Source organism: Falco rusticolus, chromosome 13 (genome assembly GCF_015220075.1).
Source record: "Falco rusticolus isolate bFalRus1 chromosome 13, bFalRus1.pri, whole genome shotgun sequence".
In the NCBI taxonomy this organism is placed as follows: domain Eukaryota; kingdom Metazoa; phylum Chordata; class Aves; order Falconiformes; family Falconidae; genus Falco; species Falco rusticolus.
In genome coordinates this window covers 11,393,131-11,537,309 of record NC_051199.1, presented here as the reverse complement: position 1 = coordinate 11,537,309, position 144,179 = coordinate 11,393,131, and the positions used below count along the sequence as shown (strand labels likewise).

General features: G+C 39.7%; 2 long non-coding RNA genes across 3 annotated transcripts; one reads left to right on the top strand and one right to left on the bottom strand.

Moving 5' to 3' along the window:
- Positions 1 to 48,186: 48,186 nt before the first annotated feature.
- LOC119156979 lies at positions 48,187 to 143,646 on the bottom strand. 2 transcript variants are annotated; one of them, XR_005107335.1, is made up of 5 exons: positions 143,538 to 143,646; positions 106,377 to 106,444; positions 92,191 to 92,298; positions 91,072 to 91,194; positions 48,187 to 49,866 (listed from the first exon to the last, which is right to left on the bottom strand). It is a non-coding gene; the product is annotated as an uncharacterized LOC119156979 (long non-coding RNA). The 2 variants fall into 2 exon arrangements; XR_005107334.1 differs by lacking the exon at positions 143,538 to 143,646 and having other exon boundaries at positions 106,377 to 106,942.
- Positions 100,301 to 123,733, top strand: LOC119156978. The gene is made up of 5 exons (XR_005107333.1): positions 100,301 to 100,376; positions 103,207 to 103,380; positions 108,490 to 108,689; positions 109,819 to 109,903; positions 122,923 to 123,733. It is a non-coding gene; the product is annotated as an uncharacterized LOC119156978 (long non-coding RNA).
- Positions 143,647 to 144,179: the final 533 nt, after the last annotated feature.

Below are 144,179 nucleotides of genomic sequence, written 5' to 3'. Positions count from 1 at the left end.
AGAGAAAAGTAAGATGACAAAGGATTGTGTGTTGAAGCATGGCTAATCTGAAACTTTTGCTAAGCTTTGTTTAAAAGATTAAAAACCAAGCCAAAGCTGGTACAGTTTGCCTGAAGGAAGGTGCTGCCTGTATGTAACTTTAAGTGCTGACGAGTTAGGCAGGAGTGTGCAATGACTGCTATTCCATAATAACACATAGTAGCAATAGCAACCTCACTATTGTGTGGTGCACACACACCGAGCCATTAAACCAGAATATCCAAAAGACCAACTCTCACAGCAAGCATTGTCACATCCCTCCAAGCACTAGCTCAGTCCCTCTGCTTTTTCCTTCAGTCACCATGTTTATGGCCTCTTTCATTTTTCATATGCTCACAAAACAACAATAACCAGAGGGTAAGGTAGAGCTGCCAAAACCTGGTTTCTAGAAAGGATGTCGCACAGGGGTCTGATCCAGCCCTGGAATCCCAGGAATGGAAAAACTGCAGTGCATGGGTTTGTACTGGAATTATCTTAGTTTAAAAGAGTACCCAAATGCTACCTTGAAACCAAATACCACTTTACAGGCCACACATGGGCCATCTTAAAACTGGATCCCAGCAACAGCTGCAAACCTGCAGTTTCCTTGAATTTGAGCCTGTGGGACCATGGCATGTTTGCAGTAGCTGAGTATCCCTGGCAATGGCTGGAGAAGCATGTGTGCACCTGTTTTCTAGGTGTTTGGTGGTTATTGCTTTTTGGTCTGTATATGATTGGTATTTGTGTCTTTTCCCCTGCTATTTCTCACAGTGTTGGGGATAATTTTTTTCATTCGAGCTTGAAGTGGTAAAATTTCCTGTTCGGTTACATCTATGTTTTTTGCAGAGTGAGTCCTCTTGGGCTAGTTCCTGTAAAGAACGTAGACACTGTACTGCCAGGGTAGGCATGTAAATCCACCATACTTGACCCTTAAAAGTCCTGCTCAGTTTTCATCTAGTCCTAGAGCCACTGGTTTTCATAGCACCTGCATTTTCACAAGTGAAGTCACATTATGTGCTTGTATGATCTGGGGTACAAGGAGCAGGTTTTGCCTATTTCCGCTCCAGATCCCAGCCCAGCAGGTGTCTGCAGCATACCTGGTAGATACCAGGTGGCCTAATGGTTATCTCTTTATCAGACAGCCTAATGTTTAGTGCACGTTCATACTATGTTGGATGTCTTATTTCACAACAGATAGAGCAGCCTTGCTGGCCAATAAAGAAAAATCAATCCAACCTTTCCACAGCTTTACAAAAAATCTCTTGATGTGTATAAAATTTGACATCTAATGAAACAATGCTGAATCATGTGAATACATTGCAGTCTGTGATGGATCGGAACTGGAATGTTGACAGCTCTGAGGCATTTTTTAAAAGTTGGTAACAGTTCAAATCTCATCAGCTTCTGAGATTTCATCTGTTTCTTTGGGAGGGTGGGTAAATGTCTCTGGACATGATGCCAAGCTTTTGAATCTTTAAGATGACTTGGATGCAAATTCCTTTATTCTTCTGACCCTATCTCTTCTCACCCATTGTGATATTATACAAATTGAATTTCAGGCCTTGTGAGCTAAAGTTTCTGCAATGGTCAGCAGAAGTGTCTTTCCATCTGATTACCCCTGAGGTCAGAAGCACGTAATATATTCAGGGGTGTTTCTAATCGAACGAAGCTCAGAATATGTGAGGGTTGTAGACAGCAGCTGGCCCCAGCAGAGACTAACAGATTTGCTGAGAACCTGCAAAGATCTTGGCAGGATGTCAACAAAGATACTGCAGGGTTGCTAGATGCCAGGAAAATGAGATCGTGGTTTGCGACAAGTAAAACGGTATTTAAGGAGGATGGGATGCAATAAATTATAATAGCACTGCGAACAAGTCTTATCCAAAAGTATTAGAAACCGTGACTATAGTGGTTGTTGTGTACTCATTTTTGTGGATGAAGTAGCTGAAGCAGGTGGAAAAAAAGTGTTCTTTCTTATAGTGTGAGAGTATTATCAGAGCCAGGAGGAGGAGGAACTTGGTTCTATGTAGGAACTGTTTTTTAAAAGAAGTGAAGAATGAAGGGAACAAAAGTGATGATGTAGAAAGGACTTAAAATGATAGGACAGAGAAGGATGGAGGTCAGGTGGATAAAATAGAGGTGTTTGTGGAGAACAAGATCATAGAAGATTTTGCAAGGGCTTTACTGTCTTTTTAGAATAGCAAGAAATTGAGTCTACAGCATCAGAAGTTTCTAGCATGCAGTAACTATAAATTTAGGTTTACTCTGATCATGTATTTGCTAGTGATTTGCTCTGGCAAAATACAGGTATTTCTCCAAAAGCTTCAGGTGCTGGAAATCTTAGCTGGCCATTTACCTCATCAAGTGTAATGGTGCATGCCTCACCCATGCCTGACCTTTAGATGTTTTCAGAAGATTTTAGGTCAGTCTGCAGGAAATTGATCTGTTATGCTCATGTGTTCTTCTTGCTTCCTCATGAGAATTTTAGTGAAAAAGGTGCTCTCCAAAGAGCCTGCCCAGGGTTTGTATGTTACTGAAGCAAATTTGTGGCATTTAAAGAGGCAGCTACATGAGGAGAGAAAAGAAAACTGATTCTCGTCTAAACAGCACATTAAACATGACACAGAGAATAGCAGTCCTAATGAGGAATGCCTGCATGGAAAATTTCTGCCCTACACGGTAAGTTTTGATCAGTGTTCCACAAATCTGATTTACATTATTTCAGGGAGAGTTCCTCTTCATTTACCTGGTATAGCAATCCCAATTCCTTATCACTGTTCTTAGGACTTGATTTGATGATATCCTCCCTGATTACTTTAACAGGTTAAAGTCTATGGGTTATTGACAGTTCTGTGTTAACTAGGCGGCTTTGGTTTTCTGGCAGGATGCCAGCAGAAGGGGAAAGCAGCTGCTCCTTGAGATGGGAATAATAAAAAGTGCTAACTGATAAAATCTTTTTGACTTTTGCGGAACTGAAAAAGACCATTAGCAGCTCTTGGAATTCCTTACTTTCTTGCATCTTTGTGTTCCAAAAGAAATAATGTGGCAGGCAGGCTACTACTGAAAACGTAATGTAATGGATACTGGTAGAAATGCCAGATGGGCGGGGAGGGGATGGGACCCAAAATGGAGACTATTAGTAAAAACGGATGACAAGCATTTCTTTACTGATATATGGGTCTATTTTGAAGTAGGAAACAGCGTGGGCTGGTTTTAGAACTATTGAATGGGCCAGCTCCTACTTCCTTCCATGCTAACTATCAGCCTGCTCAGAAAATAATGGCTTTAATAGCTGTTTAAACCTCTCTGGTTTTGTGATGCAAGCCTATACGGAATTTTTCCACCATTTGTTCTTTGCTCCTTGCTCCCTCAGCTTCACTGCCCCAAATGACACTTAATTGCGAAGCATCACTTTTAGTGCAGGTATTAAACACATAATAGAGCAAAGGACTTGCAAGTGGTATAAAGTGCAAAAGTTACAGATCCACAGATGTGTCTGATGACAGTCTCCATGCATGCAATCTGATGTAGAAAAGAGAAATCCCTGGAAGTCTCTGAACCCTTGGGCATAAACTTATCTTTTTCAAGATCCTTTAAAAATAGGAAGCTAGTGGTAGCAGGCTGGTCAATGCAGCTTCAAAAGCCATGGGGCGCTTTCGACAGCAGCTGCTGTGTGTCAGAAGTCTATAAACTGACTTCCTGCCACAGGAGACCTCCAGCTAGTTCAGCTGGATAGTTACTGGGGGGAAATCCTTGCTCTCAGTCTTCCCAGAAAAGCAAATATATCCAAGGCTGTGCCCAGGGCTGGGGAGGTGTTTGAGCTGGTGGACTCCTTGTGCCAGCCAGTGAGATTTTAGTTAATAAAACTGGTGTGGGTGGAGAACCTTGGTGTTTGTTGAGGGAGAGAAGGTGCTCTCCTTTGAGTAGTATATGCACAAGTCCATCATGCTCTTTGTTTTCAAAAACTCCCAGATGAGAGCACACTTCTTTAATCATGTCTCAGATAACATCAAACAAGATTTTTTTTTTTTTTTTTTCCCCTCTGTCTTCCAGGCAGTTACGTGCTATCCTCTCTGTTCAGGGTGGGCATGTGTTTCCTTTCTAATGTTCAGTTATTTTTACAGTAATCCTTATCTGTCGGTTTTGGAACTGTCCTTCTCCAAGAGGATTTAGTTTCCTTTAAAAATTGCACTCTCACTGAATCAATAACCCAACAGGAATCTCTGGCAAAGGACTGGGTTTTGGTGCAGTAGGTGTCTCAAGATTTAGTAGCCTCTATCATCATCTTTGTTGGAACTCATTATTTAGTTAAAGCTTAACTCCTGGGCTGCTGAATTCAGGCTGTTGCATTTCCTTTCTGCTGCTGATAAATCTGCCTCTTTTCTGCCAAGAGAGGTATATAATCACCTTAGAAATGTTTTTTCTCTGTCTCTTGTGGTGCTGAAGCTTTCCTCTACTCATTCAGCATATTAGATATCGCTGTCCTTCATGCAAAATGTAGCACCAGGTTTGAACTCTTAAGTTAAAAACTGAATCTGAATATGCTGCTTCATACCAAGAAGTCATTCTTCTGCATATCTGTGGTTTTCAAATACAGTCATGAATTCTGAAACGAGAAGGAAAAACCCAGAATGAGATATTTTGAAAGTTTATCCTGGCCTGTATCCATCGTTGATTCCTTTGCTGTGCAGGATAAAGCTATGTTTGTAGCGAAATGAGAAATCCAAAAGAAAGCTGAATGTTCAAAATTCTGGAGATGTTTTGAGCCTTGTGGAAGTTAGTAAAGTGGAGGAAATGTTAACTTGATTTAGAAAAACAAAATGCAATGCCTGACTACTCAAAAATGTTTCAGGTTTAGATTGTTTCAGCATCATAGATTCTGGAAATTTAAATGCAGTTTAGATATCTGTTCAATAAGCTTTCTGATCTTGGTGACTTGTGGGGTTGGGAGGGTGAGGCATAAATAATAAGTGTGTGTGTGGGAACCAAGAGTTCTAGTAATTTTTAAACCATGTTTATTAGAATTGGATCCAATTTGAGCGCCCCTAGCTTTAGCTGCTTATTGGAACCTTCTCTAGAGCACTTATAACTGCTTTCCCACTGTTTGAATTCAAATCCCAGTTTCAAATACCTACAGTCATACCTCCAGATATAAATCTAATGATTTTTTCCCATGTTTGTCTCGTAATATTGTGCTACATGTGGCTATGTGGGCAATGAACACTATTGCAAAGATACCAGGTTCTACCTTGCGGAGGTAATTCACTTATTTGTATGTGGGGTTTGTTCTTGTGCCTTTTTCTGCCTAAGGCAGTGGCTTTGAACGCAATCTGCATTGTTTGTCAGTGCATCAGTCAGTGATGGTGTCAATATGACACCACTAAGGAAAAAAACCCTATGCAACTCCTCTTCAATTGATTTCATATCAGGGGAGGGCAGAAGATGGGGAGAGCTTAATTATAATACTTTTGTGATGTGCTGCGTCAGTTTTGGTCTGTGAAGAGACTTCATTGTCTGTCTGTGTGTATTTTGGAGGGATAATATTAAGGGAAGGGCTCTGAACCCATCAGACGTGCAGGCTAAGGCTCATATGCAAGCTCTTTTAGGAGCCCCCTGTGCCCTTCTGTACAATTACCTGATATACACATTGGAATGGTTCACGCATACGTAAATACAGAATGCTCTCATACAAAGTGTATGGATGTAATTTAGAAAGCACTGTTGAATTTTTGGCTTATATAGGCACATTCTGTGGCCTGACACGATTACTCCCGTTGGAGCAATAACTAAGAGTCTTGCTTATTTAGGGCCTGTTCCTACTCCCTTTGAAGCCAATGGCATAATTCCCAGTAATGTTTAGTGGTGAGGGTCAAGTCTTTAAGGATGATAGAATTTGATGTTGGAGGCCTCAGTCAGTGCTCACTGAAGTACACAGGGGTTTCCCCAGTTATTTCAGTGAGCAAATTGCCGTTATTTCAGGAAAATAATTATTTAAAGAAAAACTTATGTAGAGACGGTATTAGTGTTAAACTTCAAAAAGAAGAAAGTAAATCAAGAGACTGTCTTTATTCTGGCCGATACCATGCACTTTTTATAACACTGAAGCATTTAGTTCAAGTTCCCAGAAGCTTGGAACAGACACATCCAAAAGCAATGAACTTTTTAAATTGAAAAGGATGTGTTGTGTTGCTGCCACATCTCCTGTGACTCCTGAATGCATTTCACTACTTCTGTTGCAAGAACAGCCATTCTCATGGTATCTCAGCCTTCATGCTTATAGCCTCAGCTGGTCTGACCCCATAGCATCTGCAGGGAAAGGGAGATGATGCAGAGCACTGTTGCAGCTGCTTGAGAAAAATGCTGGCTCCTGTTAATCTCAAAGACCAGCACCACTCAGAACCGTTGTAGGTATAAAAAAGATTATAAAATCCCTTCCTCTTTCAATATATTTTCAATACTTAGACTTTGGTATTTCAGTCTTGCTAAGCTAGATCTTTGAAGGGATAAGGTCGATACACAGCAGACTGGGGAGAAGGACATGAAATTTGAGTGTGTATAAATATTCTATTTAGATACTGCTGATCTGGGTTGCTTTAACTGAAGCACAGAAAACCATTTTCCCATCTTGTTTTCTTCTGTTTAGATCTGCTCACATGTGATTACAATGGACTTAAGTTCACAGAACAATCTAAATAATGCTACTGGCTAGATTGCAGCAGTCCTTGGCTGGATGCTGTTAGGTCTTTCTTAATGTGCAAGTAATCTTATCTATGTGATTTAAGCTTCTTTAGGTCTGTCTGTCTACAGCGGTTTTTATCACCTGGCATATCTGCCAGGCGCCCAATGACCCAGATGTCTTTCCCCTTTCAGAGGCAGCATTAACACTTCAGGCCTTGCTATACCTTAAATGCATATCCTGGAGTCCCAGCTTTTGGTGTATGGCCACCTTGTATAGGGTGACATCTGATTCCCCTTTAGATAATATGAGAAATAGTGAGCTCTGGAAGCTAATAAACACAATAAATGTTCCCCTGTCTCTCTTTCATTACTATTCTGAAGAGTTCTTTAGGCCTAGGACTGTAGGATACCTACCTTCTAGTTATCCAGCATATTAAATAAAATACAACGATATGGGACTGGTATGGTTTTAGGTGTTGCCAGTGGAAATGGAGATTCTGGCTATTTGTGTTAAATGATGGCCTGTGTTTGCGATTTATGATATTTCCTGGTCTAATACATGTTTTTGGTGTCTCATGCAACGAGACAAAAAAAAAAATAAAAAATTACAGCACCTTGAATGGTTGTCTGGTCTACTACAGAAGGTGGCCATACATTTTAATGAGTATCTCTGCAACAGTTCAACAAGATCCAGTTGAATTGGAATATGTCTTTTTATATGACACTTTCTGTGCTCTGACTCAATAGCCTTTTGGTCATGGTGGACTGCTTGGTGTTCGCAGAGGTGCCCAGGGAGCTCTGGGTAATCTGAATGCTTAGCTGTGGGAAGATGTGAACCAGCTAGGGTTGTTGAGATCGGTATTGCTGGGTTGTTCTGGGACTGAACTGCATATCCAGCCCACTGTCATCCTGCAGTGGGATGATGGGTCTTCCAGGAAATCTGCAAACCACTCCTGGAGCTTCTTACTCTTTTATCTCTGAGATAGTGCTATCTGTGTGTGGCCTTCAGCCACAGGGTTCACAGACTGTTTGCTTTTGGACTTTGCCAAGAAAAAGATTAATTTCATTTTCATGTGTGTATTTGATCATAAATATGAAAGTGTGTTAACAGTGTAAGTATGTATATCTACAATGAGAGTGTGTTAGTATTTAAATCTGTAGCAGAGTCCCAGATAAGAAGTTCAGCAAACTGAATGTAGAGATTCTTAGAAGAATGACTACAAAAAGATGCAGGGTGTATATTTATGAAAGGGAGTTCTTTGTCCAGATGTCCCCCTGCACTCCTTAGGGAATGTTTCTGATTGCTCTCTGAAATTTATATCACTTCAAATGAAATATATGATGCAAAACCTCTCAGGGCCAAGAAAATTAGCAAAGGCACTTAAACTGTACAACAGCATCACTTAACTGCTCTAGTTGAATTACATTATAAATGAGCTATCATAGTAGCCTCTGGGGAACTTGTGGTTGAACACTTCAATGTTCAGTGAGAGAAAGCTGCTTTTCTTGGTTTTGTTTTTAAAATTATTTTCATATTTGCACCAAAGGAAAGAAGAAGGAAAAGAGACTAAAGTCACAACATTAGTCACAGAAATCTACTCCATTAACACAGTAATATTTTTTATCTGCACTAATGCTGAATGTTGAATTGTGGAATATTGAAAAGTTCTTAATGTTCATCAAAACTGATGGGGCTGATCATCTTTGTGTGGGGTTTTTTGTTTGTTTTTTTGCCTCCTTATACCTGTAAAATATGGCTGAGGAATGTAAATTCTGATTTAGTAAGGCTTTATTCCTTCACTTCTACTGTAAAGGGAGAGAAATGGCAGATCAAGCCCAACTGAAGATATAAGGTGTCCCCCATTTTTAAGGCAAAGCCAGTATAAATGCAATTAAAAAAAAGGCAAAATATATTAGATAAATGCTGTAACCTAGGTTTCGACCTTAATAAGTCTCTCTGCTGCTGGCCAGATGTACAGGCAGGAGCAAATCAGAGGAATGTTCTATCTCATTTTGACCTAAGACTGCCTAAAGACATGTGCAGAAGGTGGCCTTGAGTTGCTAACTCAGGGTAGCTTGCACAAAACAATTTCTTGATCTCAAATAGTAGTGTCTCTTTTATAACTTTGTAAAATTTTCAGGTTGTTCTATGAAACAACTTGGAAATACTGTGCCTGTCATATGGCAAAATAGAAATAATCTGCAATCATTTAAAAGCTTTTAAACTATGGTTTAATAGAACATTGCAAGATAATTCCTATACAGATCCACTCTTTATGTAATGACAAAAGCTGGAAAAAGTTATCAAGCCATGTAAAGCACAGATGTAGAAATTGTGGGGAGAAAAAAACACCCTTGTTTTTTACTTCAATTCTATATTTAGTTGCTGCATGGCAGTGTTCAGCTCAAACTGTTGGCAGTAGTTGAGGTTGAGTTTTAGGACAGACCAAAACTGATGTGGAAAAGAAGTTTCTTCTTGGTGCAAAATTTTTCACACAAGAGTGAAAAACCAGGAAGGACAGAAGATCAAAATACTCATCTGTTAACAGGCATTAGTAGTTTTTTGAATTTTTTCGGTGGGCAAAAATGCACAAGAGATTCTTCAAGGAATAAGTGAAATACACATAAGCTCTTTCTGGGATATTGCTCTCTTGTTTGCACTACTGTGATGTCTTTCTTTAGCCCTATAAATACTGATTCCTCTTTTGCAAAGTGGCACAGCTTCAACAGCTCTTCAGAGGTGCACGAGGACATTGTGCATCTGTAGATATGTGCTGCCCTGGCAGGTGGTAGGCTGGGACCTGACCATCTTTCCTCTTCAAATTAAGCTGTGTACTGAACTATGTCTTGCTTAATAACTGTAACACTTCCCATTGTGTGGTTGAAAGGAAAAGCTGTGATCTCCACGTTTTCAAACAGTTTCCATAGGAATGTTTACAGTCAGCATGATAACTTGCTTATTGCACGCAGTTCCTCAGGAGGTAGGTGAAGAACTCCTACCAGGAACACAAGTAGACTTCAATATGAGCTGGGCACCTCCAAGCCCAGTCTATGGGCTCAGTCAGAGCGATCACTGACTTCCCTTGAGAAATGGGCAAGATGATCACTTTAACGTGTAGAAGTTATGATTTTCTGCTCAAATTAACTTGCTGACCAAGTTGAATCTTCACTCATTTATGGGGACTTTTACTCTGTTAACTCAGAGATTGAAATTAATACCTCTTTTTAGGGAGCTTGATATGAAGTCTCATTCTGTTGTGGTTTTTTTTGTTGTGTTTTTTTTTTTTTTAAATTTATTTCTGTAATTCTCTTTTAGTCACTACCCATTGATGTATTTTCATACATGTGCACGTAGTACAAATACTATGACCTATTATCATTCTGCAGCTAGAAAACCTTTCAGAAGCAAAAGGAGTTTCTCAGTTGGACCATGTTCTAAATTTGGTCTTGGCATTTTTCAAGAAGCAGCATCTAATTTTTATAGAAGGATTACTGTTTCTCTTGAAGAACTTTATTTAAAAGGGTAATTACAATAGAGAAAAAAATGCCTTAATTCTTCCTGGTATCTGATTTTGTCAGATATTGACGGCCTATTCTAAATCACAAATCAATAATCTAATTTTAATTAAACTCTTCTAGCTGATTCCACCAACCTTATATGCTGTAGCCACTTTCCTCACAACTGGCCCTCAGTTCACTGGGATCCCTCATAATGTGGTACTGTTAATACAGGCAGTACAGCAAATGATTCAAAACTATTTGTTATGGAGAGAAGGTAACTTTTTTCCCCCAGCCAGAATGAAGTTTTATTGAAAAACATTTTCCCTGTTCCTCTGTGGGATATTTCACTTTTTTTTTTAATAATATATATATCCTATGAAACTTTTTAAAACATTTACTTTCCAGCTGCTATTTTTATGTCATTTTAGAGAGAGAAAGAAAAAAAAAAAGGCGGAAGCAAAAAACCAATGAAGTAAAAAAAAAACCCAACTCCAATACTATATCCCCAATCCGTGTTGCCTCCTTTGATATTTGACAATCCTAAGGTTTTAGTTTTCATGTTTAATTAGTGGATACTAAATTCCCTACTGATCTCCCTTATTTTAGTGAAAAATAACATGTTTGTCTCTCTTGTCTGCTCCCAATGAGAGGAGAGAGCAGAAGTTAAATAAGGGAGCAGCTTCAAACTTCTAATTACAGAAATGCAACAGCAATCACATTTCAGTCTGAGACATTCACTAGGTGTGTTAGCATTTGCAAAATTTTCCATAAGGTAGCATTATAGAGACTACAGTTTTCCTTTTTCTCAGGATAGATGCTAATGTTACTGTCTTGAACATAGTGTTGTACCAATTAAGGATAAAGATTGGTTTGTTATTGTAGTGTACTATAAAATTTTATAGAATCAAACATGAGTTGTACCAAGTAACCAACGGGAAACTGGTCCAATATAAACAAATTATAAAAATCAGCTTCATATGAACAACCCACCACATTTTTTAGTAGATTAATTTATTACGTAGCCTTTGACGGTTGCCCAGGAAATTTACTTCAGCAATTTACATCAGGCAAGTGCTAAACTTCAGAGGAAAGATCACAAGCATCTAGTTGATATGGATAGTAAAATCTCCACAATTTTCTCTTTTGCTGCTATTAACTGGCAATCTAAGGTTAAGAATTCTGAAGGAACTGAGGACTGTGAATCTTGTTGTTTAGACTTGTATCTATCTTCTAGAAAGTATATATATCTGTCTTCTCTCTGTGTGTATATATCTTCTAGTAACAAAATACAGATGCGGGCACTTTCCCATAGTATGAAAATCCATATCCTGGAGTTTCTGCCTTTCCAAAGGTAACTGTAATTTGAATCTTTCAAGTTTTTCAGAATAATATTTTGTCAAGTTTTGTGAATGATGCATGTGAATCTTACACGTATATTACAAAGTTGGTAGCCATTTTAAATCTTTTTTTAAAATTAATTTTAATTTTTAATTAAATTAATTAATTTTAATTTTTAATAAAGAAAATAACTAAATCCTAACCAATGCAAATTGGTTACAAAAGTCTTCGTTGCATTTGTGTTATAATAATGCTACATTTTCATTTTCCCACAGTATTTATTAACAAAAATGTGTCAGGAAAATGGAAAACATTGTTATTCAAGAAAGAAAACTGTTCCATGTATGAAAGCAGCCTGTTGAAGTAGTTCTCCAGATGTGCCCAGACACTGTACAAGTCCAGTGAATAGACATCAGAACGCTTAGTCATTTCTCTTTTGGATACAATTTATATTCATAAACAGTAACTTGATTATAAAAGTCTGCTGGAAAAAGTAGTTTACTCTTTTCCGTCTGCTTTTTGTGTCTAAGGCTGAAGAACACCCCTGGAGACTGTACATTTAGTCATCAAACACTTCCACACCCCCCCACCCCCCCAAGGATGACTTTTGTTTTCTTTGTTGACATCAGTTTTAATAACTGCAGCAATTCACAAAACCATAGTAGTATGTTCTCCTTGCTATTGGAAGTATTGGGAAAAACGAGCCGACCTCAGGTTTTGGCTCCCTTTCGTACACCACTGGTGCAAATCAGTCGCAGACAGGATTGAGAAACCTCTATGGTGACATTGTTTCAGAGGCTTCTTATGTGAGCAGAATTCAGAAATTTAATTGGTTATACAACCTATTACTGCAGCACTTCACATTGAGTGGCACTAAGTAATTACACTGTAACTGCTGCACAACTGTTGTAATTTTTCATGCAGCTATGTTACATGATAACACGATAACGCTGATGCTAATACTAATGTTGGGTTAGGCAGCTAAAGAAGGGATTACAATAGTAAAGTGCTAATAGTATGCTGTTAGGAAACAGGATGCCAAGAAGCCATTATAAATGACAGTAAGAGAATAAAATGAAACCTACAGTGGGAAATTGAAAAATATTTAAGGCAAACTGCTGGCAGTGAGTGTTGTGGTGTTTTTAGTGTATTTAAATCCTTGTTAAAGGGTATAGACTGGGAGGTCAAAAAATCATGATGATGTGAAAAGAAGTGGGAAGTGATGGGCTTGAGATCAGTCACCTCGTTTAATGGCTGCAAGGTGTCTTCACATAATGCATCTGCTAGGTTTGTAGAGTATTTCTTTGGCATGCTCCCATAGATATTTTTCTGAAAAGAGTAAATGGATATTCCTAAAAATACCAGAGGGTCTCCTGAGTAACATGAAAAGAAGAAAAGGGCTGCAGATGGTGGTGGCAGGGATGAGATAGCAGGCTTTGTTGCAGTTTAGTAGCATCTGAAGTGAGGAAGGTCAAAAAGCGGTGCACTTCTGCACGGACGAGAGGCCTCCATACCCAGAACACTGTGACCTGCCCTTGGTAATCACACTGGCTTCCTTAAAAATGTTATAAGTCTAAATGCCAGCATGCAGAGATCGGGATTTTCACAAGTACATTCAGAATGTGCTAAGTTTCCTGCCACACTATCATCACAGTCACATACACACAGAGGTGTCAGCAAGCTTGTTTTATTCTGCACCCATATGTGGCAGTGGGAACAGCACAAGGATCTCAAATGGAAGAGGACAGGCAGTGTGCTGAGTGCTGTACAGGCAGTGGAGGTTGCTCCCTGCAGAGCCCCCAGTCTAAGCAGGGGCAGAAAAGAAGGTGAAAAGGCTTGAGGGTCTGTGTAATTTGCAGAAAAGTAATCCCTTGGAGAGACCAGTGCTTGTTCACAGAGGTATTTATGATCAAAGGTATTGTAGGGTAGGCTTGGTAAGTGGTGAAGACTGTGTGAGCAGTCTAGCCCCTCTTGTTTGTTGTTGACTGAACCGATGCTGCTTTTTTGCATGTCTCCCTTTCTCTCAGAATACAAAATATTTCTATATGAAATATGTAACTGGTACACTGATAGTTTTTGCTGACAACATTGTTATACCCGTAACTTGCCTACATTTGAGGACTGAAAATGAGGATTTTAATCTTAGCCACACATGCATAGGCAAGGGATTTTTGTGCAGATCAGTATATGGACAATATACTGTCTAGACCTTACTATTTTAAACTCTAAGAAAATAAATAGTAAAATGGGCCAGTACCACATTCGTACATATCAGCATCTTAGTCCAAGTAGCCTATGCTAGCATATGTAGGCTTCTGCTTCATTAATGGGCAGAAAAACCAAAAAGGAACAAGGCATTTTTAAAAATAAAACTGACTATTTGAGAAGCTTTTTCCACACAAACTATGATGTGCAGGTGGAAGGCAGGGAGTTCAATTAAATTTTGGACTAACTATTGCATGGTAGATACTAGGTGTTTCAAATCCAAAGGCATGAAAAAAAAAATCTCCGATTAGAAAATAATTTTTCACACAAGTACAATCAACTTTCAGTTGTTTTATCTACTGGAAAGAGAAAAATAACATCTGGCCCCCATTTGCTTTGTTTGAAAAACATCAGGAATATTAAACCTGCTCTTTGCTAGTGAGGGGTTAGGTCTTGTAATATGCCTGCTGTGATTTCGTATGCCTCAGCTAAATCTTTAATGAGTGTGTTTTCTATCTGAAAGACTAATTAATTGTTTCACATTAGTCAAATGTTAATGTAGGCACATCAGATTTCTTTTCAGTTTTTTCTGTGGTCATGCCTCTGGGGTTTTCACCATTTCACTAATTCTTACATGATTCCCCATGTCTTACAATACCTGATGTTTGAGCACAACCTCTGTATCTCCAGGAAACACTCAGGCATTTGTCAAACATAAAGAGGCAATGGACGAACAGACCAGTTTTCTTTTAAACCAGACCCTTTCCAGTCAGTGAGGCAGTATGACCCACTGCTTAATGCTGAATTCCATGATGAAGTATTATTTATTGGGCCTGCAGCCCAGTAAACACTAAGAAGTTTGTTTTTTTTTTTTTTCCTGATGATCAGTGTGTCTGCATCTTTACATATTGTGCATCCAAGTTATGCTTTAACTGTGTCACAGCATCATCACATCCCTGGCAAAACTGGGTTTGATCAGCGGCTGGTATTGGCAGTTTAGGACTTGTTCAAAAACCATTGGTGATTTCATGTAGTATCTGCTTCCCCTCTCTCTTGCATTTGCAGTTTTCTCTTCTGCATCTCTTTGGCAGATCTGATGGCAACAGTGATGTTTAAGATTGTTTAACATGCTTCATCAAAATTATTCCCCCTTACAAGTGTCTTATTACATTATCTGTTAGGGTAAAAAATTTCATGCTGAGTGTTTGCTATAGGCTGCATTTCTTGGGAGAAGGAAAGGTCATCTTAAGCCTTTGGGTCTGATTTTCTGTAAAGTCATTCAGGAAAGTACATCCTATAATTCTTCATGCCAGGATGTGGAAAGGTTGAGGAACCTGCCAGGAAGTTCTTTTTAAAATTGTGATTCTTTGATTAGAAACTTTCTAAATTCCACCATAAATGTATTCTTGACTAGTTAATAACGTGTGTGTGTGAGGTCCCCTTGCCTGTACTGTATTTCAGCTGAAATATCTTCTTATTCACTCAAGTAAAAAGGAATTTGCCCACTTTCTCTTCTACCAATGTGTTTTTATGCTTTTAGGAGAACTGCAAATCTGGCAGAGGTAGTTCTGGGATAGCTTTTGCTGTTCCTTTGAGAACATTGACCTAATATGAATTTGTTCAAAGTTAAATATCAAAATGTTTCGGTTCAGAATTGCTCAGTAGAAGCAGGTGACTTCATCTAAGGTTGAGTGCTGCCCTAAGCATCACTCCAGGGCATCCAGATGCTGTGGTTGTTCTCCTTGTGTTCACCTCTTCTGGCTGTGCAGATGCAGGACAGCATATCAGATAGAAAAATTTGATTCTGTTGCAGGAAGGAAAAGAAAGGAGCAGAACTGGTGGGAGAAGGGTGAGGATACCAGGATTAAGGGCTGTGCAAACTAAGGGAAGCTGAGGCTGCATCATGAGGCAAGTTCACTTCTGACGAGGTCAGGTTGAGACTGCAAGTGGAAACCAGTGAGTGATTGTGGGGGGTAAACTGGAAGAAAAGGACATGGTCAGAAAAACTGTGAATGAGGGATAAATGAGAACAAGTAAGGTGTTAGAGAACTGGGGTGGGAGTTGATTAGCTGAAAACAGTAGTGAGACAAAAGCTTGGGTAGATGGAGTGGCATCTGGATCACAAAGAAGGCAGGAACTATGACAGGATACTGGGAGTGATCACGGAAGTCATGTCTTGTAAGGGTGATTTCAAGTGTTCCTGAGACTTGAATTTGTTTGTCATACAAATTTGAATTATCAAAGCACTTACAATATCTTCCCTCCAGTGGCTGGCCAATATAGAAGATGCTATAGGCTGTGCTTTCACTGCATTTGGCTCAGTGTAGTGCTCGTGGGGTTCAGTCACCCTGCCTTTGCAACTGCACGACAGTTTCTGTTGTTTCTTTCATTTAATAAACTTGTTTCCTGGGCAATCTTATTTCAGGCATTTTCTACCTTTCAGTAGATTGGCTTTGCAGATGTAACATGTTCAACATCTTCTGAAATAAATCATAGATTTGTCCGTTCTGTAGCAATCAGTGGTGACATTAGTTTACCACTAGCTAGTATTTCTCCTGAAGTTGTATCCTGAACTGTCACTACTTGTCAGAGCTACTGTGTGCTTCACAGAGGCACAACAAAAAGGCAGCTTGCACCTCTGAGACTTTAGGACAAGTCTGAATTAGTTGTTGGAAGTGAGCCTGAACTGACCCCATTTGCATGGACATGGAAGTGGAGGGGAAGGACAGCACTGGTGGCGTGGTTTATGTTCCAAGGCAGGATGTGCTGCGTTCCAGCAGCAAAGGGCTCTCCAGCTATAGGCCTTGCTGAGATTCCTGGGTTAGGCTAATCCCACTGGATTGGACTGGACCTGTGCTGTTAAGTCTTCCTGACATGACACACTGTGTTATGTCACGTGGGTTTGCTAGTGGGAGTCTATACAACATTGAACAACTTGGTACTGTGCTCTATTTCTGTGTATCAACATATGTTTAACATCAAAGTATGCAGCCCAAATTCTGCTTTTAATTAAAGTCAGCTCAACTCCAAAGAAGTTAACAGAGTAAATAAGGGTAGCATTTGTTGTAACCATCTTAGAATTTGGCTTCACTTTGCTAACTCTGTTTTTCTCCAATGTACTTATTATTTTAGAAAACACTTCAAGTATGTCAGCTAGCCCAAAGGCTACAGCTGTAGTCTGATCATAAATACAAGCTAATGAACAGAATTTCACTATCTGTAGTGTATTTCTTTATTCCAATACAACATAAACACGTATTAAATAAGGCATAGGATCTGATTTTCTACACTAAGTGCTCCAATTTAGTGGCTTCCTGAGAAACTAACAGAAATGATCCAAGTCCACAGGGAACTTCTCTGCTCTTAGAAGCACCTTAGAAAACACTAATGTGAGTAGTGGAATACCACAAAAAAGATGATAGATCTGCTGTATAAGTGAATAAATAGCAGCATAACATCCTCTAGGAAAAGCAGTTTTAGTATTCCAACAATGAAAGAGTGTTGATGTTCTTTGGAAAGTTGCCCTTAATGGCAGTAGAGAATGAGCATACTTTGCATCTTATAACAGGACACTTCTGAAAACAAAAGCACCTTTAATAGGTTTCTGAAAGTCACTTGTCAGAAACCAGAAGGTAAATAAATGTAGTTGCCAACAGCCAGGCTTGGTGAACTTTAATGTTCCAGTTCTTAGAACAATTAGATTTATAATACTTGTTTTGGTCTTGACTAATATTATTACAATTGCTCAGAAATACTTGAGCAACAACATTTCAACAGATAATTATTTCAGCAATAAAATAATAAATATATTACATTGCACTGAAATTATTAAATCCGTCAAATTTGCTGAATAATATATTTAACACATATCTTTTATGGTATTCCACCAGACCTGATTATTGCCCAATTTTTGAGTTTACAGTTTCATATTATGTTTGGTTTTGCTGCTGCAAATATATGCCTGGCTTGGAAATATGTTGACAATCCGAGGTTTAACCTGTAAATTCCCAAGGGACTAGAGCCACTCTTAAGTGTGTAAAATACTAAGCAGCAAGTATCCTTCCTATGCTATATTCCTGCACTTCCTGTGGGGTTGTCATAAGCACAACTGCTTAAAAGCTAATACCAACTCTTGGGAGAGCCTGTGTGAAAGTTTTGCTATCCCCTCTCATCCAAAAGTTTCTCTGATGTGACACCGATGGCTGTGTTTGAGGGTGTCTTTCAAACAGGGAGGAGACTCATCTCTTGCCAAAAATGGCCCCTGATGGGCTGTGACTGAGCCCAAAGCTGTTCTGACTGTGGCTCTGGGGTGGACTTGTTGATTTGTGATAAGTAATCCTCTGAGGCTTTTGTGGTGCGGACAGCTATATGTATTTCTCAGAATGGTAGAAAATTTGCTTTTGTTTTCTATGGGATATATAATGCTTAGTCGCAGCCTGACTTCTGACACACTGACCTCAGCTTCAGTGGCTGTGCTGCTGCTTGCCAGGATCCCCTGCAGAAGGAGCCTGCGCTGACTCACTGGGGCAGTGGCTGTGCTCTGTGTTTCCTTGTGTGAAACAGGTGAGCACAGAGTGGGCCAAACAGCCTCACAGCTTGCTACTGCATCTCTGGAGCCTGACATGTCCCTGCTAAACCCCATAACTAATACTCTGCAATGCATCTGAATCAGTTGAAAAGCCAGAGTTGGAAGGATTCCAAAGATCAACAGAAACATGCTATTTCTGCTTCCCCTTCTTTTTCCCCAAGGACTTTTCAGGTGTTATTTGAGGCAGAGGAGCTCGTGAGCTCATTGTCTGCTTTTTGCCTCCTGCATATTGTCTCCCTTTTACGCCTTCCCTGTGCAAGGGGATCCCTGTGGCTTCTCCTCCTGAAAATGGAGTGGGGGGGTGGGGTGGGTAGTGAATGTTAAAAGGACTTGGATAGCAAACATATGTTAGCTAGGGGCTGGCAGTTCTTACATTTGATAGGGCGTAATACTGTGAGCTGCTCGGTACCTTAATCTGTCGATAAAAGCCAACAGCCCTCCATGTTGTTCTGAAGCACTGAAAGATGTGAGGCCAAGAACGTACAATTATTCCAGGAATGGATGTTGCTGTGAAGTGGAGCAGAGTGCACAGAGAAGTCACTGCCACATCACCCTCTTGGGTGATGCTTGCAGAGAGAATACTGTGCCTTACCTGGCCTTCATCTTAGCCTACATGATGCAATTACCCAGAACAAATAGCAGATACCTGAGTTCATTGCTAAATACTAGAAGGAGAACTACTCAGAAGCTATGGCCACTGCATTCCTTATCCATATCTCTGGTCTTAATGAAATCCAGGCTGTTGATGCATACCAAAAAGAATTTGAGTCTCATTCATCACTTCCTATTTGTCTTAAAGCGAATGCTGTAGATGGGATCCGATTACCATGGCACAGAAACCTTTTGTGTTATTTTTGTGGTGACACAATTTTGCACCAAGATTGTATGGATCCTGTTTTCCCAAGAGCTGCCTGTGGCAGCTGGGATTTCAAAAGCCTTAGGATACTTTCCAGCACAAATGGTGTGTTCCCCAGAAGCCCTGCAGCTCCCACGATCCAGGGAGCAGTGGGAGACCAGAGGCAGCTGCAGAAAAGCCTCTCCTCAGCCGAGGCGGCAGGGCATGCCCTGGTAGCAGGGAGAGGTGGCAGGGCTAATTCCTCACTGCGGCCTGCTTTTTTTACTGAAGCAGGTCAAAGAATTGGTCGTAGCAGTGTGTTTAGCAGTTAGTTTTTGCTATTTTTCTGTACATTCAACTTTTTTGTGAATAACTTTGTTTTCTACTGTTTACAGATCAATTTGGGGAAATAAATTTTGAAATTTTTACTTATATTGGCTGCATGCTTCGTTCACTGTTCATTATGTGTAGTGAGTGGTTGGTCACAGAAATCCTAGACTGCTATTTGCTTGATAAAATTGTTTTACAAGAAGAACAATGGACACCAAGTACCAAAAAATGAATAACCATAAATGCTCTTATTTATGCATGAATTATCTTCCCAGCATTCTAATACGGCATTTGTATGAAGAACAGTAATTCCTACAATATTGTGAAGTGAAACCTTTGGACAGATACGTGTTGAATATGATGAGAATACTTAAACATCTGGTATTTGACTGAGTAGTTGCACATATTTGCTTTTACTGTTTCATCAGAGGGAGAACTTAGAGGGTGGTTTTCAAAGGCATAAGGACATTGAAGACAGAAGAACTGGCTGAGACTCAGAAATTTTGTGATGGGGAGGAGTGCTGGAGGAGACGTGAATTCCAGTACGTTTTTGTGCTGAATTGGAACAAAAAAGTGACATTTCAAAATCTTCCATTCAAAGCAAAATGGGAAAATTTTCAGTTCAGGAAAATAAAAAAAATGTGGTTTGAGTTTTCCCAAGTGAAACAATCAACAGCTGCCATAACTTCTGACTCCTGGCTCTGCCATGGCTCCCTGAGACACCCTAGGAAGCTCCTGTCCCATTGGAAGTGGTTTGGGAAGCTCCCTGAAGTTAGAGTTGCTCAGGTTGGAGTTGTGATGGTGGTCAGGCACCAAAATGTGTGGCGGGAAATCGGGAAGCTCTGAGTATGCCAGCTATGATTTTAGGGCTTCCAAGCACTATCCTGTGATTTGCTTCGGCAGTCATTGTGGCAGGTTGCTGTCCGATGCAATATCTGGGAGGGTGGGTTTGCAGAAGTGTATCAGGTGAGGTGGAAGGAAACCAGTTGTTTCCAACAGGAGTCTGCATGTCTTGGGAAAATGTCACACCAATTCCATGAGATATTAATACATCAGTATTCCCCATGGGAAAGCTCTTTCAACAAGAAATTCACACACCACTTGTGGGTACCAAATTGTTAAGATGGTTTAGAAAGTTTCACTTGAAGTTAAAAATGAGTACATTAAGCATCATTTCAGATAAACACAGTCCTCCTCACTCTGCCCCATCACATGATTGGGAAGTTCAGCAACTGGGCTTGGTTTGGTTTGCATTTTTCCTTTCCAGTTTATCTATCTTAACTCCTGTGCTTTATATACCCATAAACTTTAAGATGACATAGGTTTTGCCTGTGAAAACTTCTGGATTTTTTTTTTTTAAACTATGCTTATTTGCACCAATTGGGGGCCTTCTCACTTGCTCATTTGGGGATAATTACAGCCTTGTGAAGTGTTAGCAGTATTAAGGGACAGTTAAAAGATGCATGATAGGCAAAGTTTAGACAACCTATAGTCTTTTTTTTTAATGCAGAGGGAAAATTATTGTATGCATTGAGTATCACAGGGCACCAACTTGTGCGTTGGGCAATGGTATAAAAATTAGAAACCCAAGCTGTTGTATTTGAAGAGAAAAAATGTATCCATTACAGAAAAATGGGGAGGGCAGGTGAGGGTTAAGGTGAAGGATGTACCAGTAGGGTTCAGTTGAAAAAGGAGTCCAGGAAGATTATACATGTAGGTGAAGTGACTACTGACATTTATTTGTTTCTTTCAAGCATTTTACCTTGAAAACTGGAGCTATTTTTCATCTTTATTTTCTCATAAAATAAGCCAAACATTCAGAAGAGAAGAGCTGGTAGACTTGTTTTAATAATGAACATATGCCTGCATGTGTGTGATTTCTTTTTTTATGCTTTATAATTGGCATAAACTGCTTATGTGACAAGTCTTCAACTTTACCTACTGAACTTGTGCCGACATCAAAAGTCATTGTGGAATTTCAGACCTTTGATGTTTGGTTTAACAGAAGAGCTGATGGCTGCTAAGGAGTAGCTACCAGGAACAAACACGTTTTCTAGGTCTCATCACACAACTTATTTTCTGCTCTTTTCTGACATTTTTCGAAGTTGCACAAATGTTCTTCATGATGCCTGTGCGTATGTACTTTTGCTGTTTCTGATGTTCGCAATGAGAATTTGGCCTAGAAAAAGATTTTTATAGAGGTAGAAAATCTGAATTAGGATATTAAAACCAGCTAACCCCACCCAAGATTTCACAATGGTTTGTAGTGACTTTATAGACATTTGGTCTTTTTTCAGTCTTGTATGCCATGATTTCCCATAACTGTATCTTTGTGACCCTGACTGGGAAGTGCAGCAACTGGGCTTGATTGGGTTTGCATTTTTGCTTTGCAGCTTATCTATCCTCACTCCTATACTTTATATACTCATAAACTTTAAGATACTGTACCTTTCTGACCCTGTAAGTACTTATGGTTGTGTATTCAGTTGCTTTTCCTAATATTAACCTACTGTAGCTGCAGAAAAGAGTTTAAAAATAAAACCACCAACAAACCCAATATTCCTGCTCCCCCCCCCCCCCAACAAATGCATGCACCAGCAAAACCAACACCTAAACCCAAACCATATTTACTATTTGAAGTCATTCACCTGGGTTTGGTCTCACCTTTTCCTCACATTATATCTCAGTAATCCAGATTGCTATTTTGGTGCAAGTCCAAGCGAAATCCCAAATCCAACACCTAAGAGGAAAGTCTGTGCCTCCAATATATGTGTCACTAGCTAAAGGGTGGCTCTGTAGTGTGCAAAAACTACTCCTGAAATAGCATAGGTAGGGAAGAGGAGTTGGAGATGGCAGTGTAGGTGAAATTTCAAAAAGGAGGAAAAAATACAATGGATAAAGAATGAGGATGAAAGATAAAAGCAGCATGAAACAGCGACAGTAATAAAAGAATGGGAGAAAAGACAAGCAAACAGATGTACAGAGCTGTCTTTTTATCCTTGCTTAGGCTGCTTGTTTAAGTTGCTCTGAAAAACAGTGATGTTTTGGGTGGATCCAGCTGCTTTTGTGTAGCAGAGTTTGCAAGCAGAAATTCTGCTGAGTTCAGATGACCTTTTTCAGAAACAAAAAGCCATAAAAAACCTAAACAAAAGAATCAAAAAGAGTTTGCTGTTAGTCTAGAATCTGCTTCATAGGATGATTTCCTCCATGCTGTGGCTCTTGAGTGGATTTGCCAGGAAAGGCCAGCTTAGAATTGCACATGAGGCCCCTGTACCTCCTGGGATCTGAAACCCAGACTGTGTATGAGCCTCCTGAGATATCTCCAGCCATACTGTCAGAAAGCAGGCAGGATGCCTGTTACTGTGTGCGCTGATCTGCTTTGTGTGTACAGTCTGCTGACCCAGTCCATGAACTTTCTCCACTCACAAATGCAGGCGTGTCTGCTTAGTTCCTTTTCCCTTACCTTTGTACAGGCAGGGATTGTTTCTGTCAAATGCAGCACTAAGCACCTTAGGAGATTTCTGTGCTTGTGCGTATTTAAGTAAGAGGATTAAAAACAATAGTTCAGTGTCTGGGACACTCCCAGAACAGTGTCCTTATTTAGCTTCTTGCTGAGGTGTGAATACTTTTTTGATGATGGAAAGTCATTTTCATCAGTGTTTCTAAAAGGTTTTCAGGCTGAGACATGACTGTCTGGACTTTTCTGAGTAAGGAATATGAGAACATGTTCCTGCAGCTTAATATGAGCTATACAGTGCACACACTGGCTTATTTCTTTAGCAAGTAGCCATCACTGCTTAGCATCTTGGAGGCTTTATTTTCCAAGGGGCATCTGCAATCTGCTTGATTCTCTTGACTGATAGCATTTGTGTTTGACTTTAACAGATCTATAAGTGAACTGTCCTGTGTCCCCAGCAACAACTGCTGATAATCATCCTATCTGCAGAGACTACTGAACAGCAGTTAATTGAGCTGATGGAAATTTTCTGCTAGATAGAGCCCTGACTTTCACAGCCGTTATGGTAATAGTGTCTGTATCAGCAGTATGATGGTGTGAAGATATTTTCCCCCAGCCTGCCCAAGTCATTTCATGAAGAATTCATAAATGCAGATATGTTTCCTTTCTTGAGAGACACAGAAAGATGTGAACAGGGTTCACTTCATCAACTTTAGATAAAATGGTTTATTATTTGATTATCTCAGCTCATCCCCCTGAGTATCATAGACCCGTGAAGCCTACAGTTTTAATCCAAGTTATTCTCTGGAACAACAGGCAGTATTTTCAATTGACTGTGCAATAAACTCAGCGGCACAGATGTTTCGGACAGAATGTAGGTCCCTAAGGACAAAACTCCACAAAAGGATTTAAGAAGGTCTGTAACCACCATGCAGGAGTTAGGAGAGGCAGCAAGTAGGTTTTTCCAGAGTTCAGAGACTCGCTCTAGAATATGTAGCCCATCAGGGCGAACAACACCTGGAGGAATGATGTGTGGTCAGCTGTAATAACCAGGTGTTCACTGACAGCTGAATCAGCTGGGGTTAGCATTTCAGGTGAGCAAACCTTGAACAAAGCTTTGAGCAAGGCTTTTGGGTCCACAGCAAAACACTTCACCTCTTTGTCACTAAGCATGCTGTCTTTAATTTAGCCCAAGAGGTAGGTGGAAATGCCTACACAACAGCTTCAGAAAAAGGATGTGGAAGTGACACAACAAACAGTTACAACCTGGTAACAAGGATGCATTCCTGACAGGACAAATAGATGTGCGTGAATTCTTTTTGGTATAAGCAAGGTAAATCAGCTCAGGTGGAACAACTATACTAAAATGGCTGGGCCACTTTTGGTTTGTTTAGGACTGTCTTAAAAAGGGCCTAAGTTTCCACTAAGAGTAGCTTGAAGGTTATGCACCCCTTTGAACACCAATATAAGTTCCTAAACCGCAAACTGCAATTCTCAAACCTCTGTTCTACTTCCAGTGCTTCAGGGAGGTGCCTAACTCTATTTTCTGACAGACGTTCAAAAGCTCCCCTGACACTGTTCTGCTACCGCATCACATCGAGCTCTGCTGCTGCTAGGTAGCCAGAAATGTGGCTGGTACTTGTGCTTTGACAGAACTGAAATGCCTGGTGGTCTGCGAGAGCCCAGCTCACCTGCCTGCTGAAAGCTCAGCAGACTGAAGGCTCTGCACAAACCACAGTGGGTCTGCAAATCCTTCCCTGCAATCAGTTATGTCTGTAAATGCAACGGGAAATATGCAGCCTCAGTGACGCGTGAGGGGAACCAACTGCACAGCTATTGCGAGCTCCAAAGGCAAGTTGGGAAAGCAGTAGTAAGATTGTCCATTTAGCTTTTCTTGTAAATCTGTCCTGGATGGAGTTCCTGCCCTGTGTTGCAAACTTTGAAATTGGATCCTATGTACAGTTCAAAGTGTGACCTCAGCTGCTTGGTCCAGCAGGCTCTAACCTATTTTGGTACAGGGAGGTTGAGGATCAGTGGTCTCTCTCCTCCCCATGTTTCAGAACTGTTCTGCTTCATATTCCTTAGGTCAGAGAGAAACAGAGACTCCTATTCTCCTTCAAATATTCTATTTACATAGGAAGAGGGAAATCTCCAGAAACAGTTTGTGCGTTTTTACCACTGACTAGTGTAGAATACAAACCCCAGCCTTTAAACCATGAGCTCAAACGTGGGGATTCCTTCTCCACCAAACGAGAGACTGCTTCCTCTGGTGTACTCCTTCCCTCTCTTGAGCTGTAGAGAGAGTATGGTGTTGCACTGACTTATTTTTCCAGGAATAATATGTTTTTGTGATCAACCACAACAGTGCAAGTAGTAACCCAGTCTGCTAAGTCATTATTCATAAAATATATTTAAAGCAGACTCCCCTTTTCATTCATATAGGGAAGGATTTGAGCTCTTGGACTTCATTTTTCACAATGAGTAATTAATACTTCTACCTGCTGTTCAAGTTCTTTTATGAACTAAATCAGCAGCTGTTTTAAATCGCCAATATTCTGTTGGAGCCTGGCAGAATGATGTCATTGTAAACCACTGAATAACTTGGCCCCATTTAACTTTCTCAAGTATTCAAAAAAAATTATACTACTCCTACTAAAAATAAACTAATAAGAGCCATAGAATGTATCCTTGAGGAGTCTACCCATAATAAATCGGGTTCATAAACAAGTGAGATGGGGAACAGGATGGAAAATTTGGCAGGAAACAGATTTTACTCCAAGTTTACAACTGCTCATAAGGCAAACTGTGAGAAAATACCATTTTAAAATATGTAAGTATGCCTGGTGTATGTCTCCTTTATCAAATCGGAGACAACACTGTTAATAGAATCATCTGAACATACTTATCACAGCACTGGGAAATTAATTAAAATTTGCTAGGACCCTTTTTGCATGTAAAACCCATCAAAAGAAATGTACATATACAGAATGTTACCACAGCAAGAATGATACAGGCTAGAACATTTCAGTTGCTAAAGACGTTATGTTGCTTATGGCAAGGTATACCTTTCCGCTCTGGAATACCAAAGACCGTTGCTGTACATGGTGAGATTAAAGCTGATGCTGTGGGGTATGATCCATTTTAGTATGTGGGTGGTGAATGTGCATAGTCCCACTCACTCTGTACCTCCAGACCCATTGTACCATTACATACTTATTGTAACTGGCTTATTTATTAACCATTGGCTCTAAGCAAAAACAAAGACCTTTCTAAAGCAATGACTGCATGCTTTCTTGTTCCTGATCCTTCGTATTTCACTTGTTCTCACTCTCAAAAATGCCTGGACCTTCCTTTGTAGAAAATATTTGTTATTTACTTTTACCTAATCTCAGTGTACAGTGAAGCCAGTAACCTGTATCTTCGCTGCTGCCACTAAGGGATCATGACATTAAGGGGTTTTCAGGGAGCTGGGATGCAGTTAATGATATCATAATTATTTTTCTCTTAAACACTTAGCATTTTGAGTCTAGAAGCTATATTTGAGTGTGTACAAGCAAATCAAGACTGAGATGAGTTACACATCTTTAATTTTTACATTAGTGGTCAGGGAATGGATGGGAGTTAGAAGTTGCATGCAGCTTTTATTTAGAGTAGCTAGAAACCAATTTATACTACTAAAAAACCTGTCTATCTCAAGTATAGCAGCCTTCATGTTTGTCACTCTATCCTTCTTTCTTTCTATATGCAAGTAAAGAAAGCTGATCTGGCATTGATATTCCTGATGATGCTTTTCTTTACTAGACAAACAAAAACTTAAAGTTGCCATGGAAATATCCAAATCCCTCAGATCATGCATTTATCAAAGAAGGATCATCATCATCAGATAATATTGATAGAGTGCACACTGTCTCTCTCTAGATGAATGTTACAAGACTCAATGTCAAAAGAAAGAAAAAGAAAAATGAGGTGCACTATTTCATTAATGTAATGTCCATTGATCAGCCTCTAAATGACCCATTTCTCATTTTAATGTTTGAAGTGAAAATTACACTCCCCCCCAAACCAAATATACCAGTATTATTTCAGCGTGCCTTCGTTTAAGAAGTGTGATGATTTTCAGGATCTCAGCTTTCCAGAAAGCTAAGTCATGACAGAATCTAATCCCTGAGAATTTCATGGTTTTGCATGTTTGCTTGTATTAATGGATGTTCTTTGAATTTTATTTTATTCCCCATCCTCCTCCCTCTGTAGGCACAGAAAAGGGGGCTAATAATTTGTTTCCTATACTTATTTGAGATCCAGTAGCTGTTTTCACCAGCTGTTCTGGTACAGCTGTAGAACTTCCTAATGTCTTTAGTCTTCCTGTTTTCTAGGTTTGGATCCCCTTTGAGGCATAGAGACTGCTGGAGCAAATGGTTAAGGTTAAACTATAAACTAGCTCCCACACTTTGTATGTGCGAGTGCTGGTAAACTAAAGGCCACCAACGCTTTCTGTGTTTCTGTAAAGTGGATATAGACGTGTCATCGTCCCTTGCCTTGGTTTCAGTTTTCGGTTTTATTTCTGAATGGCTTTTGCATGAGCTTCTTGTCGCATATTTCAATTTCACAGATTACTGGCACCATTGGAGCAAATCATCTGAGCACTAAATGTGTAAGCAAAACTGAGATATCCAACATTTGTATAAAGGCAGATACATTTTAAAACAGCATCAAAATGAGCAAATCCCCAAAAGAAACTATTGAGTTGATAGCCTTGAAGAAAAAAAAAAAAAAAGCAAAAAACTAAAATAGTTGTGAATTTGCAACATAGGAATGGCACCAATCCAAAAATATATTGGGATATTTTGGTAGCAAAGTTTTTAGTGCTATCATTTCAAATGCTTGCTTTACTTCAGTGCTGTACTTTCATTGGCATTTAATGAATCTCCGAGTCTTCTGAGTTTGTGATGTGATCAGAACCCCAAAAGCCTGGTTTTCAGGTGAATATTCAAGTTGCCTAGGTTTGCAGGAACGAACTGAAAAGCTTGAAACATGAATGGAGTGAGATTTTTCAGAAGCAGTTGAGTCCAGATGCCTCTTTGTAGTCTGATTTCCAAAGGAAATAAGGCTTGAATGATTGTACTTTGTGGTTAATTTCAGTTTCACAGGAATGAGAGATCAGAAAAACATTAGTCTCCCAAAAGTTTGGGTAGTAGATGAGAGAAGTATACATAAAAGAGGTCCCATAATTATGTCCTGGAAGCTTTCTAGTGATGCAAAAGGCTACTTGCTGAATTCATACATTATTTATATTATTTGGCATTAGTGTCCATATAGGAGAAATACTTTATAAATATCCCAAACTCTGAGAAATTTTCTGTCCCTGTTTGCAGAATCCAGTCACGGAAGCCTGATTTTACTAGTTCTGATGTCATGTCACTGTTTACTTGCTATCATTTGTGCGTTTCCCCCATCTGTGGAGAAAGGTTTCACTGAGGAGATGGTTGGTCTTAAAGTCAAGCCAGTTTCCAGCATATGAAAGTATTGCGTTAGCTGCATTCAGTTCTGGCAAGAGAAACTGTCATGGCATAACTTGCTTCATATTAATCTGTTAAATAGGACTGAGGCATGACATATTGTACATTGGCTAATAACAGCAGATCTAATTTCCATCGGATACATTTCTCCTCATTACCTTCCTTCCTTGTAGTCTGCTCTGGGGTTAGCAAGTGGTAGTCTCGGGTATAGTATTTTCTTTCTTATGCTTAAAATGTTGTTATTGATCCATAATATCTGTATTTAACACTCAGTCTTCAGGGCCAGTGAAGATGATGTATGCTATTTGTCATTAGAGTGTGAATTCTTTGACAAGGATTTCTATTTTCTATACCCTTTTTAGAAGCGTGTTGTCTCTTATTTTGCAGTGTAGTGATTGGCCTGGATAGTGGTTGGACAGACTGGTGAGGATAGAATTTCTTAAAATTAAAAGACAAGATCTAATTTCATTGTGCAACTCAGCTACTTATCACAATTGTCTTTCCTTAATTAATTGTATTTCAGGGTAGGCACATTATAAACTAATCAGTCTATTGTCACATGCCTGTAAATTTTGTAATTAATTATCATGGCTAGATTTCTAAAAAAGTAACTTATTTGGTGACTTTTGCTTCTTTTCTGTTTATTAATCCTGTGAAAACATCACAATTTTCTGAAATTTGCTTGTTATTTCACTTTTACTCACTGAGTTATTCTTGGTCAGTAAATACACGGTTTGTAACAACCCTTTAAAGCCTAAAATAAGATGTGATTTGACCAGACTCAAATGTTCACATGGTCACTTGTTACTTACCAAACACTATGTTTCTTGGAGCTGGGTTTTTTGGAAAAATGCTTATAATCACTAATCTGACATTTACTTTGAGTCAGCATTCTTCCAGTGTTTAATTATTGTTCTTTTTTTTTTATTGGCAACATTCTTGTCTGCGAACGTATTTGGTAGAACATCAAAAGGTAAGGCAAATGCAGCAAGAGGCTGGAGAGGTTTCTTTTAAAAGGCTGTAAGGTGTGCAGCTTTACTGCTGGGCACCGTACCCAGTTAAATAGTTTGTGGAAGCAGTTGATGCTAATCCAGCTGTGCTGTGTCCTGATTGATATGAATTAAATAACTAGTATCTTCATGATCTGAGGAGTATTTAAAGGCTTGCTTGGTTCTACCTCTGTTGCAGCAGTAATGGTGTGTTATAGATACGTCCTTTTGTTTAGCTGTGCTTTTCCACTGTCAGTTTATCCCCCTTCAATTGCTATTCTGCTTTCTTGGCAGAGTAAAATAACTGGTAAGTTGGGCCCCACTTGAGCCAGGTTTGCATTCTGTGTTTGGCTTGGGCCTGAATCAATGTTTATGTTGCCATTTACCAACCATCCACACTGTTAAATAAATAGTGTCATTGCCCTTAGCCTGGTCAGTGACACTGAGGTTTCTCTTCTGAGAAGCAAAGATCCAGCCCTCCTGGACTTGAGGTGTGCTCAGATGTTTTGATGAGATGTCAACATAGAAATTTGCATTAAGAGCAGAAAGCAGCAGCTGAGAGGCGGTACAGCCAAACTCCTTGGAGCCTCTCAGCTCTACCTGATGGAAGGAAAACACTCCCTCTGCCCTGCCATGGGCTGCAGGGATTTGGACTAACCCATACTTACTGCACTGGAGCAGAGGAGGAGCACTGAAACATGTGGACTCCGAACCCAGATGAGAAGTGTGTTAAGAAGTTGTTCCTTACTACCTCTCGGCTCTCCGTTGCCGCCCCTCAGCAAGGAGGCATGCCGGTTGTGTGCTAATTTGGACACTAACACAATCAGTCAGGAGACTGGTCGGGCCAAAGCCCCTGAGCTCAGGCTTCAGGCCAAATAATGCAATGTAGACATGCCCTAAGAGACGGGAATGAAACTGTAAGCCTGAATTTCACTGGCAAAACCCACAGAGTGATTCCAGCCCCCTGTATGCAATAATTCATTTTGGACAAAGCTGCTTCCCCGTTTGGCTTGTGTGTGTCCTTACAGTGTGACATTCCTGGTGAGTCCCCAGCTCACACCCTTGGGCTCTGTTGCCATAGCTCTGTTTTGCTGCTGTTTGCCATTCCTAGCTAGATAACCTTCTGAGGTTCCCATTACTTCACGCTCTCCGTGGGTGCCCAGAATTCAGTTCAATTGTTTCCCAACTTTTTTGGTACGTGTTTACAGCCCCCAAGCTCTCCTGCTGCCTTGTCAGATGACACTCCACCTCAGTGGCTCCCTGGAGGCTCTTCTGTTTCCAGGCTACCTATGGTATTTGTTTTTCTTGGTCTTCTCATTCCTAGGCAGGCAGAGCTTTTATGGAATTGACTTGTCTTACAGCAAGACCAAACCATTTGAATTTTGCTTTTCTTATCTCTAATGAACTGTTCAGGGATGAAATAAGATTGGTGTGTTAGGGCACAGGGTTTCTTACAAATGACTTTAGCAACTATCCAATGGCACCAGATGTGGTGGTGTCTGCATTGCAGTATTTTACAGGACAGCATTTACTTTTTAGAACGACATTTGCTTTCCCACAAAATGGCTGTGGTTTCCAGCAAGGTAGGGAAGACATGAAATGGGGAGGCTCTACTACCTCCTGAGCCCCATGGTGAATCTAAGTACCAGACCAGTTCTGTATGAGCATTGGGGTTGCTTTGGATAAGCAGGACATGGATCTGAAAGTATTGTGGGCAGAAAGACTGCAGGTGAAACACTTGCTCACCTTATTCCACTGCAGGGGCAAACTGGAAAGGAAGCAGTCCCATCCTACGCTGCAAGCAGAGGAAGGATCCAGTCTCTCCTTGGGAAGTGGGTGGTGGAATGGAACACTCAGGCAGGATTTCACCTTTGCTGAGTAATTTTGTAGTGGTGCTGAGGTTAAATTTCATTAACAGATTTCTGTATTTCAGGTCTGCATTTCCTCCTGTAATGTATACCCTTGAAATATGCCCACAGTATTTCTATACAGTTTATATATTTAAAGGAGGGTTTTTTTCTGTACTACTTAAAGTAATCAGTGTTGCGTGGGTTTGGATTTGTTCTAACATTAACTTCACACTGCTGTATCACAACTTATTACAGTGGAGTCCAGGCTGCTCTTCCCTGGATAATCCATTTGTTTCCTGACAGCATTTTCTTTGCATTAAACTCCTTCTTTTTACCGCATGCCACCCTTATAGTATATAGTATATTACATCACTGATACTTTCACATGAATGGAGATTGGCTTTTTCTAGAAGCATTTGTCTATTTGTTAGGTATAATTTCGTTAGATATTCCTGAAATAGGGCCCTTCTATATGTTCTGCTCTTACTCTGTATTGGCAGGAGCTTGCTCCTTTCAATATTGTGAAATAAAGTGTCCCTTCTCAGAGGCACAAGGAGACAAATTTCCTCCTATATTTACACATCCCAGCTGTCTGTGCTCTACCCTGTGCCTCCAATCAGTCCCTGTCTTGCTCCAGGGTCTTTCAGCCACTACTGACAACTTAGTGCTTTCCCTCCAAGATTCTCAGAATTTTTCACTACCTTGCGTTGGAGAGCAGCAGTGGGAGGTAGGTTTTGAGTGGATTTGGTGCTGTTTCAAACCCTTCCATGGTTACAGCTTTTGTGGGTTCAGTGATAGCTTCTGGGGCTAATAGTAACGTTTCTCACTAGCAGACCAGAGTAAAGCCTTAACAGGCAGTCAAAGGATCGTGCAGAATTGTCTTTTAGGCCATCATACACCATTAGTCTTATTTTGCTCTAAAAATAATTGTCTGAAACTCAAGCTTGACTCTTTCCTTCTTGTGTTATGCTATAATAAGCTCTTCAAATACTTCAACGGAAAGTTGCATTAGACTTGAGCCAAACTACTATCTGGACAGAACACCAATGCAGGTTTACAATTTTTAAATTAAGATAATGGATTCAGAATAGCATGGTGTTGCATTTTGAAAACTTGTTCGTATTTATAACCCATACCTGTTTCAGTACTATTCATGAGTGTTATGGGATTACGGGATATTTCTGTTTGGTTTCTGGCCTGGAAATGTTTTGGGTTGACTTGAAACATTTAATTTGTCATGAAACTAAATATTTCATTCCATCTTCTTATTGCTTTACCCTTTTAGAACTTTTCAAGAAAGGTCATTTGAAACAAAAAGCCTAAATGGTTTATTTTGTATTACTTTTTTGCAGTTGGAAAAAATTGCTGAAATGAATTTGTATTTGAAAGCTTTTTTTTTTTTTTTGCAGTATGGTATTTGCCAAAATAATCACACTAGTCCCCCTGGATTAATCCTTCACTCACATTGATATCTATGAAAATTTTATGATTGCATTTGCACATGGCAGATTTGCCATATGCCCTTTGCAATTAAAAGAAGTGATACGCTCTCTTAAAAAAAACAACAACAAAAAAAGGCTTCAATATGCTACTTAACGTTGCATGTATTCAGGGACTATTATTGATACATTTTTAATAATAGTTGCCATTGTGCTAGGTGACCGTGACACTCAGAAACCTGACTATGACTTGCTAACAAACAAAACCTAGAGTAGCTTTGTATTACTTCGGGTAAAATTTGCCCCATAAATAATGAACAACTAAAAGTTGTTTACATTGATGTGGTAAGCCCATAGCAGCTGCCATGGAATGTGTCAGCAATCAAAACTTCCCCTTATTATGGAAGCAGTGATAAAAGAAAGTGATTAAATGCAAACAAAAACCCTGACAGGACTTTCGGGCTGATTAAAATGAACAAAATCTGATGGCTAGGACATTAGCATGCTGCAGGTCAGCTCCTGGTCTAGAATGCAGGTGTAATCTCAAATCCTGCACGGTTGGGAATGCTCGAAATTTTTCCTGGAAGCAGGATGGGCTGAGCAGAGGCACAATAACTGGCTCCAGTGTGCTGGGCCTGGATTTTTTCACATTCATCTTCAGTATTTAGCTTCATGCTAATTTAGGTTTAGGTATCTAATTTCATTTTTTTTTAGGATTTCATGTGTATCCAGTAACTCTTACTGAAGTGATCACATACATGTTTTCACATTCATGATACATGGACACACATATACATACTTTATTATAAGCAGAAATATTGGAGGGCTGTTTTAAGAAGCCTTTTATTTTAAAAATGTGTATCAAAAGCAGGTGTTGAAGTCTGGTGAGAGAAACACCATCTCCTGGCAGCTGCATAGATTCTTTCTTGAAGGTGAAAGGTTGGATCCAAGTTTGCTTTAGTCAACAGGAGCTTTTCAGTTGCCACCACTTAGAAGATTGTGCCCTGTAGCTGGCCGTGTGGATGTGACAAGTTGTGTTACATCCTGTCTGCTGGCCCAAGAAATATAAACACCACTGCCCAAGTCAAAGAAACAGAGATGTGGTGTAGAGAGGAATGGTTGGATTAATGGGCATGTATGTGGTCGCATCAGGTTGGTGTTGGTTGCACCTGGCTGATAATGTGCATAGCTAAACCAGATTGTACTACTCAGCTTACACAACCTTGTTGTACTACTCAGCTTACGCAGCCTTGTTACTTGAGCCAGGATTTGTTACTGAGCTTTAGCCTCGTGTGCCATATTGTACCTGCCACCCCTAGGAATGTGCGCATGGAAACCAAGTTGTTTTGTTTTTTGGAAGTGTATGAGAAATGTTTGTTTAGATGATGCCAAATGTTTTCATCTTTTTCATAGAACCAAGCACATGCAAACAGATAGAGGCACACACTTGCACACACATCTGTTTACACTATACATTTTTTATCAATGAAAGTGTTTACTCACTACCTTTTCACAGCTGAGAGACTTAAAAAAAGGAATATGAAGTACCTGTAAAAACAGACGCCGAGTTTCAACTGAAGCTGAAAATACTTCTGTGCTAATGTTCATGTTACCTGGTATATAGGGTTATAAAGATGAACCTGTGTTCTTTATGCTGATCAATGACTGATTAAAAATCATAGCTTCAAAATTATTTAAACACTTTTACTATAGTCTAAAAAAAAAGCTTTGCTTCATAAAGAGAACTGGGGGAACTCATGCCATTTATTGAACTTGCATATCTTAACAGATTGCCTTTTGATTTTTTTTCAAGGGTTCATGGCTAAAGCTGTGAACTCCTTGGTGCATGTGGTAAACATACAGCACCAAACACAGCAGGATCCCTGTCCAGAGGGGAGTCACTGCATGTTGGTGCATCACCCTTACTGTGGCATCTTTGCCAGGACTGTCTCCATTGACAAAGTGGCCTGGGGTGAGCCAAGGGGTGGAGGAATGGTAAACTGGAGCTTCTGGGGTCTCCTCCATCATAATCTTAAATAAAATCAGAGGGAGATTAGTGGTGGTGGGTTCTCAAGGCCCCACTCCCCAGATACCAGTAAGCAGGGAAACCCGCCTGCTAGCTACAGGGCATGGGAGCGGCCTCTTATCCCCTCCCTGGGTCAGAAATGGGGCTGCCTCCATCCATGCCTGAGATATGGGCTGTGTAAGCCAGGTATAAAAGCTCAAGAGGAAAGCGCAGAGAATTAAAGACACAGTAGTGAGTTCTGGTCTGTATGAGCTTTTCTTTTTCAAAAGGCCTTTTCTAGCACATATTTTTATGTTTCTTTTCTATGAGGTGGATTTTTTTGGCTTGGAAGTTATACTTGTTTTTATGACATCTTAAATTAGCTCTAATTTCTCTGGAATCTGGCTGCTATGTAATTAAGTTACCATTGGTACAGCATCACTTTTGTTTTGAAGAGGTGTTACATGTAAACATATCATACCATGGCTGCTACCAGAAGGGTTTCTGTGGCTTTTTATAGGTGTGATGGGTAGTCAGAATTATGTTCATTCTGGTGGTATTATCTTATGGTTTATATACACTTATATGTGAGCATAAACATATATATATTTGTGTATGTATGCACATTCAAAAATATATATGAACACATACTCATGAACACAAACATATATGTGTGTATATTTTTTTTTGAATGTTGGTCTTGGGGATATGGAGAACTGGATCTGGAAAGGAAATATGGATATTTCAGTTTCAGGTGTCAAGAGAGGAAGATCCTATAAATTCCAAACTGTGAAATGATTTTTACAAAAGATACGAATTTTCATACAGACTGGCAGACATGGAGGTCAAGATATTCTCAGTGCTTTTATTGTTTCACCAAACTTTATCATTATTTTGCATTGAATATCAAAGTGATAGCTTTTTGAAAAACAGTTCCAGTGTAAGATAGTTTTCCACTTAAACGTTCCTGTATAGATCTGTATAATTGGTTTATACATGTTTCTGAACTGGATTAAGCCTTGGAGTTTTGACAAGCTAAATATCAAGGAGCAACAAGAGATGCATAGCCATGCTCTGCAGTATGTGATAGTGTGCCTTGCTTGTGTAAGAGGTTTCTGTATCAAATAACAGGATTAGAAAGTTCTGGTATATCATCAGTTGTTCAGGATCATAATGTTAATTGATTCTGAGCCATTTATCATGAAAGTCAGTGGGAATAAGACTGAACCTGATGCAAAACCTCTAATGAACAACATTTTGAATTCTGCACAGCTGATTTGAATGGTGTGAGTCTAACCAAGTAATCTGATTTTCAGAGGTAAGCAGCAGTGTCACTTCACAGTAAATGTAATGGGATCTTCAGATGAGGATCTTAACAGGTCTTTCAGTGACTAAACATAGACACAGGTGTTTAACAACAGCAGCCCTGAAGTTTGAAAATGATGATGTGCAGTGGGTGTTGGTTTGGGTTTTACATGTTTTTGCTGTCTGATGACTCTGATGGGATTCTGGGATCATCAAGATCTTTTAGTAATAGAGATAATTATTCTCTCTGAGATTTTAACACCTCTAATATTCTTTAGATGGTTTCCCTTTTGCTTTCCCAGGACTGCTCCAGCTCAGCTCAGGAATCCTGATTTGTGTCTCTCCACTGTGATCCATTTTAATTGTATGGACTGTTTTAGCATGTGCCCCTGTCCATCTTCACTTAAAACCTGCTGGCCTGAGCACTCTGCTGTGAGGTAGCAAATGTGAATTTTTGCCTCCTTGGCTGAACCGAAGTCAACGACAGAAAGAGGGTTCTGAATAAAGGAGGCATGGCTTCTTCCAGTGACAGGAAATTGTGTTTAATTGTGTACCACTGTTTTCTTATAAATTATCTGAAAGGACTGGTGTTAGTACCCAAAGGCAAATCTTTAGTCTGTGGATCATAGAAAAAGGGAAGTGCTTCCTTTATAGTCTGAAGTCAGGTGCGTCAGGTTTTGCAAGGAGCAGTTGTATCCTAATCAGTGCACAGGATGTTTTTGTAATTTTGTGTCACTTTTTACATGCATGATTTAAGGATTGTAGGGGTTTTATGGAGCAATCTGGATTCACTTTTGGAATAGGGCCTGAGAGGTAATGGGTGATAACTGACGTGGAGGCATTGACTTCTGTTATCAGTTCTGGCCCTTCAGATGCACCTTGACATATCATTATAGCTGCATGGCAGTCTAACAGACATCTCTGATGTAAGATTTTAGGGATTTTATTAATGTTCAGCCATTTGCACCCATGGAACATAACTCTGTGGAGGTAAAATCATAGCTAGTCTAGTTTGACATCTCCTTGATATACTGACTCTGAAGCTGTAATTGATCACCTACTTTTTTTGAGAGATTAGAGACTCTGAAATCATGAATCTCTACAAACCTGTAGGATAGAGCATTAGGTGCTCATTTGGATAATCTAATTGAGGAAAAAAAGGAAAAGTCTAATCACATGCAATGAGCACATTGTGTTTTAGTCTGGCATAGAAGTTCTGGCACATGCCTTGTACTATTGCCACTCAGTGCCCTGGCTTGAGATAGGCAGCTTGAGAAGCTGGCAGCTGATAAAGAAAAGGCTAATGTGAGGAACAGTTTTGCATCTTAGATCCAAATTTGTGAGGCAAGCATTCATATTGAGTTTGCTTGGAATCAAATGCTTTTTCAGCAGGTTTAGTTGACTCATGCACCCCAAATATCCATTCAGCTACAGCAGTCTCCACATGGTTCCGAGCGCCCAGAAACAAAAGTTTTTGATATGCAGTTTATCCCGCTCAGTAAGCCTAATTAGCTGAGGCTGTCTCAAGTGCATTTGCCAAGAGAAGCAGGGGAAAAAAAAAAGTTTGTCAGGCTTGGGCTTTCTAGGTCTGTTGTTAGAAATGTGACCATTAGGAAATAATGGAAATGGCAACTTAATCTCATTGCATTGTTGAAACTCTGAGTTTTTTCAAGGTTATTTGGGATCTGAAGATCTCGTGCTGGCACTTTTACTCGCAATCATTAGGCTTTTATCAAGTGACACCCAGTTAAAATACATGATATAATCTTGAGGACAATAATACCTTCTAGTCTACCAAGTTTCTCTGTATAAAAGTGGACGTCATGGAACAGAGGTCCATGTGGTCCCTAAGCCAAGGTTCTTCACTCTTCATTCTGTTCTTTGTTGTTGCATTTCCTTACTAAACTGCTGTGGCATCTAGCTACAAAATTGGGGAAGGAAGAAGACCCAAAGAAAATCAGCCAAATCGTTAAAGGTTACAGAAGTGAGAATTATTAAGGGTACGCTCCTTTTTACAAGATTTACTGAGGTATTGTACTTCCAAGGGACCTCAGGCACTGGAAATAATAAACCCAAATCCAGCCACAAGCTTAAGTGCTTGGATTTGAGATACCTCTGTTGTGAGTAAAACTTAAGAGTCCATCGCTTTTAGAAGACAAATCTTGGTCAAATTTACAAAGAAAAATAGGTTCATATGCTGAAAACTTGTAACGTAGAAGTTCTAAGTGTAGTCCAGCAGGACATGAAAAAAATCACATGCAGAACCCTCAACTCAGCCTGTTACACAGTATCTTGAGAAAAACAAATTGCTGGTCCTGTTCAGGGGTATTTTCAGCACCTGACACTGTTAAAAAAATAATCTCTCTCTTCATGGTTAAACGTATTGTAAATCTCAGCTGAAAGAAAACATTGCATCTCTTCCTTCTGAACGCAAAAAAAAAAACCAAACAGATGACTAAGATAAGGTAACTAATACAATTCCAAACATTTTATTTATGCTGTCAAAAGTATTTTTAAAACCACTAGTTTTTATTTGATCCAACCTGTTTCAGCAATGCTCTTCATGAAGTTATATTCATGTGTACGTCATGCAAATGAGACTAGCAGATGCAAAACTTTAGTGAGATATGATTAATTTAAAATATTTTATGGCGTATAAAGTCCTTCTTAGCAAGACTTTTTTTTAGTTTTTAGAACTTTCTCAGGTTCATATTCATAGAAATAATCTGTAGTCTTGTTAGTGCTAATGGAAGGTGAAGTATGCTTAATAGAAAATTCAGCCTACAAAGATGCGGGGTTTTTGGTTTAAGAAAGACTGCTATTACAAAAGCCCTGACTTTACACTCCAGTATTTTTATCAGATTGTGATTGCAGTCACTGCATATGTCATTGCAAGCTGAACTGATGGGGTCTGGAGAGTAATGTTAACATGATTCAGAGGAAATTAATCAACATTAGTCAGCACTTGTCTCTCGTGTACTTGGGGTCATGGCCTGTTCTAAACTAACTTATTTTCTTCCTATTCAGTGATGCAGGAAGGAAGATTTAAAACCAGCAGTAGAGTAGTAATAGTGTGAAAGGAAGAAAAAGGTCACTGGGAACAATATGAAAGCTGATTAATAGGATCATCCTCATAGGTGAATTAGAATTCTGCAAATGACTTTTCTCTTTCTCATTCTTTCCCTGTTGCAAGGCAGTTTTATTCTGGAAAAATGCATCTGAACAGGTGCACCTGAAAAATAAGTCTTAAAGCTATAAGATTTTTTTTTTTCCATTGATGTTGCTTTGTATTTTTCTTTGAGCTTTAGTGTGCACTAAGCCAAAGTGTGTTCCAGGCTATGTACAGATTTTGAAGAAGAAACCACTGCCCCCCCCCCCCCCCCCCCAAAAAAAAAAAAACAAAACCCCAAACCCATGAAAAAAAACAAAACAAAACAAAACCAAAAACCTCACAAAAAAAAAACCCCAAAACCCTCATGGCCAGCACATGTGGGGATCTAATACAATAAAAACTATTACTGCTGTTCACAGACAAGGAAATATGAGTCTCATTATTAAGCAACAGCATTTCCTAAATCATGCTGTTCATGATATGCTTGATCTCAATTAAGTAAGGTTTCGGACTCTAAAGTTTTGTCGTAGTCAGTATGTCTGGTGGATAATGCGATACTAATAAGTAAATGGGCATAAACCAGGAACCTGTGATGCAGTGCTGCTGCGAATAAGGTCTTCTGAAGGTTCTGAAGGTGGGATTTCTCTTTGCTACCTCTAACCATCTAAAATCTGGTGATCTGGGGTCCTACAGAAAGCTGAAACAGAAGCACCTCTGGGGAGGTGTTTCTGCATTAAAGTTGCCTTCTTGACATTTAGGTCCGCTGGCTTCAGAGGTAAACAAAACCCCACATACAAAATGTACTCCACAAGGCTAGGCAATGGGAAAGCCTTGCCTGTCCTTGCAGAACCAAAGATGCGTTCTGGTGAACCTGCAACTTTTCCAGTGCTTCCCATCAATTTACTATGTACGGTTCAGCTATAGCTTTTGATTTGAAATCCTTCGTGTCCTGGGAGGACATGTTGTGAACATGACAACCTGTAAACTGGAGGATTAAAAGCACAGAGCACATCTTTGCTACTTTAGTACTCTATTGCTGATTTCTCTAAGGAAGCAAAGTATGCACCAGTGAACAATACCGTGAATTTTCTACAGTTTTTCTGTTTGTGACTTATTTGTAAGGCCGTGGTTAGTTTGCCCCTTATTTAACAAATGTGTTTTGTGAACAAATTGCAGTGTATTGCTTATGAGCTATTTTCTTGTGCTGTTAAGTCTCCAGTTAGCAGACCTCTTCATGACACATTAGATTTGTTGCCTTTGTTGTGTCCTCTGTTTTTCTGCTCCTCGACTGCTAGCTCCCAAACAGGCTAAGGACTTGCAAGATTCTTATAGGCAGATAGTTTCCATGGCAGGTACATAACTATACGTAAGCACAAATTTGTATGTTCAAACAGGGTTTTCAAGCCTTCTGTTTATTTTTTGTGGGTAAGTTGTATTCTTAAGTGCAAAGTGAACCTAAGGGCCAATATCACTTAAGCTACATTACCAAATAATATTTGGACAAAACAGTAATTGCCAGGGTATAAGTTGGTTTGGTCACATACACCTTATAGCATTTTCAGTGATGCTTTACAAGGAAGCACAAATATAATGTTCCATTAAAATGCAAAGTTTGAGTAAGGATGAATTTTATGTAAGTAATGTTGAAATTACTACAGACAGGACCTTGGGGAAAATGTAAGGGAAGAAACTTAAATCCTTCATGCTGTAATTCCGTATTCTGATTTTCTGAATAAAAGGCTCAGACATGTCTTCTCAATATTTATCCTGTTTACTTGCTCACTTTGGATGAGCCTAACAATTTGCATGGGGTCTTGAGGTTCCTGTCATGTGAAAGTCCTCTTCTACAGTACAAATATTTATAATACATGACAACTACCATCTCTCACTAAGAGCTGAAATGCCTATGGTCTGAGGTTTCAAAAAGACTTTAACTTTTTCTTTTTTCTTGGTGGCAATAAATTAATTGGCCTTAGACGAACAAATCAACTGATTGGATTTGTTTAGGTAATTTTTAGTTATTTAAAGAACTGATCAAACCCAGCACAAGCAGAGGAAGTGTTATGTCAATATACAGAGAAGCCCATATTCATTAGGAGGTGGCACTTGTACTGTCAAAATAGTGAACTAGTCTCTGAAAAATTAAACCAGGATAATATTAATGGTAGGAAGAAAAGATAAATACACAATGAGACAGCACTTCTCTTTAAATGGTGTAAAGAAGGGACTGGGGAAATGAAATCTCTATTCCATAAACTGAACTTAGAGCATGCCTGCTGCATTGCCCCTCAGCTGCTTACTGGAGCTAGAAATCAACACCAGAGCTGGAACCAGCATCAGAACAGTACCACCACTTTTCCAAAGCCAGCCCACATCTTGTTTATGTCTTGTGAGTTGACAAGGCAGTGTATGGAGAACGTGGCTGTGATGATTGTGTTGGTTCATCCGGTAGCTTTTTTGCAAGGGGTGTCTCTGACTGTCCTTGGGGTACGTCTCACCCCAGGTGAATGAATTCTGAATTTAAACATAGAAAAACGGGAATCCTAATCAACATTGATACAGAGACCACAGTGCCAGAAAACAGAGCATAAAGACACCTAATTAAATATTTTGTGGAAAGATACTGTTCTCTTTTGCAACGTCAGTTTCCTCTCCCCATGTTTTATGAATTTTTCACAATTGATAATTTAATTTTGAGTTTTGCAAAACGTCCAGTTTTCACTTTCCACAGTTCAATGAAAAATGCTTATTTGAAATGCTTATTAGAAGAGCCTGGTTCTATGTTAAGGTATTAATTTATGGTATTAATTATCTTTAGTGCTATCTACCTCCTTGAAACAAGAGTCATCACTGCAGCTTACCTTAGAACCACAGACAACAAGGAACTACTTAGTCTAAAGAGCAGCACTGCCAAAAAGACAAGTGTATGGATAGATCATGAATACATTTAGGCTGCAAAATGAGAAAAAACCCAACCATTTCTATGCATTCTTGAACACTTTTCTGGCAAGAGTTATGGGGGGCAGAAAATGTGATTGCCCATAGAAGTTGAATTTCCTTTTCTATGAGAAGAATCCTAAGATGTGGTGACTGCAATGGAAGACAACTAGAGATGCTGACCCTGGGAATGTTTTCAGATCACCTTTGGGGAATGGGCATGCCTGAAAACAAAAAAAATGTGTGTCTCATGTTATGTCAAATACTCCCATCTACCACTGTCCCTGTTTTCCCAGCACACCTGCCTGAGACTGGAGTGAGATCTGTGACAGTCCGGGTACCATGTCACAGCAAAGTGCACCATATGTTACCCATAGAAAAATTATCCCAGCTTCCTATAAAATAGCAATTAACCGCTGCTACCTTGATTTCCACTGGGAGTTCTGCATAAACATAGTATGCCCCAAGGCAGTAGTAACTTATGCTTTCCAGTTTGCAGGCCTTCTGGATGCACCTGCACACGATTCATCTGTGTTAGGAGCACTGAGTGGAGTTTAGGTTTGCATGACAAGTCAATGCATACAGAAATAAATGTTTCAATGAACTGTGATGTCATTTTTTGCTACCTCTTCCATCTGGAGTGGCCAATGTGGAGTCACCCTTGATGTGAGCCAGTTTCTTCAATATGTAGTTATAAGCTGACTAATGAGACCTCAAAGCTGTACCCAGCTTTGCAGGAAATAGAAGAAATGTAAAACTCAATATTAATTTTACTTTGCCAATATACTGGGGAGGAGACTCTAGAGTATAACTGTGATGCCAAGGAAGACATATGGAGAAAACATCTGGGGAAAAAAGGTGTAGAAAAAGCCTCTGGAAAGTAGGAAGAAGCATTGTGAGAATTGGCTTTTTAAACAGGAAGGTGCAGTAGGGACTGGATACCCTGAATTGTGTCTGGTTTTTGTAGTCCTGGTCTCCATAGCAAAGCAGCAGCACAGATAAGATCTTCTGACATAACTGGGAAATTTCTAAGTGTTCCAGATAAATTCCCAGCTAACAGCTTGTTCTATGACATTTATTCCAGAGAAGACTAGAAAGTTGCACATTAGGCTAGAAAGGACATGGTGAGTGACTAACACACCTGTAGTGTATATATATATAGGACTTTGATACACATGTTTGCTAGGGTTTGTGGGGTTTTTTTCAGAAGTGGGAATACACCTGTAATAGATTGAAGCAGAAAGAGGATAGAAAGAGAAAGAAATAGAAACAGAAGCCTGTTTTCTGAACTTAACTGTGGAATCATCCCCTAGATTCACAAGCTGGATTTTATTTTTTAAGATCAGTTTTCAATTGATGAGAACATCTCCATCTAGTCTATTCTTATGACTCGTGGTATCTCAGTGTAAAGTCAGAACATGCAAGGATGTTGTGCATTTGGTCAGCTGGCAATATGGTATATGTCAAATTCTTTAGTGGTATTCAGGCTATTCTAGAGGATGAAATTTCATCACCCATGTCTCTGCATTGAAAGCCACAAATGGTATAACTCTCATAAAAGAAACTGTGGAACCCTTTTGCAAGACTGGAGATTGACGCTGGTGTCCCACTGGAGTTCTGGTGTGGGGCACAGGGCTGTCATTTTAGCTCATCTCTGATATGTGAGCTGTGCACAGCACTAGGCAACCATCAAAACTTCCTTTGCTGCAGAAAAATCATGTATGGGTACATATATTTTTGCAAGACAAGAGAAGGGGAGTTTTCTTAAGTGCGTTTCCTGGTTGGTTTGCTTAGAAGAAACAAGGCTGTCAAATCCACATGGACAATTTCTATGTTCCTCTGCAACATTAAAAATGGTGCTATACCTCTAGCAAACCCTGCATGAGCTGGGGAAGGAAATCCAGTGGGTTTTCCGTTATTATTATAAAAGCAGCTTGTTGCACATCCCTGCTCTTTGATGATGTTGAGAGACTTGTCACGAGCCCGGGTGTCCTGTCTGAACTTCTGATTAACGGTAATGGTAAATGATTCTGTAACAACATTTCTCTGGGGATGGTTGAGTAATGGTAACGTTGTGCTTCCCTTAACCTGTTCCTGTTCCTTGGCCCATGCAGAAGTATTGGAACTGGGGGAGAACAGGGCAAAGAAAGGACTTTGAGAGCCGGAAAAGTAGGCAGCGTGTGCAGGAGACATGTCTAGGAACACTTGGCCATTGATGTCCTGCAAATTGTACCATTCTGCTGGGCTTTGTATCTCTTCTGGAATATCCCAATGAAGAGGAATTCAGTCTGGTTAAGTGTGGCATTCTCCTCAACTCAACTTCTACAAAAGCTAGTACATTACTAGTTAAGGGATACTTCACTATCTCTAAATGCCCGCATAGCATATTCTTGCTGGCAGGGACAAACTCCATTGTCACAAGCAGTTCCCTTCTGTTTGCAATTGATAAAGAACATACTATGCATAATGCATTCACCTCCTTAGCATACAGTGCAAACTATTTATGACCCATTGCTTGCTCTACATACCACAATACAACATAGGCTTTGTCTGGACACCCATGCCAATACAAATTGTTGATGCTGCTGAAGCTGTTGCTTAAAGTTCACATACTGATTTTTCCTGCATCTAGAATCAAGAGCACTCTTACAGATTTACTTGTGTTTGCAATTTTGTGTTGAGAAAATGTGCCAATCTTATGTGGCATGTGAGGACACAGTGCTGTTATAATGATGAGTTTGCCTGAACAGCTGTGTCTGTCAACTTCTATCACTGAGCTTTTGCTTAATAATTTAACAAAAACTTTACCAGCTTCTGGTTGCCCTATGACTTTTCTCTGAGGTAATGCCATGAGACAAGATCTTTAACTTATAGTTGTATTGCAGTGTGTGGTGGAGGTAGATCTTTTTGCATACAGATGTCACTATATTCTTCTTCCCTGAACCTGTTAACGTGCAGTTAGATTCTTGTAACCAGCTACGCTTGTTAACTGAGATTAGCAGGTACTTCAGTTGTTTGTGTAAACATGCAAACTTTCAGATATTTGATCTGATTGGTAACCTGTTTAAGTTTTCATAATTTGGTTTCCCCCTGTACCAATCCTGTAATAAGGGGCTCATCAAGGCAATGACTTTGTAGCTGCTGGAAATTTTGAGAGTTCAAAATCTAGTTTCATCCTACCTGACTATGAAAAGTTTTCTTTGTAATATTCCAATTAATTTGAACAATTTTATTTGTATTACAAATAAAAAAGGTTACAACTGAAATTAAATGCGTAGGACTTGTTAGTGGAAGGCTGTTAATATTGATGTTTCCTTGGAGTGTTCTCTGCATGCTTCTAAAATCAAGTTGGGTCCTTGCAGTTGCAGTCTTTTGCTTATATTGAGGGGGTTGCAGCTAAAATAATTTATAGTAATTTTTACGTTCTGTTTAATAATTCACATGGGGTATCTTGAACATTGGAAGTATCCTAGCTTCAGTGGGAAGGCTTGAGAGTACCCTACCCTGGGAAACCCAAAGGTTTTGTGAGTAGAGGCTTCTCTTGAGGTGTCTGTAGGATGAGGGAAGATGAGAGTTTTGGTTCTTTTGTTGTCTAGATCCTGCCTGAGTATATGGATCATTAGGTCAAAGGTGGTGATAGACTGGAAAAGGCTAACTTTCTGAATGCTGGTATGTCTGATAAATAAGAAAGAAACATAACTACGGTCATGTCAGAACTTACAAGGCTTGGATCATGGATACAAGCAACTATTAGTAAAAACTAGTCTTCACAGGAAAATAAGGTGCTTTCAGGATGGGGTAGTAGGTGAGTAGAAGGTGTTAGGTTCTGAAATTTGGACTGAATTTTTAGACTTACTAAAGGATGTAGATACCCACTTAGTATTTGAGAGGCCTATTGTCTGGTTTATTACTTTTTTAGTATGAGCTAAGGCTCTTAGCTCACTAAAAGGAATGAAAACAATTAGTTAATCTCTATGCTATTTTGTAGTATATTTGTTGTTTCTGGGACTTGTTCAGAGAATTAGTTAAAAATAGCTAAAAATCAGGTAGGCCTGAACTGTAAAGAAAGGTTGTGTGATAAACTTCAAAATATGAAGAACAGATCCCCAGTTAAACTTGTCATATCTCCATGTAAGCTGTTGGCTCTATAGGCCATCAAGATATTTTTCATAGAAAAAGCCATGCTGTACAGGGATATGCTATGCACCTGTCTAATTGTTGTTTCCCTGCTCATCAATATCTGTATTAATTAATCTTTCCATATACCTAAATATTTTTGTAAATATTTATGTATCAAACTATACATTGATACACATGTGAGAAAATTACTGCTATAATACAGAAGATGAAATTTGGAAAATAAAGAATGTAAATGACTGGATTTAAAATGCAGGATGTGAATCAAAGGCTGAAAAAGTATGTAATTCTGACCATTGTTTTTGCCTGATAAATGCAACATTTTCATTCTCCAGCATCCTTCATAAGAGTAAGTTATCTTCTAAATTTTTAAAAGCTCTCTTGGCTATTTTCAGTTGCTTGCTTTTTAATATAATAATTTAGTATTATACGCACTTTTTACTATTTGCTCCTCATGTTGTTATATAAAGATTTTATACTCCTTTTATTCATTTGCATGATTTATTTAGGCCTTCTACCACTGGTTTGAAGTCTTTTCAGGTATGCTAAGTATTCCTTATTATCCTTTCTAGACTTGTTATGTACTGCTTCACTTGTCTCCAAGCTTTTCCGAGTTGTTCGGATTTTTTTTTTTCTCATTTAAATGTGTTGTCCAGTTTTAAGACTTGACAAAGTAGAGTGTATTCTTCTTTTTATGTGAGCATACATCAGTTTCTAATGCTCATGGAAATTAGGTGTATGCTGAAAATAGGACGGACCTGGTAGAGACTATTATCACAGAATCACACGATGGTCAGGGCTGGAAGGGACCTCTGGAAATCATGTAGTCCAACCCCCTGCTAAAGCAGGTTGCACAGACTCACATCCAGGCAAGTTCTGAATGTCTCCAGAGAAAACCACACAACCACACAGCGAGGAAGGCTGTTCCAGTGCTCCGTCACCTTAAAGTTAAAGAGGTTTTTCCTTGTATTCTGATGGAACTTCTTGTGTGACAGTTTGTGCCCATTGCCCCTTGTCTCATTGCTGGGCATGACAGGGCACCACAGAGAGCCCGGCCCCATCCTCTTGACACTGGCCCTTAGATATTTGTAGACATTGATAAGATCCCCTCTCAGTCTTCTCTTTTCTAGGCTAAACAGACCCGGCTCTCACTCTCTCTCAGCCTCTTCTCATATGGGAGATGCTCCAGTCCCCTCACCATCTCCATAGCCCTCCGCTGGACCCTCTCCAGTAGCTCCCTGTCTCCCCTGACCTGGGCAGCCCAGCACTGGGCGCAGCACTCCAGATGTGCCTCACCAGGGCAGAGCAGAGGGGGGATCACCTCCCTCCACCTGCTGGCCACGGCCCTCCCAGTGCACCCCAGGGTCCCACTGGCTTCTTGGCCACACGGGCACGCTGCTGGCCCATGGGCACCTTGCTGCCCACCAGCACTCCCAGGTCCTTCCCCGCAGAGCTGCCCCCCAGCAGGTCAGCCCCAGCCCGTGCTGGTGCGTGGGGCTGCTCCTCCCCAGGGGCAGGACCCTACACTTGCCTTTGCTGAACTTCACCAGGTTCCTCTCCGCCCAACCCTCTGGCCTGCCCAGGTCTGGCTGAATGGCAGCGCGGCCTCCCGGTGCACCAGCCACTCCTCCCAGTTCCGCACCACCCCCAGACTGGCTGAGGGTGCCCCTGCCCCTCCACCCAGGCCGCTGATGGATGAGCTGCACAGGGCTGGACCCAGCACTGACCCTGGGGAACACCGTGAGCTACAGGCCTCCAGCTGGCCCCTGCGCCGCTGGTCACAGCCCTCTGAGCTCCGCCATCCCGCCCGTTCTCAGCCCACCTCGCTGCCCGGTCGCCTGACCCACACCGCCTGCGCTCACCTGGGAGGGTGTTACGGGAGACAGCGGCAAAATTATGAAGTGCTAAAAGAAAAAAAAAAATCTTTTATTTTGACTGTGGAAAGATGAAGATACATATACATCTTCCTTTGTTATATTTCTTCCCCTTCCTTTCATGTTTGTCTTGCCTCTATAAAGTAATCTTTTCTTCTCTTTGTTTAAATCAAGAAATTCTGGAAATACTGACAGTAAGAGAAAAAAATTGAAAAGGATAAATAAAATGAGTTTCATTTATCTTCTTTTCATAATCATTTATCTCTGCATTATTCCAGTAACAATATAAAAACTAATATTTTCTTTTTTTGTGTAAGTTTCCATTATGTTCCTTGAAGAACAATGGAAGGGGATAGCAGCATACACCAGCGTTTCTCAGGTTGGGTTTTTTTGTCATGTTTTCATGTGCAGTGATTTCTGGGGTAAACAGCAATAGATTACTTAATAAATATGGAAATTATTAGGGTTTTACTGTTCACCAGTGACCAGTTTGGTTCCAGAGATTGCATGTTTCATTTCTCAATAGCAACAAATTCTTGATTTGTTCTCAAATATCTGGCAATGCATTTTAGTAGGCTGAGCATGTAGAAGTTGTTTTGTTTTGTTTCCTTTGCACACAAATGATTACACTCAGATTCATTGGTAAATTTTCTTAATGCTGTGTTATCTGATATATTTTGAAACAAGGAGTTTGTGTAATAAGAATTTTTACATTTACATATGCAGACACATATTTTTTGTGGTTAAAATTTTCAAGTTTTTGATGGTTAAGGATATGTCCATTTGGTTTATGGCTAAATCTTTCCCCTGATGAGGTCCTGCGAAGTGCTGAGCATACCCCCTTCAAAAACCAGACCCGTATCTCAAAATGTGTGTTCAAGGGAATACACTTTTGAATGTTACAACTAACAGCAGAATAAAAAAAGACAGTAGCATGCTTAGAGAATTTGCTTGAAAGCAGAAGACTGAAGAAATCCTGGACTCACATGTTTTTATGATTTACAGTATGGGTCCTGACTCTGATGCAGAGTTCTTCCTATGCAGTGTTGAGGTGGTCTTGTTCTTCTTACCCCGGATTCAACTGCCTGTATAAATGCTGCTCACCCTCTTTGCATCAATGAAAGCAGACTCTCTGCTCTCAGACGCAGGCTAGCAGAGCATTGCTGGCAGTCTTGCACATGAGCTTTACTGTTTTCATCTGCAGGAAGCATTCCCATGCAGACCTGCACAGAACCATTCTGTCCTGGGTGGATGCAGAGCTCTGAGGTTTCAGTGCTGAGCAGGGAGTATCAGATCTTCAGTGCCATTGGTGAAGTTGGGGAGATGCGACTGAGGGATCTGATTTTGGTGCCTAATGCATAGCAGAAGGCTTTGAAACGTTGACGTTTGTAATTGGTGCAAGAAATTTTCTCCTGTGGCTTACACTCTTGAATTCTGGGCTAACTAATAGTCCATGATACTCTACATTACAGGACTGTTCACTGGCTTTCCCCTACTAGAGAAATTGTAGGGATTTTCTGTATCCAAGGAGCTCTGACAATATTACAGCTGTTGTAGAGAAGAAAAAGGATTTTATCACAGGTTGGGCTGTGTGTTTGCACAGCTGGTGCTCCATCCGACTGTTGCGATGCCGTCATACCTTCAGCTTCTGCTTTGGTGGATCTGTGTAGCGTGGAGAAAATGCTACTCTTTTTTGCATCTGTGGTGGACTTCTTGGGAGCTGAGGTCAGGGCTGCTGTTTGGAGGACTTTACTGGTAACAATAAAAACAGTGGATCCTCATAGTAGTGAGGCAAGGAAATCGTATTAGAGGAACAGTGGGTAGCAGCATTGTAATGGGAATTAATTTAAAAATATGATACATACTTTGTTTACACTAGCATTGTTTTTACTAAATGCTTAGTAAAGGGAAACAGGAAGAGATGTGGTAAGTGAAGCCGAGATACTGCATTTAGATAAATCCATGTCATACTTCAGAGTAGATATTGACGGTATTCATTGTGGTTCACTGATCTTGTTCCACTATCACATAATCTGCACTAATCAATGCAAATATATTTCCTGTAAGTTAACTTAGCATTTTTCATGGCTAAGTTCATGGCAACATACACAGCAGTAAGTAGAAATAGCAGCTTAGTGACTTCCACTTTGCCAATGCTGTTATTTTGCAGAGATATTTAATAATTGCACTTCAGTTCCTATTAAAAAAAAAAACCAAACAACAATTTATCAGATTTATTAGTTTGAAGAAGGATGTTAAATAATTATGTAAAATTGTTTGGTACAAATCATTTGGAGGCTATGTAGAATTCTTTCCTGATTGCACTGATAGCAACATGAAGAATCGCACATTGTTTTGAACAAGTGTTAAAATTCCCAGAAAATTCTGTGAATCTTTGGGTGAAGCGGTAAAAATATCTCATATCTGTTAATCTTGTTCCCTCACTTAGCCTGCTGTAGCAAACTGTCGAAGGTTATGTAAGAACAGGGAAACTTTCCTTAAAAAAACCAGAACTTTCAGTGAACATACTGAAGATCAGAGCTTGACTACTGAATCAGCTCTTCCGTTCAGGTTTGCCAGTGTGCTTTTTCTTCTTGTTATTTATTGAGTCTAGGGAAAAAAATTAAGGTAAGGCAGCATCACCTCCTCTTAGTGCTGTGTTGCTTCACAGATTGCAATAATCTGCCTGTTTCTGGACAGTTTGGTTTCTTTTCTGGTTGCTCCTGTGCTAGCTTCAGAAATGGAAAGCTTATGATAACTCCTGGGGCAAACAGCCAAACTGCAGATAAGTTGCTACATTTTGACATACTAAAGGTTTCTAATCACAACAGAACTGTGTTTCTTCTGGCTTATTGGCACAACTCTGCATAGCCCACCAATGGGCTCAGTCAGGGGGAGAAACTAGATTTGTTTGTACTCTTGCACTTGTAAAAAGTCCAGTGGACTAGAAACCACCACTGTATTTCCACCTGCCTGAGCTACATGATTCCAGAAAAGAGCAAAAGACAAAGGGACTTTTGTGTGTGTAAACTGTGGCAGGTTACAGTCACGTTTTTCTTATGGGCATGTGGAGCTAAGATGAGCTGAGATTATCCACAAATCTCATTTTCCCTTGTCTGAGACAATATCAAGAGCCTTCTAAAAGGATTACAAGGACTTTGGTCTGTCTTCTGTGCTGAGTCCTGACCATGTGGCATTGCCACGCGGCAAGAGGGATAAAGGAAGCTGCTGTGCCTGACACAGTGTATGCTCTGGCCTGTCTGTCTAGCAATGTTGCTTTTACTTATCTTAGATAACACTCCATTGACAGAATTTTTTTGTCAGCTGACTTTTGTGTTAGCCAAACTCTTTCTTTCACTATAAAATACAATTTCAATAATTTCTCTAAAAAAGGAAACTAAAGTTGTCTTCCAGAGGAAACCCTACAGGTTTAAGTAGCAGTTAAGCAATCCGGATCAACTACATAGTAAAATCTTCACCTAGCAAAAGCTGCAGCAATTGCATTGAACATTTCCTGAAGCAACACAAATATTTCTATCCCCAGTAGACTTTAACTTGCCTCGTGTAAAAATCAGACTTTCTTCTCTCCATAAAACCTTTAACATGCATTAGTATGCATGTGGTAATGAAAGTATCCTGTCACCAGAACTACACATCCTCATCCAGACCAGAACCCACTTAGTTCTTGTCAGGTGGGGATGTGAAAAAGGAGAGGCAATCGTGGAGATCCAGTACAGCAGATGAAAGATAACTGAGCATCTGTGGAAAATGTAAGGAAAATACATCTAGGAAATTTCTGAACTTAAAAGATGTCAGTAAAGAAAGTTTGAAATGGTAAAAGTATTAATGAATAGTAAATGTATGAGAAAAGGAAATATTGCCTGATGGTCAGCAGTATCTAAAAACTTAAGAGTGAAATGGTATAAAGACAGGCTCTGGGGAGGATATCCGTACAAAGCAGACAGATCATCTAGCTTCAGCAAAAGCATCCACTGCTTCTGCAGCAGTATCACATATTTGGGATGTCATGGTAATGTTCAGGCCTGTACTTGACCAGAGGCACAGCCCAAGGTTGGCATCCCATTACTAGATGCAGAGAGATGACTGGGTGACTCCAAGCTGTGTGTGTTTGTGCAGGCACGCTCTAGTCCTGAACTCATTCTTTATCTGAGTTACTACTTATGTTATCCCATTTAGGCCTGGGATCTGCAGTACGGCAGCCTGAGGCAATACTAGGGGTACAATGCTATACCAGTATCATCTTGGTGATATAGTGCGATGTCCCCCCAGCATGCCACTTCTCCCACCCAGGACTTATGTGATGTATGGGTTTGTGAGGAGTAGGGGTGGGAAAAGAGCTGAACATCCATGCTAGGGATTTCTTTCATGGAAGGTCTGCATGGTTCAGAACCTTTTTTCATACTTTTAAGCTTTTGTAAGTTGGAATGAACCAGAAGATGGTTGAAGTTATTGCTTGGATCATGTCAATAAATTGAAAGGTTGCTTTGAAGCAACAATCAAAGATCACAGCTGAACCTTTCTGAAAAAAGAAGGGGGTAAAAATGACATCTCTTATTAAGTGCCAGTGTTTTATTTAGTTAGATGTTTAATCATTCCTTTAATTTTGCATTACAATGCTACATAATTTCTAACTTATTTTTTTTTTATTCACCTGGCTTCTAGTCAAGGACATAAAGATATCTCAAGACCTTGACCCTATGAGTATTTCTCTAAATCATCCTATAAGCGTGGATGATTTCCAGAATGGAGGTTAGATTGGTCCTGTAGAAATCTTGGAAGTATTCTACTCTTTGTAAGCAGTGGGGAGTAGAATGAGAATTTAATGTCTGTATTATCTTGACCTTATAGTTAAAAGTCCAGTTTTTCTTTGATGTAAATTAGGTATTTCCACTTCCTTCATTGAAACTTCACTACAGGTGAGGATCTGGACCTAAGCCTTTAAAAGGTCCCACTGTAGAACTTTCATTAATGGTTGATTTCAAGGTTCTTTGGGGAATTTGATGTTTTTCATCTTTTACATGTTCTGTGCTTAAGAAAATATTGCTCACACCCAAATATGTTAAATTATGGTAGTCCTATCTTTATGTACTCTGTTGAGCCCACAGTTGCTGTGGGTTTATGTAAAAATCACAAGATTTAACTTTTAGCAGCTTAAAACTTTCTAGCTATTTTCTAGAAATTAGCTCAAGATTTCTCAAAGAGAAAATCTAGCACTAAACAGGCTGGGCTGCTGCATGAACTAGGAATGCGTTAAATTCCAATATATTTAAAAAGTTCCAAATAGTACACTCTTACACTTCTACCTCACTGTGTTTCTTGAGGGATTCAGTGTGAGCACTAGCCTTGAAGAATCTGAAAAGTTAGTATTTCTGCTAGAGGGACCTTTTATTAGGCTTTGCTGTTTAGCTCGCCATGCCGTTAGCATATTAATACCTATGTATTTTAAGAACAGTAAAATACATTTCTCTGTACAGTACAAGATAATGTAAGAAATTAAAAACAGTGGATTCTCTGTCTTCCTTTCTAGCTCTAGGTAGCTGTAGCATGCGACCTCGTTTTTGGTCCACGGCTATAAAAATACCCCATCCTTTAAACATAGAGGTTACCTTGAATAACCCCTCCCTACACAGAGTTATATTGCTAGCTTTCCAAATTATACAAATTACTCTGAAGTGAAAACCGCAATGGAAACAGTCCAAAATCACATTCTTGGCTCAGCTTGTCATACCCTATGTTATTCGCCAGTTCCCTTTTCCTTGAGCTTTTGGGGTAGTTTATAAAAATGTTTCTATGTATCACATTGAACACTTAAACCAATGTTATTTTCTTCACATTCATTACTTGCTGCTCTCAAGATAGTATCAAGAAGAAACAAATGAATGCAAAATGAATAGAACGTCTACAGCTTAAGCTTGCTTATTATATTAAACAGATGATAGATTTTACTGTGTTTGTATGGTCCTTGTAGTAAATATTATATTTCAATACTTGGAAACTAAACATCAGAATCAAGAGATGGAAAACATCGTTGTGATGTGCCACAGGGTGTCTTGTGGTAGCTCAGAGCTTCAACCAATTGCTCACAAATTTCTGGGTCATTAAATTGCTTTTGAGGAGGTGTTTCTTGGAAAGGGATTTCAATGCAAGACAACATATAAATAATCATAATATCTGATCTGCATTAGGCATATTTCAGGAGAAGGAATTTCAGGGGAAAAAAGAGAGGTAAGTCCAAAATTTCTACATAGACATAGCACTGGTAGGTGATAGATAATTCTGCAGCATACATACTGTAGTTGATATTTTCTGTACAGTGCCCCATTAAAGAAAATGTATTGCTTCATGACATCTTGGTTATGAGGATCAAGTCCTAACACCCACTTTTTAATAGGTGAAGGCCAAGATGGAGAAAAATCAGTCTATAAACATGAGAGGTAGGGAATATTTTTTTAAAATGCCTGAATATCAAGAAGAAACTTTCTGGTATGTTCAAATAAAAGGCACAAGTAGGATCCATACTGCTTAAGACATTTAGAAGAAGCTAAGGATCAGATTATGATATCCTTCTGTAGCTGGTATGTCACACGAGCCCTCAAACAAATCTATTAAAAGCCAGTTGGATTAGGAAAAAAGGATGTTATTCTGTAAAGGTAAGTGTATAATAATCTCACTATTAAATGGTAAATCCTCTGAAGGATTTTTCCCAGAGTACTTTCGAACAGATACGTTATTGCTGTTGTTAACCATAACAGACTAGAGTAGGGCTGAATTATAAAGACAACTACTTTCCCCTGTAGAGGCAGACAATAAAATTCCAGATCCTGAAAAATTAAGCAGTTACATGTTTAATCCCAGTGTTTGATTTCTTCTTTATTCATGTGAGGGACAGATTAATTGGTGATTTCAACATTCAATATATCAACTTGCAATACAGTCTGTTCTGAGACTACTGCTTCAGACTAGTCCATGCAGTAGCTTTCTGAATAGAGTGAAACTACACTGCTTTGGATTTTGAACATTTCAGACTTACTGCAGCATTTTGGTATCAACCACTCATGGATGTTTGTACTGCCATACACATTTGGATTATGGGTGTTCTTCACATTGTTTTAGTCTCGTGAATATATATAAAAATTATTTGCTATTAAACTATTGATTGAAATATTTCATATATTTAATCTGTAAGAAAAAAAATAATTCTATATGACATGAATGACCAATTACACAGCATAAATAAGAAGTGGGAAATAGTCCAAGTGAATATTTCACCAATTCTTTGATTAAAGTTTGTTCATCTACAGCCCTTTCCTATAGCCCAGTGAAGCTGATGAGGCTCTGGGACTTTGGCTCAGGGACTTCAATTGTCTGCTCTACAATTACAACAACAAACACAACAGTAGGCTGTTTGCAAACAGCTGGTAATTGGAAAAAGGGCTGAAGTTGTTAACAGATATTTGTCAGCACTGATTTGACAGTTGTACAACGTTACCTTCAATTACAATTCTTCCCTTCCATAAGAAATTGTAGAGTTTATGTCTAACTAGTTTCCTCAGTGGCTGTCATGCAGTGGGCATAATATTCTGTGGCATGTATCTATTGCATGTTAAATACCCTCCAGCACTTGCTGTTTATTACCCAGTATAAACAGGCTGTTTTCCAATTACTTTATCAAAAAAAAGTTCTGGTAGCAAAGTAGACATATTTGTGACAAGTGGAGTTAGGCAGCTCTGCCCAGCTTAAGGTTTGCCTATTGATAATAGGAGATGCTAAGTATTCTGTCTTGGAATGAGAAAGATGACACTTCTACAAGCAAAAGATATCTTCATCCAAGCTGTGATTGTTTTTGGTTTTGTTCATTTTTTTAATTTAGGTTAAGAACTATTTGTATTAGGCATCCTAGTGCATAGTTCCCGAAGATCAAACTCGTGTTATACTCGCTGACGCTCACAGAGGAGTTGATGGAATTCCCATGCTTTTTTATATCCTGTTTACAGGTTCAAATATTTCCTCTGACTTTATCTGCATTTCCAAAGGTCCATCTGCCTGAGAACTGTGCTAAATCCTTGGCTACGGTACTGCCCTTCAGTGCAATAGCACTGAACAGACACCTCCTTTGCTTGTGCAATTTAAGTGTTGCTGTTCTGGGGCTTTCTCAGGTTTCCCTTTTAAGATAGCAAGAGCCAGCAGCTATCACATCAGCTTATAGCCATTCTCCTGTTTCCCACACTGTGCATGTGTGTATACCTTCCTTTATATATATATATATATATAAAAAAAAAAAATAGTGGGTGAAAAACACAAACTGCAGTCATCAGTCAAGTTTGTAAGCTGAGCTGTGACATTATCAAGACATGTTTCTTTCTCTGGTCTGAGCCTTGTATGTTCTTTCTTCTTTACCTTTTGTGGTCTATAGGTTCCAATAGCAAATGTTCATGGATGACCTGTTAGTCACCTCTTGGTTTTTGTGGTTTGCTGGTTGGGGTGGTTTTTTTCCTTCATCATCTCCCCCCCACCCTTGTTATTTTCTGTTCTTTTTCTTCCCACTTGCCGCATTCATTCCTAAGCAGGTGCCTCTACAATCTGGACATCCTGTGGTAAAATACATGTTGACATCCTATTCCTTCTAAAATTGCCTATTTCTTTGTGGCCTACAGATAGAAGTAAAAGGAATTACTGCTGGGTATGCTTCAGCCCTTGCCTGTGTCTCTCATGCTCCCGTTTTTTGGGCAAGTTGTAAAACTAGGAAATACTATGGTACTGTCATTGACATATGAAGAAAAAGCAAAGCATAAAGGTGAATTAATAGTCTTTTGTGAAACAAAACAAAAAAAATGTAATGATATAAAACCAGTTTTGTTGCAAATTATTTTTGCTCCCTATAGCAAATAGGATCTGTTGTTTCCTGCTATGAGTTGTAGAGAGCAGAAAGCTCTTATTTTTCCTGGTCCCATACAGACCTATTCAAATCCAGATTTGGATTCCTACAGGCAGACAGGAAAAGAATGGAATGGAGAGAAGCTGTGAATCTCACTACTCTCCATTTCACTACTAGGGTGACAAGATACATTAACAGGCTCCATGTGTGGGAATTCCTCACCTGTATTTCATACTTGTGGTATTGTCACTTCTTGACTGTGGTAGCTACTATGGTTTCCTGCATATCCTGTGTGCTATAGTTTCTTTTCCATGACTTTTCAGATGTAGCTGTTCCTGTACAGGTTGGCACAGGATTTTGCCTTTAGAGTACACCCATAACAGGCTGTGTTCCACTGAACAGTCTGCAAGTACTGAAGGAAGTGAATGTCTAACATTAATATATGGGCAAGGGGTCTTCGACGCTACTGGTTTTTCAAGCATCAGTTTTGCAGTCCTTGGGTTAAGCAGCAGTTGATGGAATTAAATGCTGAAGTGCTAAAGTATCAGCTCTCTGTTATGATGCTTAACAATTAGGAAAAAAGCCAGTATGGTTTTTTGCTCAGTTGTGATGATGGCACTGTTGATGATAAATTAGCTGTCTAGTGGAAGTGGCTGTGTATTCTCCCTCTTATATGTCTTTTCCTTTACCCTAACATTGCACGTGCCTTTTCTTTCATGCTCTTTCTATTGTTGCTTAGTAGACGTCCCTTTGGGCTGTTAAAGATGATGTTTTACACTGGCAAACTTTTCAGTATCTTCAGTCAACAACCTGTGATCTAATGGATGGACAGTGCACAGCCTGACATCACAAAGAAGCACCCTTACTGTGATACTTGTAGGGCAAAACCTAAAGCAAGTAATGGAAAATCTGAAATCAAAATGATCTCCTCTGTACATGCCCCATTATCACAAATGGAAGCTGGTTGAATATTTGCCTGTCACAATTTTTCTACTAGTAATTATCATGTCAAGGCTGGAAATACTGTATCTACAGGGAGCTAGTGGATACTATGCTTTTTAAAATATTCTATATGCATGATAAGACTTCCTTCTCTGGTAGCTTGCTTATCATTTTGACTGTTTCTTTTGAAGTAAGAAACAGATGGCAGCATTCACTGTAATAAGTGCAGAAAAACGTGCCAGCCAATTAGGGAGGTTTCAACTGACTGAAAACCTGGATCCTTTTCCGATATTTTGGTGATTTCCTCCCCTGCCCTGTGTGTCTATAGGAAATTTTTATTTATCATTTGTTTAATAAAATCATAAAATTAGAGATTAAAGGAACCTTAGGTCATTAAATCTCTAGCAATGACCTTGAAAACAAAGAGCTGAAATGCAGTTTATTTTTTTCCCCAAAGGATCATTATTGTCTGCCAAAAAATAAGAAACCCAAAACCCAAATAGCCTTGTTAATGTGAACCCTGTCCCTCACTTGAATGGGCCAGTAGAAACTGTATCTGTGTATGACCTTAAAATATTTACTAATTCTTCAATCTCTAGCACGTAAAACTCTTCTCATACAATCAGTCCCCTTCCAAATATCGTAGGATTTTAAATAACTCAAGATCTTTCTCAATGTCTTGTCAGGCTCCTGAAATTGTGAAATTGTCATTCCAACAGTTTGCTTCTCAGCATTTTGGGGGTAATATGTTTCCCACTCCCTCATCAGGAAAGGTTACTGTCCTTGCATTTCCTACTATAAGCTGGGAGAGTTTAAGATGCTTTAGATCCCTCAGAAAAAAAGATTCTTTGTTTCACCCTATGAAACCAAAATTACAGGTCACTGCTGAAATGCAGGTCATTACTGATATGCTTCTTACACACCTGTACATACCTTTATCCTTTCCTATCAGTCATTATTATTGAGACTATGAAAAAAGGGCATTTTGGGTTCTAATATGTGATTTTATTCCCTGGCTGTGTAGTGCTTTGATCATTTTTGTGAGCTATTCTGTAGTCCTGTCCTTGCTGTACCTTCATTTCAGAGGTAGAACTATGCAGGTTTCACTGCTTTAGGATTTTCAGCTCAACTTTTATTTTATTCTACAGCTTTCTGCCACAACCTTTCTTTGCTATTCTTAAGATTGGACTCTCTAAATGTCTACTGTAATACCATTATGTATATTTCTCTGCTAACCTTTTGGTATAACTCTTCTTCAATGACTTTTCAATTGTAGCCAATGAGCTTCTAAGGATGTAACCTAAAGCAAAACTGGTGCCACTTAGTAGGGTAAATTTAGTCTATGAAAGATGAAATTCTGCCTCAGGCACTAAAGCAATTTTCAGAGTAGCACATCAGCTTTTATCAGGGTTGGTCTGTTCTTCCTAAATGAAGGTATTCAATCTGTTTATGTCTGACTATGGTCACTCTGGGAAGCATTTGGTGGTAGTTAAGGGTAAAATAGTGATTGTTCTTCAAAATTAGAAACAACTGGTAGCTCTGCAGTGATGATTTAAATTTCTTTTTTTAAAATTCTTTCAAACCACAAAGCTGTGTGTTGTTCAGTGATTGAATGCATTTGGACTTACGGAACTTTTCATTTAATGCTGTTCTCCATTGTTTTTGGCCGAAGCCCAAGCCTCACATCTTCTAGCTGCAGGATTCCTTTCTGCAAACTCCATCCTTTGCTGAAGGCTCAGTGTAACGTGAAACCAGCCCTGTTTCCCAGCAGGCAGCACATTAAAGGTCTGCCTGTTGACCAGCTGCAAAGACAGGTGTTATTCTCCTTTTCTTTTTACTTTTCCCTTTACTTGGTCTTGTAACATCCCTAACATACTGTCAAGTCCTGAATGAAATGAATGATGAAACTTTATAGGCTCGGAAAAAGCTCTAATTCAGATGGTGTGGAGCTGGGGATTTTGGTCTAAAGTCAAATGCTCTTAACTGCTTGTTTGCCACATTTGCATCGGGCGTCCAAAAGACTGAGCCAAACTGGAAATCCAGCTCATAGGGATAACTGCAGAGATCACAGGCATTGAGCATTTATCTTTCCACTTAGGCCACTTAGCACTGACAGCACCATACTGCAGATGCTGCAGAGGCCTCAAGGTTTTGATATGGGATGCTCATAGCACGCTTCCCTACCATAAAAGAACTGCACACAGGTGACTACATGTAAAAGTATGTGTGAGCCCTCAGTGCCCCTCTCTCACCTGTACCTATTTCACATGCATGTTACCTGTGTGTTGGGTCTAACCCACTGCAGTCATGGGGCTATGTGAACGGGAGACTATTTCTGCTGTTGTGTTCAGGATCTATAAGAATAAGTAAGGCCTGAGGAGTGCAGCGACACCCAGTCCAAAACTAGTTTCTTGACCCGTTATTGATGAAATGCATCTCTTCCTTCTGCTTCCATCACTACCGCATGCTTTCAGTATTCTGCTTAATGTCTAATTTAAACTGTAACCTTCTCTGCCATGATCCTTTCCTCATGCTTGCCTGTACAATATCATGTACACCTGTGGTGTTCTACAGGTAACACAGAATAACCCGCTTTAGGAGCAGATTATTTCTCAGAGGAAGGCAACTTCTGTAACATAAAAGAAACAACAACTGGAACTTAAACCAACCAAGAGCTTTAACTTCCTTTCTAGCCAGGGATAACGGCTCAATCTAGTAATAGTCTGTCCATCAATTAACATAATTTTGTGGAAGATTTACCAGTCTACGTCAGCTTTATGGGCTGTCTCAACTGCTCCACCCATATCTGGTATTCCAGCCTGCATGTCTCACTCTGTCACCTTGAATTATGGGGAAAATTAATACTGAGGCCCTTGTAAAAAATATTTTGCCAATTTTTGCAGTGGCTGTGACAGTGCAGCCTGTCCTTACTATGTGCTATAACAGCTTATGCTATTGTCTGTTAGCAGTTAATGATGATGCTTAGCACAGGTTATAAAAGACATGCAGACATTTTGAAAACCTTTCTCTGATTCATGCTTTTTTTAATGCATTAATAAGACCAGAGAACTGATATTCTGTAGCTTCAGTTGAATTACAGTTTAGTGATTGATTTAATCCTTCTCTTATTAATTTGGTTAGCATAATAAACACTTTATACTGGATATTTGGATATTTTGATGGATAATTTTGAGTGAAACAAATTATGGGATTATTTCTTTAAAAAGTTTTTATTGCAAAGAAGAAATTATCATTCAAATAGTATGAGGTGGCAGTGACTTCACCCACCAAAATAATTAAAATTACTGAAGACACAAACATTAGCCATCCATAAAAAATTAACTACATCCACTTTTCTGCTTTTCATTGCACAGTCAAAAAGCATTAAGTGAGCTATAAAATATGTGAAAAATTAACTTGGCTAATGGGAAAATTATTTCATCCACCAACTAGTGAAACTACCAAATTCATACTAACCTTACTCTGTTCTAGAGAGTTTAGACAACCTATTTTGATATTTATTAGCAATTTTTATTAAGTTTCAAAAATTAAAGTGAATTAGAACATGTAGAAAATGCCGACAGTGCTAGATTTTATTCCTTTTTCCCGTGACTGTTTTGGGTAAAATCACAGTGATGCTTACTGGAATTTTCCTTAAGGATTGAGCAGATTTGAGTAAGCGAGATCTTATTCAAGCCATTTAAAGCGAATACCCATGGTCATAAAACAGTATCAAGATATCTCATTTGCTGGACATGAATAGTGACAACGTTTTTGGGGTCACTCTGCTCTGATATTTCTGCTGCCCCTGACTAAAATGTTGTGCTTCATTTAGAAAAATATTATACATAATTTCCTGCCTAAAATTCTATTGAACTGTAGATTTTAGTCAATGGCAGAACTCCTGCTAGTGTCACTGGAAGGAAGTGCAATACTTATTGTTAACAGTTGCTTTAGACGCTTCATTTTATTTGCTTTTAAAACAGAATTGCATCTGGAGCTTGTGTTGCTTAAGGCAAAATATTACTTGGAGATTACTCTTACTGAGGTTAGTGATTGGCAAAGTTGCGTTTTTGAGTGCGTTAGTCAAGATGTTGCTGGGCAGAACTATACCTTTAAATCTTTCAAGATTATTTACCTCTGGTAATGTGTAAAATAGTTTAGCCTTATAGATCATATTTACTGGAAGCGGACTTACCAGGAGCATAGTGACCTTGTAACAAAACCTGACTGTGCTTCCTCCTTTTGCTCTGCTCTCTTCATGTGGTACAGCTGAATTTCCATAAAAACAAACCAAGCTGCAATGAGGTATGACTGTACTGTGGCACTCCGCACTTTCAGTTCAACCCATGTTTTACATGCAGAGCACTGCTTTTATGTTTCCATAGCCATCTCTGCTTAGGCAAAGCAGATCAGAAATCTTTCTCATGAGAAAGTTTTGCATCCACTTTGCTTAGGTAAAATGACAGCGGGATGCCTAAGTCAGAGAAGAATCAGATCTTAAATTTCAGTTGTGAAAATGTGGGGATTTGATTGTGATTTTGTTGTGAAGGAAGTGAATGTAATTAAAATGAACACATTTGTTCATATTTCAGAGAACGTTACAGGGTATTACAGATAGCTATATTTAGCTTGCATGACAGCTAATAAACTCTTGCACGCTGACAAGAAAAAACCGTGCTGACAAGGAAAAACTGTACTGGCACTTACTGCTGGAATATGACTCTTCAGTCAAAAGTCCCACACTTTCACCAGTACTATCTTATGGCTTCTTTTAATACCTCAAACCATTCTGATCACTTCTCGTGGCAGTCGACTTTATATATATTGCATGTTACTGTTCAACTGTATTTGGTTTAGCAGTGGGTTAAATGCAAGAATAATTTATATGCAAGACATGCTTCTCCTTAAAAAATCTATTTCACTTGATCTAGAAACATAACAGATATTCAGAGGAGATAATATATGATAGGTAACAGTTGGCCCAAATCACTAGTTTGGTTCTAAAGTCACTTTCCAAAGCTTTGATTGGTATTGCTTTTTGGACAGTTTGCTTCCACCATTCTTAGAGGCTTTATGAAATTTGAACGCAGGTTCAAATTATTGCCAGGTCTGGGGACATGTGATTAAATCTGATGAATGTAACAAATAATGTAGTTGCTTCTAAGAGCAATGCAGTGCAGGATTGGTGAGAAAATTTACAATTGCATACTGTTTGCTGAGCCTGCAAGACTGAACTGTTTTGCAAATATAGTCTGGTTTTATCTAAATGGACCAGAGGCTGGTCCATTCTGGAACCCCACCTGCCTTCTGCCCGCTCGCCTGCTTGGCTTATGGCTGATCCCCTGCAGAGGCTGCCGAGGAACCCAAGCCCTGGTTCAGCAGCAGCACAGCCCAGTTCTGTGGCAGCCATTGCGCTGTCTTAGTGTAGGAAGAGTCCAGAGCTTCCCGAGTCTGCTTTTACATCAGGCAGCCAGCAACTTAGGCTTCATTAATGAGGAAATTCCTTGCCTTTGGAGGTCATTGAAATAGTATTTGCAAATATTACTGCTGGTGCAGTTTTCTGAAGTACTTTTTTTAAAAAAAAGTCAATGATTATGTTCAATCAAAATCACGGTAAAGTGGCAATAAAAGATGGACTGAAACTTTTAAAACAACAAGGATTTTTTTTAGAATTAATGTTTAGGTGCTTTAAACTGGGCCCACTGTATCTAAGTATTGCAAAGGTCTGAACTGTGGTATTATCAGATGAATATTTCCCTTTGAGCTGAAATAACTTACTCGGAATTCCTATGTGTCCATATTCTTCCAAGTCATATCACAAACCCCTTTGGAAGATAGAGATGGATGTGCTGACAGCTGTGGAGTTGATTCTTCACAGCCACTAATTATAGCATGGTAGGGTTCTGCAACAGTGCATCACACAAAATATTTGTCTTATCAGTGCAAGCCTGATACATGGAGAGGAGTAATTATTTTCTGCCCTGCTTATAATGGTCCACAGATACCAGGGAAAAAGCAAACCTACTTAAGGATAAGTGACTTCTAGCATTTTTGAACATCTACCTAAAGACCAGATGTCCCTCAGATGCTCTACTGTAATTTTCTTATAGTTGTCTTCTGTTCTGAGGAAGCCTTGCTCTTTTTTGCCCTCAAACACTAGGCTAAGCAGATGGGTATTAAATAACAATTTCTTCTGGTTTTTGAAGGAAGTTGTTGACCTGAAGGACTGCAGAATTTGGCTCTAAGCATTGGGTTAATCCTATTACAGTGGGGTAAGTTAGCTGCATACGAAAACCCACATGAATGTACAGTGCTTTGTTTTATGTTCCTTTCAAGTCAGGGGTTGGTTTCTGTTTGGTTTTGGCTACAGCTAGTGCTTAAGGCTTTTCCACTTCAGGTCTCAGGATTTAGTATTTTGATTCAGGACCTGGAAGTTTATTGGCATTGTTGATGCTGATGTTAGGATGAGGCTTTACCCTGTCCCCCAGCAACTGTATTAGCAAGAAGTCTGTCATACCTCCTCTCTGGGATCATGTGTGGAAGCTGGCCCACGGTAGTGTTACATTATCTCAAATATAAGCCCAAACAGCTGCTCATCTTATGCTTAATGTGCAGGAATGCGTTCTTGTATATCAAGATTTAATTTGACTCTCACTTATGTTGATATGCTATTGATTTCAGTGATGTTTCACCCAATATTCCTTTGCCAATTGCACGGAAAATCAGGCTGTGATAGACATAAAGAAGGTCCTAACATGTAGGGCCTGACATCCTTCACTGAAGAACAGACAGTGAGAGAGGGTGAAACTTTTAAAACATATTCTAATAATGTCTTCACTCTTCTTCCCCTCGGTGGGAGCTCCTTGAAGAGTGCATTCAGCTGTAGAATAAGCCAATTCAACCTTGAGTAGACTGGCAGAGATCTGTGTAAACAGATTTGCCAGAAAGGAAGAAATTTGTTCCATATCTTGTGACTTCCAGAAGATAAGGAAAATGTTATAAAATTTCAAGTGTGTGTGGCCATGCTTTCTATTAACACAACAAACCCTATGAACCTTCTACCCTGCTGTGTTGCGAATTGCTAGCAATGCCAACCTTCAGGCTCAGTTTTCAGCTGCTGCCTTCTTTTGGGCCTCTGACAGCATGAGAACAAGCGCGTGACCAAGGAGCACTGAGGCTGTGTTCCCTGTAGATGCATCCTATACTAAGCCTACTGCAACTTTGAGTTCTGCACTAAAAAGGACCCCTTTTGTTACAGATGCAAAGGTATTTACAGGTAAACCAGGACAGCCTTGTCTCACAAGGACACAAGGATGTTTTCTTTTGAGTGAAACCCCTAAAAGAGCAATAAAATAAGGGATCTTCACCAAAGTACCATCACAGAATGCATGAGCTAGCAAAGGCAGTGCTGTCAGAAAAAGCAAAAGCAAATAGATAGCTTATGAGAAAGCAAAAGTTTAAGTTCTCTCAGTTACTAGGGGATTTGCTTTCAACTTTGAGGGAAACACAAGACTTATTAAACATCAGATATGAGCTGGAGGTACAGTAGAATCTGTTTGCATTTCTGGATTAAGATTTCAAACAAAATTCCAGAGAGCTTGTCTACAGGCTTCTATCCTATTGCTGTAAATTTGTGACACCTATATATAAACACAAGATCAGAAATTGAACTAAAAAATGCATTTAGGTAATGCAGCCTCACAAGATACTATGCATCACTTCAGTTATTGTATTTATTTCTGTATGGTATTAAGTGGCAGCGAAGACAATATAATCCATGTTGGGTAACCCTCTTTAATAGCCAGCTAAGTTAAATTGAATTAAACTTGCAGTGGGCCTATGAATTCATCCAGAAAGTTACCATGGCTCAGCTGACTTGCAGTAACTTAAATTTCTTGCATCATCTGAGCGTGTGTAAGCTTTTTTGGGTAGGAGGAAACTGCTGGCTGCACAAATCTCAGATATCTGATTTTTCACAGGCTGGTGGTATCTCTGGGCCCCTCTTGACCAAAGGTAGAATGTGATGTTGTTTCATGGAGGCTTTGGTATATAAAGATATAGCTATAGAAATAACACTTATACTTTCTGGCTAAAATGGCCCAATTCTGCAAATCATCTGTTAGGACTTTTCCCAGGGAGCTCACCAACATTGCTTGTAGGTTTATGTAGAGTGTCACAGGCATCGTGGCCTCCAGCACTTGCCATAAAGCTCTCTACAGGCTTATTCCATGTAAACAACTAACGTTACTCCAAATCAACCCTGCACTACATGAAAGGCATGCATTGAGCTGGCACCTATTTCTCTTGAAAGCATTTGTAATTTAATTTTTGCACTGTGAGAAATTCTGTTGATTGATCCAAAAAACCACCAGCGTCTCAAAAATCCAGCTCTCACCAGAGTACAATGACTATAATCCCAGCACTGGATTTACGATGTTTTTCTTTGACCAGATAGATCAGTAGCTTAGAGGGTTTTGCACTAATAAATTGCTTTAGGTTAATGTGAAGTACCTTCAAATCATTGGACATTTCATTGTGGAAAATACTTTGCAAAACTGCATATCCTAAATGGCAGCACTCCAAAGTCTGTAATTCAAATCTCATTTACCGTAAATGACTGGCAACCAAAAGTTGTGTAAGGTTTTTTTAACATATGGAGTAGTATATAAGGGGAAGGGGGCTGATTTTTCAGTTCCCATATAATACACATGGGCTTATTCAAGAAATTAACGATAAATAAGGGAAATACTTCTCTGATAGTAATTAGGATAATATGCGTTATGTTTGAAATTAATACTGTGAGATTTTGATGTGTCCTCAAGTAGTGGGTATAGAGATGTTTTTGTTGCTTCTGTGTCATTTGGCTGTCTTGCTTCAGGTGAGACTGTAGAAGGGCTCAGCGCTGGTCTTGTACTTCAAATCACAGATGCCTAATGGCGAAAGAGGAGGCGTTAGATGGTTGGTGGCTGCTTTTCAAAATCCCACATACAGAACCCTAATGCAATGCAGGCAATATGGATGTGAGTGGACTCTAAGCTAGGAGCCTAATGTCAAGCTGATAAATCTATGTTCATTACCCATGGTCTTCCTTATCCTACCCTGCCACCTGGGAATCCCGTGCCTAAAAAAAAAAATAAAATGATTTAGGTCTAAATATGGGCTCTTATTTTCAAAAGTGTGGATCGATTTACAGATCTCATGTTTGAGTGGACTGCTACTCTTCATAATTGCTGTGAGTAATAGGCTTCATTTAGCTCTACGTGCTTTCAGTATACAATTGAAAAATACAATAGCTTCCATCCTAATTTTGATAACTGACAGTTACAGTTATGAACATTGAGAGGGATAACGCTTTACATTAAAAAGAGGGGCTTTTTTATGGATTTGGAGGGAGTTACTTATTCATCTGCTTCTTCCCTAGCAGTCATCACGACCCACATTCATGTGAAGGAGCCTCTTCCGTTTTCCTTCACAAAAAAAGTTTCCATTCTGAGGAGAAAGAAGGCAAGCAAAATAGAGCACAGTACAAATAGTGTCCTTCAATATTTGTGAAGAACTTTAAGTAGGTCTCGCCAGAGACTGGTGGACTAATCAGGCTCTTGATAGGCCACATCGTTCCCATTGCCACATCTAGTAGAATAAGAAACTTGGATCCTATTTTTGGCTTTGCCATTGACTGGCTGGTGTAACTCTCGGCCAGACATCTAATTCCTTTGTGGTTTTGTTTTCCCTATTACGTGTAGCCTGTCTTGTCTGTTTAGTTTGTAAGCATGCCTGGACAAGGATTGTCCCTTGTGGTGTTTGTATGATGCCAAGCTAGCAGGGCTTCAGTCTTGGCTGGAGCTTTGAGGTGCTACCTGGGTATAAAATTATTATCGTGTTAGTACAGTTATTAGTTATCCCAGTTTATGTTGCACTGACAGCTTCATTGACTCTTAGTAGTGTGGATGAAATGAGAGTGGGTCACCATGTATTCATGCAGTGGGCATTGCTGAGCTATAGAAATAAAAATAATCATAACAAAGAATGTGCTGGAGCCTTCTGTGCAATCCTGGCACCATTTGGGTTGTTGTAACAACTCTTTCTTTCTTTGGGCTGAATTGGTTTTGGGATAGAGATTGTAATGCTTTGAATGGAAGCCACAGTCTCTGCAAGACACCAAGTGAACTGTAACAGGTTACATCACTTGGGTTAAACACCTCTTTTCACAACCGCTACGCTTGCTGGCACGCTCAGCAGAGATGTTATGGGCTGTATGTGCTTAGAGACTGAATTACCCAGTGTCTTACCCATCTCCCCTCTGAGCAGGAGAGGAGCCCCACTTCCTTTAGATGGGAATGTAAAGGGGGTAGAGATGAACTAGGTCTGACAAGGACAAGGTTTTTTTAAATCAAAAATACTCCAGACAATTTTCTGAATACAAAGTCAGAATTTTTCTGGAATTTCCAGTTCCTGGAAAGACTATCATTGTAATGTGCTTAATTGTGTTCTATATAACTTTTTCAATATGCCTCTGAGCTTCTCAAACGTTGCTGTACACGTGATTGCTTTCACAGACCCCGTGCAGTCAGCCCTGCTGGGAGTCACTTGTATGTGCTGCTGCTATCCAGGGTGGCAACAGAGCACCAAACAGAGCACCAGACAGTCTTTTGGGGCATTGTTCTATGTCCTGGGCCATGGACAGGCAGATCTGTTCACCCACACTATATTTTAAGGGGCATCTTTGAGGGCTTTCAGAAAGGGGATGAAAATTAAATCAATAACAGGAAAAACCACCACCTTTTCTCAGGAAAAGCTAGCACTACTCAGTAATAAAAGATTGTGGGGAGGGACTTTAGAGAGTGAAGCAATGTCCAGACACGCTTTTCAGCAAGGGGAGTGGTAAGCTATGCTGGCTGTAGAAGAAGCAATTTCATAATACTCCTGCAATAGGGATAGGACTGGAGGGAACAGTGTAGCAGGTAAGAAAAAATTGCCTGATTTTAAAAGATTTAATTCCCCTGAAGAAAAGCTAAGCTTTGTTCTTGAAGAGTCAAGTGAAATCCTACTTGTAGCAAAAATTCTGTTCTCCTTTTGCATCCCTGCCGCTTTCTTAGGTTTATCAGCACCTTAGTTGTCTCCTTTCAAAGAAAAGTGATCTTTGGGTTTTCCAAAGCTGTCTTCTTGTAATAATAAGAGCCATGGTAAAGTGTTAGAAGTACGGTACTCCAAATGCTCAAGATAAATTAGTGAAACAAGAGTAGAGAAACAAACAGCAGGTTCAAAAGATGCCTCCATGCCCAGCTACAACAGGTACAATATTCTCTGTGCAGGACTTGCTCTGACTTGGACAAGTTTGGTGAGAATACATGTGCCTGTAATGTGCGCACATACAGTGTATGCTAGTCCTTACAACGTTGTTGATCAAAAGCTGCTCTGTATAGATGGTTCTGTGAACTGTACCATATATTACATGTCCTTTACATGCGATAGCTCCGTATTTTCCTATCAATACAAAACCTCGACTGTCCTTACTGCAGTTGTGGGTGGTTTAAATGGGCCACCTCTGTGAAAAGGCTGGGGAAACAGCAGACACAAAATGTTTTGAGGAGATGAGAAGGATGAGTGGAGTTGTACTTGATCACCTCAGAAAAGTAGCTTTGCAGTTGGCTTCTGTTAGAAATAATTTGTTATCTGAATAAGGAGAATGTACCACATCTGTGTGCAGTAGATCAGGAAGAGGGTCTTCACAGTAACACAAAATTCTGACCATACTCGTGTCAGTAGGGATTTTGACTTCGGAAGCTGCAGAGGAAAGGTATCATGTCATCATTCTCCCTGGCTGATGCAGCCCTACACTGGCTCCCACTTAGTGCAGTGTCCTCAAAGGCACAAAGATTTGTTGTCTCCTTAGTATTCAGGAAAAAGGAAAAAAAAAAAAAAAAAAGGTATCTCCCTCTTCTTAGCGGAGTGAGTTTAAATGTATGACTGATGAGACAGCAAAATGTATTTTTTTCCATTCTGTCAATTCTTGTATGAACCCTGGGAAGGCAGTGATGAAAGGAAATGCTGAAGTGCGTGTCCAGGGGAGGGTGGTGCTGAGCACTGGAACATGCTGCAAATGAATAGCGAGAACTTACTTCTCACTGCATGTTCCTACTGGCCACAAGTACCACAGTGTCGTCTTAAAGACTGACTATGAGCTGAGGAAAGTGTACTACCCCGTCTGCTGGAAGCTCATTTGTACTTGCTCTATTGAATAATTTGTCTTTAATTACTCTTTTCCATATTACCATAATTTTATTTTTAAGTAAGTCTCATTTTTCCTTCAGTATTACCATCAAAGATTTTACCTCAGGTCTTAATTTCTTATTTGCAATTGATGTGGCATCCCACAAAATTAAATAAGGGTTCATGATTGCTCTATCTTCTTGAGCAGCTCAGATCCTACTTTTTAAATGAATTATCATGATCGGTTTGGCATGTTTCAGAAAGCAGTTACTATGCACTGTTGATAAGAACCATTGGATCTGGGAAGTCATGGATTTTGTCTGAAAAACAGGTTCTTTTGAGCACCTCTTGGGAATATGTAAAATCAGGAAGTCTTAGAAAATGTTAATTCTTTCACAATATTACAAATGGCAGCTTTTGCTAAGTATGAGGCAATTTCTGTCACTGAAACATGTATTTATACTTGAAGTTTTTCTACAGTGATGTGGAGAATTAAATCTCTTCTGGACTACATTAACTTAAATGGAATGAATTTGTGTAGAGAATATAGATTTTGACTTGTTCCATAAAGATTTGAAAAAGCACCTCGTGAAATCCAGCACCTAGTCATAACACTTTCCCATTAACTCACCAGCATGTAACTTCTGAGGACCAGAGTCTGTGATTACCTGTTTGCTTACAGTGTTCTCTGTTTTGAATTTCCTTGGAGATGTGTACAAAATAGTTCTTTGGGATGGAATCATTTCTATGTTTGTACAGCACCTAGAACTGTTTCATGATTGGAGCTCTGATGAGCTCCTACCATACAAATAAGGGGGGTGCAGGAAAAGAGAGGATGACTTTGTTGGTGGATTTAGTGTGGCTTTCAATGCGAACATACACCAAATGAAACTTGGACAGAAATCTGGTTCTTTGGTCTTACGGTTAATTTCCAAATGTGCCAGGACAAGCTGCTTAGTGCTTGACCCTAAGGTGCTGAGCACATTTAGGATCTGCAGAGGTTGCTCAATACAAGACATGGATTCTTTTAATGAAACTGTTGCACTTTAGACATTGGCAGCTTGGAGTTCTCTGAAATGGGAAATGTTGGAAGAGACATTACTGTCGCCTTTTGCAACAGTATGCTCTTTGGAAATGTTCCCCTTGAATAATGTTAAAAGCAGTTTGTTTCTGTAATTTAACTCATCCCTATCATCAGCACCAATAAATGAAACCTCGACGGATTCTAGGCTCACCAGGACCTTGCGAAGAGCTGGCATTATATTCTAAGCCAAGTAACTTACTATAAAATTACTTCTAACATATACATAATGTATACATAGAGCTCAACAAGTGTGTACTTTCTTTCAGGGAGTTTGTGTGCATGCCTCGCTGGCACCAGCAGTAGAAGTGCTTTAGATCCTGCTGTTATGTTTGCAATTCTATCAGAATTGGTACCAAAGTTGCACTGGCAGGTAAAATCATACAGTGTTTAAGAGGCTACCCAGGTGTGATCTATTAACAGATAGAGAGTCCAGGAATTGTTTCGTGTTTTAGCTTAAGGGTTGTGGAAGTACTAGGAAGTTGTAGTTGTACTCTTTTGGCCTCAGTACGTGCCCCATGTTTGCAGTGCTACTGTACACCCCTAGAAGAAACACCTTCCTGTTACTCACATGTCAGAGAATTCGGGTGTGAAGACAACTATGGTTTTCTAAGAACCTCGGGCTTTGCTGAATTTCCATAGGAGTAATTTGTGTACTGCAACAGTGGCAGGAGTGAAAGGCCAGGCACTCCATTGGTATAACTGAGTATAACCAAAATGACTTCAGCAGCAGCATGCATTGTCTGGTCCCAGCACTGAAGGACATGATCATCAGAAGGGCTGTGCTTCATTACAGGAAGGGCATGGACAGCAGGCAGAATACCAGAGCAGTTTAGTAGTTAAATAGCCTTGATGTAGCTTGTCAGTAGCACAGTTTGTGGATAGCAGATCCCATTAGCCTTTTTGCTTTCAAGCTCAACTTTCAGACACAGATCCTGAGAAACCTTCAGCTTTTTTCTTTTTAATGAAACTGTGTTTCTTCATGCCCCACTTCAGTACAGCTCCCACAGGAGAGTGGTGAAACTTCCAGTCTTGCCTGAGACCTTGTCTCTGCAGTTTTCCAAGGGCCAGAAGCCTGCTGATCTGCCGAGCATGACAAATGTAGACACATGCTTGGTGTCTCTGTTCTGTTTGTTTTGGATAATAGAAGATAATCTTTCATTATCTCTTTATTGAACCCCTTTGTCCTTGGTTTTTTGTAGCAACAAAGAATATCATCTCTTTCCCTATCATGATCTGTTCAGAACATTTGTTTTGTTGGTTCTTCTCTCACTATAATTTCCAGAGTAATGAGCTGGGGCAGCGCTTCCTTTGGTTTAGGTTCTTTCAACTCAGTCTTGTACTCTCACTAAACTTGGGTCTTTCTATGGCAGACTTGCTATGCCTATTTTCAACCCCCTTGCTACTCCGAAGTATGTTTTGCTTCCATCACAACAGTGGTGTGAGATGCCCTTAGCTTCCCTTTCTTGATGGAGGATACACTGAGATACTTTGTAAAAAGACTGTTTGTTACTTACTTACTCCCAGTGCTTTTTCATTCTCCTAATTGAAACCTGCTGGCTTTTGCATCAGTGTCCAACTTAAAGGTATTAAATGTGCCATCTGCTTTCAGGCTGATAGCACATTCATCTTCTGTGGCAGAGTTGTCTGCTGGCCCTATGTCTGTGCCCACTCTGCTGGCAAGTACAAACTCTTCACAAGTGACACCATTCCCAGTCTGGCCTTGTCCCGGCCTGTGCCTCTGTGTGCTCCTGCACCCTGAACACATGCCTGGAGGGCTGTCCTCCCTCTTCTCTGTCCTACACAGTCTGTAAGGACTCTTTGTCACATTGTTAGTGGCACACTACTGTACACTCTTCATAGCTTTGGCCCAGGCTGGGGGACCAGTGTCCATCACATTGTGATAGTGCACAGAGTTAATCTGGGGGCCTTTTGCTCTTCCTCTCTGAGTGTCTTTCCCTAGATCCCAGTCCCAGTGCTCAACTCTTACCAGTTACTGAGTCTCACTGTTCAGCTTTAGCTGAAGATGCCTTTTCTGCTCCCTTGTTCTTTTTGTTAAAACCAAAGCTTTTTTATATTTCATTTTTATGCAGCATGCAGTACTCCGATGTCTGTAATCTCACTGCCTCATTAGCAGTAAATTACCAAGAACATTACAGTGCTTCTGAATCAACCATTTCCCTGCATAGTTCTGTCAGCTGACTGGTTTCTGTTTGTTGACACCCACCACTTGTAGGTAGAAGGTGAACATCACACAGCTGTCTGAGTTAAGGGCCTCAGGAGCTTAGGGGATAGTGGGAGCCATCAGGCAGGTACGTGAATTACCCTCAGGGTGTAAAATCATAGTCATTTTCTCATCTTCTGAAAGCTGCAGCTCCTCCGAAGCTTCCGAAGTTCTATTCTCCCAGTTAGAAGACTGACAATATTGTTTTCACTCTTGGTGCTGTGTTCAGTGATGGTGTGTGGTGCTCAAAACTTCTTGCAAAAGATCTGCCTTGCTCTGTGCCCAATTCCACTTGGTTGTGAGTAATAACTTCCCTGCACCCTAACTAGACTGAGAAACTTGTTCCTTAAAGACAGCACCCTCTCTTCTACAGCTATGGAGAAGGAAAAGAAAGGCATCACAGTCTTTGTAATACCTGCATAATATGAATTAATCCTGCCTCAGAAAGGGGTAAAAATACGCAAATGAGAGGGAGTATAGAGATGCTTGTTCTGGGCTTTTAAATTGATATTTGCCCTTTTTGCATGTTTGCAGGATCACCATCTGTATAATTGACTTGGCAAAGGCATAAAGCTGTAGTCGAAGCCTTTGTTTTATATTGCACAATATTTCTTCTGTAAGATACTTCATACTTTTCCAGAGCGTCTTAGCCAGCTTTTGGCTCCAAGCAATTACTTTTAATAACTGAGACTGACCAAAAGGACGTTGTCTTCTTCAGTAGCTTAGGCATGAGGTACGATAGATCACTTTGTTACTGACAAAGAATAGATCTTTTTCACTCCATTGGCAACATGTTTAATCCTGGATCTTGTTACTCTGCTCTGCCTCTGCTGCCTTTCACCAGGACAGAAAGACGAGAGGGAAGAAGAATTTTGCCTTTTAATGTTCTAGGGAAGTCACTCAGTTCTATTGAGAGGCAAAAATGTTTGGTCCCATCTGTAAATTAACTTTGCAAATTGACTGACACATTGCTGGAAGAATAAATAGTAAAATACAGTGTTGCTTGTCTGTATCTGACAATGTGGATTTCTTGTGAAAAACTGAAGTACTGGATAGCACCCAAATGTAAAACCTTGTGCTGGCTGAAAACTGAAGTGTTCTTAAAATCGGCTTCATCTGATGTGTTACAAGTAGAGTTTTCAGCTGTAGGCTGAAAGAACTAAAAATTCAGTCTCATTCAGACAATAATTTGGTGAGATTGCAGCCCCTCACCTTTCTGGTGAAATCATCCTCTTTGATTAGGGCTTGAATATCTTTTTGAATCAATTTTATGTGAGGGTAATACCACTGATTTAATCCAGGGAAATGTCTTGATTTTCCTCGCTTTCCTGCTCCTGCAGGCAGGTTTTATGTGAGAAGCTTTTAGAAGGGCCCACGCTGAGAGTCCCTGCCGTGTGTCGTTCACAGGGCTGGAGGGTTTTTGTCACTGGGTCCAGCTTTCCCTACATGCCTGTCACACAGAGGCATTTTGATTCTGGGAGCAAAATGTCGATCGGATGATCCCTCTGCTCCTCCTGCCCAGCCTGCCTGGCACGGCCCTGCCATGCCAGGGGCCTGCAGCGACACCAGGCAGTGCCAGCATCGCTCCAGACCTCTTGCTGCCATTGCTGTGATGCTGCTTTCTCACATAGAGTTTTGCTTGTTCTCACTCTGGCTGAAATATCCCAAACAATGTCTTTGGGAACATGGGGCTTGGGATGATCATGAGATTTTCTGGAAGGTGAGAGGCCTGTTTATTTTTCAGAGTATGGCTCCTCTGTGGCCAAAGATGCGATGGCAGCTGTGGGGGTGGGGCCGAGATGCACTAAACTGTCCAGCGTGGGTGATGACAGGGGTGTATTCAGGGCCACACAGGGACCACTAGGACTCTGCTGCCCTAGGACTCTGTTAGACCCCCAGCTGGGTTTTTTGCACCTTGGCTGTCACAGCTACAAGATGATCTGTGCCTGCGTTAGCTGCATGTGCTCCCGTCCCTGGGAGAACTATAGCACCTCAGGCCATCACAGCTCCCACCTGGAGATGTGGGCTTTCAGGCCAGCAAGGTGGGTGCTCATGTGAGCAAGGCAGCACCCTATAGCTTTGGTTAGGCTGTTGAATACCAAAATTCCCACTGTCAAGAAGGCTGAACAAAATTTTATGACAGGTTAGCTCAAACTCATTTTATTTTGGAGTAAAGCAATGCTGCACTTTGGTAACGATAGCCAGCTTCATGTAACTGTTTGGGAACGATGGACTTGTCCTGATGGCAGATGTCACCAATCTCAGGAGCACTTGGACTCCAAAGCCAAGCTTGGTTCTGCAGTTCTCAGGTTGCTGAAAAAGTCTTGGGTCCAAACATATCCTGCAAAGGCAATGCTTGAAGACTAGGATGTGAATTTTTCTGTTCTGGTCTATTGCTACCAAATTTTGTGAAAAATCCAGAGCAGAAGTTGCTATATATTTTTTCAGATTCTTTTCAGACTGTATGCTTAGACTATGGAGCGTGTCACTTTTCTAAATGGTAAGTCTACAATCCCACAATTTTTGGCTGCCAAGCTACCTCCCGCTCTGCAACAGGATGGTGGGCTTTTTTTGGTGTGTTGATATGCACATATGGTGCATAGACAGTTGGTGAATTCTAAAGGAATGACCTTCAGGACTGACATTCTTCTGTATTTTCATGTTTTTGTCATGCTGTGGTGGGTTTGTTCATTCCTCTTTCATCTTCCCTGAGTGAAAAACTCTGCAGTCTTCCAGACAGCGTCTCTCTCTCTCTGACCATCTGTTCCCAGATTACAGATTTCTCTGCATGAGTACCAGGTAACAGACGTGACTTCGCCCAATAACTACAGCAAAAAAGGCTTTCACACACTCTCCACAATCTGTGAACATATGATCAGTCTAGGATAACATGTCGTGCCAAACACACACCAGAGAAATTTATATGCAGTAACAGAATGAACCCTGAAATCAGGTACTTGGCAACCCCAAACCTGGTGTTCCCTCTGCATGTTTCGAAAAGAGGCTTCTGCACCTGCAAGAAAGTCTATGTTCCTGCCCTGGTGCCTTTTTCTCAGAGGATGGAAGCATAAAATGCTTCTCTCGGGTTCTGCTTAAAGGGAAGCTGGTAGCATTGCTGCCCCACGTCAGAGGTTGGTGTGGGGACAAGGTCTCTGTTCTCTGCTGGCAGCTCAATAATGAGCATTTGCCAAGTGATTGGAGACACCAGAAAGGATATTTTTTCAATCTTGTACCATCTTCACTAGATTCTGCCCATTTTGTGAGTAGGATATAAGCACTGATATCCTATACATGTGTGTGTATATAATATATCAATAAATATATATCTAAGTTCTTTTACGCCCTTTCCCATTGTGGCATCAACCCTCAAAGGACCATAATTGGACTGAATATTAAAGCCAGGGAGGGGAGGGGGGTGACTGGAGGGAGCTGCTGCTCACTCTGGCAACCACTGAGCACTTGCCTTAAGCCTGTGCTGCAATTTTTTTCCATAATGGTTGAAAAGTTAGGAAGTTAGCTTGAAGCTGAGGGACCGTGCGTGGGTACCAAAGACAGATAAGGTACAAAGCAACAGTTTGTTGAGCTATCGTGTGATCTGCGGGCCAAGGTTAGTCTTTATCTCTGCTGCAGGGTACGTACTGCGACATATTCCAACAAACTAGTAATGTATTTATTTTTCGATAAGTGGATGTGTGTGTTAAATGTCTCACGTTAGTCTTGCGTGCCCTGGTGACTTGAAATGAGAAGAAAAAAACCTTATAGAAATTAGTACGCAGAAGAAACTACTACAGAGGTTGGAAGGGAATTTACCAGTAAACTTTACTTTTAGATGTCTTTTACAGTATTATTTATTACCCCTTGGGAATCAGTCATCTGCTACTTTCAACAGCTCAAAACCTGGCTGCAAAGATTTTTTTCAGAAGGTGGGAGAACCTCAACATATTGCATCTGTGTGTGCACTAGTTACTACAGGAATAAAAGAAAATAATGTTCATTGAGTCAGGATGCATTTATGTATTCATTTATTATTAACCTGCCTCATATGGCCCTGTCTGGGTCTTGGTCCCCAAGAGCCACCGTTCATTATCATGGTTACAATATGGAAAACAAAAGAGGTAGAGCAGTATTTTGAGAAGTCTCAGTCTTGGAAAAAGACTGCTTCCTCGTAAGCGAGGTGGAAATGTAGGACAAAAAGATGCCCTGTGTGTCCGATAGGCATGATCTAAGACAAAAGACAGTAAGTGTGTACAAGTGGTAAGCTGTAAGTGTGTGAGCTATTGCTGTGTGCATGCTGGTTTGGGGATGGGCATGCATGTCTTCTGAATGTTTACAACCAAATATGCTCATTTAATGGGCGTGGTCATTTCCTGTGGTTTTTTGTGTCTCGAGCACACAACCTAATAACACATTGTTGGTGTAAAGGCTTTAGATTTTATAGGATAGACAACTTTTACTGCCATACCACTTATACAGAAGTCAGCAGCAAGCTCACAGCTAAAATATGATCTTATATATGATTTAAGAGACATTTGCCACACCGAAAGAGTTCCTTTTGTGATTTTGTCCTGTTTACTGAGCAGTTGTGTTTTGTGATGATTATCAGCTCCAACAGGAACCTAAAGAGGATTACATATCAATAGGAGAGCAGTAGGAGATGCAGTCGGGTAATTAAGTGGAGAGGTTGACCTCATGTTTCCTCATTACAACATTTTAGCCAGGCGGTACTGCTCAGGCTTCATTGAGAAATTGGAGAAGGGCTTTTCCAGAGCTGGGGCAGAGGCCTCCAGCTGCATGTGCGGGGCTGAGCCTGGGACACAGGAGTGCCCTCTGCCTCATCGGGGAACCCCAAAGATGCTGCTGCCTCCACCTGCCTCTCCCCAAAACAGGGATCGTTCTCCCAGGGAGTTTGGAATTGTTTCTTGAGCCTAGAGGTAAAAACGCAGGATATGGTATGTTTCTGGTACACATGGCAGGAAAACTTGTATGTTCTGGCTTTCAGTGAAGGTAATTCACTTGTGCAATCCCACCAGCAGAAAGTAGCTGAGCTCAAATATTTGGGAGTGAAATGTAGTTATAGGCTGATACAAATGAGAAGATTTTGACTGTAAACCATTTATTCATTGCTATTCTTTCCTGAAAGATTAGCTCCCAATTTGGAACAAATCTCCCTTTATCCAAGGCCCACTCCTCTCTCTGCTTTTGGAGAAAACAGGAAAAACAATCATTTAAGCTATGGAGTAGTAATATTTTGTCAGAACAACTGCTTTGTTCTGGAAATCAAAATGATCTGGGTGTGATTACCTCTGTGTGGAGATTTATGTTTTCAGCATTAGGCAGAAGCTGTTAAATAAATGTTGACTCAGGCTTCTGCATTTTCTCTGTAATTTCCCACATCTTAATTCTTCACTTTGTGCAGCTGCTTCTGAAACTTGGAACTAAATCTTCATTTTAATGTTCTTTTTCGTGTTTCTTTCACTGCTTCATCCACATCTTTTCTGCTTTAATGCTACAATAGTGTGCAGGAGGATTAGTTACGCTGATTAAAAAAATAAAAACTAGAGAAAGAATGAATTAGTTTAAAAGCAAGACACCTTCATTAAACGAAGTAGGGAGAATAATATATATAATTAGCAAGACTTCTGCTTACTGTATGCTCTAATGTAATATATTAGCCATCTAATTATTTTAAAATATTATTAATTGCCTTGAAATTGTTAGCTACTTTTGTTAATAGCCAATTAGGGCTACTCTTAAAAGGGAGCTATTTGCTGATAATAATAAAATTTTAGAAAATCGGGGTACTTAGCCACATTTTCTTTCATACTTTTTTTTTGTTTATTCCTTTTCATAACGTGTAATTCACTTTTCTCCCCCATAAAACAGAAAAGAGTGACAAACCCACATTCTATAAAGGGTATTTACATTGGTAAAAAATAAAGCAAAAGACCTTTTTTCTCCTTTTTGATAATATGAGTATAAATACTCAGTAAAATTTGCAGTGGAGTGGGAGCCCATCTGTTTACTGTTCTGCCCAGTGCTCTTTGTGTGTACCTGTATTCCACAGTGAGGAAGCGTGATTGATACCGACACAGCCTCTGACTTATTCCTAGAAGTATTTTTTCCATTTAACATTCATGTTCTTAGAATAGTGAATTAAAGATATTGCATTCCTGTTCACTGAGCTCCTGTTCTGCAAGATCTGTTCTCCTGTTTCTCTTTTACTTGAATTTTTGCATCCATTTTCTTCCATGTTATTATAAATTAACGTATAGATCATTGCACGGCAGTGGGGAGGAGGGCTAGAAAAAGCTATTTTTTTCTCTTTGGCATTTACTTTGCAATGGAGAAGGGGATATACAGAAATGCCCAATTGTGACTGAAAGCTCTTTCAGCTATGAAGACTGTAGATTCCTTTTTCTTCTTCCCTGTCAAGGCTGGATGTTTACAGAACCTATAGAGAGGACAGTGGGAAATATTCCTTAAATAACAGCAATATGGGTTGTTCTGTCATTTTTGCCCTTGCTGGTGTGCTTGTTGTGGGCAGCAGGATGTGACATCTTCCTGAATGTCAATTTAGTATCTCTTATCTATAACTGATCTGGTTGAGATTTCTAGGGAAACTTAGGGAATTGGTGATGGCTAATGAGCTTCTAACCCCCTTTAGGCCCTTTTCAGCACCCTAGCTTTCTTTTTCAATGATAGTTACTCTCACACAGTAAGCTGTAGCTCTCAGGGTCCCTATGGCCATGCCTACAAATTCCTAGTGACCAAATCAGATTCAGCAGAAACCCATAAACAGCTGGTACTTCAATGGCCCAGTCTTGAAATGAGCGCAGTCTATTAAATAAGCAGAGATGCTTCCACTTACATTTAAGGCTGGTTGTGATCCATTAATTGTTGTCTGGTTATGTTGCCTAAAATTAAAAGGAAATTTTGAATGAAAACTGTTCATACCATTGCTGGCTTTAATGGGATATAAAACTGTACTTTGCAAATCTACTGGAGATCTTTGAAGAGGTTAATAAGGAAGTGAATAAGGGTGAGCTAGTTGCTGTACTTATATCTCTGAAAGGCTTTTGATGAAGTCCTGTGCCAAAGACTTTTAAAGGAAACCAAGAAAATAAATGATGGATCTCATTAATGGAGTTCTGCATAATCTGTGCTGGGGTCTGTCCTCATAAGCATACCATAAACTGCTGGGACAAGCAGATGACCAGAGAGGTGAAACAGTTTGAGGATGATAGGAATTAATTATTCAGGGTAGTAAATGTGAAGAACACCTATGTGGAAACACAGAAGTACCTCAGGAGACTGTGTGGGCAAATAAAATTTAGTATGCACGAATCTAAAATGATGCATGTAGGAAAAAGCAATCCTAAATTCACATACAAAATTCTAGGCTCTAAGCTGACCATTATGATTCAGGATCATGTTCCATGAAAACATCGTCTTGGTGCTGAGTGGCAGCCAAAAAGTTTTCCAAATGTTAAGTGAGAAAAGAGACTAGAGAACAACTGTATGAATCAGTGTTGACCCAGGGGTTGAATAGTGTAAGCTGTTCCAGTCCTTTAATCTCAAATAGGATGTAGTACAGCTGGGAGATGTTCATGGAAGTGTAAGTAGGGTGAAATGACTTCCATCGCAGGAATGGGGTGCGTAAAAAAACTGGGACCATTCAGTTTAGAAGAGCTGTGATAGACCTACAAACTGATGAGCGGAATGGTCAAAGTGGGTAAGAATTGGCTCCTTGCTGTGTCTTCCAGTACAAAAACCAAGGGCCATCAAATGAAGCTTGTAGGAGACAAGGTCAAAAGAAATCAGAGAGTTGTTTTTCATGCAACAGGTAGTAGATATGTAAGTTTTTCCAAAGGACATGGGGGCTGCTGGAAGTATACATGGGTTCAAGGAGAGATTGCACAACTCTATGGATGAGAAATTCATTAAGACTTATTAAACTGCAGAAACTGCATCCACTCAGAAAATCCCTGCAGCTAAAAATAGTTGTTATATGGAAGAACCTGTGGGGACATGCCCTCTTTCTGCTATTCCCTGCTCAGTGCCTTCGAAACCTTCCTGGGGACACATCCTGGGCTCAGCAGACATTTGGAGTGATCTGCTATGGCTCTCTATATTCTAATACCACTCTGGTCTCGTGCCTCAACAGTGTCAGGAGAGATTTGGGCTGTGTACTACGGGAGTGAGAAATTTTTCTTTTTTTCCCATTCTTGGATGCTATGACATGTCTGTTGATTAATCAACAGATGATCACCTGGTCCTTAACTGATGAAACCTGCCTTGCCTGATAAAGCACAATTTTAAACTACACTCTAAAAATGAGACATCTCTGCAGTACTGGGGAAACCTGCAGCAACCAACTGTAACAGCTGACAGACCCAGAGTCTTGCGTATCCCAAAACAAATAAAAAATTATTTTGTATTGCCCAGGAGGAAAAACTATCAGAAATTGTGATAGCGTTTCCTTAATTGTGAATTTATTTCTAGTAGCGCCTAGATAGACAAAAGAAAACTAGAAATCAAGCCTCTGCATAAATGATGTTACAACATAAGTTATAAAAATCTGTGGGAAGATCAGCTCTGATTGCTCACTGGTGACTTCCTAATTTACAGCAGTATACTGCTGTAGCAGAGTGAAAATTTACTTTACTAAGCTTGTACTTTACACACTGTCCTTCCTTTAGATTTGTGCTCTAATCTGTACAACTAGTCCAGGCAGCGATGGGAGCAGCCTTGTTATCGTGGCTTAAAGAAAATAGCCCAGATGTGACTCTTCTGTTTCTCCTACTGCAGCTGTACATTATCAGCAAATTAAAACTGTCGCTAACTCAGCTGCTTGGACACACAAGTGCCCTTGCCCTAGTGAGCTGCTGAGCGGTGTTTTATGATCTCTTCTCCACTCTTTTTTGAGTCCTTCCCAATTGCTCCAGAGAGAAAATACAATAACAGATACCTCAGCTTGCTCCCAAGTTCCTGATGGTCTGGATGGTGGAAGATATTTTATACTACCAGAGCTTGGGTCCTCAGGTTCTCCCATACCCATATTTTGGACTGTGGTTTTAGTCACATCGTTGTCCCAGTAGAAGAGGATTATTTTATGAGATCTAATATATGATCTGTAAACATTGCTTTTCAAGTAAATCCACTGTAAAATTTTCTAGCAGAAGGATTTCAGTTATATGTGCAAACACGTGATGAATATATCCATGTATCCTAAATAATTTTATATCAACTTAGAAAGGTTTCACTGTAATGTACTGATTTGAAAAATACAGAAAAGATCTGGACTTTTCATATCAGTAGATCCAGAATGCTAATGCTTTCACTTTATTCTCTTACATTAATTATACTGTGCTAATTTCAAAACTCATTTCGGTAATATCTAACATGGATTTTTTTAAAGTTTCTGTGCTGAAGGATGTTTTGAAATTTGTGGTCCAATTCTGATTTAGAATGAAAGGAAATTTCAGAATATTGCAGTTTTTCAATGGCAAAGAAATGCAGGAATTTTATCAGCTGTATTTGAGTCGTTACAGAGTGGACTTGAACCTTTTCTTGGTTTCTCTGTACAATCCCATCTCTTCTCTTGTATATGGATTTTACATAGATATACTTATGCCTGTACATGATTGTCCCTTTTTTGTGGAAGCAGCTTTCTTTTTATTCTATATTCTAAATTTTTTAGTTCGACCAACATTGTAGCCAATGAAAACTACCTCATTTCACCTGAAGAAAGAAGAAATGCATTTTGAATGTGTGTCATGGAGGAATTGCTTTTTAATTAATCCCTTTAGCTTCAAAATTATTCACAGACTAAGGAGTTAGACTGAGCAGAATTAAATATTTTCATATCTTATTTCACTGCATATACAGATCTCTTTTTCTCGTATGTTTCAAGGAGATGAAAAATAAGAATTTGTGCTTTATAATGGCTGTTTTAGCATCCAGAATGTTGATTGGTTGGTGTGAAATAACATGAGAAATACAGCTCACTCTATGCTATATTATGTTCTGTTCCATCATTAAATTGCTTCAGGTTTGGGCTTGACCAGGTAATGCAGAATGCATGTTTGCCACATTCTGCAGTTTTAATGGTTTAAAATCCCAACTTTAGAAAGTTTAGTTATGTTATAAATGCAAAGGTCTGTGGATGGAAACAAGGAAAGGTTTATGGGAAGAGGTTGTGTTTTTTATGTGGTAGGTTGAAAAATGGTTTGGAAAAAATGGACTCTTGAATCATCAAAAACCCCAATCAACAGATAGAGTCAATTGATTTGAATTTCCAAGTGTGATTCCTTACATCTTGAAGATGTAAATGAAAACATGTCAAAAACTCACCCAGCTGAACAAAAAAAAAAAAAAAAAAAGTCCTCTAAAATAATAAAATTATACACAAGAAAGAAAACTGATATGACTCAAAGACAGTCCAGTTGTAAACTCTGTCCTGGGGGAAAATATGTCTGATTGATACAAAATACATTATTAGAAGGAGTGTTCTTTAAGAAGAGACAGAGGGAACTTCCATTAGGTTTTGACTGTCATTGACATGTTAGGAAAATTACAGGCTACTGAGATGTTTCATTAAAAGAATTCTACCGCTTGAAACATTATGATTTCTTGGCTAGTATAAAGTTGTTTAGCTTTTAAGACCAGAAGAGATGACTATAATTATCTGCTCTGACCCTATGAATAAAATGGACCATAGCAAGTCACAGATTTATTCAAGCCACAAGCTGGAGCGTAGTTTTTGGAAAAGTGCCCAGTCTTGAAAAGTAAAGAGCATCTCAAAACACCAACAAAATAAAATGTGTGGACAATATTTAACACATAGTTGAAGCATCAAAGAGAGTCTAAAAGATCTTTAAAAGGCCAAATTCATTGTTGGTTTTTTTTTCAAATGGTGATGTCAGTTGACTGTAGTTGATGCCAGTGAAGTGTTACTGTAAAAGAAAAGTGCAGGGAACGTGCTAACCACCTTCCCAAGGATTTTTCATGTTATGTGTCATGTTCCATGCTGTACCCCCGCCCCCCCAGTTTAGTATTACCTGAAGTAGTCACCTTGGCCCTGACTTTTATCCCTTCTCTGCATGGTGCTCATTTCCTTTTCCTAAGTCCAGGGACCACTGGAGAATTAACCGCAGACACTGCATCCTGAGCTTGAAATGAGTTGTAGTGAAAGCTGAGACTCTGGGACACTTCTTTATTTAATTTAGAATCCAGAATGGATTTATCTAACTTAATAAACATATTGTTAAGGAAACCTAAATAATAACATAGAGCTCTTATGAAACTCTTAAACAAAGAAACTCTTAAACTTTAAAAACCCAAACTTTCTCAAGAGTTACAACTGAGACTGGCACTAGAGTCTTAGGGGAGTTTGCTTATGAAATGGCTGAAGGGGTAAAGCTGTAAAAACAAATAACAAACTCCTTCCACCCCTGTCCAAATTCCCATGTGAAAAGATGCACCAATAATTACAGTTCCTTCTTTCTTCTGATAGTATTTATCTTATCTGTTTTATTTCCTTGCCTATAAAGTTTCATTTGGATATTAGTCTGCTTTATGAAAATAAATCCTGTAGCTGTTGTTATACCACCTCCCAGGACAAATATCTATGTATATAAAGAGTAACCGTCTTGAATTTCATTGCTGTGTACTTTTGAGTAAGACGTAAGGATTTTTGTAGAGTTTGATCCTGTAATGGTCTGTATCATGCCTTCCAGGCTTCTCGTATGACATTAAGGTTTTCTTTCGTCCCCTTCTCTAGTACCCACTCTACTAACAGTCTGCAACATGTGCTAGGAAACAGGGGTATCAGTATGCTAACAAAGTACTTTGAGAAAGACAAATTTCAAACTAAGAAAACCTGCATTCCCCAAACTACCTGCATGCGATGAAACCAGTGATTTATTACAGAATTAAGACCGTGGAAGCCAGAAAACATTTCAATTTAGTTTCCATTCAGCTCCTGTCCACAAATATGCAGCTTAAGGCAAGTCCTCAAGTGAATATAGCTTATTCTTTTTGCCTTTTACACATAGGAAAACCCAGTTAGTATTGTACCTTTTCTTAAATACTGAAATTAATAATATTTCTGATCATTTTCACTGGTAATAATCACTGATACAATTTGTATGTCCTCCCAGTAGATAGAAAAACCTTTCCAGGCATCTGCCTGCCTATAATTAAAAAAGATCTCCAGCTACGCACCAGCAATAACAAGCATAGTAATGACACATTACTTTGTGCTGAACTGAGGCTATGTGACATTGTCATTGGGCACATAAAAATCTAAAACATGATGGAGTCACATAGCTCCCTTCTATTACCTTTTAATGCTACTATCCTGAGATGAGTTACTCTTTATTTGCATTAAAGTGAGGAGGAATTCTTCTCTTAAGGAGCACCAATTAATTTTAGAAGATACCATTACTGTGCCTAACATTTCCAGTTAATGAAATCCAGATTTTTATATTGTGCCTGTAGTTGGTTGTATTCCTTCTTTACAAATTGTACAGAGCTCCTCAGTCCAAAGTGAAAGTAAATAGTAACTTAAAAGTAGTCATCCCAGTGCACCCCTGAAAAGTAAGTAAAGCAAAGCACCACAACTGGAGAAAGATCACTATTCGCTGTGGCTTCCACAGATCTGATCTCCTACCTTAAAGTGTTTCCAGTGTTTGCGGTTTCCATGCAGGAACTCACTGATGAGCATGTTGGTATGGTTTGTGAAACATAGGTGGTATATGTACACCTGTAATTGCTTTGTTGTCCACGTGTGGCAGAGACATGGTACTGGTGGCTAGAGTGTGATTCTCACAAACACACACCACCTCCTCCACCCTCCCCTCCAAAAAACACACCAAAACCCCAGACATGTCCTTTTCATGTATATTTGTGATATACAGAGGTGAAAAGTGCTGTGGTAGAAGATTATTATGCAGTTCCTTCAGTTTTAACTTAACAATTCAAATTCTCTGAAGGGCTCTTTGAATTCCATAAGAATGGGTCTTTTTAGGATGTTATTGATATCAAGCAAGTTACCCCGGATTTATACTGAAATGAGTGATTTCTCATCTTCACAGTGTGCCAAGTTTGATTTTAATTTGCACTGAGGCAAAAGTCCCTTCAGTAAGTCAGTCTTGCCTAGATAAGAATTCATGTCTTTGCTTTTGAGCTTTTGTCACACAACTCATTTTGCTGAACCATTACAGGAAAATAAATGCTTTTTGTACGAATTCAGCACTTGCCATCCTTCAGTTAAGAACTGACAGATCTCTCTCACCTACGTGTTTCTTAGTCACTCCAAAAGTCTTGTTTTGTTTTGTATTTCCAAAGAAGTCAAAAGAGGGAAATAAAATGGAAGTTTTACATGCCATACATCCGTAAACATACACACACACAAATATGTTAGCCCTTCAGCCCACCTGAAAGGAAGTAGAACCTTCCTGAAGAACTGAAGCAGCGTTGTTCGCTGTCTGGTCTGATGTGCTGTGGAAATGTTGTCCTAGACATGACCCTGTCATGCCAACCACTGTCATTCTTATGAATAATTATAGTCAAGTCAGTGGAGAGCTGGCTGTAGGGAGTGGTCATTTTCATGAGTCAGACTTGAGGAGTTAAGTAAGTGCTGCATTTTTGCAGCAGGCTTCTAGATGTGGTTGGGAAGAAATGTTACAACTTAGCACATACGTTGTCATCCATCCCAAATGTCACTGTGTAGCTGAAGCTGAATATTTGATTTGGTTATATGTATTGTCACTTCACCTGGTGGCAACCGTTGCTATAGTGAGAGGCTGAAAGGCCTGTCATGAGGATGGAAAGATGGACCCTCTGCACAGGCTGCATCCGAAGGGAGATGTACTACCTGCTTCCAAAGTCATACCTTCTTCTCCTGACACTTAAGATTGGTTGTCTATGCCCAAAGTGTGCTATTTGTTACCTAAAATGATATTCTACATGGCTTTCAGTCCTGTTACCAGCCTTAAAATGACAAATTATCTTCTCAGCTTCTAGTGCATTATTACAATGTTTTTATTGGTGAACAAAGCAAATGGGTTTCAAGTTAGCCTCAAAGATGTGATTGTGAGATACCAAACAGTTTTCTCATGGTCCTGCTGATGCATGCAATGGTTCACATTTAACCTGTGCAAAGATTAATATAGATATCATGTGACATCTTCTTTCTGACTCTTTGACCACTACTAAGGCGCAGTACTTTGTAGTGCTGTCCTGCATCCATTTGTCAACCGTACCTAATTGATTAGGCTACTGTAACATTTTTATTCTGCACATGAAGTTCCCTCCTCAGCAGTCTCTCCCTCCCAAAACGTACATTCATCATTAATTAAAAAATCAATGGGGGAGATGGTCTGGACATATACAATTGATAGCTTCCCTCTTCAGATTAGCATAACCTACCAATTCATTACGTGAAGTGAATAATACAGTTGCTGCCACTGTGAAAAGGGGCAGGTCACTTGCTGTAAATTCCTTAAAATGTGCCTTTTCATTCACCAAGTGTTTACCGTGTGTTTGGAGGGATCCATCTTCTTTTTGAGCCCAGATTTGTCTCCTATCTCTTGGCAAAGCAGCAATCATAAATTTAGACAACTAAATGCTTAAAAGTTGGAAGACTGAGAGGTTCCTCCTGGAAGCTGCAATGATTAAATGGAGAGCTGCATAGTGCTAAGACTGCAACTATGAATAAGACATTAGAAAAAGATGAAAGGATCAAAAAATTTGGTCCCTTTAAACCCAACAATGTCTCTTGCACAAGAAAGGTGATTGGAATTTATGCCACAGTGTGCATACTTTCCTGTGTTTTAGCATATTAAAACAGTGGAATCTCACAGGTATTTCTTTCACTCCATATTATACTAGGATTAGAGTCTTCCCTTTCTCTTTTCTCAAAGAAATAAGCTTTCAGTCACATTTTCCAAAATAGCTTTTGTGGGCTTTCAGTACCTACCCATTTATAACTTTACAACCCAGGTCAGTTATGAAAAAGATATAATATTTCCTGTAAGAGTCAGGAATACAGCTGACATTACGTAAGCATTCCTGTAATAGATGGATAGAAGAATAGTCTCCGCCCCTCCCCCACCCCCCTTTTTTTTAATGACAGTCAAGGATCAGATTCTGATATTGTTGTCCATGTTGTACCTTATGCCAGGAATTTCACTGAAATTAATGGGACATCTTGAGGAGTAAGAAGATGGACAACAGGAGTAATGCTTAGATTCTTCCTGTCAGTGCCAATACACTGGAATCTTTATGGTGAATAAAACTCATCACAAACTACACATACATATAACAAGAATCTTTATCTTAAATTATAAGATATGAAAAATGACTTAGCCGTTTAAATAAAAGGAATGCATGCTTACATTTCCCATAAACATTAATGGAGATGTCATTGGAGTTTTAAGTGGAGTAAAAAATCATTCCCAATTAATTAACTGCAAGAGAGCCATTCACCTCAGCAGGATTTGGACCAGGTTTCAAGTGATGCTTAGTGACTTTAATGGACTTTGTTCCAGGGATTATAAAAGCATGCCCTGTAATGTTTAAATTGGGGTTATAAAACTAAAGGTATGAACTGAACTGAAGCTACAGTAGCATTATTAGCAAATTGTCATCTATAATAAATAAATCAGGGAGAATACCTGAAGTAGGGCTAATACTACTATTTACAACAACATTTGTGCCAGGCTACAAAAAAGAGTAATGATAGCTGTCTTCCTTGTTATTAATTTGTAGTGCAACTGCCTTTGTTAGAGGTCAACAGAATATACAGGTAGTTACCAACATGTCTTAAACCAAAGATGTCTTTATCTAGTTTTATATGAAGAGCAATTTATTATTGTTTTTAATTAGCACTTCTGGGTTGTCCCTTGAGCTGATTTTGCAACACTTCCAATGTGATTACCACTCACAGTTTTTATTTAGACATTGGTGAAGAAAATTACTGCAAAATTGTCTTGCTCTTCATATGCACGTTTTGAGTCAGATATTTCTCTCCAGAAAACTTTCCAAAATGATTAATTGAAGATCCAATTGCAAAATCAAAGTCTCAGTCTACTGAAATGGTGGTCTTTCAGCACAGAAAATAAGTGCAAAGTGCCTGTACATATTAAATCCATACTGCTAGTGGTACTTCCCTGTCAAATACGGTTTTCTATTATTTACTTAGTATTATTTCTCATGTTCCAAATTATGGGGTTTTCCCATGTTTCTCCTCAGTCATCTGGCAGGATTTCTTGGTTGTTATTTTCCAGTAGTCATAATTTTATGATATTAATACAGTCCTTGCCAGAACCCCTTTGTGTTACTTTAAATAATTCTTCCACGGTGTGCTCTTCAAACCTCAGTAGCCATCTATCATATCTCTCCTGTCTTAGCCTAACTATATATACAAATCTTCCATGACCACGACACATGGAAAAAAGGAAAGATGGATGAACCAGATCTGATTATTTCTACATGAATAAAGTTTTCTTAGCTAAACAAAGGCCCTTTTCATGTCAAAAAAACTTGCAGATTATTGGCCCATGACACTACATATATGAGGTTTTCTAGAAGCATGTTATTCATTTATTTGTCTGTGATGCAGTGTTGTTACATTTTATCATGTAAACATGTACTCTAGAAGCCTTTATAAGATGCAGATTATTGACTCAGTGCTATAAATATTTACTCATAGTTTTAAAACTCAAATAAGTTGACCTGGTTGTATGACTACTCATTCTTAAAAAAGAAAGTACCGCTGTAGTAGATCTGTATTTGGAATTAAAAATAAAGCTTAGAAATCTTATCTTAACAAGCCAGAATATTTCTGAGGTAATTTCAAACTCTACATATTGTGCATTGCTCTTACAGCTTAATGGCTTGCAAAATTTTGGTTTTTAAATACAAATATTTTTTTGAATTGTAAGAAGAAAAAATTAAACATGTTTCAGTTCTAAAACTTGTTTGCCAAGTTCCAGCCCAGAGCAAAATTTTTATGGTTGAGTAACAAACCTCTGAAAATAGGGGTTTATAATGGAAACACTGACACCGCTTTAACTATAGCGGCACCAGCAGTGCAGTGTAATATACACTAGAAATAGAAAACAAGATTAGAGATGACATTTAGGACATGAGGCCTTCTCAAGGCTGTGGGAAAAATAACTGCGTTCTATTTTTTTCCACAGCCTGAAAAAGGCCTCCTGGTCTAAGTGTCACCTCTAATCTTATTTCCCATTCTTACCGTGCATTTAGTTAACCCATTTTTTTAATTATTATTGACAGCGATTTGTTGCAATTTTAAGTACCAACCCATATCCCGATTGTGGCTTCCCTAGCTAGTGTATGTCAAGGTGGTGGGGAAAGTACGAAGGAGATGCAGTACTTTGTTAATATTTCTTTATCAGAGAGTCATAGTCCTGCAGCTGGCTGGACCCTGTCATTACCAGCTGTGCTAGCTGGTGCATCAGGCAGGGGAGGGTCCCTCACACCTGCGTCAGAGCAGGGAACTGTAGGACTGTGCATGCGTGCAAGCTACTTTTTCTAAAGGCAAAGTAAAAGTTAACAATTAAATATACTTACCCTGGAACCTTTGGGAGCATTAGCCAGGACAGTCAGTTACACAGGTGCAATGGCTTCCACCACCACTTCTGGAGCAAGCCACATCTTCCACTACAATTTAGCCTGGAGCCAGGGTCCTGAGTACTGTAAAGTGAGAATGTTGCTGACCATTAAGAAATAATTTGGTAATACGTGACTCTGGGCTGGTTTGCCGTCACCACAATGCCTTGGTGTTGGCATTGTCAGGAAGATCTCTCCATTGCTGTGGCCCTCCACCAAAGGAGGGACTTGGTATGGTCTCAGAAGGGTAGCTAAGCTCATGAGGCAAGTTTTCGGTTTCTCCATGTTGAGCATTTTCCTTCCTTAGCCATCTTCTAACTCATAGCTACTTCAGTTTCCTATCCACTGCACTACATGATAATTGCCTGGGTACTTATATGGCCTTTTAATGCCCACGGTGGTGCCACAGCATTATTTTGCTGATATCTTGCAAGCTCCATTCTCAGTGTGGGGTAAAAAGGAGCAATAAGCAAAGAAAGTACCATTGCAGAACAAATGCAATTGTAATTACTTCTTGCACTCACCAGACTGATAACCAGAGGGAGATCTATATCCTTAGGATGATCAGACAGACAGAATACATCTATCTTGTCTATATTGCTAGAATGGCCAAGGTAGAAACTTGTACTACATTTGAACTGCATTTTCAGTACTCATCTGATCAATTCTTTTTATTGCTGCGTTCACAGCAGACAAAGATACTGGAAGCTACTGTCCGTTCTCCAAGAAATGCATCCTGCAAAGTCGGTAATAGTGGCAAATCTATTGCTGAAGCAATGGCCTAGTGAAATATGCTTTGTTCCACCACTGTGAAAGTTGATATACTTATTAATGTAGGGATAAATGTGACCTATTCTGTTCCATATATGTAAGTAGGTGCATAATAACATATATTTTGTTTGTATGCACAGTGTCTTCTTGGTAGGTAGGCTGCAGCCAGCAATTGCCAGCTGCTAAACATTCAAGGAAACATGAATTGAATTGCTCTCCACACTGTGGGAGAGTGGCCAGGAAAAATTCACATTTAACATAATCAATGGACTCAGCTCCTGTAGCAAAGATATAAGAAAATTTGCTTACCTGTGTACATCTTCTGGATTTTAATTTTCAGAAAATGAGGTGAATAACAATTATTCTCTCTTGCACAGATGATACATCTTAAAGCCTATGATAGCTCCCACAGAAAATCTGGAATATGAATGATTTAGTAAGGTTGAGCTTTCATGTTCATTTTTCAACAAGATTTTGACATTGTTATTGGCACAATACCTTAATCGACTTCATGTTGTTTACAGATACAGGAAAATGTCATATACTTTCTTTAATCTTTAGGAAATATAAACATTCTTTTAAAAATGTTCTTTCCAGTGCTTACATCTCTCACTGAACAGTACATTATGCACAAGCCAAATGCATGATATAGTCATTTCACAAAAAGTAGCATGATGATTTAAAATGCCATTAGTTACTGAAGCTGCTGTGGCAGGCTGCTAACCACACTACTTGTTTGTAGGCAACTGCTGGGAGACGGAACATTCTTCCAAAACCATTTTCTTGGTCATACAGGGCTGTGAATGTGGGACATAAAAAATGGGTGGAACAGAAGCCTATGTTGGGAAAGCAGAAGTCTCCACTTCAGGCTATAGCTGTGCTAATCACTGCACATGGAGTGCTAAATTATTCCAGGTGACATGCTGAACCTAACACTCATGTCAGAACACTGCATTACACCAGCCATTATCTCTCACTTGTGACAGTCTCCAGTCACAATTCTGGCCTGCAGGGGCAGAACAGGAGTTTCTGAGAAAAGGTTCTCTGCACATAGAAGCTGCAAAGAGTTAATTTGGAAGAGTTCTGTTAAAACACTTCAGTGGAGTGAGTGGGCGCTGATGGTATTTTCACCTGATCCAGCCCCAGTGTAATCCCACATAACTCTGGTTTAAATGGGTTTTCATGCAAAAAAACCCAATTTAACTAAACACACAGTATTGCACCTTCTGTTACCCTGACACAGCTCTGTGTACAGGTGATTCTATCCTACCCAACCTGAACCAATAACCATAGCCTGCTGTTTGGTAGATGGGAGGAATGTGTTTACAAAAGCAAAGCTCATGGCTGGTGGGCACAGATCTGCAGCTCTGAAGATCCCACCAGCCATGCAAATCCTTCACCCTTAAAAAAATCCTGTATTTTCTCTCTAGGTATCTAGGTACAGGTAAATGACCTTGGAAGTGCTGTGGCAGTAGGTCATATTAAGTCAGCACTATGTCTTTTTCCTTGTTTGCGCAATTATGAGCATGTATGATACTACACTGTCAGAGACAGCAGAAGATTAACTGTGTGCTGATAATGTACACAGGAAAAGAGGACGTGGCAAAATTTGCCTAGGTTCAGCACTAGCTCTGATTCTCCAACACACAAATCTGAAATTCACTAGTGGGAAACCAAGCAAAGCAAACCAGTCTACTGGCAAAATTTGCTGAAGTGTAGGCAAACTAAAGCTGTTAGCTTCACACAGCTCTAGGTCCAGCTTATCCAGTTCTAGCAAAACTTCATGGCTTCATGCTGCATTTCTTCCTATGAAAGTCAATGTTACTATTTCTTGGTGGTTTATTTCCTTCTTGTGTACCACAGAGACATGACAGTGAAAGCTCAGTTTCAGTATGCAGGCACAGCATTTGCGTTATCTCATTCCAACAGCAGGCCCTGTTCTGCATCACATCGTTCATAGGAGGCAATAGGCAGAATGTTGTGATGCTAAATTGTGAAGATTTACAGCAACAGTTTTCTGTGATAACCTTGTATTTATGCTAATCAGAAGCTACTTGAAATAGCAGACCGATATTATAGTACCACTACGCATAACCCAGAAACCATTCACCATATTTCTCCCCACGTTTGTTTTACAATCTGGCGGGCCCATTGGCTGGAGTAATCTGAACAGATTTACACTGCATGATGAAGACTTTTTCCTCTAGGCTCACTTTGGTTGCTTCCCCTCCTTAATGAACCTTTCCCTTTAAGTCACCTTGGGAAGCAGCAGAAATCCTCCTGCAAGAATGATACTGCTGAGGATTTGCAGGGCATCTACACAGATAACTCAGCTGATGGTCAGCTTTAAAGCCTGATCCAAAAGGACCACAAGGAAACAACAGGAGGACAAAGTTCTAGGTGCTCTGACTCAGGCTGAAGCTTCTGAGTGGTTGGAGTTGGCTCCTTGCTACTTTACCTCTCTGTCATTTTCTGTGTCCTAGACATTCTTCACTCTACTCTGGAACAGGTATCTGAATCACAATTTCCCAGACACCAGGAAGTGCCTTAGCCACCACCAAATAGGTTAGCAACGCTTCTTTAGCTGGTTCAGTGCCTTTTTTGAAGACTCGACCTCTTCAGATCAGGTTGAAATGCCCTAGCAGGAAAGGAGCCTGTCTCTCGGTACAAGACAGCCAGGTACCAGGTGCTTGGGGCACTCAGCTGTTAAGTTCATTCCTGCTCTGACTAAGAAGAATCTGCTAATTATTCTGCAATCCTCTCCCACCACATCAGACATGAGAAAGTTCACATTTGAGAAGCCCCTGGGGAAAGAAATACAGTGATGCCTAAGTCCTGGACCATCCACAGACATCTAATTTCATAGCTATTCCCCTTGGTACCCTTTTCTAGAAATCTAATTCTCTGCACAGGTTCTTGGGGAAACCTGTCTTTAGCAAAGACATCTAACAAGCCAGATTCTATGGTGCTGACCCTAAATACATTTTTGCAAATGTTGCTGATAAACTTTCTTCTTTGTGTGCTGCTCATTGCAAAAGGGAAGGGTTTTATTTGCAAGTTAAACTGTTAAAAAGTAAAACTGAAATAAAGCTTGTCACCTTGTGTCTGACAAAAATCCTTAACTACATCATGATTTTGCAATACTTTGATCAGAAATAGGTTATAAATTCTTACAGTGAAACTGCTATTATACGGACAGAATATTGCCTAAAAAAGACACTGTTACTTGTGGCTACTGCAAAATGCCAAATCCTGCAGTCTGGTCTTAGTTTCCCTTTGAAAACATTTGTTAGGGAAAATCTGTAAAATTGATTAATTTATTAAGTATAATAATAGCAGTAATATTATACTGTAGTGAAGGTTATTTTGCATGATTTTAAAATATTTGCAGAAGGCTCAACATTTGGTGTCTTAATAAGGACATATTTTCACAGAAACAACTAGCAGTTTTGTGGTGTCTGCTGTAGTAACTGCTACAGCGGTGAGAGTCTTCTTGCCATGTTTTTCAATGCAGAAGGTAGAGTGTAGAGCCACCACCTTGGCTGGGGTCATTCTCAGGGTGTCGGCTAAATAGCTTAGGGCTCAGCTGGGACCAGTGCACAAGCAGTGTGACAGTCTCCATGCTAATGTGTCTGAAGGAATTTGCACAGGGGGAACAGGCCACTGGTGAGAGTAGCAGAATAAATCAAAAGCGTGAAAACAACTGCAGTCAAATGTCACACTCAAGCAGTCGGTGACTTGGCATGCTGTTTGGAAACAGGTTGGGTTACCTGTCAACATGGCATTTTCTTTCTGTTGCCAGAGAATGATGTTATCTGAGGATAAAACCTAAGGAGCACAGATGGTTGTTATACAGACTTGATCCTCTAAACCCTTATTGCAGCAAATTATTCCATTGACGTAAATGGGACCACTCCTGTGAAAAAGATCTGTTATATTCTCTAATTCTTTCATTATTGAAGTGATCTAGTAAGTACGATTATCTTGCTTCATGTGTATGTTAATACACATAAAGATGCATATAAACATATGAATAAATATAAAGATACATCTATGTATCTTGAATAATGTTATTTTGTTAAAGAGATAAACTCTGTCACAGCCTAACAGTCACTGGGATCAAAGTTATTGTTTTAAGACTGTAGGATATAAGTTCTCACATAGAAACATTCTCTCTGCACTTTCTAAACAAAGAGAGATAGACTGATTCAACTTTGGTATCTTTGCTTGGGAACCACCAGCCTGGAGTCCAGTGCCTGTCTAAGATCTAATGCTTCCGCTTGGTTTTTACATAGGCATTGAAATATTGTGGTTATGGAGCAAGAAGAGTTTAAACTGTAAACAAGAGTAAAACAAGGAAAACTGATCAAAATTCGGAATTGAGCCTTATTTGTTTTTACCTATTCCATGTTAATTTATGTATTATGATGCAAATCTCCTAGAAGTTCCTTGAAACATTGATTGTTGGAGTGTAAATAATTTTTACAGCTGCTATATCTGTTGTCAGGAAAGCCTTTATGCTCTGCGAAACTTTCAGGAGCAGAGGGCTCATGTTGTTTCCCTTACCCCATGCACTGTCTTAGAAAACAGTCCTGCTGGCTTCAGGAACATAGAAATCAAAATAGGAGCAAGTTGCCCTCAGATGGAAATCTTGCAGCCAAGAAGTTGACTCAGTTGCTTAACTTTATAATGTACCTTGCCATGTCACTGCACAGTTTTAGCAAGGCAGCTTTATGCAACTGTGTTAGAAAACACTTCCCTTCTCACTTCTTTTTGTCTGTTTCACTGCTAGTTTAGAACTGAAGCCAAACTCTTGCAAGTCCATTCTATCTAAGCAAGGATTAAAGAAAATACTGAATCCCTGCCCTCCTTCAGTTTTGGGGAAAAAAATTACAGTTCTTATAATTCTTTGCATATAAGCCATGCAGTTCAGCTTAGAGCCTGAACTTTCCTCAAGTTTTGGTATTTTGGACCATTATTTAGACCTTCTCATTTACAGTCTGCTAAACAATTTCTGTTTTGGGGATACCTTTTCCCCAGGGAAACCTGCAGTGTTGGAGTGGGGGACAGACCACCTCTAACGCTTAACTCCTGCTGGCACTAGTGGACCAGGTAGCAGTAGTCTGGTCACACAGAAATTTCCCATGATTTTTGAAAACTTGATTTCCTCTAATTAAAAACACATTATGAATTCTTTCGGGGGGTGGGGGAAACATTGCTGATTTTTATTATTGCTGTCACTCCATGGATTCAGCCAGCTGAATAATTTCTTATGAATAACAGTTAGTTTGAATTCTGGCATTTTTAATTAACTAAGAGTATTTTGTCATTATTTTACCACAGATGGACTGCAGTGAATCTGCCTGCAATGATTCTGTCCCATATTTTCTTTAAAAACAGAATCAATGTGATGACCTGCAAATATTTTACTTCCTTTGGTGCCCTTTACTTGAGCATTCTCTTTCAGTATGAACATATTTCTTCATTAAAGACTGAAATGAATATTGGTATTAGTCCTAGGTTCATCAAATACAAAAAACATGAGGAAAAAAGGTGGAACCGTTTTCACAAATAACAGCCCAGCCCAAAGCTCTCCTTGAAAAACAATGTAAGGAAACTTTATATGTCTATGTCTGTCCATGTAAAAAACAGACTATCCATTTGTTTTTATACTTTTTCTGCAAAAACATCTTTGCCTCTGGTATAACGGAGCATTCATCATGACTCTTTATCTAAAGAAGCCAATCCATAGAAATCGTTTGGAGCCAGTTTTCTGGAGCTCCATCTGAATCTCAGTGCATGTCCGTGTAACTCAGTAACTCACCTGCTGACCTCTCATCTGAGAGGTATGTATGTCTGAATGGATAGGCCTACCACCACAAATTGTAATACTACAGTGACAATGAAGCACAGTGCAAGCTAATGCTGACATTCATTCCTGAAGCTGTAATTTAATTTAGTTATAAATGAGCTTAGCATAAGTATTACTTTGAAGTAATTTTCATTTCTCATTTGCCGGCTAGAGCTTGCAAACAGTAGAGTAAAGGTCTTCTTACTTCAGCTACAAATAAGTTAGCAATTTATTTTCTGTCAGGAAGACTACAGTGTAAATGCAGAGTCAGCGAATAATTTTTGACTAATTCATCCTGCATATGGGTACTTGGAAACTACAGATACTGCACAATAATCTCTATCTACAAATATTTCCCAAAGGAAAAGAGAACTTCAGGTTTATAATAAATCATCATCATGGACTGCTGTTAGCCCACACTAAAGAAACACTGTGGACAAGTCGAGGTGTGGGCAGTCTGGCTCAGCATTAGGAGCACAATCCCTGTGTGAGGGCAAAGCAAGGCAAGTTCAGAAGGTGGGAAGAGGACATGAAGAGGATACAGGAGGGAATGAAAGCCTCAATCTATCAGAAAGCAGCTGCAAGAGCTTCTTTAAATACACCTGCTGTTCTTTGATGAGGTTGCAAGCTTATCTGCACCATGGCCAGCTAAGCCAGACTTATATGTCCATTTAGAGCTAAGAAGGAGCTAGAGGAGAACTGGATTGGAGCTTTGATTGAAGACTGACATGCAGACTTACAAGTTGTTTGCTTCCCTTCTTTTCTGTTACTGTGCCTTGCTTAGCAGCACAGCACTAGGAGCAATGTGGCACACAGATCCAAGTTCTGGCGCTCTAACAGTGGGTAATAATTTCTCTAATGCTCATGCTTGCCTGATTCTTTTCCTTTCACTCCAGATTTCTCTCCTGTGCTGTTGTCATTACCCCTGTACCTCTAGATAGATGTAGAGATAATTCACCTTTCCCATTTTCTTTACTACATCTCCACGAGAACCATTCCCCTTCCTGACACTGCTGTCACTTCTGAACACTGCCAGCTCCTCGATGTCACTGGACAGTATCCCTGTCTATCTATTCTACCAAAAATTAAACTGCCCCCCAGTACCTGTAATGTCTCCATAACTCTTTTCCTGACTTTCCTTCCCTCTTCCTCCCCCCAGTTCTGTTGACTCCATGCTTCCACCTGTTCCCAGAGCTCTTTTCGTCCTCTTCCATTATTCTGTACATACCACCATCTCTTAGTGCAAGGATAGTGGGAATGCAGGGAAAACAAGGCTGCAAAATGAACTCTCTCTCTCTCCCTCTCTCTCTTTCTCTGCATTTACATTGGTTTCCAGCTCATTCTACTGGCATTAATCTAAACTGTCCAACACGTTAGTGGGAGTGAAGTAGCGCCCAAAGGATTATTACAACATTTTACCTGGCAAATGCCACCGCATTTATTGACACAAAAACTTGCTGCCTTCCTATCGGCCACTGAAGCCTCCCTATGTCAAGGTCTCTTTAATTTAGGCATAGCTCTATTAAAATATTTTGTTACACTCGGTAAGTTTTACTGTGGCTAGAGTCAATAATCTGTATTCAGAAAAAATTATCACTAAGGTCAATTGAACTTTAAAGTAATGAATGATATGTTTATTGTATTTGGCTAGGTGAACACTACATTTTTATGATCGATTTTTGTAGGCTACATATACATATGTACATATACGTATACACAAGTATATATATTTATGCCTATGCATACGTATGTATTATATATGTATACTTGATTTTGATCTCAAAACCCTCTATTCTATATCAAATATTCCTAAAGAGAACACTTAAAGTCAACCAACAGTGACGCATCAAAATACTACAATGCATGGCCAATGTAATGTGTTACTTGAATTAACTTTCAGATAATGCTAAAATGTGTAAAAATGTAAAGCCAAATCTGGAAAGCTTTTATAAAAAAAAGGCAGGAGTTTGAAAAAAAAAATCATAGTTTCCTTATTTGTTATTTAAAAATAATCTTTTGCATTAGATTTCCTACAGTTTTTATCAAATAATCAAAGAGCCAATATAAATATGAAGAAAAAGGGTCAAAGACAATTTAAAAATTATCTCTTGGAAGGGTGAAAGCTTTCTGTTTGGTTTTACTTTCACAGAGAAAAACTACATTCAATCCAGTCAAGCACTGCGTTTTCAAAAATTTTGTGGTTCTGGCTTAATACCACAAAAGAGAAAAACTTCAAAGTTAAAAGATCAAGCCTCCAATATTTGGTCACCAATATGACATAGCTGGGTAAAATTAACGATGGTCACCCGTTGTGATAGACAGTGGGAGGGGGTGATCTCTGACTCTGGATTTCCTTTCTTTTGCTGATTGAATCATAAAAAATCCCAAACATTGTTAGATGAATTTCTTTTCCTATTATGACATGTTTTCACTTTTTATTTTGGAACCAAGTAAGTTCTTGAATGTCTGCACACGTGTATTGGTAATAAAATCTTTTATTCCTCTAAGATAGCTACAAAACCTGACTCCCCTTACCTGATGACCTGTTCTGTGTTCTCTGTGTTTCCAGGTATGTGCAAGCACACTTTTTTTTCCATTGGCCAACACTGGAACATGATCATAATATCCAGTGACATTCAATGCGGTAAGTAGTATGTTGTTCTACCTCTAATGGGATTGGTATATGAGAAAAAGGTCCATGCACAGAAACATCTTTAATAAATCCATTGATAGTGCTTGGGAAAGTGGGCTTTTGGGCTCAGAGCCAGTGACGTTTAGTGCAATTTTCTGTAGCAAGGCAAGTCAATGGGTATGCAGAAAAGACTGTTTGGGGAAGGCGGGGGGGGAAATCACACATGTTGCTACATCTTGTAGGTTAAAAATTTTCCATCTCCATCTGTTCCTTAAAGGGAAAATTGGATTCTGTGAGAATATTTTTTCCACAAAAAAGTATCTGCTTTCTGTAGAAAATTAGAGCTATTCATCAGAAAGCCAAACACCTGCAAGCCAAATATTTCTGGCTGAAAGTATTGATTTGGAGTGCTACTGCCACACCTCTCAGGAGGATGGCAGTTTGGTGCTTCATTTCCATGCTCTTTGTGAGGGGGCTCACAACTGCCACATCTTTACTGCCTTACATGGCTGAGCTCAAGCAGGGACAGGAGCTCATGCAGCCAAATGGCTGCAGCATGTGACAGCGGTGCTGCCTGTGAAGCAGAATTTGGATGCGAGCTAATTTCTCCCTCTGTACCCCCTGCTAGGCTAGGGCCTGAGTGCAAGCAAGCCGGGGCAGTAGGGATGCTCAGGGAGCTTGGGCTGAAAATGAGCTCCAGGATCAGGCTAAGCAGGACGCTGATTCTGATACAGTGCCAGAGAGAACAGCAATGCCGTCAGGCACCTAAATCTACCATTTGCATGGCTACAGAAGTGTTTCTGACTGGGAGTTTTCAGATGGAACCTTTATTATTTCACCATTATAAAAAGAAATGTCTTCAGATTTCCAATTAAAAGTAAATCAATAAGCTTGAATAGTTTTTTTGGAAAGCAATGGGCCTAACTGCTCCATTAAATTCAAAGAGGCATTAATTGGGCAGAAGATTACCTAGAACTGAAGCTTGGTAATGCATGAACTTTTAGTCAATGGTTCTATCTAGCTACTATTTTTCTTTTCAGAATTATATTTTAGTTTTGGTCAAATCAAGCTTTAAAAAAATGTTGGCAAAATAAAAAATAATCAGGAAAAGTATAATTTTTGTTCAACCCAAAATACTTATTTCAGCTTCAAAAGAATGACTTCATTTTTGGTCTTGGGCTGATTCACATGTTGTAAGGCTTTTTTTTTCTTTTTAAATTTAGACCAATTTTAAAATGAACAGCTAAAAGGCTTTGTTTTGAAAGTTTTTAGAAGTGTTTTGGCAGTTCTAGAATGAAACACTCCATTTTGAAAATACTAAAATGAAGTGTTTTGACATTGTAATTTTTTTTTCTGCATTGTTTCATTTGGGCCTATTTGCTAAATTCCATTCAAATTCAGGAAGAGTCTCACTTTCTCTGAAATTAGTGGTATATTTATTATTTGTCAGAAAGCAGTGCTTCATTAAGCTCTGCATCAGTTCAACCTATAATAATGAGAGAGAATGCTTAATAGGGACTTGATTGTATACAGCTACATTTCTCACTCACCTTCTAATTACTATGGTTTCTGTAACCTTTTGCTCAGCTCTGCCTTTCTGCCACTGCCTGTATTGCTGCCTCTGCCACTGAAGGAAGAATCTTTTCTGTTTACGTTAGTATATGTGGTCATGTATGCTCTTCTTATGTTTTATTGCCTTTCTTCTTTCTTTCCTTTTTCCCATTAATGAAGATTTGGTTGAGTATACTCCAGCTGGTTTAAATATTTCTAAAAGCCATTCACCTGCATTAGAAATAAACAGCTGGCATACCAACATTTTTGTCTTTTTGGGCTGCTCAGCTTCACCAGGGCGATTCCCAGCTTGCACTTTACTAAGGTTGTTGGTATCACTATTACACATTTCCTGTATTACATGAAGATCGGGTTCCAAAGTTAACAAGTCAAGAAATATTCCTGGGGGTGGGAGAGGAACTAGTGCATTCCGCTTTATTTCTGGAATTGCTGCCTTCATCCATGATCAAACATAGGTCTGAAACATGGTACCTCGCATCGCACAGAAATGCTTTTGCAGTCTGCACTCTGAATGTTCCAGTCCACCTAGGCCAAAGTACGATGGGACCTCAACTGCTGGCCACTGCTCGGTGCCTGGACTCTAAATAGTCTCTGGGTCAAAATTTGCACTACTGTAATTGGGAATGGCTCCAATAAAATCAGTATCTCCACATTTATTCTCTTGAAATTCAGAGCCAGATTTGGCCTACTATGTCCACTATGTGGACAGAGTCCAACTGAAAGCTAGGGGCCAGATTGTGCTCTGACTTACGGGAAAGTAGATGAGAATTAACTCTATTGCTGTTAACAGGGCTCAATCCTCATGTGTCTCACACCGATATAACTGTTCTGACCTCAGTGGAATTGATCCTCATTTATGCCACTGTAACTGAGATTGCAGTGTGCATTGCTTAAATTCTGTTGGGTGCGCCTTCTTCCAGGATGGAAACTATTTGCAAACTATAACAGCCTCTTTCCTAACATTGAGGCTTGCCATATCTGAAATTTTTGGTGGGGCAGGGGTGTGGAGAGAAGGATATAAAGCCAACTTTGTGTTTAGTGCTACCTTGTGCACTTTAGGTCCTGCAGTGTTCTGTTAAATTATCAGTGCCTAATTAGGGGACCAGAAGATTCCTATCCTCTCATCCTAATGTAGAGAATGTGTTCCAAGATCACCTAAAAAGATGGAGTAGGTCACTTTAGGAAATTCAAAATGGCAACATGGTGATTCTGTGCAGGCCTTTTTTCATATATGGGCTTTCCTGCTAATTGATTTTTCTTGCCTCTGCAGCTTCTGTTTTTTCCAGCTTTACATATTACATTTCTGAAGCATATGATGAATGGGATGCTGCGCAGCTGAAAGATCACACGTCTCAAATGGCTCACTTGGCGTTCTCATACTGAACTGACTGGCTGAGTTGCAGCTTTCTGACAAGGGGAATGGTTGTTTTTCTCTCAGAACACTGTAAGTCTTAAATACAACATAAAGAAGCCTTCAGCTAGCAAGATATTAGACACACATATATATATATATGAGTGTGTCTATATAGATACACGTGTGTGTGTGTGTATTTGGAGTAAAAAGCAATTCCGTCTTCCTTTGCTTGCGCTGGAAATGTTCAGTTTGTCAGTCTGGCTTTTTCCCCTATTAGCAATGAAATTTGGCCAGGAGTCCCAACATGCCTTACAAAGTCAAGCCATGACCACATTAAGCATGAATGGCAGGGCAAGGTTACAGCATGTAACACTATGCTGTGGTGACCTGTTAACAGAGTTAGAGGCTGAGAGGTGTGAGGCTGGGTCAGATAACTGTTACAAGTGAAGCGCAAAGTGAAGCTCAAAGCTGCTTTGGCTGTCTACTCTTTCAAGAGGCATTTAGTGAGGATTTTTTATTTTGAAAGCATATTTTGAAAACTTCAGCTGCAGAGCTTGTAACCAACTGTCCAGAAACAAACCAGGATTTTTTTTAGTTTTACCTACAACTACACTCGTGGCATATTCCTACTTATTCTACGATGATTTGAAAAGCTTTTCTAAAACCTTCAGGTACAAAGTGACTATGTCAAAGACAGAGGTGTTCAGCTGCAGTGGAAAATAAAACACTGTTATTACCCAGCCAGTAACAGAGTAGGCTGGTGGAGCTCTCCTGTGATCAGCCCTGGAGTTGTTCTACTTAGCAAGAAGTTAGGCTTTCCCATAAAGAGGAAAAAAAGAGAGATGCCAGGGAATGGTTTACACTACCTATGATTTTTGTTCCCCAGATCTTTATTTTGTCTCCTGAAATACTGACTTACATGCAGATGGGAAAAAAACAAAGACATTTTTAATTTTGAGGCTTTATTAATTTGTCTTTTCTTTTTTTTTTCTTTTATTTTTTTTTTCTTTTTAATTTTGCTTACTTACTATGCCCAGTAGTCCAAGAGGTAGCAACATTTTAATGTAGCTCTGATGGGAATTTGGCTTGGTGTTGTAAGGCAGGCTAGGGAGGAGCCTGGTCTTAAAACAAACACAAAGCATAGTACATGAATCGGCTTCCAGGATGACACTGAAGCACAATGTGAACTTTGCTTTGTGGAGTGGCATACTTGAAGAGCACGATGAAAACTCTGAAGACAACCAGAACCAGAACTGTAAAAGGTCTGCAGTGTCCCATTCTTTCACAGCAGCAAATAGGTTCTAGCGAAGATCATGTACCAGCTTTGCCTCAATCTAAGACCGCATATCTTTGTGTGGAATCATTTGTGAGTTATCTTTCTGTGAGGAGAAGGCAATCCAGCTTTCTCATACCTCAATCAGTTGGGAAGGGCTTCAATTTTTATTGACGATATCACTGAAGCCAATAGAAAAATAACTTAATGGTATTTGTAAATTCTGGCTCACACATCATGCATGGGTAAGGTCTAAGTATACTTAGGATTTAAATGTTCAAAAGGTCAGTACTACAGGCTTACTTAATATAATCTATGGCTTTACACTGGGCATAGGTATCAGATCAATGGCAGCAGCACACCGACCAGGGAAATGCCTCAATTCAGCATATTCATTAGGGAGTGTTGTACTGTCCTAGCAGAAATGCCACTTCTTCCTAGGGTACAGAGCAGCAGAGAATTACTGAATGCTTGCAAGAACTTCTAGATTGGCAGGAGTTTGGAGCACTTTATGCATCCTAGAAAGCTTAAGATGCTGAGGACATAAGAGGTTATTTAAGGACATAGGGCCAGTCACATGTTTCATTTCTGATTGACATTGGTCCAGCCTGTTCTTAAAACCTCTGTGACATAGCACCTCCATAACTTCCCCAAAAGCAAGCTGTGTCTGAGCTGGTTCTTAGCATTAGAAATTTTTTCCTAATGTGCAGTATGAGTCTTTCTTGCTGCTAATTACGTTGTTCTCACTTTTCTTCTTACCTGCTAAGCACATTTCTTCATTTTTATACCACCATTTTCTGAATGTGCAGACTGTTATCCCAGTCGTCTCCCTGCACACTAATTATCTCCAATTACTCAATTTTAACTTTTAAGTTGTATCTTCTAGATTTTTGGTTCTTCTCACAGCTTTTATCTAATATCACTGTCTCCTGTCACTTAACAATTTTCTGGAAGTCATGTGCTCATCACTGGACCTGATACTTAAGCTGAAGCCTTACCAGTGCCCAGTACCTTGTCCTATGGCTCTTTTCTGTTTTTTTCAGTCCCTCTGGTAGGACTGCTTTCACCAGGCATGCCAATGTCTGCTTTCAACATTTAATTAAAAGCAAAGTGGTTGAACTGATGCTAACAGAAGCCAGATATTCAGCTGGCATAAACTGATGCAGTGTCTTAATGTCTATAAACAATACTGACTTACATTATCTCAGCATGGCAAACCTACCAGGTTTACAAATGCCCTGGCATCAAACCTCCCACGCCTCTGATCTGTTCCACTACAAGTACTGCTTCTGCCAACTGCAGCTGTGTCTAAATCTAAACCTGCTTCACTGTCGTGATGGACATAAAACCCTGGGGTATGAATGGTTCATGCTTGCATGATTAATATAAATTGTTTAACCAGAAGCAATTGCTGCATGAAGTATGAAAATGATATTACATCCCAATACTGCTGTATTTTTTGGTTTATGGATAGTAGCATTCAAAACTCAGTAATCTAATGAAAAGATTATAATTAATGATTTCAGATCTATCAAGAAGTACCAGCAGCGTGTTATATTTGAAGTGTCACCAGCTCTGATCAACTTTGAAACAGAGAAATGTTTCACTGATTTGAGGCATCACAACATGATCATAAAGTTATCCCAATTAACAATGTAATTAAGATTTAAAAGTTGCATAATTTATTTCACATGTATAATAACTGAAATTCAACTAATGAAACCTGAGTAAATAGTGCTAATTAGCAGTATTTTACAGAAGCAAAAATGCTTCAACAATGAAATTTGGATATTATCTTATTTTCCTTTCTTACCATTCTTTGCTGGGTTGTTATTCTGCTCCCACATTTTCAGATTTCCTGATCTTTTTGGTTGTACTTGGCTGGGGGGGAAGAGAATGAGGTTCTTTTATCAACTAAAGATTTTCAGCTATAAATCATATTACTCCATTTTAAATTGTTCTTATTTTATACAGTGTTGCCCTCAGACTTGCTGCTGCATGTTTTTATCTAGATCTTGGTCATGTATTCATTTAATTCATTGTACAGCAGAAATAGCATATTACATTCATGGAACTGAAAGATTTAACAGGTTTTGAGACTGATTGCTATAGTCTCATTTATGACAGTGTAACTTAGTTACAGGCTCAGCTGAAGCCTCTCAAACTGGAATGGATCAAAAAATAATTATTCTTATTACAGTACATTTTACTAAAAATCAGGCAACACCCTTTTCTGTTACTATTATTTAGCATTTATATAGAAGTAGCCTTAAGAAGTAGAGCTGCATTGTTTTAATCATAGAATCGTAGAATGGTTTGGGTTGGCAGGGACCTTCAAGATCATCCATTCCCAGCCCCCCTGCCATGGGCAGGGACACCTTCCACTGGACCAGGTTGCTCCCAGCCCCGTCCAGCCTGGCCTTGGGCACTGCCAGGGATGGGGCACCCACAGCTGCTCTGGGCAGCCTGTGCCAGTGTCTCACCACCCTCAGAGGAAAGAATTTCTCCCTAATATCTGATCTAAATCTGCCCTCTTCCAGCCTCCAGCCATTCCCCCTGTCCTGTCACTCCATGCCCTTGTCAGAAGTCCCTCCCCAGCTTTCCTGCGGGCCCCTTTAGGCACTGGGAGGCTGCCATAAGGTCTCCCCGGAGCCTTCTCTTCTCCAGGCTGAACAGCCCCGACTCTCTCAGCCTGTCTTCCTAGGAGAGGTGCTCCAGCCTCTGACCATCTTCCTGGCCTCCTCTGGACTCGCTCCAACAGGCCCATGTCCTTGTTATGTTGGGGGTCTCACAAGAGTGGAGTAGAAGGGGAGAATACCTTCCCTCGACCTGCTGACCACAATTCTTGTGATGCATCCCAGGATACAGTTGGATTTCTGGGCGCAAGTGCCCATTGCTGGGTCATGTTGAGCTTCTTGTCAACCAGGACCCACAAGTCTTTCTCCTTAGGGCTGCTCTCAGTCCATTCTCTGCACAGCCTGTGTCTGTGCTTCGCATTGCTCCAACCCATGTGCAGGACCTTGCACTTGGCCTTGTTGAAATTTGTGAGGTTTGTACAGGCCCAGCTCTCAAGCCTGTCAAGGTCCCTCTGGATGGCAACCCTTCCCTCCAGTGTGTCAACCACACTACACATCTTGGTGTCGCTGAAGGTGCACTCAATCCCAGTGTCCATGTTGCCAAGAAAGATGCTAAAGAGCACTGGTCCCAATACTGACCCCTGAGGAACACCACTTGTCACTGGTCTCCACTTGGATTACAGTGTCTTTTTTAGGTCTATTGGTAAATCCCCTACCTTGCTATAGTGATGAGAAAAGACAACCTGGATAGATAACTACTCACAATGGAGATAAAGGGGTTTAACATTTGGTCCCTGTCTGAAAGCTGACAGGGTAGATCATTCCATGTCATCAAAACAAACTGATAAGAAATTGCATTGATTACTATAAGTGCTACGTACTCTCTCCCACTGCTATACCCAAGGTCCTTCAAGTAGAATCACTCTTCTGAACATTGTTAGTACACGTGTTATTTGCACTGGCTTTTGTTAAGAATACACAATGCAGGAAAACAATACTGCAGGTGTCTTTCAATGCCAGCATTTACTCTGAAGGTCACACCTCACTGTGGTGAGTGGTCTGAGGAAAGACTGGCAAAATAGACTTTTAAAACTTTTTGCTGTTGAAAGGGCCCTTTATGATTAAATGGAGACAGTTTACAGGATTGGGCTATCAGTATCAGAGCAGCAGCTCATGATTTGCATTATGTTATGCTGACAATGACTTGGCAAATAAGAGACTGACAAATAGTTTTACAGCGAAAGCAAAGAATATTGTGGAATGCAGACAATATAAGGAGATACCCTCCAGTCTCCAAGGACTTCCATTTTTTTTTTTTTTATTGCTTACAGGGTTTTTTTCTAATTTCAGTGCTGATGCAGTGTTTTATTTGGGAAGTGTTTGTTCCTTCTGCCTCATACAAAGCACCCAGCAATACTCTGAGACCAACACCACCTGTGCTTCCCAAGTGAAGTAAAGAAAACGCAAAGTGCTGTGTTACACAGGCTAGAAGATTTCTTAGGGGCTACCCTCAAAGACTGAAAGATTCATCCTGCAAAAAGAACTACATGGTAGGCATTCAAAGAGGTAATGCCAAGGTTAGAATTTAGGTAAAAGGTTTCCAGAAGTGCAGGTGGATACATTTTATCAGGGAAGTTGTAGAATGCCCATCGTGGTCTTAATAAAAAAAAATAATAATAAATAAAAAAAATATGCAATCACTATTAAGCTAAAAGCAAAAACAACATGTAGATTTAACTATACTGGTAGGATGCACCAGGGGACCTCTCACAGCCCCTTCCAATTCTGCTTTCAGTATCAGGTCTTTAACTTGTGCCAATTTCCTCACATTTGGGTGGATTACACGGGGCTGTCCATTGGTACTGATTTGAGTTTACCTCCCTTTGGTATGGGGCTTTAACTGCTTGACATCCCTGATACTCAGCAATACCCTGCCAATCCTGTGTTCATTAAAATTTCAGACAAAGTAATGTCTTTCAAATACACTTACATTACTAAAAAAATTACTAGATATTGCCAGGTTTCAAAGTTCAGCTGTTCTGGAATGATGTGTTTAAGAAGAGTAAGTGTGTGGCACCAGTCTACAGAGCAGAAAAAGGTGATTTTTTTCAACATCTGTCATTCAAAGACAAGCAGAGAACAGCAAAAATGTTTTTTCTTTACCTTGTTAGAAGCAGCAATTAAATAGCTTTCCACAAATATTACATATGGAAAACTCTGATTCCAAAGAGAAAATAAATTCAGAATTAGTGAAAGGGGAGATGAAGATGGAAGTAGCCTTGTAAGTATCTGTTAGAATATAAACTACAACATACTATTCTTTCTGTCATATTTTTGTACACTAGTAAAGCCTTGTTACCTATTTCTACAGCCCTCTATCATGGGTTTTTCAGTATTCCCTATTTCAGTAAGCAGTCATCCAAAATATCTGCGGGACTGGCCTCTCTCAAGACACCCAGCATGGGTTGTTCCCTATCTACGGATTTCCACTATTTCAATGACACAAAGAATTCTGTGTTTTGACATGGAAATCCTTATCACTCTAAAAATGAATTACAGTATTCATCCAATCATAAACTGACATCATGAAAGCAGCTCTTTTGCTGATGTGGTGACTGTAAAGTTGCTTGACATTATTCTGGTAACACAATTTGACTGGATATATGTTTTGACATCCAGGAAACAGGGACACTGATGGAAACTGATGGACCCAATGCCAAAAGAAGAAAAACTGGCTGCAGGAGGACACCCAGAAAACTAATAGGTGGATTGTAAAAAAATCCTTTCCCAAGGGGCAAAGTCAATAAATAGAGGACTGAAAAAAACCAGAAAGAAAAGGCAAAGACAAACCAATTTTTATATTTCTTATAAAAATAACAAAGAGATACTAAGGGGAATTTTATAGCTCAGTAGATGCAGGGTGAAGAATAGTTAGTTTTAACTTGGAGTTGACATTCAATATTCATATTTCTGTGTCAGCCACAGCCTTCAATAACTGTGTTGATAACGTGGAGTACCTCATTATTAAGCATCCTTTATCTTGTCCATACTTTTATTCCTTCCTTAATCTCCATCATAAATGTGTTCCAGAATACTGTGAACAAAAATGCCATCCTCAGGAGGACTAGCATTTATAGACATTTTTTGTTGTGGACATTTCATTGCAGAAGCCAAGATCTTTCCTTCCCTCAAGAACCTTTGTAAACACTTCTGCTCTCACATTTATAAACTGTATTTATATATAATCTCCCAAATCACCAATACAAAAAAAAAAAAATAAATCTGGGTTTGGAATCAACCAGAAATGTACCCTTTCAGATATTTTGTCCATTCTGAACTGAGCATTTCAATGTATCATAGATTGGTCACTTTTCCCTGTCACCGAGTGATAATATATCATAGGTAAAGGACTTACAACAGGACTTAAGGCAGAACTGTATTAGATAATGCAGTGCCAAGAATTCAGTATTAGCACAGTCAACAAACTCCCCTTCTCCCAGTAAATGATAACATTTACATATTTTGCCACCTGCTGACATTATATCAGGCTATTTCTAAATCCAGTCAGAAAGACTTCATTATTATGATGGTTTTGAGCAGTCTGTGAAGTCCCTGAGCAGCAGATTTTGGAAGCTGCAAGACTGATGTAGCTAATATCATTATATATTTACTGTTCTCTTATATCCTTTTGCAGGCATCTACTGTTAGCCACTGTTAGGCCTAGGATACGTATTGACAAAACGGACCTTTGGCTTGCTCTAGAATGGCCATTCCTATTGTTCTATACAAAAAAAACAATCCGTACAAACAAACCCTGATCAAACAGTCATCCAAAATGCTAAATAGCAAGAAACAATTTTGTTAGCCAGAAATTATCCTGAAATCAAAATACTGAAAATCCACAAAAAGGAAAAAAGTTTTTTGTCAGAATGACTTGGCTCCGTTTTCCTTAGTTCTTGGCTAGAACGTTTCCATTGATAGAGTTGCTAAGTGCATTCTATTTACAAATATAAACACTTGATTTTGATCAGCAAAAATGCATCAGCACACTTGAACAGTGTCAATGATGACATAATTACACTCACAATTTCCTCTCTGTAATGATTTTTAAATGTCAGCAGTCATTTTTTGTCTAATTGTAGCCTGCATGTCAGCACTTCCTCTTAAAACAGCATGTTCCTCTCTGCTGGAATTTCACACCTCTCCACTCACTCACTCACTTCACCAGTGAAGATAATGAAGATGATACAAGGCTCCAGGATATTTTCACTTCTGTGCTGTTTTACCATTTAACATCAAGCAGGCAGAATGAGGACTTTTTTTTTTTTTAAGTACAGAGTTTGATCAGTTAGGCTTTAAATAATTATTTTATTTTAATGAACAAATCAAAAAGTAGTCTTCGTTTTTCTGGCCCCCTGCTGGTGCTTTGCTGATAACCTTTTTAAAAGCATGGGCTTGTGATAAAAATATTCTCACACATCTATACTGTAAACTCACTTGCTAGAGGAGAGGTTGTACCCTGCAATGCCAGACAGTGTCTTAATCAGTTCCGTGTTTAACACAGTGCAAAAGCAGGTGATGCTTTCTCTGCAAAGGCAGCCTGTTTAGAGATGTTATCACTACTATCTCATGCTATGACCTAGAAAGTGACTTTTGAAATGCTATTTTGCATGGTTCTAGGCCTCCAGAGCCAACAGCATAGCAAATAGGTGCATCTGGAGTTCATCTCAGAGCTCCCTTCCTCTTACCATAGATCACAGACCACATCATCAAGTGTATGGAAGTGTATTATTTGTGCAATGAACTGGAAGCTCTGCATTGAGGTTAGCAGCAAACATTTTCCACTCATCTGAACATACACTGGAATTGGAAACAGGGGCCAAAGAGGCCTCCTTCAATCCAATTTGCTTATATCTCATCTTCAGCTCTCTGATGATGCTTAACTCTAGGGTTTAGGAGACAAAGCTTATAACTTAGTGGCCCATTTAGTATCAAAATAGGAGAAGAGCCATAAAGAATGCACACCATGAGATCAAATAATGAAATGACGTTGAGATGTCTGATAAAAAAAGAATATGATTGAGTATCTCTGATTAGAAATACACACCCACACAGAGACGTATCAACCCTACTTATACATCTAAATGGGTCCCCAAAAGATAGGTGAAGGAATGGAGTGGTTTTTTTCTAAATTCCATAATAACATTTATTACATGTCTCTGTGACATACACACACAGAGCTGTATATGTGCACATAGGCACTCAGGTGATAGTGTATATATTCACATAACACAAATGCAGACCTGGTTCTCTGTACCTTATGCTGCATTTTGTGTCCTACACATAGAATTTTCCTTTTTGACTAAATTAGTGCCTCAGAAATGTTCTGGAGCTGTTGGAAAGGGCAAGAGTTTTTAACAATTGCATCCTACACACTTGTGAGTTGTATGAATGAGTAGAGACAATCTGAAAAGAGATTCTTCTGGGCCATCCCGCTGCAGAAGGATGTCCCCAAGGACCATGCCATTAAGGAAACAAAAGAAATTAACAGCCCAGCAATCAAGAGGAAAAGAAATCAAAGTCTTTGAATACTTCTAAGAGAACGCTAGTGCTGAAGCCATAGGAAGACCTGCCATGGGGAACACAGCAGGTGCAGCTAGTTTACCTGTGTCCACTCTTGAAAGGAGTCAAGAACTAGAAATACTAAAAGCTGAAAGACTATGCAAGACATGAACCTAGAATACCAAGAGACACTGATCTAGAATGTTCCTTCTCCCCTACCCTTTCCTTTCCCATTTTTATACCAAAGAGAAAAGTAGGCAATATTAAATTCTCAATTGGATGTAACATGCTGATAGGGAAGTTGGCTCTACTAAAACTTTGCCACAAAGTTACCTTTCCCTATAGACCAGGCTCTGCTCCTATGCACTGCACTACAAAAAAGATCAACACCTCCTTGCCACACTGCTGCGCTAAAGTTAAATTGAGAAAAGGGAAGGCAAAGAAAGAACCATTCCTGGAGTATTCTGCAGTTCCAGGTGGCCTGCTGGAGTGGTGAAAAGGATTTTCTTGAGGCTAATAAGGTAAAGAGGCTACTTTGCAGAGCAGGTCCATCTGTTTCCATGGAAAAACAAAAATGACAGGGGAAATGGAGTTTTCCATTTCAATGGACCAAAAGTATTGGATTATTGATGTTGCACACAGGAATTAAGTTTATGTTTTACAACATTACAGTCAAGCATTCCTTTAGTTTCAGAGAAATAAATGCTGCTGCGGGAATGACACATTGTACATTTAGTGTCTAAAGGTGGTAGGTTCAGGCTGTAGGAGTACAGAAACATTCTCTATACCAACTGAAACAGGTATATAAAGCTTTAAAATAAGACTGTAAGGGACTGTGCCATTTGGCAGATTATTCATGACTCAAGTCACTGCATACAGGGCATTGACTCTGAAGGTGCTTTGTATGTCTTAAAGTCATGCCAAAAGTATTTCAAGTTGGCCTCTCAAAAAATGATGTGCATTAAATTAGAGGCCACATCTAAAAACTTCAGTTGCTTTGCTTCACATGAACTTGAATTGAACCTCAACCTTACAAAACAGGGCATATTAAAACATAAAGAGCTGAACGGTAACCATGACAACAGTACTGCCAAATAAACGTAAGTATAGTCAACATTTATATATACCACAAAGGATAACGCATTATGTTGTACATTTATTAATATCAGTTCACATTGTATGCATTACTTTTCATCAGCAAAACTATATGTTATGTAGATCTTTTCAGATACCTTATTAATTTACCTTTGATTTTTTTTTTTTTATTTTTTTTTTTGGCCACTCAACAAGGTCTATACAACATGAAGCTGGTCAAAATGTTCCAAGTTTTAGGTCTGGGTACAATATGGTCTCAAAATATTGTCTCAGTTTTAAACGTCTTCTGGTAAACTTTGGTACTGTAACTGTAGGTTGTGTTCCATTGAGACATAATATCAGTTATAACATTTTCACTCCCCCCCCCCCCCCAACTGTGACAAAAAGAATGAAATTTTTCATTGCTTTATTTTAGGAAGAAGGCTACCAATTTTTTTAATAGCTCATTATATTCAATGAGACTTTATTCTGTCTAGATGTCTGTTATTTTTCAATCATTAGACTAAAGGGCCATTCTTTAATTTGGACCCTTGTCGGCATTGAAGTAAAATGCTTTATGTATCATTTTTATAACCTATTTCACCCCAGCCAGGGTGCATTTTTAATCCCCTGTTCTCTAAGTAAGATGAGAAATACAGCCCCTTCCATCACTTTGGACAGAAATATGTCTAGTTTATTTTGAAATACCCTGCCAAGGGGCATTTTACTAAATGAGGATTTTCTGATCTTTAATTAGTATCACAAATACTTTTGCTGCCTGCACATTCCTTCAGTGAAAGGTTGTATAGAGTGAGTCACTGAATTGTGCATGTCCTGTGGGACTATGTGAGGAGCTATGCACTCCTCTTTCACACAGTGAACAAAAGCCAAATTCTTGTGGGATTTTTTTGTTTTGGGTTTGGTTGGGTTGAGGTTTTTAGGACTGAAATGCTAAAGCTATATGTGCAATACTAAGGGCTGAATACTGATGATCAGGGCTTCTTGGGTATCAGGGTAAGGCTTGATGTAGCTCTATAATTCATCTGCCATCTTTTCTTTTGCTATTACATTGCTTTTCTGGCCTCATATATTTACTTAGTAGCACAGATACAGTGTTTACTATTTCTAAATAGTAAGATCTAATGAATTGCAAATACAATGTTTTTTCCTCTAACAATAGTTCAGGTACTATCAATCAGAAGCACTACACATACATATAATCCTTATGCATTTTTATGTGTGTATATATATATTTATATATCAAAAACATGTAGTCCACTGACAATATGCCTTAGTTCATTAACCAGTCTTTGGGATCAGCCACTTCTATTATATAGTGCATTTAAGCGATAGCTATGGCAGCCTTAGAGTGCAAGAATCTCTACTTTGGTGCTAGTAATCCATATCATTCTTAGTTCATCTGCTACAAGCTATGTTAAAGTTTCCCTTACTAGATCTGCAGTCACGCCTTTTAATCCACTCTAGGCTTTGGGAACTAGACATGGCTTGCATCTGGCCTGTCCTCAATAGCTGTGCTTGCAGTCTTAGAATAGTGATTTAAAGTGAGGCTTACCCATCCTGCAGGGAGATACCTTAGATGAGATCTGGTGTTTAATTTGTCTTGACTTTGTCTAGATAATCTGGCTGGCTTCTCCCAGACTAAAGCCAAAGTGTAAGCTAACACATAAGTAGTATGGATAAAAAGGACACCAGGATTTGACTGTAAACTGCTACCCAAATCAGCAAAAATGTATAGGTGCTATAAGAACAAATTGCCTAAGGTTGTGGAGACCTCAAAAATTTGAATAGCTCTCCTAGTGTTAGACATAGAGCTGTATTTCTTGCCTTTTCAAAACAAAGAGCTTGAAAAAGAAAACTTTCCTTGCCTGTTCCACTTGCCTATTCCAGGGTATGTATAGTTTAGGTTGCATTAATTCTCAGATAAAGGACTGATATATACAGGAGGTAGTTGTTAGGTGTATGAGTGACAGCTGAAGCAATGGTGGCACCTGCCTTTTATTGATATTTTTTTTTCAGTCTCAATTATCCTTAGTGTGTGGAACCCTGTTCTACTTTTCAAATGGCAGGAATATATAACCCAGTAAATCCTATCTTCATCTGGGTGCTGCCCCTCCTTTCTTTACCTGGAACTTACTGCATGAATGCTATTAAGTTACCACAAGACGGCAATAATGGCACAAATTGTTCTAGCAATGAGAAACTCAAAAGCAGTGACACCCCAGAGGCTTTAGTGGACAGAAGAATCATGGCATGAGCAATAAAATCCTGTCAAGCTGTCCTCTTGGCATGACCCTCCCTCTGGCTTTTCATTCAGCCTGGACACTGGCCTTGGGCGCTCTCTGGACATTTAGTACTGCAGTGGCAACAGTTTGTGCCTGCTGCTGGCACCACGTACCCTGCAATCAGCTTCTGTAACCAAAGCCCATCCAAGCCATTGGGCAGAAGTCCAGCCTGGAATCGACAATAGCATTACTACATCTTTGGGTGTCACCAACACTAACTGAAATGGCAAGCAAGGTCCTTTTATAGCTATCTAGTACCATCATAGTCCTTCCATCTGAAATGCAGTTGGCCCAAGAAAACGTGACATTAAAAGCAATTTTAGCTGGGATTTGTGTTGCTGTGGTGCTGTAAGATCTTTAGCGAAATGGGATATGTATAAACGGCAGCACATGCTAAGACACTCTCTCTCCTCCCGACCAAGACAATATCACCACATTGCAGAGACAAAAACTAGGAGTTACCAGACCAATTGTGGAAAGTATCACCATGTGTGGCTCTGTGCCTGTGCTGGTCTGGGCACAGTGCCACAGGATGTATCTAGGATCCACAATAGCTGGGTTAGTGCAACATCCAAGCTCTCTGCAGTAAGATTTAGATTCTGGTTTGTAGTGAAGAGGAAGACAATCCTCTGCGAAAAGTTACTGCTTCCCCAAATGCTTAGGGTCTTTAGAAGAAAAGCAACAAACTAACCAGCTAACTGACTTATTTCCTCAGTAAACTGGAAAAACACAGCCTTTACTGCTGCACAGGTTCCTAAATGAAGCACAGCCGGATGGCTGCCAGTAAACCCTTAGTATAGTAGCTGGCTAGGGAACAAGGATGTCCTGGCAACCACATGTTAGCGAGGATGCTGCATAATCTTTAACAAACTGTTGTGAACTAAGGCTGATGGTGGAGGTGGGGTGTGTGTATCTGCTTCCCAGAGATGTATATAGGAGTTGCTGCAGAGGTGAGCCCTCTCCATCGATGGAAAGCAATGCTGGAGCAATGGAGCCTTAGATGTTCAAGGCTAAAGAGCCTTCAACAATTTTGCAGGTATAGTTAGTTACTCTTTCTTGTATCTGCTTGAAGCTACAAAATGTGACAAGGTGCCTCGCCATCACAGGATGGAAGATCTAAGGGAAGGTCATGCAGACTCCTTTTGAAAATAACAAAAATTAAAGCTTACAGAGAGAAAGGAGGGAAAAAGCTGGGTTATGAACTGTAATTGCTTTAGACTGCACCAACATCTGTTTGATCCCTGATTTAGTTCTGTAGCTTCAGTCTCTTCCTTTGCATAAAGTCAGTGTGCATCAGTGCACTGATAGTTAAGGAATAGTTACATGTTTATCATAGGTACTGATGGTTTCTCTTGCCTAAAAAGCTAGGTCAAATCACATCTTCTATGCTGAGGAAGCAAGGTTAGTTCTCTTCAGACAATCACTATACATAATTTGATGACCATGCTCTAGGATAAAGGTCCCTAGGGTAAAGATTTCAATGCTTTCTTTCATAAACCTAAACTTCTGAGGAAGACAGTAGGGGACAGAACATTGACTTAAATAAACCTGCAGAATCCCATTGGTGTGGCAGCTATTAACTGAGGCCTTGTGAGCATGTTCACCAATTTTGCCTACTAATGACAGCCCAAAATCTACACCAGCTCTTTGGGAGGTACAGGTGAGGTCTGGTGACATCCACCACCCTGCACATGCATTCAGCTGGAGGTTCCTCTTCCAAACTTCTGTGTGATAGGAACAGCCACTGCTAAAGAGCAGATGTGCTTAATGTCATGGAACCTCCAGTTCATTGGGCAGTGGAATAAACTTAGGGGCATCTATTTCATAAAGATGGTGTAAATCTTATTATTTCATAGTATTAGTTAACATTTATGAAGTATTTTAAATTCCCAGAGGAGTCATTACAAAGTTGCTATAGACATTATTATTGCTATAACTGACAGGAACGATATTGTGTTCTATAATCTACACAAATGTTAATATTGTTTTGTTTCTTAAGAATACTTCTGTGCTTTATAGAATTTCTTGTGTATTTTTTGTCTGTGTCCTCTGATCTACAGGAACTTTATAATGATATGAAACATTGACATTTCGGGATTGGTTTTTACTGTCTTTTTTCATGCAGGCTTTGATGGTGGGTTTGCTAATGGTGTATGTGTGTGTTTGAATTAAACCCATTAGTTAGGGGAGGAGACCAGTTTGACATGGAATTTAACTGATGTTGTTTTTGTAAGAAAAGGCCTGCTGGATTTAAGAGTGTTTGAGTATATCTGGTTGACTGAACTGTTTCCTCAAGGAAGTATTCGTTCAATCAATGTCCTGAAGGGTTAAGAAAACAGAAACCCATGATTTTACTGAGTTGTTGTTATGTACGTTTCCAAGGGAACTGTAACTGGAATGTTTAAATGTGTTGTTTCTCCCCAAACCCACAGGAGTGGAGCTTGAGTGTCTTGGTGTGCCCTAATCCTTGCAATTAGCATCTATGAGGTGGGGGGCTTATGGGGCTGAATCAGACTAAATACTTGTTAGTGACACTAGGTAACATTCCCACTATGCTGGATGGAATGAGTTTAGCATCATACTCATTACTTGTGTAAATCACAACCAAAACCAGAAAAAGGAATATATTAAAAGCTTCCCTTATTGCTTCTCCCTGAACGCCATGGACTTCTTTTAGTAATACACATTATAGAAATTAATAATTTCCAAGGAGTTCTTCTTAAGACTTAGGTAGATACGAGAAATCATGAGATTGATCGATCTTGAGTCAGATCTTTAGTATACGTATTGTCTTGCCTCACAATGCAATTTAACTCGGTTTCACTGGTGTAAAACTGAGAAAGTCTATTGAAACAAACTGCTTCAACAGAGGAGGCAAATTTTACCTACAGGCTCTCGCACTGTGAACAGATCAGTCTGCAGAAAGTCTAACCAAGCACTCTTCATTGCCAGATCAATTGCTGTAAGAAAAATACATATGTCTCTATGTGTGTGTGTGTAGAGGTCAACTGTGACTTAGATCTTTCAAGAAGCTGGGAACAACAAGGTCCAAACCCTCCCAAAGCCTTCCATCGTGCCATCACTCTCAAACGTTGGGCTTATTCTACCATCATGCTTTTTTCATGTGTGGCTGGCAGCACCCAGCTGAGTCAAAACTAGCTGAGCAGCACTCAGCCCCTGCTTGAATCAAACCTTTTTCCAAGTATAAACTGACCCACACTTTGACTGATTTATGTATTTCTTCTGGGTAGTGGGAAGATCTGCGTTCAAGGGAATGCTTTCACTTTTGTACTTGTACCTCCTCCTATCATTCAATTTAAGATTTTTAATACAGCCCAAGATAATTCTATCTGTATAATTTGAGCCAATTCTTGTTCCAATGGACATGGAAAACACAGATTACCTCCCTTGCACCTGCCCTTTGAGCGCTTGAAAGCCCAGTGCTTTCCCAAGACATGGTTTATAAACACCTAATGATTCTTGTTGCCCTCTATGGCTCCTAAGCAGGACCCACAACTTGAGCTATGGCTCCTGAGGCAGATTAAGGTATCCATCTTGTCAGTGCTGGGGCAGATTACACACATTTTATCCATTAAAGCCCTGTATATACATCCTACTGTGAAGTTTCCTTTTTTGCTCCTGCCTCAGTATGAAACCTTTGACTAACAGGCTTTCTTTCTGCATGCAGATAAAACAGTAAGCTTACTCCAGCGTGTCCTGGGGTCCTCATCCTGAACTGCAAAAGAAAGAGGGAGGCTGATTCACTCTCAGGTCTTCTACAGACAATGATCTCAAAACTTTCAAGCTCTTAGATTCATAAAAGGCAGGAAACCAGACCCATATGATCAGTGCTAGCAAAATCCTGGGGATTCAATGCTTCCACCAGTGGTCAGAGGCCAAGTGTCCTATTTCCACTATGGTCAGAACAAGGGACATGCTGAAGCTAGCTTTGGCATGCTGACAGCTCTCATTTCCCAGCTATGATGAATCTGATGATTTAAAATAAAAGAACAAAGAAGCAAAGACCAGATCTTGATCAATGATTTCTGTAGCTCTTTTACTCCATGTCTTTTTGACACTGTGATGCAAAGAAGGGCAACTCATAAAGCAACATTTTTGGATTATTCTATTACCTGGTTTTGTGCTTCATGAACTCCTGCATGGATTAGTTTGACTAGGCATTTCTGCACACTTCTGAAGGCATAACGTAGGGCTGGACAGAGGTGCATTGGCAGGAGCTGAACATGGCTTGCAATCTTTTTGGCTCAGGTTTGTACTTCATCACCCAGATTTATCTAAGTTTTTATTTAAAAGAGTCTCTTAAAAGTCTCTTTAGATATCTAAAGTCTTCTAAACTGAACACAAAACAGAAGCTCTGATATGAGCCAAGTCCACTACGTAAAAGACAAAGAACCTATAAAAAGCAGAGGGGAAGTATAACCAAAGTCCTGCACTCCTCAGAAGAGTTAATCCTGAAATGGGTGCTAAACTCCAGAGCCCTAATGATAGATAGAGCGCTCTTTATGTCTTTGTTTTGCTTGCCATTTGCAGCCACAAGGTAAAGATGAGCAAAAATCTCCCTTTCCCCTTCTATTAGATGCAGGAAACTTTTGTTTTGGCAGGGCTTCTTTTTGTCATTCACAAAGTTTGTTTTTCTGTTGAGTTTTTTGGGAGCTTTTTATTTCCCGTCAGAGTGTGGACGAGAAAGCTGTTCTCGTCTGTAAGTTATGCACCCCTTACAGTGCCCCTTAGTTACACAGCACAAGGAAAAGAGAAACAGAATCCATGGCATCGTGCAGAAATGCTGCACTATATAGTTCACCCTGGTTAAACATTCCCAGAAAGGGAATAACCTAACACTGTGGTGCTCTTGAATGTCTTTTGGCCATTGTGCTGCAGAGGAGGCAGGCATTTAGGGTTAAACTAAAACAGCTCTGGATTCTGGGCAAATTGGTTTTCAAGTCTGAGCCAGATAATTAGTATTATTTCCTGTTTGTGTTACTACACCACTATCTCCTCCATACCTGAAATAAATGGTATCTGGAGCCTTGAAAGGCAATACTTAACAGCTGTGGGAGATTTTCAGTTTGATTTAACCATGTGCCCCAATCTTCAGCCACCTTTTTTGGTCTTTGTCCAAACAACTTAAAGTATGCCTATAAAATAATGCTGAAAATCTTGTATGTAGTATTTAATTCTGTCATTTTTTGTCTGGTGTTCAAGGTATTCAGGGAGATGTCAAACTGGAAAGGAAAAGATGGTAATTTATCACATTTTTCAAACCCTGCAAGAGGCAAGTGTTGCATGTTTGGACTGAGTTTGGGATGGCCTCACTTTTTCCTCAGCACCCATCTTTGATTCACTTTACCTTGCTCTAAAACGTTTCGGTAAGGGAAGCTGAGCGCTGAATCTAGTCAGCTCCTTACAGATGCTGGGGTTTTCTGAATTACACCCCAATGCATTCATGGCTAGGGGTCCCTAATCTAATGACGGAATGGATCAAACCATTAGATCTAAAGAGCAGCCTACATGAACTCTGAACGTGCATCTGTAGTTTGTGACTTGTGTCAGCTGCTTTGCTGCTAACATTTGAACCTTGCCCATTCCTATGTGTACGCTTTAAAGATGCACCTTGAAGATCAAACACTTTATCTACTTGTAGTTATGCTTCTCCTCAAAGCACCATGCAGTCTAAAGTTGCAAGGACCTTTCAAAACTAACATGCCTAGCACAGGCAAAGTCCATGCAAAATGCTGGGTGGTAGAACAGGTTTTGGTTGTGCATAAAATCACCTGCAACTGAAAGGCAACAGAATTTTATCATTGTAAACAAGAAAAGAAGAGCCCTGTCCACTAAAAGTGCATGTTGGAATTACATGATAGCAGAGAACACGTTTCCACAGCAAATGTACTACTAGTTAACAGAAATCCCCTTTTCTGATTTCTAAGTAATATTATTGTAAACTATGAATTACAGTTTAGCTGCTGTTCTGCTAATTAATAACTTTCTGTTATGTTCAATTAATTAGTTACTGGAAATACACTGAGGCAAGCATTTGTACACGAATCAAACCTTTCGGCACAGTCAGATGTTGGTGATGCTGGCATACATCTTCTTTTTCTGCCAGGGTGTAGCTACATAGAAAAACCACCAGCAGCACCACACAAGAACCCATGGCCTTTGGTTAGCCCCTGCATTTTTACACTAGAATTTGTTCAGGCAGTCCGAGTCAACACTACAGGGGGCCTCTATACGGGGAAACACAGACCCTAAACATGCTCCCTGGAGTCCCCCCAGTCAGGTTCAAAGAATGCAGTTTTAACCACTGCTATGATGAAACCCCCACCAACTTTTACAGAGGCCACCCTTTGCTCACAAAACCTAGTTCCTTCCCTGCAGGCATGCAGGATCCTTTGAAATGGAAAATTTATGCTGTACTGAAATAGTTCGTAGTATAATAAACAACCAGTGCCATCATTCTGCTGGTACTCAGAGCGCAATTAAACCTGAACCTCATGTGAGTACTCCATCTGGGGTGGGAAGGTGATGGTGTGTGGGGGACAGGCAGCACAACCCCATATTGTTTTTCCTAATGCAGCGGATTTTACTGCTTATACCCCTCCCCCGCCCCCTTTCCCACAGTGAATACCCCCTTCTCTCTCCCCACATTTACGTGGGGCACAGGGGCTCGCGGGTGGTTATATAACTTATAGGTCAATTTGTTGTTTGGGCAGAAGTGCTGCAAGAATGTGGTATGCTGGCTGGGGCTGGCTGTTTGCTTAAGTTCTCAGAGTTCAATGAGGTCATTTTCTCATCTTCCCTGTGTTTTCTGTATTTTCCACAGACCTGCCAGCCTCAAACAACACCCTCTTTCTTCGCATTAGAAATGGAAACACGTCCTCTGCAGGAATTTTCCACTTAATAGCTCCTGCTTTCCTACCGGGGGCCTCAGTGCACCACCACTGCAATGCTGTATTTCTTTCCACTGCAGTTTGACATTTTGCAGCCAGAACAACGAACGGCATTCACTCCATCCCGATTTTTGAAAAACATATCTCTATAGACACACAGAACACACCCAGTGCAGCAATCACCAGGGGGAAATGGCAAAGGTACTTAAACATCATTACATGTCACTAAGAATATGACATTGTCTAGTAAAAATGATCTTTTATACAGTTGCTTTTCCTTGCTCCCCTGTTCCTCCCCCCTCCAAGCCTTTATACACACACACACACAGACAGACACCAAAGCCTCTGCCCTGCTCTCCCATTAGCAGGTAGTCTCATGTTCTACACTTGATTGTAATTGTTTGCCTTTGTGAATTATTTCCTTTGCATAATATTTGCAAACCCTGTATCAGGTCTTGACACCGTGAGGAGCAGAAATGCAGATTGCAGATAATCTGAGCAGTAAACAAGGAGCCTGCTTTAAAATGTGCAGGGTGACCTGTCTGAAAGCAGCAGTATTTGCAAACTGTTTACTGCTGAGATGCAACGATGTCGTCTGAAATGCAACAGCCTGAAGATTGGAGCAAAATGGGATCTCAGACACTCGGTCAAGCACTGCCTATGATTTTTATAATTGTTGTTTGGGTCATGCTGTTTTTAAATTTAGAGCTGTATTACAAATTATTAAAAGCTAATTTCCAAAAATCCCTTTGCTGTGTCTGTGAAATATTTTTTCATTCCTTTACAGGCAAATAAATGTATGGAAGTAACATTGTTTATTGCTAGAAGGAAGGTTTCCCCTGTCTGCGCAGTGGTAGAGTCTCAGACAGCAAGGTCCCAGTAGGTCAGACTGGCACATTGAATTGCGTATCAAATGAAACTGGTATTCTGTAAAAAGGGTGGAAAGAGGAAGAGGGGTGTTAGTAATGAGGTTGCTCAGGCCAGGAGGGTGGGCCACTGAAAAACAACAAGTAAAAAAATAGGATTGATGATTTGCAGGACACCTAGGGTATTTCTTTCAGGGGGTATTACTTCCACTTTTAACCAGGAACAAGAGCTGGTAGAAAAAAAAGCGGCAGGAGCTGACAGCTTTGTGCTGATCAAAGGGACATAGCATTGAATGCCTGCTTTTGCTAGCTATTTATTAGAAAGAGAGAAGAGCTCCTTTGCCATTCTACTTGGGAGAGAAGGGATTAAAGATCAAAAAAAGAGGGGGACTACCCTGACTTCTTTGTTCAGAAAATACTTCTCTTTCTTTTTTCTCTCTCCCCCCCGCCCCCCCCCCCCCCTCCCCGCTGTCCACTGTAAGACAAAAACATCCTTTTTATAGCATTGCTGCTTTGCTTTTATCAATGAGTAAAATTTCTGGTGATAAACAAATCCAGTAGCATCTTTTCCTTTTTTTTCTTTTTTTAATGTAGAGGCAGCCCCCTTTGGGAAACTTACTTAACTGTCTTTTATCCTGATTAACCTAGGAAATAAAAGTTTAAATGCACTGCTGGGATTCTATTAGGATCATCAGTTCATATAGATAACAACGAAAGGTGTTAAAATGCACTTCACTGGTGCAAGTGATCTCATGTTATAAAAATGATTATCCCCAGCAGAACAGGGAAGGATTAAGGGGCCATGTCTACATCTGGGAAACTCTGTAAGTGTTTTATTAGCATTAAGACATGTATTAATCACATGCACAAAAAAGACGCATCAGGATGGTGGCAAATGGCACAGTGCATTAAACCTACTCTCTTAAGTCAGTGAAATGCGATCATCTTTATTCCTAGAATTGCAATAAAGCTATTAAGCAGTTTGAATGAAATTGGGAAAAGCCTGCTTGTATGATTCCAGATCATTGTGGATTACCTGTCACGTAAAAAGACTGTTACCAAAATAAGACACTCCCATTGCAGAAAGTTTGAAGAAGCGTGAGGTATATCATATTTTAGCTCTAAATCAGTTGAATTACACTGCATATGAGTTTGATCACAGTGGCCTAACTGCTCATTTATATTCTCATCTCTGTTAAGTGGATCAGAAAGAGAAAGTCTAACCGCGTCCCATGCTTTTACTCCCTCCTCTGCTCTTTAGTTCAGGTTGCTGCTTCCTAGCACGAAGAAGAGTAAGGCCAGACACTGAAAAAAACCAAATGCTGTTGACCAGACACGTGAGTAACTCAGCAGATGAATACCATGGGATTTAACATGAGCAGCATTTTCCACGCTTTCATTCCATTTCCATTTGCAGCCCCTACATTTTGTTTCAGCTTGAGAGCAAACACAAGTATCAAAATGAAACATTGACAAATACGTGGTGATGTTAAAGCAAGACTTTTTATAAGGCCTATTGCCAGCATTAGGCTAGCAAAACATATGAAACAGTGGCTATCTTTGTGATCCTTTTTGATCTCCAACCTTCAGCACCACTGAAACAAAGCTAAATCCTTTAGTGGACATTAGGAATGCAACTCCTGTGAAAAAAAGTTGTCATATCTGTGCTGTAGTCTCAGTTAGACTATGGTGACAATCACCATACTAGCGTAGCATATAGGAAAGTCTTGGTAAAAACTACTTTAGCACCATGATAGATGTGATAGTGAGACAAATTATTGACTTTATTGCTAAAAATATTATAGTTATACATGTTCAAGTCCTGTCAAGCAGTTGCCTTTCTCATTCCTGTATTAAACACTTCTCTTTCAGTGGATATTTGGAATATTGTATGTGTCTATCACCACAGCAGTGACATTTGTTATTTTGCTCATCAAAATGTCACCTGCCTATCAAGATAGCTAGGATAAGTAGGACTGGGAAACTTTGTTGAATCATGCACAGGCTTTTTGCTACCAGCAGATGTATTACAAGAGGCACTCACATTGATGTGAAACAGCAACAGAAGTCAGCTTTCCTGACAGCAAAGTTAAAAGAATTAATATTTGTCTTAAAAGGATATTTTAGTAATTGCTTCACAACATTAAGGGGATGGACAGACTATTAAACCAGTCAGTCCCTGACAATGCAGGATTGTTCTTATTGTAACTAGTGTTTGCAAAGGACTTTGAAGATGAAGAGGACCTCTGTAAATGTTAAGCATTGTGAGTACTACAGTATTTTGAGCATGTTTAGCTAGGACACTTGGCTGCCCTAAAATTCTGAAGAAAAACTTAAGTTAGGGCCTAGTAGGTAGCCAGGTGACAAAAGAGACAGGAAATAGGGATAACTAGGTAAGTGGAAGGCAAATTCTAAACAGGAAGGCAAAGAAGAAATGAGAAGCCAAGCCTAGAAACATACAGTCAGGTTTTGAGAAGTGACACCATTATGGCAAATGATCAACGCTGTTTCAAATATACTGTATTTCTCCACCCATCCCTGAATAGATCTTAAGTACCCTTCACCGCCTTGGAGTCAGATTGCTTGCCAAAATGTCTGTGTTACTAGTTTTGCAAGTGCTACCACTAATTGAAACCACATAATGTTGCAGATCTGAAATAAGGCAGTCAGGGCATCCCTGCTGAAAAGCTACCCAGCAGGACAACCCCTTTGTTCTCTTTTAAAATGAACTAATTCAAGGGAAATGTTGTCTAAATCATTACTTCTAAATGTATGCAAGATTTCCTCCACAACCCTCCACCACCCCCACCACCACCCCCTGCCCCCTATAATTTTCCTGGTTAGCTATCAAAGGTCTTTGCTGTTCCTGTAAACTGCAAAAATGGTTTTAATATGCACACTTGTCATTTCTAGGTGTATAAATTTTGCTTTTGCAGGGATTTTACGTGGCACATATTGTGATCACCTGTGGGTAGGGTAGTTAATTAACAAAGTCCAAGTCCTATTTCATTTAATTTATACCAGAGTAATTTAAACTAGGGAGAATGATCACAGCCACAGTCAGTAATTTAACTCCCCCCTTTCAAAGCTGTTTTAGTAATTATATTTTAGTTCAATGTTTTCAGGAAGCTTTTACGCCACTTGTTTTCCTGAACCATGCAAGCTCTTTCCCTTCCCAGCTCCCCTCAACCTTGGCGGTTTGTCCTTCTGGGTAGTGTTAGCTGCGTTCTTTTAAGAAATTAGAAAGGATGCAGCTGTCATTATTTTGTCAATCATAAAATCGAAGGCATGAAAAATGTCTTAGGAAGGAAGGGGGTTGTGTAATCTCTATTGAGAAAACAGGTTGTTCTCCAATACTTTCGGCAGTACTTTCACTTGACCTAAAAGAAAAGGGTGAAAGGTGGTCTTTTATTGTCAAGGCTTGGATTTCCAAGTGGCTCACTGGGGTATGTGTACATAAACATCATTTGATACCTGGTCTGGAAATCCTCAAAGCCACCCTCAGCACTTTTTGGGGAAGAAGTCATTATATGATTTCATTCTGAGCATCATCTTTGTTAAAAATTTTGGTGCTATACAAATAATTTAACTACATACATTAATATCAGTGGAAGAGAGAATATGTCTGTGGCCCAGATGAGAAGTATCCAAACCAAAGCATGTTCCTTGTCACAGTGAATGGGAAAACTGGCAATAGCCTATAACTGGTAGTATGCAACTAGTTCACTTGCAGCTTGACAATGAAGGCCTTGCTCACTGTGTGCCCCTTTTAAATCAATCCTTTTGGACAGCGTCTTTGAGACTTAGGAACTTTCAGGGATATAAGGACTTACAGAATCCAATTTTTGTTTTCTCTCTGAATAGATATATATTTATAAGTTCATTGTGTTGTCAAGATTCCAGAAAGATTGTGCAGTTTTGCTGTTGAAATTTTGATTGCAAAGTACTAGACAAGTAGGTTAGCACTTGCTTTTCAGTAGTCTAAAAGAGCTGGCCTTTACTGATGCTATTACTATTCCCAGTTAACCATATTTGCATCATACATGCATTACAATTTGAAATGACATAACGTCATAAATTCCTACCAGGTTCTGTATGTTTGCTACAGTTTATACACTGAAGACCAAACTTCTAACATTTATTCATGCTGGAAAATAGTTTTTATATGTATGTTTTCTTGACTAAAAATTCTTAATTAAGTACATCAAATGATTTGGTACTTTTGTAAAATTTCTTCCTGACCACTGCTTATCTTGTTTGCATGTATGGAAGCACAAATTTCAACAGTTACATCACTTTTAACTTAAGCAGCTGGTGGAAGTCTAATTATTTTTTTTTTTTGAGTCCATAGCCTTTGGAGACACTGATTTCCAGTCACTGGTTAGTCTCCGAGTAGTGGGAAACCTTTTGTGAAATATTTCAGAGGAGGAGGGAGGGTTTTCCTTTAGAATAAGAAAAGTGTCTGTGGATTTTGTTTGAAGATACAATGTATGATTAATGATTCTCTATTCACTGGAAAACAGTAACTCTCATTAAGTGAAATGGAAGTACATCAGGGTAAACTGCAGCCAAACTGAAAAAAGAGAGCTGAGCCTAGGAAATCCAAGCATCAACCCTTTTTTTTTTTTTCTGGGCAGTGGAAAGCAAAGTATAGCTTGCATTAGGCTTCAGTTTCCAGTGAAGGATCCAGAAACTCTGTTGTTTTCTATTTGCTGTATAGAAGATGGGTCTCGAGCTCTGCCAAGGGCTGCATGTAGCTTGTGTGGGCTAATGAGTGGTTATCAAAAAACAAGATTTATGACAGCAGTCAAGGAATTAATAGGCAGAATTATGAGAGCTGAGGAAGCCTTTGCAAATCCCCAAAATAGAGAGAAATCTCTGCTTGAATCATCTTCTGTTGTGAATTGGTATGGCATCTGCTGCTACAAGTCTAAAAGTGGAATGAATAGACAAAGAGTTTTAGATGTACAAGCTATGCTTAATCACCAAATAATAACAAATAAGAACTCCACAACAACCCTCTGTGAGATCACGCTCAAATTAGCTACACATTCAAGTTTTAGAGCAACAATTTCCTCACTTCTATTTATGGGAAAACTGTAGTATATATACCAGCCACAGAACTTCCTGCATCAGATGACACAGATGATTTTCTAATTGACTCACCCTCTATATTGCTTCATGCATGGTCCCTTAGGAGCTTTTTTTTCTCTGCAGAGCTCAATGAAGCTCACTGTAAAGCTCTTCTCAAGAACACCTCCTGGCCAATTTTTGGGTGTGAATAACAAAAATATTAGCAGAACATTTCATGGTGCCTAAGAAAAATGTTTTGTCTTTGAGACTTCATGTATTAAACCTAGCTATATCTATCTGCTCACTGTGTTTTCATGACAAACAGGGGTAGAAGAGCTAGAGAAGAGTTTGATTTTTAGGTAGCACTTTTCATACTGACATTACCACAGTAGACATAGGCAAGTTATCAGTGTTATCAGAGGCTGTTCAGTGCACTTACTGGATAACCAGAATAGAGCAGTCAGGTTGTGGTTAATTATAACTCAAAGCACTAGACAATGAGAACTTGTTGGAGTGGGAGAGTTAGAAAAACTTGGCCATAGACTCAGGGTGTATCAATATATCCCTAACCTTTTTCCTTTCCTTCTTTCCCCTCTCACCAAGACTCCCTCTTGGTTCTTGGAACTGAGAAAGTAGCAACCCAAGTTTTACTTTTCATCTGCTCCTTAATGTGCCTTTATCTTATTCAGCCAGGCCTAAAATATTGCACTTTGCTGCATAAAGGAATAAGTATTTTAGGAGCAGATTTCAAATGTATTAGACACCAAAAAATACAGTTAGGATCACAGCAGGATTTTTCAAAGGTGAAAGCAAAAGATACTCAGTGGGAATTTTGAGATCATCTGCTTTTTTAGCTGCCCACAAGACTTAAAAGAAACAAAACAAAACAAAAAGAAAACTCTACTGTATTTCCTCTTGAGGGTCACTGGCCCAAAAGCCATTTCCAGAGGAGCAGTGCTGAATCATTTAGGTTAAGAGGAAACTAGAATAGTAACCAGAAGCAGTGGAGCTTTTACTATTTCAGAAGAGGTACTGGGCCCATTGAAGTTTATAGGTTTACTGCAGAACAAGATGTATCTCCTGGCACTGCTGGTAGAACCCCTCCAGTACATCTTGACAAGACTGCATCTAAGGCCCCCAGATAACATTGTACTAGTGACCCACATTTACGTTCTGGGTATTAATAAAAATAAATAAGGCTCCAAAAACCTCAGACCAGCAGTAATTAGTATATTAATTCAAATAATGCTCTTTGAGTTGCTGCCTGAATTAAATCTGCCAAATAGTTTGAGATTAATTAACACCATGTTACGGGTCTATCCTGATGAAGCGATTCTATTTTGGATAGAGCTCCATCATAGCCATTGAGAAAAAGAACATTTAGACATTTACCCAACATGCGGAGCAACTGGATGTCTGACGTCATATCAGCATCAATACCTATACATAGTCAGGCATTTACTACAGAGACCTGGCCAGATATGCTGCCACTCAGAATCGCCCATAGTCCAGGGATTAAAAGTTTCTCGGAAAGTACAGGGCTCAAAGAGGGTTCTCTTACAGCATGGGAGAGTGATGTGGACATTCTTGGATTTTTCATTGCTGAGAAAAAAAGAGAACTTTCTCTAATTTCTTCCATGTATAAATGATGCCTCTCTACATTTCCACTACTCGGCTTTAAACAAACACAAATATAATACAAATTGATGCCTGAAAGGGAAAGAATATGCTTTTTAGAAGACTGAGTGAAAACAAATGTCAGTTTTGGGTCAACTGAAACATCTCATTCCACCCAAACCCAATTGTTCACACAAGTCTAAATAAAAAGTGCTAGAACCAAGCCATAAAGGCTATTGCCAGAAGCAGAGCTGCATCTGGGTTACTCCATGCTCTGAGGCTACTTGGCTAGCTGGTGTTCAGTCACTAGAGAAGAAATAGGTATATTTTCAATTAACAGATATGAAAAACGTAGTATCCTTTTGCCCTTTCTGTCTTCCTTCCCCACCTCCGCTACAGGTGGCTTCCCCATCATATGCTGTCCCACGCTCTCTCTCTGCTTTAAGCCACAATTAGCACATTTTCGTAATAAAAATAAGCCTCTCCCTCTGTCCTCCCAGCTGTGAGTCCCACCCAAATTCCCATTATGAATCAAGACAAGTCTATGTGTTTAAAATAACAAAAATTATGTCTTTCTTCCCTCCCCAGCCTCGATGCCTTTTTCCACCCGTCACCTCAACTTCACTGAAATATTTCCTGGAGGGCTCCAGAGTTTCTGCAGAGCTAAAGGCACCTTGACCATCTGATTTCTGCTTCAGTGTTTTCAGAGCAACGCGTGACCAGGGCACTGGGCAATAATGTCAAGAGTCTCCGTCACACTTGTTTAAGACAGTCAGATGAAATAAGCACGAAAGAACAAGGCAAGCTGGATGGAGGCCCAAAGACAGAACAGAGGGGTGAAAGTACTTATCTTGTGAACCTAAAGGAGTTTAGACTGTGGAGCTTAGCTTACTGACAAACAGACCACTGCAGGAGCACTCCTGGTTTGAACATTAGCTAGCATAGAGAATATGTAAGTATGAAGGGGAGGAAGAATATCCTAAGCTGGGCAGATTTACATATATTGTGCTAGGTGGATTAAAAAATATGTGCCAAGGAAACTTACCAATGCAGGAGTGCCTCTACTATTCTGGGAGAAAATGAGGGGCTTTCCATAGGTTGACATGGCATGTCCAGTAAGTCTTCCATGATACGGAATTACCTTGGGTTGGTTGGAAATAACACATTTTTTCCCTGATGAGAATGATAGTTATGTTCAACATCCTTCTGCATACCTCAGAGCAGTTCCTCTGGAAAACAATGGAGTCAGCACCTACTGAATACCTTAAGACACTCCAGACCAAGCTTATTTGTATTTACAGGTTATCAATAAAAATGCCGGAAATATTTGAATGATATATGTTTTCTGAGAGAGGTTTCTATTCTGTTTCTGTTCAGTGTTGCATGATTTCCAAGTCAAACACTATGGTACCACCTCTTGAAATCTGACCTAGGCTTTTTCAAACCAAAGCCTGCTTCATGCTCCTCAGCCTTCTACATCTGAGCTTTTATTCAGCATTCAGCTAGCTGCTCCATGTGATCAACTAAAACTGAGTTTTCAACCTTACATCCCTTGGCCTTTGAATGGCAACTGGGGTGGCTACCTTAAAGAGGAATGATGTTCTAGTTGAATTAGCTGAAAGGTCCAAAGGTGGCATTGCTTGGGTGTTTCTCTGTAAAATTTTCCCAAAGTGAAAAACGCTAAAATGCTGAGGATGTTTCTCATTTGAAGTGACTTCTCAAGCAACAACTACAACCTGCAAGAAGCTGCAACAGTACTTTTTGCTGTAAATAAGCCTGGCAAACTGATGCAGAAAGAAAGTTATTTTGTGCTTGCCTAACCTGGAGGATTGCATTAATAAGCATCAATGGACATGGACACTGGCTCAGTGAGCTGCTGGCTGAAAGGACATATTTTGTATGAAATTGTTAGTTTCATATTCTAGAGTTCCCTTTTCCCAGTGTCTTACCTCCATACACAGAATTTCAGACCTTGCTGATGAACTTTCCAGCATGTCAAGTGTGAGCCCTGTTAGCACCTGTTAGCAGAGCAGTGCAGGCACTGAACCCTGCCAAGCACCCTGAGCCTTCAGGGTGAGTGGCCAAAGTGAGGGCTAGCTCACAGCCACAGGCAGAGGCCAAAATTGGACCCTCAGCCCTTGGGCTGGGCGCTCACCTGGCTTGCTCTGCCCACTGCATGTCCCCAGGTTGAGCACACATGCTCCATGCAGGTGCCCCAGCATTTCCTTTAAAAAAAACAGGGCCTAGCTCAAAGTGATTTTCTGTTAGTAGGAAATATTCAGCTCAGATCTTACTATTAATTACAAGTATTCGTAAGGACATTATCCAGCAAGCCAGAGGAGACAATTAAAGGACTTATGACTATCTTAGTACATATAGCACCATTCCATTTCCTATATTCTTTGCTCTGTGAGTACTGTGGACAATTTATATTTATTTGTTCAGGCTTCTACAAGCTGTAGAGGCAAGGGTCATAAGCTTGCCATAGGTAGGCACCTCTGCACGCTGAAGAATTCGTAATCTGTCTTCCAGTTTTTCATTTTGTGATTTTACAGCCTGTTCACTAGCTTTGATGCCTCCACATCTACCAAAGAGTTCACTAGGACAAGGACAGTTTGATCCTTAAAAAAAGCGCAGCGGACTGTGTCTTTGCTAGGGTTCTGCATTTCTTACATACGCTAGGTTTATGCTCCAAAGGGGTGAATCTTGAGAACATAGTTGTTCCCTTCGAGGCTCAGTCTCCTTCTCCAGCTGCCATTGATGGAGGTGGTATAGCAGCCTTTGACGGAGAACAACATGTGGGCATCTCCGGAGACAGAGCTCTCTCTGGCACAGACTACAGCCAGTTTCAGAGCCAACCACTATGAATTTAGGTTTCCATCTAAAACCACTGCATCTTATCTGCTCATTAACAGAGACCAGAACAGCTCTTCAACCTGCAGCATGGTCATTTTTTTTCATGAATTCCCAGTACAAGTTAAAACATGCTTTTATTCTTCCCAAAACACAGACTGGCTCACCATGACTCTCTATCCCTGGAGGATGAGCTGTTTCTCGGAGGATCGCCTGCCTTTCAGCTCAGGTTAGTCCCTGCCCTGGCTATGCACATCAGGCAGCTTGCAGACAGCACTTACCAGCCAAATGGCAGCTGGGAGCAGAGGGGCAGCTTGGAAAGTGGCATATGGCCAGTGCAAGGGAAGCAAGATGGCTCGAATGCAAAGGGGGAAGGGATTGTGGGCTTTCTATAGCAGCACAGGAACCATATGCTTAGGGTGAGCCCTGCATGGTGCGGATGGTTTGGAGCAAGACAGCTAATAGATCCTTTATCACAGCTAACATTCTGTACTATTTGCATGGGTCAAACAAATTTTGTTCTCCCACAGCTCCCTTGGAAGAAAACCCAGTCCTAACCCTCCTAGGTCAGGTACCTAGGATGATGATACCCTTAAAGTAGGATAGGGATCTGCACAAACTATCTTCGCCCTGATCTTGACGCTATGAAGAACCTTTGGTGATGGGGAGTGAACCCAGGAAAGGGCATGAAGGATGCTAGGATTCAAAGCACTTAGCTAGTATCTTCTGGGAGCAGGGATCTGCAAGTACTCCTGCCTTTCCACTGGCCTTCAGGCATGTCAGACTGCAAAGACATAGGTAAAACTTTTTGATAATCCTGCAGACATGAGAAGTCAACTGCACCAAGTGACCATGATGAAAACCACACCTTTTTATGCCATATTATACATGGCGAAACTTCTTGAAGATGACTCTTCTTTGGTTTTGGTTGTTTGTTTTTTTTTTCTTAAGAGTACTGTTTGCCTGCATAAAATCAATTTTAGGCACAGATTGTACCTTGGGAAGATAAGAGTTTGAGGTAATAGATTTTATTTTTTCTATTTGGTTGCTGATTTATTATTTGGGCAATGCTGAAAACATGCTAAATGCTGTACAAACATGCCCAGGAGAAAAAAAAAAAGGTAAATTGAATCATTTACAGAGAACAGGCTGGTGCAGACTTTCTGCTGGGGTAATCAGGCAGGGGAGAAAGGATTAATGTCTCTGCATTATTAAGCTTTGGTGTGCTTGTCATAACCTTCCACCAGCTTTTGCGTTTATTCACTAAAACCTGGCTACCAGATGGCATTATTTGGCTTTGCCTGTGCTTCTGAGACACCCTAGTATCATCCTGTATTCTATCCAACACCCCTTGGTGTTGTTATACAGTAAGAAGAGTGAGTCTGGCACCTTTCATTAGCAAACCATGCAATAAATAGCATGAGATCCCCAGGAACAAGCTGGTGCTGTTTTAATGCTCATTTAAGTCTAGCATGTTTCTGGCCAATCTTCTCTGGATTTTAATTTATATTATAATTTCATATTTCTATTTTTGTTTCTGAAACTTGTTCTCTTTTTACCTTCCTGCATCAGGAAAAGCAGGCTTAAAAGCTTCAATCAATTAATTTCTCTCCCGTTAGTTTTCTGTCTTTATAATTCTAATGCCAGTATTGATTGGAGTTAACGCCTAAATTTTCTAGTATAAATAAAAAGCAAATTGGCCCAAATATATTTTCCATCATCTTCCAAGTATTTATTTCCTGCAGTATTTTTTGGTACTCTGCCTCACCCCAGTGATGCCTGTCAATATTTTTGGCTTTTAACACACACTGTACAAAAACATTCAGCAAAACTGATTTCTGAAAACAGAATTCCCCCCCCCCCCCCCCCAAGTCTTTATGAAGCAAGTTATGAGGTTAAAAAGTTACAGGGTTTCATAATCAGTTGAGCAATCATCCTCACATACTACTGATAGCTAGATTTTGGTTCTATTTATATTTGTCTTATATTTTCTATTCTGTTAAATTTGGAGCAACCCTTTGTAGTGCTGACTGCTGCTGTGAGCTAGGTCTTTCATCTCCCAGCTAGCTGAAGTACCTGTGGTGGCTACCTCCAGCCTTATGCAATGCAGAACTGTGTTTTGTAGTCTACAAAGCTTTTTTTAACAATTCTGGGAAACAATCACATCTTTTAAAAGTTCCAGAAGCTCTTTTAAAACAAGCAGCTAGTAAGCCCATAACTATGAGGTTTTATCTGTCAAGACTGGGATAAAAATTCCTAGATGAAAAAATAAGTTTGCCCCTTCAGCCTCAGTTCTCTTAAGGTAACCACTACAGACTGAAAGATATGTGGCTCGGTGTAAGATTAACTGAAGGATGCCTTTAGACCTCATATTCGCTTGGTGCTCAGACTAGGCAGTGAATCCTGAGTTGCTTCTGGCTGTGGCCATGTAGACAGGCCCTGAGCCCTCACTGCCTCTCCAGCTCTTCCCCACAAATGCCCCTCCTTTGGAGTGAGACCAGGACTTTTGCAAATACTGGCTGCACTGACAAAGTGTGTCCATAGGGCATGGGCTCTGCATTAGGAAAACCCCTCAGTGGGATCTATTTAAGATTATTTCATGATTGCTTTTTATTACCTAATATTAAAGGTGTAAAAGGAAAGTTTGTGGTCATTTGCCTGTATGCGAGGGAGAACTTTGATATCTTGCTGTCATGGGTTCTGTTGTCTCTTACAGTAAACCTCTTTAGAGAGGGCCTGGTGCAAACTACAGAGCCTGTGCACTTCCACACACATTTGCCTTTGCCTCTGAGCTGAATTCCATTTTCTGCAGCTAAAGCTCGAGGACCTCAAGGTACGGTTACAACATCTTAGGGCTCCACAGTTCCCTTTGGCAGTGCCTCCAAGTAATGGCTTTTGTTCTGTCAAGCTTGAAAGGTCTTGGAATTAAATTGCACATAGATATCTGAAGATGAAGCAGTGAACACAGTGAGTATCTGTAGCCATTCAGTCACAGTATTTCCATAATGCAATTGCTTACCCATTTAGTTAAATGATGTATCTAAGCAAAATACGTCTCTGCAGCAATAAAATATTCTACATATTAAACTATATTTGTCACATACTCTTGGATTCTTCTAGTGATACTAGAGAAACTCCAATGACACGAAGAGTAGGAATAAACATTTTTAATTTGGTCATATGTTCTCAGTGTTTCTATAGGACTGGGTTCTGCCACAAAGAAATCACCTGTGCTTGAATATGCACTAATTTTTCTCCTTTTGTAATCCAAAATGGAACATAGGACAAAGGTAAATACCCTTCTGACATATACCACAGTACAAACCATTTCTTGAAAGAAGGTATCACAGATGTTGCCTTCTTTTTTTCTCTCTCATGGGATAGTTAAGTGCATCTTTTCTTTTTTTCTCAGTGAATACATTATAAATTCTTAACCTGTTGCACTTTTTAGGTAATTTAGACCAGCTTCTTATTGACACCATATATGACCCAATGACAAATAAGATGTCAGATATTTATGTTGATACACTAGCCATATGAGAGGCTTCCTGTAGCTTTTATTTGTTAGCTTCTTCTCAAGTCTGCAAGGTAGGTCCTGCAGTTACAGACCTGGTTACCACAGGTATGTTTGCCTAATTCTTTGCCTTGCTTGCAGGGTAGTGTGTTCTAGGCAGCAAAAGGGCCTGGTGGGAAGATCAGCATTCGCAGCTGAAACCAAAAGACACATTTGTTGCATCTGAAGACCCTGCACTAGAGAAGCAGCTTTTGGTTTCATTATTATCTATGCAGCAGAGGAAAGGTTTGCATTTGTTCATAGAGTTTGTGAAGTTGCACAATTAACATCAATCAATAAATCTGCCATTTAGGATCTCTCAGGAAACTGAGAGTTGCATTAACTTTGTTCTCCAAAATCAGTGACCCTAGCAAAGACCTGATGAGATACTCCTGCTGCTGATGAACATCATTCACACAAGCAGGGAGAAAGCGGTGTAGTCAGGCCCTGGGCTGAGCCCCATATGTGCTACAAAGTTCAGTACAACAGCCCTCACACTTTGCCTCTCTTTAGAAGCCGCTGTGCCATTGCCTTTTAGTCCCCTTATATAATTTACAGTGGGTCGTGTCTCATTGTGCTGTCTTTGCAACACAGCTCCCTTTAGAGATGCAAAAGCCTGCTTTGCTGAAGACACATATACAAACCCCTCATTAGGACTACATAAAAGGGCCAAGAAAGTCTCCCAGTGCACTTAAAGGAGGTTTTACCATTGACGTCAAGGAGGCCAAGTTCCCACCCCTTTTCCAAGCAAGACTAAAACACTGAGGTCAGGTGACGGGTACACATTATGCAAGAATTACAACCACCAGGACAGAAACACAGTAGGCTGCCATGTAAGTTTTTAGCGTAACAGGATCAATGAGCACCAATGCAGTTTTATGAGCATATATTTACCTATACATGTCACCATTTTGAGGCAGAGCTTATGTGTCTTAGGGAAGCACTGCAAAGTTCCCACACCTTGTTATATAGATGTTTTAAAATTTGCTGTGCATAGTAAATACATTCAGAAAGATTTATTGTAAAAGTTGCCTTTCCAGCTTTTTCTAACGTTAGCTCTAAGCAAACATGCAAACAAAAGCCTTACAACCACACGTGGAGATATGAGCGAGTAGCATTTAAACCACCTGTCCAGGGAGCTACTTTGGGCTGTGAGATGTGCCAGCAATGGAAAGGTCAGAATGAAGATGCTGGCAAATGGATAGGCAGGGTCATATCTTAACACGTAATACAACTGTGCTAATATGTCAACCCTTTGGCTCCCCTGTCAGTCTGAGTCCTGGGACTGCTGCTGGGGTTGGGAATGGCAGACAGCAGCAGCACAGGTCCCTTCTGCAAGCTGACGTGTATGAGTGGCTGATTATCCATTTGTGCTGCTTGGGTGTGACTGGGTGGCATCTGACGAATTGGAAGGAGCAAGGTGTGCTCAGCTTTTGGAGCGGAAAACATGAGGGCAGAAAGAGCAGAAGGAAGACACCTTCTCCTACAGCTCTGGTGGTATCACAAAGCCAGCAGCACTCAGATGCGTTCAGGGAGTGCACAGACCCCACACAGAGACAGGAGGCTGCACAGGTGAGGCAATCAAATATGTGACCTGGAGAACCCACATTCAGGAGAGAAATCACAGAATATTATCAGTTCTGAGAAAGTTCTAATCTCATTTCTCGTTTCTAATCTGATGAGGAGTGGCACACACTAGCATACACCAGGACAAATGAGTAGGCTAACACTTTCCCAGTTAACTTCTAGGGAAGGCCTCTTCCTGAAGAATCCTGGACTGCCTGAAGTAGCAGGGTGATACAGTCATCCATGGCACAACGACTTTGCAGTAAAAATTGATGAATAAATCAGAGAGAGAGAGGTATCACAATTGGCAAACTCATCAGCAAATGTCAGAAGTCCTTCCCCATAACCAGACCTTTCCCAATGTTGAAACAAAAGAAATGGCCAGAAATTTCTGACTAAATATATTTCCATGGATTAGCCTGCATTTTCAAAGCACAAAAATTTCTGAAGTACAGATTCAACAAGTTTGAAATGTGAATATTCCTTTGGTGCAGATCACTTCCAGCCAGAGAGAAAAGGGAAAACCAGTGACTCAAAAAATGTGATTTTTTTTTCCTTCCAATTTAAAATAGACAAATGCAACAGTTCTGTTTTGTGATATTTTCCAAAGACCATATTTTATGTGTTCCAGAGTGGAACAAAAAGAATTTGAGGTCTTTAAAGTTATCATAGAATGAAACTTTTGTTCTCTGGCCAGTTATATTAAGCAGTCTTGAAGTTACAAGAAATGCCTTCAGAAATTAGATATGTAAAGGAAAAGAGGGGCACAGGGAGGTGAGAAACATTGCTGTATGTTTAATTCAGGAAAACAGTGGTCTGCTGTCATTTCTGTGATTCCAAGAACAGTAGTATCTTAAGGAAAACATGTAAAATCTTTGGAATGGAATAACCTTAGATAGGTGAGAACCCACCCACAGAACATTTAATAATATCCTAGCAGAGAGATAGAGTATTTTTTTTTTAAAGTTGCCTTTATCTCTCTCCAAATAGCTGTGCAGATGCATAGCCCAACCTCGCAACTTTGCAAACAACACTTGTGAATAGTTGATAAATTCTGCAAAAGCCAATGTCTCCTCTAGATTTGCAATAGATTGAGACTGGAATTTATTAGATTAATAGTTACAGTTTGGCTGTCAAATGCTGAAAGCCAGAGACTTCTTTTCACTGGAAAAAAATGTAAGATGGTCCCTTTTAAACATTTTCATGTTTCTGAAAAGAACTTTGACGCTGTTTCTGCAGCTTATGAAATCATTATTTCTGGAGGAGTTATCATCGCCTTGTAGTTCACCAGCTGCCTAGCCCTTTGGTATTGTCTTGCCTTTAAAAGAAGGCATCAGAATCAGCAAAAAACCCTGCAATGATTGTTAGTAGAATTTCCCAATGTAAATACAAGGAATGAATCAGAATATGGAGTTCAATAAAACAGAGTTGTGATCAGGATAGATGACAGGCTTGCTGCCTTTCTTTCAGTGCTTATCCTGAAGCTGCTATATTGGCTAGTGAAGCTGAAAGCCCTTTGGGACTGAGGATGCATCTTGTTAATGTCTGTAAAGTCCTTGTCACATTTTCAGCTCTGTGTTATTATTAAAGCCAAGTTGCAGATTCCAATGCTGTACAGAAAATGAAATGCTTATTAAAAGGAACAGTACTGTGAAGCTCAAACACAGTGTCTACCTGCTTCATACCATTTAGACAGTGTGTCCTTGTGCCTTGTTTGTACAGAACAGAGAATCCCTGATCTGCAGGTGAACAGTCCTTGCAATTGCCCACACTACAAATGAAAGCGTTTTACTGCATATTCTTCAAATGAAACAAGCGGGGAGGCCCTATGTGTTATACTGTACTGAGAGAGACAAAGATATGCACTATGAATTTATTTTTGTTAACAGTCAGAGAAATAATGCTAGTTATTTTAACTCACCCTTGGAGTTGCTGCTCTGAAGGAATGTGCTAAATGCTGTGCATTTCTCATGTGTCTATTTGAATATGAAGATTCAACAGCATGAGGCTACATCTGTTCTAAAAAAAAAAAAAGATCAGTGCTTGGCATCTTGGTGTGTGCTGTGCTACAATTCATCAGATTCCTTGTAATGTAGCTAAGATCTACATTTTTAATATTGGCTAGTAGTGCCTCCATTTTTGGGTTGTTAGCCTAAATTGCCTTATAGATGTTGGATATTCTGGGAGTGAGTACTCTGCTGCTTTGAAAAGCCTTAAATGAAAAATCCAATATTATTTTGGGAGGCACTCCAGAATTATCAGTTGCCTAAATACATGAATATTTCAAGTGGTCCTGAAGATAATAGTGCTTGAAAATCTCATGCAATAATATTCTGAGATGTTGTAGAGCTTACTTCCCATTATATCTTTCAGCATTGATTAAATACTATTTGATACTTCTTCCAGAGTCCATGAGAGGCTCTACAAGACTTTAAAATACCTTGATTTGGAGCTGCTTAGTCACTTCAGAAGCCCTGTTGCTCAGTTTGAATATATAGCAAGTTCAGGTTTTTTTCAAAGGCAAAAAAAGCAGCACACTATTTTTTCCATGGGTTCAAATTTTGCAAGTCATTCCAATACTTTTAGATAATGAGGCTGGAATAGTCTGAACAAGTGCAGCGAGCAGTGTTTAGTACCACACAGAATTAAATTAGGGACTACACAGAAACAGCTTCCTTTGAACTTGAAAACCACAATAAATAAATAATCTCCCGAAGAGCTTCAGTTTAGCACAAAAAAACAGAGAAGCAGGTGCTGATAATTTTATCTATGTCAAGCAGTAGTTTAGTTAACTGGCTTCACTTTTGGGTTGCAAGGGATGCAACAACCCACCAGTGCAACATGTGAGATGCTACATGCATTTCACCCAGCGTTAGGTATCTAAAAATGGCATGTGTAAGCTGGTTGTTTGTGTTGCCTCACTACTCACTGCAAAGAGACTGGCATATGAGGGATGTCTAAGGGAGGCTGCAATGAATAGCACTTTTGAGATAGTGCAGTTATTTGAGAGAAATATCTGCCTGGATTTGCTAAAAAACAGTATAATTCAACTTTTAAGCACAACCAGCTCCTTTGGAAGAGATGCATTTCCGTTACTGTCTTAACTGTTTTATTAGGTCAGTCCTGCACGTGGACGTTTGCATCTGGTAGAATCTGTGCTGCTGAATTCACCTGCAAACACACTTCCTATCACTTTTAGAAGTCATTTGTGTTCAACTTTTTAAAACAGAAGTTTCAAAGCTGCATCACAGAGAATTTGTGGAAACAAAATTTTAAACTGGCACATGTGAGGATCTGCTTCATAAATGCTTAAATATGTAAAAAAGTACTGTGTGACTTCTGATGAATAACAACTGAGCAGCACAGCTTGACTTTCAAATATTCATAATCAATTCATTAAATAAGGAATGAATGGAAGAAAATTATGATCACAGATATTGCACAAACAGAAGGGAAAGCTAAATGACAATTCTGATGTGTCCTCTGAATATTTTCATGAGAAAACTGTATTAATATTTAATGCATGTATTACCTTTTTCAGTCAGCTCTAATTTAAGTGAATTTCATTCTCTGTGAAATGTCTGCTAATAGAATACTAATGCTACTAATAGTTGCTTGCCGTACTTGGGGAGGCAGGAGTTAATATTACCAACGTCTGTGTCTAAAGATGTTATTCTTAACACTGAATTAGAGAATGTTGTAGCCATGTAAATTTATAAACTAGCACAATAGAAATGGAAGCAGCGTGTCAGAGTGAGCTATTTAATCTATCTACATAAATACGTAATCTCACAGATGGCAAACAACCCCAGATTTGAGAAACAGACTGTGAGCAATACTGATACTAGAGAAAAGCACGTCCCTAAACCGGCAAAAGCTGGGGTGTCTAACAGCAAAGTCAATACACCATGTTTCTAATTAGACTGAGCTGCCAAAGACCTGCCTTGAACTGCTAGCTAATTTTCCCAGGTCTGTGACCCACTCTGTGATGGAAGGCACTGCTGCCTCCCTTTGTGCACCCCAGGGTCTTTTCTGTATGGGCTACTGAGCGATCCCTGCCAAGGGTCTCCAGCCTGATGAACAGGGGAACCTTCCACAACTTGGGCAGTGCCTGAGGATGCCCAGCCCTCCCCCTTTCAGGGCTGGCACTCCTGAGCCTTTCTGATGCTCAGGCCTTCCAGGACTGATAGTAGAACTGGCCCTCAGGAGCTTCCTTGCCTTCAACTGTATGTTTCAAGAACAGACACTTGCCACCTCAATTGTTTTGGCTCAATCCAGTTCAACAGTACCTAATACTTAGGGAACACCCTAGTAGCTACACCTTTGGAAAAAGAAAAGCAAACTGCATGCAGGATCTGCTACAATTCCTTGATGTGAGGAGACTTTTCACTCTATTTCATACCACTTCTATGCAACATAGTATTTTCATTCCAAGAAGAACAAGGAAATAAAAAACATTTACAGAGTTACCAAAAAGTTCATGAAGAAACGAAGGGCACAGCCATACACTGACATGCTAATATAATACATACAATTAAAGGAACCGAAGGCTTAATGAGTGCACTGAAGAAAGGTTATTTTAAGTGCCTGATGCTAATAGTTTCTCAGTCAGCTTTCTGATATCTATGGAAATGACTGACTTTAAAAGAATGCTTCTATGCAAGTTTAAATAAGTTTAAAAACAAACTTCTCTACAATAGTATGAGTGATGGTCCTAGGTCAATTAATCTGCAGATATAGCTAACTGGAGCAAGAAACACCAATCACATGGGAACAAGAAAGATCTTTAAATGTTTGAGCATGAAGAAATACAACCAGGCTTGCTGCACCAGTGTGTTGAAGACTTCATTGCACTGCAAGGCTCACTTTTTAGCTAGGCCTTTGCTAAATTTCTTTCCTAAGTCTGGTTTACCAAACAGGATAAGCTGAACAAATTTCATTTAAATAATAATAATAATAAAAAAAAATGGGATCTACTTTCTATTGGGGTTGAGATGAACCACCTCAGTTAATTCCTTACCCATGGCACCTCTGTCTGATGCCAGCCAAGCCTTAGAGGGAGACAGGCCAATGCTTTAGCAGACAACAAAACCTCTTTTCTTAAGACATTTCTTCTCACACTAGAAAAAAAAAAAACAAAACCTGCTGGTTTTTCTTTCATTGTATATTTAAAATAAACCTTCTGTCCTTCCTGGGGCAACTCCTGCTTCCAAAGCCGTCTCCCTGGGAGTGAGATTTGGTGTTAATACTGTTTGAGGGCAAGAAGGAAAGGCAGGTGACCTGGGAGCCAGGCAGAGCTCTGGCACAGGGGTCGGCAACGCCTGTCACAGGTGGCATGTGCCAAGGCTGGGAGCTGAGCATCCCTATATGGGCACCATGAGCTGTTGTGGGTGGGAAGCTCCCCTTGTGCAGCAGTGGGTGCCCACAAACCCACTGATGAGCAGCATGTCCTAGCTGCCACTAGCTTTCACCTGGTAGGTTCAGTCCCTGAATTGGGAAGGAAAATAGTCTGGCCAAGCAGCACTGAAAAGTTGCCAGAATCTGCTCTAAAACACAGAAAGGGGGTTTTACACTTTACGTGCTCTACCATTCTCCCATCCTCATGCATTCAGGGGATATATGGATACAGGGTGGTGCTAAATCCAGACTCCTTCCTGGGGGA